Here is a 123,547-nt window from a genome sequence, read left to right as displayed (position 1 = left end):
CACTCTATCTGCCACTTCACCTTAAAGGAAGGTACAAGGGCCCCTTCAAATTCCACACAAAGACCTTCCAGAGTGCCCAGTGCGCAGACTGCCTGGTACAGTGTCCAGCCTCCCCAGACCCTCTGTCTTCACTTCCATCTTTTTCTTGCAACTTGACCTTCATCCGTTTTGAAATCCCTAATTGACCTGGTGGGTGTGGGCCTTGGGAGGATCTGATGAACATTCTTTGTTTTTTCTCCCCCACCCCACTATGAGCATTTTTTAATAGGCTTTAGCCCCTTTACCTCCTCTGTCTTCTTGTCTCAAGGGCCCCATTTTCCCTTCTCCTTTCTTTCTTTTTCTTTTTTTTTTTGAGATGGAGTTTTGCTGTTGTTGGCCAGGCTGGAGTGCAATGGTGAGATTTTGGCTCACTGCAACCTCTGCCTCCCGGGTTCAAGTGATCCTCCCACCTCAGCCTCCCAAATACTGGGACTACAGGCATGCACTACCATGCCTGGCTGATTTTTGTATTTTTAGTAGAGTCGGAGCTTCACCACGTTGGCAAGGCTAGTCTCGAACTCCTGACCGCAGCCTCCCAAAGTGCTGGGATTACAGACATAATTAAAGGCTTACCCCTTTTCCTTTCAGTCTGTTCCTTCGTGTCCCTGCTGGCCCTGTCCCTCACTGCCTGTCCCAATGGGAAACACCCGAGACTGGAGGGCAGAGCCTGAGGACAAGCTGCAGGGTCAGGGCATGTCAGAGATTCTTCTGCTCAGCTGTTTCTCTTTTCCCCTCTGCTGTTCTTACTACTTCAGAGGGAAAATCCCAAAGAGGGTGTTTCTGGGGCTTGGCAAAGGGAGGGGAGAGTTCATGGGTTCTCAGGAATGCTACAGTTAATGCTTCTAATCAACACCCCAGGCGCTTCTGCTCCGGCTGGACTGCTGCTTTGTAATCATCTCTCTGCGCTCTGCCTCAGACATGCGCTCTGGAACTGTGAGCCATTTGGGAGGTGCAAGAGGATTCCAGGAAACGGCAGGAAGGCCTCGGAGGAGTTTAAGTATGTTCTTGGCCAGGACGAAAGTCTGTCTTCATCTGGGCTCTAGGTGCTGACTTCTGTAACAGGGGAGCTATTAGCGTCTTCCTGGGAATCCACCTTCTACCCCACACCCAATAGCGGGGTACCATCCACCCAGGCCTCCACGTGCTCCAGGCCTTGCTTTCGACCTCTGCCTATTTTGAGGCAGCAACTGCTTTTAGCAGGAATTCATTGAGACTTACATCCCCTGTGCTCAGCACTGTGTGCCAATAGTATGGCCACACAAGTGGGTTTTTCCTGTCTTTTCTTATGCTGATGGTTCAGCTCTAAAGATAAGACTTATGCAAGTAAAATAAGCAGATCTATTAACTTTGTATTCAGTTCCTGAAGGAATATAATCCAGGCAATACAGGGTGTCAGTATAAGGTAAAGTTGTGTGTTTAATATGGTAGCCACTAGCCACAAGCACCTATTTAAATGTACATTGAAAAAAATTGGCCAGGCCTGGTGGCTCACACCTGTAATCCCAGTACTTTGGGAGGTCGAGGTGGGCGGAATACGATGTCAAGAGATCGAGACCATCCTGGCCAACACAGTGAAACCCCGTCTCTACTAAAAATACAAAAATTAGCTGGGCATGGTGGCGGGCACCTGTAATCCCAGCTACTCAGGAGGCTGAAGCAGGAAAATGGCTTGAAGCCAGGAGGCAGAGGTTGCAGTGAGCTGAGATCACGCCACTGCACTCCAGCCTGGGAGACAATGCAAGACTCTGTCTCCGCTCACTCCCACTCCCCGCAAAAAAGAAAGAACACTAAATGAAATAAAGAATGTCGTTTCTCAGTCATACTAGGCATAGTAGGTACTCAACAGACACATGTGCCTAGAGGCCACTCTGTGGAACAATGTAAAATTAACCTCGCTAGAGAAAGTCCTATTGGATAGTGTTGGCCTGCAACGATAGAGGCCAACTTCAGAGTACAGGTGTGGCTCCACCCGGGCCTGGAAGTATAGCAGATTTAGATAGACGAGGAGGGAAAGGGTCTTCCAGGTGGGACAAACTGGGTTCAGAGGATGGAATGAACCTGGCATACCGGGCCAACACTCAGCAGGAGAGGACTAGCTGAAGTAGAATATTCCTTCTGAGGAGCCAGGAAAGCCATCATCACTGATGACAATAGGCAAAGAAAATGCAATAGAAAAGCCCAGCCTCTTCCTCTCAATTCTCAATTGAAATTGAAATTGATGGGATTCCCATAATCCCACCCTTCACATTTACTCCATTCCATCAAGAGGAGAGGGTTATGGTTCAACCTTGAGCTTCTGATCTTGGGGGGTGGCAACTTGGAGTGGTAACTAATTATCTGCTCTATTTGAAAACACTGCTGGGAATGGATGGTGTTGGGAACCTGAACCTGCAACCTGTGACCTTCCTCCCCACTCAAGCTGGCCTTTGAACCTGCTTTGTCACTGAGATATGATGAAAAGTTCAGAAGTCAGACCCACTTGAATTCAATTGCTGGTACTTCCACTCACCAACCAAGTGCTCATAGGCAAGCCATTTAACTCCTCCAAACATCAGTTTACCCATCTACAAAATGGGGATAATAGCCCTGGCCTCACAGGATAGTTATGAGGGTTCAGTGGGATAACAGTTGCAAGGAGCCTGGCATAGTTCACAACACAATGAAATGAATAATCTATTCATTATGTTATTTCCTATCACACTGAAGCTGTTTATGGGTTCACTGCTGTTATTTTTTTTTCTTTTTTTTGAGACAGAGCGAGACTCTGTCGCCAGGCGCCAGGCTGGAGTGCAGTGGCACAATCTGGGCTCACTGCAACCTCCGCTTCCTGGATTCATGCAATTCTCCTGCCTCAGCCTCCCAAGGAGCTGGGACTACAGGCGCGCGCCACCAGGCCCAGCTAATTTTTGTATTTTTAGTAGAGACGGGGTTTCACTACGTTGGCCAGGATGGTCTCGATTTCTTGACCTCGTGATCCGCCCGCCTCGGCCTCCCAAAGTGCTGGGATTACAAGGGTGAGCCAGTGCGGCTGGCCTCACTGCTGTTATTGTATCTGTTTCCTTATGAATTAAAAATTTTTTAAATACAATTGAATCCATCAGTTTTTCTCTAATAATTTGTGTTCTTTGTCTTATATAAAAAAATTTTTCCCTACCTCAAGATCTTAAAGATTGTCACCTATATTTTCTTCTAAAAGTGTTTTTAAGTATATTTTTAAGTGTAGGCTAATATACTTACAGAAAGGTGCACGGATTACAAAAGCGTAGCTCCAGGAATTTTTGTAAAGTCAACACATCTATGTAAGCAGACCCAGATTAAGAGAGAGCATCATCAGAAGCCAGGGAGCCCCACTCTGCTCTCCTTTAGTCACAAGCCCCCTAGCCAGGGTGAGTATTAATCTGACTTATAATGCAACAATTTAGTTTTTCCTGTTTTTGAACTTTATAAAGGCTTACATATCCAGCAATTCTCTTAGGTGTCTGAGCCCTATTTGTGAGATTCAGTCACATTGTGCATACAGCCATAGCTTTTTCGTTCTTATGGTTTTACACTATTCAACTGTATCAGTAGACCACAATTTATCCATTTCACTGTTTTTAGACATTTGAGAAGTTTCCAGTTTTTGACTACAATGAACAGTGCTGCAATTGTATGTGCATTTTGGCGAATGTATGTATGTGTTTCTGTGGGGTGTGCAGACCCAGGAGAGGATCATTCCTCAGTTGCTATCCTAGTCTCCAAATGTTATAGCAAGAGGAAGGCTTGGGGCACATCTGCACTGCTCTCTTGCAGAGAAGGAGATTACAGCCCAGTGCGGACAGTGGTCTGCTGAGGTCCTGCAGCTCACATGTGGGAAAGCTGGGTCTCCTAAGAGCCAGAACCCTAATTTGTCCTGCTTTTCTTCGACTTCTATACCAATACACCCCTTCTCATCTCCTCCAACTCCTCAACGTAGGAGCTCCAAATCAGAAAACTGCAGCCCCTTAGGGCATATACAGTATTGCTTTCTTTTTTCTTTTCTTTTTTCAGAGACATGGCCTCTGCTGCCCAGGCTGGAGTGCAATGGCACAATCATAGCTCATGTCAGCCTCAAACTCCTGGGCTCAAGTGATCCTTCCACTTCAGCCTTCTTGAGGAGCTGGGACTATGTGCCACCTTGCCTGACTAATTTTTAAAGAAACAGATATGTGGTCTTGCTATGTTGCCGAGGCTGGTCTTGAACTCTTGGCCTCAAGCAATTCTGTCACAGGGGGCTTCCCAAAGCATTAGGAGTACAGGTGTGAGCTACCACACCCAGCTTAATACTGCTTTCTTGATTCAGCTTCAATTTTCCCTCTTTCTTGGTCAAACTTCCCCTGAAAGCTCAGAACACCTCCATGCCTTTTAGTTCCAACTCTGCTGTAACTATTAACCTCCGTGGTCTTCCCTGAACACCCTGCTACTGCCCTGTGACATGTCCTTTTCATTTTCAGCACACCTGGAAGCTTCCTTCTCTAGGGCTCTCTAGCACCGCTGGCAGGTAGTATGGACCTGTCTGATAATTCCATTACGCTTATAATAAAAGCCCCTGTCCTCACCTGGCTCCTTGACAGCTGGTGATAACCCATCTGTGACCCACCAACCATGGCTCCTTCCATTGGCTATCCTGGACCTCCTTGGATTTATAATGTACAACTGTATTGCTATAATCCTAGGATGTGGGAGGCAGCATTGAAAGAGAGATGCTGCAAATCTAGCTGTAGAAGGGGCCTGCTTAGGCTGGGCTGGGTCCCCTCGGTCAGGCTGCTCCAGTGTACTGGTGCATTCCACCCAGGGCAGTTCTTTCTTCTGTTCAGTGACTTTGTCAGCTTTGGTGCTGCTAAATCATCAAGACATTACTGTGAGGGCCCACTCCTTTACCTCCTTTAAATATTAGGCTTCCAAAGAGGCCTTTCCTGACACTCCTACATAGATTACACCCCACCCCACTTCCAACAACGCAACTTCCCTTCCCTTCCTTTTTATTTTTCTCTAGCACTTATAACTGCCTTCCATACTGTATTTTTATTTCATTGCTTGTCTCTTTCCATTAGAATGTAAGCTCCATGTAGGCCAGGATTTGGTTGATTTTGTTTTTTTCTCTATCGCTGCCACTTAGACTGGTGCCTGGCATATCTTAAGACTAAAAAGAAATTTACGAAATATGTGAATAAATTCAGAACTTATCTGGAATTGGTGTCTCAGTCCTGCTTTCCTCTGTTTTAGATCTTCAAACTCTAAAGCATTGATCTTACCTTCTTTCTAAGGCTACGTGACATTACCTAGACATTTGCCACAGAAAAGATCTGCTTGTAAGTGATCTTTATTTGATAAAGTGGAGGAAATTTCTCCTTTTTTACTGCAACACAAAGTTTGGCATGTGAGTTGGGTGGAGGGGGACACTTTAGCTGAATGGTAGGTTCACTTTGGCTGACGCTTAAACAAAATGGCCCCTAAGTTTGCATCCACTGAGTGTTCTGCTGTCATGAAGGGGCAGGGCTCAGTCATCTTTAACTCCCTTCAGCATAGTGCCAGGAATATAATAGGTGCTTAATAAATATTGTTTAATCCAGTCTTTCTCATGGACTTCATTTACTGCTCTTCTCAGTCAGTTGAGTTTTGCAAAGAGATGGTTCTTTCTCTAAGTTGGCAGGTACATCTAGATGGGGAATCTGAGCTCCTTGGAGAAGGAAAAAGTTCTGAGTATTGTGGACTGCATGTGCGATCTACACATTAATTGTTGTATTAAATGAAAGTGAGCATCTCCCATGTGCTGGGAATTGTCCTAAGCCCCAAGAATGTAGTGTGGGAACAAGACTGGGACAGCCACTGCCATCATGGAGTTTGCAGTTGAGGGAGGCTGGCACAGATGACACTTGTAAGGCCAGGAGGGCAGCGAGGGCTTGCTTACAGAAGACATTCTACCTGTTCCCTGAAGAGTGAGAGATATGCAGGTGAAGAATGGATTGGGGGAAAGGTGGTGTGTAGAGGGGCTCATTCTGAGGATGTGCAATATCCTCAGAATGTGGAGCAGGATGTGCAACAGTCCAGAGGCACAAAGGAAGGTGAGACGGGAGCCCAGAGAAGGCGCATGGAGGAAGCAGAGCGTTGGGCAGAGCCTTACCCAGTTCAGCAGCTTAAAGTTGTTTTTTTTTTTTTTTTTTTTTTTTTTTTTTTTGAGACGGAGTTTCGCTCTTGTTACCCAGGCTGGAGTGCAATGGCGCGATCTCGGCTCACCGCAACCTCCGCCTCCTGGGTTCAGGCAGCTTAAAGTTTTTAGCCTTTGAAAGTCTGTTTGCGGTTTTCTTTTCTTTTTCTTTTTCTTTTTTTTTTTTTTGAGACAGAGTCTTGCTCTGTTGCCAGGCGCCAGGCTGGAGTGCAGTTGTGCGATCTTGGCTCACTGCAATCTCCACCTCCCGGGTTCAAGCAATTCCCCTGCCTCAGCCTCCCGAGTAGCTGGGACTACAGGCGCATGCCACCGCGCCCAGCTAATTTTTGTATTTTTAGTAGAGATGGGGTTTCACCATGTTGGCCAGGTTGGTCTCTATATCTTGCCCTGTGATCCACTCGCCTCAGCCTCCCAAAGTGCTGGGATTACAGGCGTGAGCCACCTAGCCCGGCCTGCAGTTTTCTTTGCTAGTTCATTTAAGGTGTACAACATGATATTCTGATATACAGAGTGAAAATCTCACGTAGTTACCCTTTTTGTGTGTGGCAAGAGCACCTAAAGTATATTCTTTTAGGAAATTTCCAGTACACAATACAATATTATAATTATAGTCCTCATGTTGTACATTACTCTCTAAATGTATTTATCCTACATATGTGAAACTGTGTACCCTTTGCCCTAAATGTCCCAATTTCCTGCCCCTGCTGTAATCATCATTTAATTCTGTTTCTATGTATTTGACTTTTCCTTTTTTACTAGATTCTACAAATAAAATGAGATATAATGCGGTATTTTTCTTTCTGTATCTGGCTTATTTTACTTAGCATAATGTCCGCAGGTCCACCCATGTTGATACAAATAGCGCGATCTCCTTTTTTTTTAAGGCTGAATAATATTCCCTTATGCAATTTCTTTATCTATTCATCTGTCAATAGACAGGGGTTGTTTCTATATCTTGAGCCTATTTGCAGTTGAAAGGCCCTGGAAACTGGTGATTGTGGTGTATAACATGAGATTTATCATCTCTTACTTTTGTCTTCTTTACTTTACATCCACATGATTCCAATCCCCGCTAACTTCAAAGGAAGGAAGGGAGACCTGGGTTGGTGACGAGGTCACACAATCGCAGCTTTTTGTTTTGCTCTCTTTCCATTTGAGAGTAGCCCCTCCTTTGTTTGAAGCTGCTGGAAGGTCTCTTTGTGCCAAAGAGCTGGGGGAAGCCATGGGAACAGGTTGTTTTCACAGCTGTGCTGAACTCCAACTCAGAGCTGTCCGTCCCACTGCTCACACACTTGGGCATCTCTGGCAAAGAGGGAAAGGATATATGTTGTGCCCTTCCACATGTGTTCTGAGCTCATTTGTCTCTGAGCCTCACCCAGGGGCCTGTTAAGCTCTGACTATTGAGGAGTGAGCCAGGACTGCAGGAAAGCTGATTCTTTAGCATAACAGTAAGGCCTACCCCATGGGCAAATCTACTCTGGTGTCTGCAGGTGTGCCTTGCTTTACACAATAAGGACATTGACAAAACCCTAGACCGATGGGACCACATGCTGGCCAGGGCCACCACCTCCTCTTGTGGAGGAGGAAACTGCTTTCCTCATAAGTTTAGTGACCTAGATGGTCTCCAAAGACTCTTCCAGTTTTGACAGTCTATGGTTTTATGAAGATGTGTAGATATCAGATTTTTAAAATGCACCATGGGAGCCCTCCAGGAATAATAGAGCCAACATTTATCATATTCTTTCTGTGCTTCAGACAGTGCAAAGTACTTTTCTTGTGTTCTTTCTTTGAGTCTTCAAAAAAGCCTTCAGAATCAGGTATCCTTTTCCCACTTTACAGATGAGGCTTAGAGAGGAAAAAGTCAGTTGCTCAAGATCTTAACAGCTAGTAAAGTGCAGAACAGGCATTCAAGCCTTGATCTATCTGACACCAAGGCTCGTGGTGTTAAACACCTGTGGTAAGGTGAAACTCCTTTCAGTGTCTGTGACCCAGTTGCAGATTAAGCTTTGGTCACCTCCAAGGACTAAGAGCCTGCGAACAGCCAAAAAATGTGCAGTATGCTTTTCACAACGAACACATGAATGAGTCCAGGCATAATGGCTGACAGAGGACTTTAGCATGCAGAGTTTTGCGCCACAGGATCTGTTGGCCTAAGATCCATCGAGACCTGCAGGTTAGCATGGTGCACACTAGCAGTTAGCAATTGACTAGGAGAGCTGACACGCTGCACAGCAGCATGAATTCAATGGCAATTCATGGAAACAAGTAAGGCCCAGCTCCTCACACTCGGGAAAGTGAAGGGCTTCAGTTCACAAGTCTGCATGCTGTTCCCACACCTACCCTTTGAGGAGGCATGTGCTCTGATGCAACATGCTGTCTTTATTTTTTTGGAAATCTGCAGAGGCTTTGCTGTATCGGCTGCTTCTTTTGTGAACTTAGACCAAAGGGAGACCCACAGCCTCCTGCTCACTCTGCTGCTCCCCTGACAAGCCCCACAAACCTGCAAAGATCTCAGTTGCCCACCAATATCTGTCTGTCTGGTATCTGTCTCTTTTCCACTCTCTTTAACCGGGGCCATGTGGGATGGGGTTACTTCTACAGACAGCAAATATATACATGCCTCATATGTGTCTCAATTATCTGGAATAAGGGTACCAAATTAAAATACTTTCAGGAACTAGGCAGGTAACATGATAAGAGAGGCCAACTGGATGGGTACTGGGAGGTACTATTCAACTCTAGCCTGCTGGTTGCAAAATTTAAGGAGAAACAACAGGTCCAATGCTAACAGATTTTTTTGGGGTGTGTGTGTGTGTGTGTGTGTAATCTCTTCATTTTTATGAGCTGGCAACTATTTTCTAAAAAATCTTAAAATACCTTGTAGGGTAAGCTAAATACATCTGTGGGCTAGAATCAGCCCGTGGTACCCGGAATCACCTAATTCTCCACTTTGTTGTATGTATGAATGCAGCCCTTGCTCTTGGAATTATAATTGCCCCAGTGTTTGCTAAGCCCAGATGGCTGAGAGACTACAGGGTGAACTGATAAGGGGAATAGAGAGGAATCAGAAGACCTGGGTTTCAGTCTTGTTCTCTGTAAGCAGCTGTGTGGCCTTGCTCACATGAATCTCAATTTGGTTTGAGCATCTTTATCTATAAAATGAAAGCATTGGTGAAAGAATCTTTAGGGCTCCTTCTAGTTTCAAAATTCCATGTCTATGCCTTTAATTTAAATGCCCGATGTACTTTTTTTTTGTTTGTATCTAAAATACTAGGCTAGATACTTAGAGACTTTGGCTTAAGTAGCACTGTGGTAGCAAATCTGATTTACAAAAGTGAAGGGACCCTTGAAGTGATTTTTCCAGTGGATTCCTTAAAAGGAGAGGCTAAATAAGAGTTCACTCTAAAATTATATGCCACTCCACCTCCCCCAATGACAAAAGTAATTAGGAATTTCTTGAAATCTGGGGACAGTTGATGGAAAAAAGAAAACAAATATATTAATAAAGAATAGCAAGAATAGGAATTGCAGGTGGGAATGGTGCAATCACTTTAAAAAAAGCAGTTTGCCAGTTCTTCAAAATATTAAGTATAGAGTTACCATATGACTCAGAAATTCCATCCTGAGTATATATCCAAGGAAAATGAAATCTACCTACAAAAAAACTGATGCACAAATGTTCCTAGCAGCATTATTCATAACAGCCAAGAAGTAGAAACAACTTCAAAGTCCATTTGAATGGGTAAGTAAAATGTGGTACATTCATACAGTGGAATATTATTCTGCAATAAAAGGAATGAAGTACTGATGAATGTTGGATTACAGATGAATCTTGAGAACTCTATGATAAGTGAAAGAGGCCAGTCACAGAGGATGATGTTTGTAGGATTTCATTTATTTGAAATGCTCCGAAGAGGCAACTCTACAGAGATAGAAAGCAGATTAGTGATGGTCTGTGGCTGGGGAGGATGGGAGGAATGAAAAGTGATGCTAAAGGATACAAGATTTCTTTTTGGGGTGATAAAAATGACCTGAAACTGACCAGGCACAGTGGCTTATGCCAGTAATGCCAGCACTTTAGGAGGCCTAGGCAGGTGGATCACCTGAGATCAGGAGTTCGAGACCAGCCTGGCCAACATGGTGAAACCCCGTCTCTACTAAAAATGCAAAAATTAGCCAGGTGTGGTGGTGGACGCTTGTAATCCCAGCTACTTGGGAGGCTGAAGCAGGAGACTAGCTTGAACCCGAGAGACACAGGTTGCAGTGAGCTGAGATTGTGCCACTGCACACTAGCCTGGGCAATAGAGTGAGACTCTGTTACACACACACACACACACACACACACACGCACACAAACACACAGAGTCCTAAAATTGCCTGTGGGAATGGTTGCAAAACTCTATGAATATAATAAAAGATATGAATTGGACACTTTAAAGAGGCAAACTGTATGGTAATGTGAACTATATTTCAATAAAGGTATTTAAAAAGAAAAAGTGAGGGCAAAAAGGTTATTAAAATGAAGGAGTAGATGAACAAAAAGTTAAACAGAGGTTAATGAGAAACTAGGGAAAAGAATATATATGATTAGGTTACATTACTAACCCGTCTTTTTAGAACTACTCATTGTATTTTGAGAAGGGGCTGCTTTTAGCAGGCAAATTGTGATCAGGGGAAGGGATGATTAACAATAATAAATAGTGATTTTCATTCTTGGATATGGTCCTAGGCACTAATTGTTTTTCTGAGTATTTTTATGCACTGTTTTGAAGCTCAGGCAGCCTGTTACTCTGTTTTTCAGCTCCATTTGTTTGAGTTTGGCAGATTTGAGTTAGTAATGAGGATGCTTTATGGCAAGGGACACTCATGACATCAGTACACACAGGGCTGCCAAAAGTCTGGGGGCTCTGCCAAGCCCCAGTGAGTTGCCCCATGCCTTGCAAAATCCAAATTGCAAAATGAGAAGAGTGGAGGGCTTGCTAGTTGGTGTTAAGTTTGGGGGATTCTTGCTTAAGTGCCAAAGGTGAAACCATTCCGGTAAGAAGTAGTTACATTAACTTAGTTGCGAGGGCAATTCCAGTGAAGTTGAAATCCAGGCTGTGCTTTGTCAGATTCTCCAGGAGGAAGAGTCACAAATGTGGATATCAACGGTGGTCTGGCAGGTAAAGCGGAACAGCATACGTGGTGAGATGGAGGGCTCTCTGTCCCATTTCATGGGGCCAGTCTCTGCGCGGTTTATGCTGCTTGTTACTGTATAGAAGGAAAGACCAGTATTGCCAAACCAACCTACTGATTTTTCAAAAGAGATTGAAGACACAGATTTTTAAATAGTGAAATCTTCCTCTTTAAATGTTTCCATCTAATTAGAATTTTAAAAGAAATGTAATAGCCCATAGATTGGGAGAAAATATTTGCATATTATGTACTTGATAAGCAACTTGCATCTAGAATATATAAAGAATGCTTACAATTCAATAATCAAAAAGACCAAATAACCCAATTTAAAATGGGAAAGGGATCTGACTAGACATTTCTCCAACAAAGACACATAAATGGGGAATAAACACATGAAAAGAGGCTCAACATCATTAGAATCAGGGAAATGGAAACTGAAACCACAGTATGACTTGAATACTTCATATCCACTAGGATGGCTAGAATTGAAAAAAAGATAACAAGTATGGATGAGGATGTGAAGTTGGAACCCCCCCGCAGTGCTGCTGGGAATGTAAAACAGTATAGCCACTTTGGAAAACAGTGCAAAAGTTTTCCACCAAGAGTTAAACATAAAGTGACCACATGACTTGGTATTTTCTCTGATACACTCAAGATAAATGAAAACATATGTCTGCACAAAAACTTGCTCATGAATGGTCATAGGAACATTCTTCACAATAACCCAAAGTGGAAGCAACCCAAAAGTCCATCAACTGATGAATGGATAAACAAAGTAATAATCTGTACGATGAAATTTTAATTGGCATATTTGGTCTAAAAAGGAATCAAGTACTGAAACATCCTACAACATGGATACATCTTGAAAATGCTATGCTAAATGAAAGAGGTCAGTCACAAAAGACCAGATATTAAATGATACAATTTTTATGAAATGTCCAGAAGAAGCAAATCTATAGAGACAGAAAGTACATTAGTAGTTGCCTAGGGTGGAGAGGATGGGGGGAAATGGGGAGTGACTGCTACAGAGTATGAGTTTCTTTTTGGGGTGATGAAATGTTCTAAAATTTTGCTAATGCTTGCACAATTCTATGAATATATTAAAAGCCATTGAATTGCACACTTTAAATTGGCTCAATGTATGGCATGTGAATTATATTCCAATAAAGGTCTTATTAAAAAAAAATATAGTGCTGAGCACAGTGTAATCCCAGCACTCTGGCAGGCTGGGGTGGGTGGATCACCTGAAGCTGGGAGTTGGAAACCAGCCTGGCCGGCAACCCTGTCTCTACTAAAAAATGCAAAAATTAGCCGGGCGTGGTGGCACACACCTGTAGTCCCAGTTACTTGGGAGGCTGAGGCAGGAGGATGGCTTGAACCTTGGAGGTGGAGGTTGTAGTAAGCCGAGATCTCGCCACTGCAAGCTAGCCTGGACGATAGAGTGGGACACTGTCTCAAAAAAAAAAAAAAAAAAAAAAAGAAAAGAAAAGGAAAGAAAATAAAAAAATATACTCAGGGCCAAATAAAACATATTGGATTTGATTACTGCGTAGTAGACTGGAAGGCATTTGTCAACCCCAACACCATAAGAAACCAGAGAAAAGGATGCTTTGCCAGTTCTGAGGTCACACACTTATTTAGTGGCAGAAACAGAGTCTGAACTTGTCTCTTGACCTTGACCTCTAGGCCATGCTGCCTCTCTCCAAAGCCCAGTTTTGAAGGCATGGTCTGGAAGGGATTGTGAAAAGTCAGCATCATAAACAGCTGGATATACTCTCTTTCCTTTCCCACATTTTGCAAAGGTTCCCCAAAGGCTTCTTGAGGAGGGGATAAATTATAGTAAAAAGGAATACTCCTTAAAGGAAGAGACTGCCACAGAGCTACCCTGAGTCTTTCCCTCATAGCATGGGTCTGTGTGTTTCAAAGAACACTTACTCTGTATGTTTCTGATTCATTTGCACTTAGCTCATCAATATGTTGTTTGTGCAAGAACCATTTGATGTTCAAGAAACCCTCTGGGCCTCTTAAAGGGCTTTTTAAAAATTTGAGCCAGAGAATTGAACTTTGCCAAGAGTAAATGGAACTCAGATATCAAAAGGTCTGAGTTCAGTTTTCATTGAATACAAAGGGTGAGTAGATGCTGAACTGAGCCAAATGCATTCTCCCACCCTTAATTTACAGTACATTGTTTTGGCAGACTCTACAGTCTCGAAAGTTGGCTTGTCTTCTCCCATTCCTTTCTAGGGTGCAACCTCAAGCCTATCTTTTAGTTAACTCTACAAAAAATATGGCCATGTGACAACGATTTATGAGAGCCTCACTCATCACTGTTCCTGTAACTATCAATTTTATTAGAACAAATTGAAATGTTTGAAAAGGTTAAAACTCTTCTCTAAAGCTGTAATTTTGTTTGATCTCCTACAGAACTTTCTATTATTTTTTTTTACTCCTCTCATCTGGGAGTTTATCAAAAGAGATGTTGCTCCTCTTTCAGTAAGTGGTCAGGTCATCAACCAATTATCAAACTGAATACTTGAGGGCGGCTATTACTGGTAGTGCCCAGATTTGGAGAACAAAACAAGTTCCTTTGCTCTGCCTTCAGGAGTAAGGGTCAGAGAAATTATTAGTACTTTGAGTTTCTTTTTAATAAACAACAATCTCAAAAAATGGCAAAATTAAAATCAGCTCAAGTTCTGCCACCTCAAGATATGCATTGTTACGATTTTGTTGATCATTTTCCTTTAATTCTAAAAATGTATTTAGGCTGGGTGTCACGGCTTGTGCCTATAATCCCAACACTTTGGGAGGTTGAGGCAGGAGGATTGCTTGAGCCCAGGAGTTTGAGACCAAGGCTGAGCAACGTAGGGAGACCCTATTTCTACCAAAGGAAAAAAAATTAGCTGAGTGTGGTAGAGAGTGCCTATGAACCCAGCTATTCAGAAGGTTAAGGTGGGAGGATTGCTTGAGCCTGGGAGGTCAAGGCTGCAGTGAGCTGTGATCACACCACTGTACTCCAGCCTGGGTGACAGAGCAAGACCCTGTTTCTTTCCCGGCAAAAACACTCTATTATCTGTATATCTATATCAGTATACATAGTAATGGATATATTATTATAAAATGGGATATTATATTGTTCTACAATCTTTTTCCATTTGTTAGTTTGTGATTTTCTATACTAATAAAACTGTATCTACTCAGGCATAAAATTCAATTGTACAGACGGTTACTTAAGTAAAGTCCAGTGGGAAATCTGGTTTAAGGTGTGGCAGGATTGTGCTCAAACACTGTTCTGAGGTCTGCTTCTCTGCTTTCTATTTGTGTTCCTTTCTGCTGCCTTGGTGCCATTCACATGTTGCACATAGAGGCAGCAGTTCAAGTATATGCATCCAGGATCTCGGCTGGCAGAGGACAGCAAGACTCTGTTCCCGCACTAACCACAAAAACCTCATTGCGTTGTGTTGATCCCATAGCAATATCTGATCATATCGTTGTTGCTTATTCCTGAGTCACATGATACACTCTTGGAATCCAAGTGTTGCACTAGGATAACATAGACTGCGAATGGGGAAGGGAGGGAAGTAGGGAGATGTGGGCTTCAGAGGGAAATGGGAGGATAGTTATCAGAAGGAGAGTGAATGAATGTTGGGTGGCCCAAATCACAGGCCCACAATCCATACACTTGGACTTTTGGAACTTGTTTTGTATTAGTTTCCTAGGGCTTTCATGACAAAGTACCACAAACTGGGTGAGTGTTTTTTTTTTTTTTTTTTTTTTTTTGAGACGGAGTCTTGCTCAGTCACCAGGCTGGAGTACAGTGGCACTATCTCGGCTCACTGCAACCTCCACTTCCTGGGTTCAAGTGATTCTCCTGTCTCAGCCTCCCAAGTAGCTGGGACTACAGGCGTGTGCCACCATGCCCAGCTAATTTTTTTCGTATTTTTAGTAGAGACAGGGTTTCACCATGTTAGCCAGGATGCTCTCAATCTCTTGACCTCGTGATCTGCCTGCCTCAGCCTCCCAAAGTGCTGGGATTACAGGTGAGCCACTGTGCCAGGCCCAAACTGGTTGATTTGCAAACACATCTGTTGTCTCACTGTTTCGGAGGTTGGAAGTCCAAGATCAACATGTCCATAGGGTTAGTTCATTCTGAGGGCTGTAAGGGAGAATCTGCTCCATGGCTCTCTCTTAGCTTTTGGCAGTTTGTTGACAGTCTTTGGTGGTTGTTGGCTTGTAGATGTATCATCCTGATCTCTGCTTTCATGTTCACATGGTATTCTTCCTGTGTGAACAGTGTGTCCACATTTCTTTATTTTTTTTAAATAGAGACACGTCATATTGGATTAGGGATCCTTCCTACTCTAATATGACTGCATTTTAATTAATTACATCTGCACTGATCCTATTGCCAAATAAGATCTCATTCTAAGGTACTAGGGGTTAGGGCTTCAACATATGAATTTTGGGAGTCACGATTCAACCCAACACATTTCCACCTTTTTTTTTTTTTTTTTTTTTTTGAGACGGAGTTTCACTCTTGTTACCCAGGCTGGAGTGCAATGGCACGATCTTGGCTCACCGCAACCTCTGCCTCCTGGGTTCAGGCAATTCTCCTGCCTCAGCCTCCTGAGTAGCTGGGATTACAGGCACGCGCCACCATGTCCAGCTAATTTTTTGTATTTTTAGTAGAGACGGGGTTTCACCATGTTGACCAGGATGGTGTTGATTTCCTGACCTCGTGATCCACCCGCCTTGGCCTCCCAAAGTGCTGGGATTACAGGCGTGAACCACCGCGCCCAGCCTCCGCCATTTTTATATTTCTGGCTACTTCTAAGACCCATTCAGTCTGGGTATGAATGCCAAAACTAGCTACCTCCCTCTTTCTGCTGCATGGGCTAGGAGATTGGATGAGGCCACCTCTAGGGTCCCTTCCATTTAACTTCACGATTAAGTGTCAGGGCTAGGAATCCATCCTGCCATCTGAATGTATATTATAGTCCCACTGCTTACTAGCTCAGGGACTTTGGGCAAGGGGCTTAACCTCTGCAAACTTCAGTCTCCTCAACCAGTAAAATGAAGATAAGAGTCCTTCATCCATTGGTTTCTTGTAGGTTAGACACACAGCCTTCAGTAAATGTCAGGCAGTGTGACTGTTCCACCTCATTGATGATGTAAGGACTGCAGAGCCAGGAGAAGAATCTATATAACTCCCAGTCTTCTCATCCTCTCATGATAATTCAGCACCATAATTTCTTCAGAGGTTCTCTTGTTAGAACTTCAAGAGGGAGGCCGGGCACAGTGGCTCATGCCTGTAATCCCAGCACTTTGGGAGTCCAAGGTGGGTAGATTACCTGAGGTGAGGAGTTGAAGACCAGCCTGACCGACATGGTGAAACCAAGTGGTCTCTACTAAATATAATATGGTTTCTACTATATACAAAAACTAGCCGGGCGTGGTGGCACATGCCTGTGATCCCAGCTACTTGAGAGGCAGGAGAATCACTTGAATCCAGGAGGCCAGAGGTTGCAGGGAGTTGAGATCGTACCATTGTACTCTAGCCTGGGCAACAAGAGTGAAACTTAGTCTCAAAAAAAAAAAAAAAAAAAAAAAAAAAAAAAAAAAAAAAAAAAAAAAAAAATAGGAAAAAGAAAAAAGAACTTCAAGAGGGAAAAGGGTTCCTTTCTTATCTTGCAAACCAGAACTCAAATCCAGCTTAAGGAACGCAAAGTATTTCTCTTCCTCCCCTAAATCTAGATGCCGTAAATTCTGAGCCAACTTCTTTTCTTTTAGGCAGTGTGATTATTAAATACCTGTCCTCCTTAGGTTCTTCTTATCTCTTTCTCTCTTATCTGTTTTCTTTTATAACTTGATTTTTCCCACCAGCTTTCAGATGTGGGCTGGAACCAGTATTTTATTTACAATCTCTCTCTTTTTGGCTCCATAAATACGGGGAAATGGAAGAGACGTGTGCTGCTTTCCCAGGAAGCACTTCTTTAGTTCTTTTATGCTTTAACTACAGAGTCTAATTTGGCTTGCTTAAATGTTTATTCAATAATAACTTTGAGTTCTTGCGGGTAGCAGAATCTATCTGATACGGGTGTATTAGGCCTTCAGCAAGGTCAAAGGAGGAGGAGGTGCCAATCACCTTTAAAAAATATGGTCACTTTCATTTAGTGCCAGGTGGTGTTGTAAGCACCAGGAATATAACAATGAACAAGAGAGCCACTATCCCTGCTTTTGAGGAGTGCACATTCTGGAACACTCCTTCCCGCAGAAAATATATAATGAGAACATATTACCTGTTAGCTATTGTTCATCATTAAACAAAACAGAAACAATCTCTGCACTGATGGTTATGCCATGTGTGTGTGTGTGGGGGGGGTGGTGGCAGGAGAGGGGGAAGAGTACAGTACACATAAGTACATATTAAAAATCTTGGTAAAAGGTGTTAAGTGCTATCGAAGAAACTAAGTAGGGTAAGGAGGATTAAGAATATTGGAAGGATTTACAAGTTTAAATAGGACGATCAGGTAGGTGATACTTGAACAAAGAGTTGAAGGAAAATGAGGAAAGGAGCCTCAATATTCGGGGAACGAGCAGGTCAAAAGGCCAGGAGGGCACGAGTGTGCCCTGCTTTTTCAAGGATAGTCAGGAGGCCGGTTTAGCTGGAGAAGAGTGAGCAAGGTGAGAACAGGAGGACCTGTGGTTGGGGGCAGATCAAACAGAGCTTTCATCCCGAGTGAAACCGGGAATCAGTGGAAAGTGCTGAGTGGAGAAGTGACCCGGTCTCAGGCTTCAAAGGACTGGTCTGGCGGCTGCTGCACTGTGCAGGGGCGGGGTGTTGGGGGCGCGCTGGGGGCCGTTGTAACCAGAGGGTGGCAGGTGGAGGAGTGCGACAGGATCAGATTGGGGATCTATTTTGGAGGCAGGGCCAACAAGATTTTCTGGCTGATTAGATGTGGGGTGTGAAAGAGAAGGGGCAGGGAGGGTTCCTAAACTTTTGCCCCCTAAGAACGGAGTAGCCATCGACCGAGATGGCAAAGAAGACTGGTGGAGAATGTTTTTGTTTTGTTCGGTGCATTGGGAGTTCCAGGAGTTCCGTTTGGACATTAAGTTTGAAGGGCCTATTTACTATCCAAGTGGAGCGGGTAGCTGGATTTTGAAGCTGTCTGGGGACAGACTTTTGGAGACATTTCTAAAGCTTGAGACCCTGTTCCAAAGCCTTGAAGACCTTGTCGTGGTGCTTCCAGAGCCCGGCCACGTCCCTCTCCTCTCAGCCCTCCTAAACTAGGCTGGAAAATTCCTGGGACAGTAGCCCCTTTATTCGGTAAAGCTCTTTTTTCCTCTTGTGGAAGTGGCGAGAAAAGCGAACAAAAGTGAAGACGCTCGGCAGCACCGTGCCACTTCCCTGCTTGCTGCAGGGAGAGGCGAAGCCGACTGGCATCAACAAGGCCCCGCTCCGCGCCGCACGCGCTGCGGCCGCGAATCCCAGCTCCAGGCGGGTGGGCGGGGCCCGGGGTGGGCGGGGCCGCGGCGCCGGCGCACGCCACCCGAGGGGGCGTGGCCTACATTGCGCGCCCTCCCGCTCTCGCGCCTCCCTCGCGCCGGCCCTTCCGCGGGTGATCAGCTGGTCTGCGCTCCCCTGACGTGGGCTGGGGCACGTCACCGCCGAATGGCAGCCTCCAGAAAGCCACCGCGAGTAAGGTGAGGGCGCTCCGCCGGGAGCCGGCGTCCGGGCAGCGTGCGGCTCCCACTGCGCGGCCGCGCTGGTGGCACCCCGGCGGGCAGGGACCCGCGGGTGAGGAGCCGGGCCGGGCAGTAGGGCGAGGGCCCCGCTGGCCGGAGCCCCCGAGCGGGAGCAGGGGGAGGGGGCCGTGAAGCCGGGCGAGATCCGGTTCGTTTCTGGCGGGTCGGTGGGCCCAGGGACGGCCCGAGCCCGGTCCCTGGACGCGTGTGCCTGGAACTGCGCCGCTCGGCCCGAGGGGGCGGTGGCCGTCACCGCGCCGGCCCGCGGGCAGGCCCCGCCGTTAGAGGAAGTTGGCCCCTCCTGGCCCCTCCTCTTGCCCGGGGAGGTGGGCGAGCCCCTGTCCTCGCCTCTGTTTCCCGGGCATCCAAACCTCAAGTTACAATCTCGACAATAACGGCACCTGCAATTCTCTCTACTGATCTGTCACTTCCACAAAGATAGACGGTTGCGGGCCCCTCCCCACCCAAACGGTTTCAGAGCCTGTGTCAGGGAATGTTTTGGTGTAACCTCCAGGAAAATCCCCCCCAGTAGCGTGCCCTGGGCTCTACTTCGGCACCAGAAGGTGAGAAGGATAATTTCCTGGCCTCAGGTTAAACATGTTTTAGTTTATTCTTCTTTCACAACCAGGGTATACTTATCAGAGCCTCTGACAAAGTGGGAGATGGAGAGACGTGTTCAGAGTTCATGGAGGCCACAGGCCAGACTCCCTGGCCATCCCCAAGGGGTCACCCACCTGCTATCCACTTGAGACATAAATGCACACACTTTGCAGCATGGCCAGGCTTTCTTGCTGAACACAGACCATGGCTCATGCTTGTATTTGTAAGTAGGCGGGTCCCAAACCCACCTTGACCCGGACTTGCCTTTGCCACAGCTTGTTAGGGGTAAGCAGAAAAGCAGACCTACCCTGTGGAAGTATGTGGGGACGGGTGGGGAACTTCCATCTGGAAGGAGCTTCCTGTAAGTGAAGTGCTGGAAATGGATCAGGCAAGTGGATAATGATGAGTTAGGCTGTAGGCCCCAGGTGGCCTTCGAGGGTCAAGGTGATCTGTGCTAGATTTACAGAATCACAGCCTTTTAGGAGCACAAGAGTCTCTTCTATACCAGCTGGTAGAGTCTTTTTACCTCTAAGGAAAGTCCAGTGGACGGTTGAGAGAGGGGAGGTCACATTCCACAGGTACCTCCCTTACTGGTAGAATTTGAGTGCCATCCAGTGTAAAAGTGAGCACTTCTTTCAGTTTAGGTAATGGAAACAACTCAAATTGACTTAGGTAAAATGGGGTTGAGCTGGCTTCTAGTGTCTGAATCCAGGAGCACCACCAACATTGGCTTCACCCTTGGCTTCTCTTTTGCATCACTTGGCTCCGATTTATTCAGTATCGGCTTTGTTCTCAGGCTGACTTTCTCCTTATGGCAGGTTATGACAGTTCTAGGCTGACAGCCCCAGCAGAGAAGTTGAGTCCTCCTTCCTAATGGAGCAGAAGTCCCTGATCGGATTTTCACTGGGCTGACTTAATTCTCATGTTCATCTGTGAACCAATCATTATGACCAGAGGGAGGGATTGACCAACCCTGGGTTCCAGATCCTGATGGGTGTGTCGATAAGACTCCTTTGAACCCTTTGGGCTGAAATGGAGAGGGCACAGTTTCAGAAGGAAAACCAAGGTTCTCATCAAATGGAGGGATGGATTCTGGGTAGCCAAAGAATCCAAAGAATCTGGGTTGCTTACTTCCCAACCTTAGAACTTGTTCCAGTTTACTCTTGTCTCATCCCACTAGGTGTGATTGAGCATCTTGTTCCGTATTTTGCCCCATGCTGAACACTATACCATATGTGATTCCCGTGGACTGGGGTTGTGGGGGTTGTGGGGAGAAGGGGAAGGGGCTGTGAGGTATTCAGAATACTGCCAGGATTTCTTTGAAAAAGAGAGGGAGAAGGCCTTTTCTAGTGCTGCCATAACCATCTTATACAAAGATTGAAAGTGCTCTGCATACTTACTGCCCCTTACCCATCTGGTGGCTCACCATGAAATTGAGAAGGTGTAGGCTGAAGAAATCCTGGAAAGGGTAGGCGCATTGATCTGGAAGTTGGGAGGCGTGAATTGTGGTTCCAGCTCTGTCAGCAGTTAGCTGTGAGGCCTTGAGCTAGTTATTTGATCTTTGTTTCTAGGTTTCCTGGTCTAGAGGAGGGAATTGAGTTAGGTAGTCCCTGAGGTATATTCTAGCTCTAACATTTAACGAGAATTGTGCTTTGACCGAGAATTTGAGAATTTTATCTGTCCTTAAGAATAAGTGAAGGTTGGATAGACCTTGGACTCTACAGAAACCAGGATATGACAAGAGCAGAGCAGCTGTAGTATTTAAGCTGCTTCGTGGCTCCTGTGATCCTGACAGAAAGGTGGAGGTGTTGATGCTCACATAGAGAGTTTGAGCTCGCCTGTCAGACCTGGTTTCTCGTCTTGGCTTTGCATCTACTGAGTTATATGGCCTATGGTAAGTTATTCTTGTTTTTTCTTCTGTAAAATGAATGAATAGGCTTACTCCAGGATAACCGTGGCTGGGCATAGTAGCTCATACCGGTAACCCCAGCACTTTGGGAGGCTGAGGTAGGAGGATCACTTGAGGCTAGGAGTTTGAGACCAGCCTGGGCAATGTGGTAAGATCTTGTCTCTTCAGAAAATTAAAAAAAAAAAAAAATCAGGTGAGTGTGATGGCATATGATTGTAGTTCTAGGTCCTTGGGAGATTGCTTGAGCTTAGGAGTTTGAGGCTGCAGTAAGCTACGACGGTGCCACTGCGCTCCAGCCTGAGTGATACAGCAAGACCCTGTCTCTAAAAAAATGGTAACCTTCCGCCTCCGTAGTCATGTGTCTGAACCAGTCATTGGGATCAGTTACTTATCATTTCCGATACTTACATATGAAGTAATGGGAAATTGGGTGAGAATGTGACTTGTATCCTTATCCAAGAAAGAGTTGTTATAAGACTTATAACAGCTTTATTGAGATACAGTTCACTTACATACAATTCATCTATCTGTTAAAATGTACAATTCAAGTTATTAGTATAGTCACAGAGTTGTACAACTATCACCACAATCATTTTAGGACATTTTCTTCATCCCAAAGAAATCAGGTTACCCATAATCCATCACTCCTCATTTTTCCCAGTCTCACCTCAGCTCTTGGCAACCACTGACACTGCATGTCTACTTCCTGTCTTTATAGATTTGCCTGTTCTGGATATTTTGTGTGAATAGAGTCATATACTATGTGGTCTTTTGTATCAGGCATTTTTTCCTTAGCGTGTTTTCAAGGTTCATCTATGTCATAGGTGTTGATTTCTTTTTATTGCCAAATAACATTCCATTGTATGGATAGAGACTTTTATTAATCAATTCAACAGTTGGGCATTTGAGTTGTTCCTACATTTTGGCAGTTACAGATAATGCAGCTATGTATATTTGTGTACAACTTTTTATAAGGATGTATATATATTTTCAGTTTTCTTGATTATATACATAGGAATTGTTTTCCAAAGCCATTATACCATTATACATTCTTACCAGTAATGTTTGAGAGTTCTAATTTTTCCATACTCTCACCCATACTTGTTATTGTCAGTCTTTTTTATTATAATCTTCCTAGTGGGTGTGAAGTGGTATCTCACTGTGGTTTTAATTTGCATGTCTCTCTTTTTTTTTTTTTTGACACTGAGTCTCGCCCTGTCACCCAGGCTGGTGTGCAATGGCACACTCTTGGCTCACTGCAACCTCTGCCTCCTGGCTTCAAGCGATTCTCCTGCCTTAATCTCCCAAGTAGCTGGAATTACAGGTGCCGGCCACCACGCCTGGCTAATTTTTGTATTTTTAGTAGACACGGGGTTTAACGTGTTGGTCAGGCTGGTCTCGAACTTCTGACCTTGTGATTTGCCCACCTCGGCCTCCCAAAGTGCTGGGATTACAGATGTGAGCCACTGTGCCCAGCCATTGATATGTATTTCTCTAATGACTAATGATGTTGAGTATCTTTTCATGTACTTCTTGGTCATTTATGTACTTTTGCTGAAGAAACGTCTATTCAGATCCTTAGTCCATTTTAAAATTGGGTTATGTCTTTTTATTGAGTTGTAATAATTCTTTATTCTGGATACTAGACTCAACAGATTTGCAGATATTTTCTCCCATTCAGTGGGCCGTCATACATTTTCTTAATGTTATCCTTTGAAACACAAATGTTTAAAATTCTGATGAAGTCCAGTGTATCTCTTTTTTCTTTTGTTGCTATGCTTTTTGATTAGTGTCTTAAGTCATTGCCTAATCCAACGTCAGGCAGACTTTGTTTTTGCTTTAAGAGTTTTACAGTTTAGCTCCTAGATTCATGCCTGTGATCCATTGTATATCGTATGAGGTGGGTTAAACTTCATTTTTCTTTTTTTTGAGACAGGGTCTCTCTCTGTCACCAAGGCTAGACTGCAGTGGGGCAATCACAGCTCCCTGCTGCCTTGACCTCTCTGGCTTAAGTGATCCTCCCACCTCAGCCCACCTCAGCCTCCTAAGTAGCTGGGACCACAGGTTTGCACCACCAAACCTGGCTTGTTTTTGTATTTTTTGCAGAGATGAGTTTTGCCACAGTGCCCAGGCTAGTCTTGAACCCGTGGACTCAGGCAATCTGCCCGCCTCAGTCTCCCAAAGTGCTGGGATTATAGATGTGAGCCATTGTGCCTGCTCTCTCCCCCAAAGCCTTTTTTTTTTTTTTGAGACAGAGTCTTGCTCTGTAACCTAAGCTGGAGTGCAGTGGTGCTGTTATGGTTCACTGCAGCCTCGACCTCCAGGGCTCAAGTGATCCAGCCCATCTCAGCCTCCAGAGTAGCTGGGACTACCAGTGCGTGCCACCATGCCTGGCTAATTTTTGTATTTTTTGTAGAAATGGAGTTTTGCTATGTCAGAAACTTTATTCTTTTGCATGTGGATATTTAGTTGTCCTGCATCATTTGTTGAGGAGACTATTCCTTCCCCATTGAATGGTCTTGGCATCCTTTTCAAAAATCAGTAAATGTGAGGGTTTATTTCTGGACTCTTAATTCTGTTTTACTCACTTGTAAGTCCATTCTTACGCTAGTACCACACTGTCTTGGTTACTATAGTTTTGTATTTAGGTTTGAAATTGGGAAGGGAGAGTTCTTTTCAAGATTTTGTTCTTTTTCAAGATTGCTTTGGCTATTCTGGGTCCCTTGTGTTTCCATGTGAATTTTAGAATCTGCTTGTCAATTTCAGCCTATGAGCTAGCTGGAATTTTGGCAGGGAATACATTGAGTCCATAGATCAATTTGGGAAGTACTGCCATCTTACCAATAGTAAACCTTCCAATCCGTGACCATGGAATAGCTTTCGTTTATTTATGTCTTCTTCAGTTACTTTCAGCAGTCTTTTTTGTTTTTAATGGTGTTCATTTTGTATTTCTTTCGTTAAATTTATTTCTAAGTATTTTTGTTTTTGATGTTACTGTAAATGGACTTTTCTTAATTTTAGTTTTGGGTTGTTCATTACAAGGATATAGAAGTCAAACTGATTTCTTTAAATGTTGATTTTTGTATCCTGCATTCTTGATGAACTCAGTTATTAGTTCTCATTTTGTTTGTGGATTCTTTAGGATTTTCTATGTTCAAGATGATGTCATTTGCAAATAGAGATAGTTTTACTTCTTCTTTTCTAACATGGATGCCTTTTGTTTCATTTTCTTGCCTACTTGCCCTAGATGCAACTTCTGACACACTGTTGAATAGAAGTGCCAAGAGTAGACATCCCTGTTTTGTTCCTGATCATAGGGGAAAGCATTCCGTCTTTCAGTATTAAAAATAATGTTAACTGTAGGTTTTATAATACCCTTTGTCAGGTTGAGGAATTTTTCTTCTAGTTTGCTGAGTACTTTTATCTTGAAGGGGCATTGGATTTTGTCATGGTTTTTCTGCATTTGTTGAGAAGATCTTGTAGATTTTGTTCTTCATTCTGTTGATAGGGCCTATTACAGTAATTGCTTTTTCATATATTAAGCCAACCTTGTATTCCTGGGATAAATCCCACTTGGCAATGATGGTATATGGTCTTTTTTATATTGTTCTGGATTCAGTTAGCTAGTATTTTGTTGAGGATATTTGTATTTATATTTAGAAGACGTATTGGGGTGTCTTACTTCTTTCTGAAAGAATAGTATGTTTTCCCTAGGTAAGAACTTCTCATTCTGTCCAGTAAAACTAAAGTCACAGCCATATGAAACCAGACCTGCAGTCATTGGTAAAGCTGTCTAGTTACCTGGTTCTTGCCATGGTGGTAGACTGAGCCAATGTGACCCTCTCTGTCTTTACCAACATGTATAATTTAACATGTAAGTTAAATTATGACTTAATTAACTTCGAGTTCATAGCTGAGTAAAATTCAAAACCTTTTCTGTGACCCACAATAGGCCTCCTAGTGCCTCTATAAACCACTTACTTGTCTGTAAACCACTTACCTCCCCATCCCCTGATACAAACACACTGCACTGGCCTTCTTGCTTTTCCTCAGGTACACTAGTCATACGCTGCCTCAAGGCCTTTGCACTTGCTGTTCTTTTTTCGGAATGTTGTTCCCCTAGCCATTCATGTGACTTGCTTCCTCACTCTTTTTAAGTCTGTGCTAAATTGTTGTCTGTTACCAGAGAGGCTGTCCATGGCTACCCCATATGAAATCATCCTTCCCCTTACCTTCTTGATATTTTCTTCTCCTTGCTCTGCTTTACTTTTTTTTTTTTTTCACAAAATGCGTTCTTATTACCTGGCATACTGTGTACTTGTTTTGTGTCTGTTGCGTTCTCTTCCTTGTCCTCTCCCCAGTCTTCCTGCCTTGTCGATTTGTTGAAGTCACAGATCTTGTCAATTTTGTTCACTGTTGTGCCCAGAATAGGGCCTGGATTATGGGATATTTTTCAATAAATATTTGTTGACTGAATGAACTTGGAAGAAAGAGAAATCTTCAAGTGCCAGAAATTTAGAGGGAACTTAACACCTGAATGGTACACTATAACCAGAGCCTGCGAAAGTTATCAGATGCAGATATAGACCTCCATGCCTGGTGTCCAGGGCATTAGACTATCCCCATATGTGAAGAAGAAGTTTGTGTGCAAATCTTCCAGCTAAGAAATTAATGTGAAAGTCTTGCTGGGCGCGGTGGCTCAAGCCTGTAATCCCAGCACTTTGGGAGGCCGAGGCGGGTGGATCACAAGGTCGAGAGATCAAGACCAACCTGGTCAACATGGTGAAACCCCGTCTCTACTACAAATACAAAAAATTAGCTGGGCATGGTGGCGCGTGCCTGTAATCCCAGCTACTCAGGAGGCTGAGGCAGGAGAATTGCCTGAACCCAGGAGGCGGAGGTTGCGGTGAGCCGAGATCGCGCCATTGCGCTCCAGCCTGGGTAACAAGAGCGAAACTCCGTCTCAAAAAAAAAAAAAGAAAGTCTTAGAAGCAAACAATAACAGAACTGCTTGTACAAACCAGGACATATCACATTCTTATAAATAAATAGCCTCTGTTGAAGATAAGCTCTTAATGAAAGATCACAAAGCACAGAAGGAATGAACCACCAAGAAGGAGAGGCAGCAGACTCAGCAAACATTGAGGGTTACTCTCCCAAGATCTATTGGAAAGTATGGGAGAAATTATAAAATAAGGGACTAAAATGACAAAAGTGTGAAGAGTAGGCATTTTTTCACAGAGTGAAACAATAGGACACTGTAAAGAAAGAACGGGGAGTTATGAAAAAGAATCAACTAGAACTTGTATGAGGAAAAAAAATAATCATTGAAAATAAATCTTCTTAGTCTAGTTAAACCGGAGGTTAGACATAGCTGAAGAGGATATATGAACTGGAAGCTAGAGCTGAGCAAGTTTACCTGCAATGGTGATGTTTTACACCTGCAAGTTTTTTTTTTTTTTTTTTTTTTTTTTTTTTTTTTTTTGAGACGGAGTTTCGCTCTTGTTACCCAGGCTGGACTGCAATGGCGCGATCTCGGCTCACCGCAACCTCCGCCTCCTGGGTTCAGGCAATTCTCCTGCCTCAGCCTCCTGAGTAGCTGGGATTATAGGCACGCTCCACCATGCCCAGCTAATTTTTTGTATTTTTAGTAGAGACGGGGTTTCACCATGTTGACCAGGTTGGTCTCGATCTCTCGACCTCGTGATCCACCTGCCTCGGCCTCCCAAAGTGCTGGGATTACAGGCTTGAGCCACCGCGCCCGGCCACACCTGCAAGTTTTACATCAAACTTTTATTTATTCTGCCACTGATATGGGGGTGTGAGTTCTTCTGACTCATGTAAGAGAACTGCTGAGTTAAGTGATGTCCTCTCTGACTGAGCCTTGCCACGTTTATTGTGGTCAAAGTCTGCAACTTCCTGTTCTTTCTCTCCTTCAGGGCGAACCACCAGGATTTTCAGCTGAGAAATTTAAGAATAATTGAACCTAAGGAGGTGACACACTCAGGAGACACAGGTGTGGAAACAGGTAATAATTTTGTCTGGAAATTAGATGGAATATCTGAAAAGGATTTGAGATCTCCACCCCGACCCTAGGTTGCATGAGAAGAAGAGGGTAAGGAATTAGTAACAGATCATGACTCGGGGGTATCTGAAAGTTAAAAATCATTTTGTTTTTTTGGCTTTCTGGGTGGTTGGTATATTTACCATTTTTTTAATGTAGTAAGTTAAAGAATTACAGCTTTTTTTTTTTCATTTTCCATTTTTGTAGGGATAGTGGTGGTGGTGGAGGAGGAGACAGGTTATTATTGAAAATGTTCTCTATTTCATTAATACAGTCCATTATTGATTACCATATAAATTAGCTTTCAACTTTGATCATAAAATTGCAAAATGAGAAAAGTTTATAATATATTATTGTGCTTTATAAATTGAGTGTGCATTTAGGAACGTCTTTTGGGAAATGTTTCTGGGCTGTCTCTTCTCCCCAGAACTGGTTAATTGTCTGATGAGTTAACAGAAACCTGAATTCTGAAAAGTGGTATATTACTGTATTTTTTTTTTTTTTATGTAAGCTAGTATTGTTCTACCAACTACTTAGGAGAGCCACTTTTTTTTTTTTTTTTTTCAGCTGACTGAAAAATTGATTTCTTGTAAGAAACCATGCCTATCTAATCTCTGTTTGGCACATCAATGATACAATTGTATGCAGTTTTAGAACCTTTTCTTTAAAAAATGTAGATGTATCCGATACATTTTGGTCCATATTAGGAGGTAGCAGATGAAGGAGGAAAAAGGAAGTAAAGAAAGGAAAAAAGTGATGGAATCATCAAATTTAGAGCTGGAAGATAACTTCTTTTTCTTTTTGTAATATGTGAGGAAATAGAGGTTAGGGAGCTTCAGTTGCCTGAGGTTGTAGAGCCCAGCTGGAAACTGGAGCTCACTTGTTTTGCTTCTGTTGGTCTTAGAACACTTTAAGCCTCTATTATGTCTCCCAGATAACATGGTGTATAGAGCATGGACTTGGGAATTGCATAGACCTTGAGTCCTGGTTCCTGATGATCCAGCTGACTTGGGCAAGTACTTAACTCCTTTTAACTCCTATTCCTTTATGTGTAAAATGAGAATAGTGAAACCTCCCTTGGAGGATTATTGTGAGAATTAGTCACTAATGTATGTAAAGCCCTTAGCCTCCCTCAGCTGTGCAACAGAGAAACAAACCACTACCTCTAAAGCTATTGATGCTGGAAGAGCATCTGTGCATGTGTTAAGATGCTGAAATTGGAGTAAAGTGCCCTTTTCCATTCTTATAACAAGACATGTAGGAATTCCAGCTGGTGCTTCAGATCCAGATTCAAATATTTCTTGAGCTCCTGCAGTGTATTAGATGCTGTGCGTGGTGCTTTCACACATGTTATCATGTTTAATTTGCCTGGCCACCAGTGAGGTAAGTATGGTGTGCTTTTCATGTACAATCAGTGAAAAATCTTGTTGTGATTAAAGGCTGAAGATTTGGGAACTTATTTCTAAAAGCAGACCTATATGTGTAAGACTTTTAAGTGAGTCATTCTTTGTAAGGCAGAGTTTGAAAATATCTGCCAGTGTATGGGCTAATGTTTCATTGTGGAGTAGGCCTGTTGCTCTTGGCTTCCCACTTTTCTGCACACTTTGCTTGGCTCTTGGCTGTTTCTAACATTTCTGAAAAGTCACAGGATGTAGAATGAGAAGATGTCATAATATGGCACCTTGCAAGAGCCTACCTTTCTTTTTTCACTGAAGATTCATTACTGTTTATTGAATCTGAAAAGATCATAGACAGAATGTTGTGACTTTCATTTAGCCATCTTTCAGTGAGCATATGTATATGTTAGGTATAGATAGATGGATACAGAGGTGACATCATCCCTGCCTTCAGGAGAAGTGGCATACCCACCTGTTACACCATTTATCACATTGCATTTATGGTTACTTGTGTGTCTAACTCTGATAACATTAAACATTTATATTTATTATGTGCCAGGTACTGTTTCTAAGTGCTGTACGTATAGTAACTCATTTACTACTTATAAAAATTATGAGGGTCATCAGCTGCAACTTTCACTTCCTCCATCTTGGCTGCCTTTTCAACCACCGCCATCTCTATGGCTGGGGCTCATATAATGCACCAATTTTGCTCTCTCCTTAGCTCCAGCTGCTCACCCGTTCAGTCACTTTCATTACCTGTTTTCCTTGTGGCTACAGCTGCCTCAGCCACCAGGGCCCAGTGTATTCACTTCACTGGTGCTTGCCTCACTGCCTCAGCCATTGCCCATTGCTGCCTTCTTCACCTCCACTGTTGCTGCCACTGCCCCTTACCACATCCTAACTATTGGTTATGGTATTGGGACTTCTTTCATCATGTCTGATAGTGATGATAAAGAAGTAGCTGCATTTCACCCAGAGCATGAACCAAATGTGATGGGCCTGAAGGATGAGGAAGTAGGAAGAAGGAAGTGTTGAGTGTCGATGGGGACAGGTAGCATTGTGGAGGGGAGAGTCACAGCTGTGCTTTAATGAAGTGACACTGATGAGGCTGATGATGCTGTGAGGGTGACACGCCAGTCACGAGGGGACATGTGATGATGTGACGGTGGTGGTGATGCAGGAGTGAGGAGGCAGGTTGTGATGACCAGGAAGCAGGGGATGTTTCTGACCGGATTCACTTTGTCTTTGTTGGTTTTTAGTTTGCAGTTGAAGATTTTGTGCTCATCATTCGTTGTGTTGACTCTATTGTTGGAGTTAGTGACAGATGGTATTGATACTACAATTAGCATAAACAGCCAGCCAGTGCCACCAAAATCCTTAAGTCAGATTCTATAAGGAAATAAGTGATATCGTAAGAAAGTATATTGGACTCTTAACGTATATTTGTATTTTAAAATTCCTGAAGCCAAGGCTATACTCCAGACCAGTTAAGTCAGATGTTCCCCAGATAGTTCTAATGTGCAGCCAGTGTTGAGGTACTACTTTTAAATAAATAAACCTTCATTTTTGCTTGACTATTTTAAAGAATGGTAACTTGCTCCGAAATATGGTTTGAAAACATGATAAATCTATTCTGAAGCTCCTGAAAGATAATCAGAGTAAAATTTTTTGATACTGGCAAGCTTGTGAGATCACAATGGGCTTTATTTTGAACCCCCAATGGAGGTGTTGACGTATAAACTTGGATCAGACTACATACTTCTGATCCCTTTCTCTGATAGGTGAGACATTATAGGCCCAGTAGATTAGACAAAAGAAAGGATAGCTGGATGCAGCATTGTATACCTGTAGTCCCACCTACTTGGGAGGCTGAGGCAGGAGGATTGCTTGAGTCCAGGAGTCCAGCCTGGACAATGTAGCAAGACCCTGTCTCCCCTGGGGGGCGGGGAGGGGGAAAAGAGTGTCTGTCTGAGCAATAGTCAGAAGCAGCTGTAATGCAAGGAACATGGATATGCTTGAATTATGACCAGCACAGTTTCCGTTGACTCTTCCTTTGAGTACTTCTCTCTTCTTAGAGTCCTGAGATGAAGCCCTAAGACGTGCTGTTGAAGTTGGCCTTGCTGCAGATGATAAGTGGGACGCTTTTTCTATTTCAAGATCAGTATAGTATCCCATAGGGGATTCTATTGGAGATAACCATAACAACAGAGGCATAGAAGCCTAAGGTGCTGGTGATGATGAAGAGGTAGAAGCAAATGAGTATGTTAAAGAAAAAGATCCAAAAGAGGATCTATGCCCAGCAGGGTTTAAACTACAGCAAGTCAGGATGTCAGTCTTTGAAGATCACCTCATGTAATTGCCTTGATTTAACTCTCCATTACTTACAGAATTGTACGTTACAATGTTTTTGATTAAGCAAAATATTTTTATTTGTTAAAAAATGAGTTGGCAAACTCCAAAACACCAAAAACACCGAATGAGGTGAAATTGTACGTCTACTCAAAACCTGCACACAAACGTTTATAGCAGCTTTATTCGTAATTACCAGAACCTGGAAACAACCAAGATGTCCCTCAGGAGGTGACTGGATAAGTGGTGCATCCAGATAATGGAGTGTTATTCAGAGCTCAGGAAATGAGCTATCAAGCAATAAAAAGACATGGCGGAACCTTAAATACATATTGTTAAGTGAAAGAAGTCAATCTGGAAGGGCTCCATATTGTATGTTTCTAACTATATGACGTTTTAGAAAAGGCAAAACCATGGAGACAGTAGAAAAGGTCAGTATTGTCAGGGGTTAGAGGAGACGGGGAAGGAATAGGCTGCCCGTGCATAGATAATTTTTAGGGCACTGGAAGTACTCTGTGTGATGCTGTAATGCTGGATACATGCCATTATGTTTGTCAAAACCCATGGAATGTACAATACCACAAATGAACTCAGGAGTAAGCTATGGACTTAGGGTGATGATGATATATTAATGTTAAGTTCATGCATTCTAGCAAATGTACTACTTTGGTGGGGGATGCAGATAGTGGCAGGGAACTATGTGGGTGTTGGGGCTGAAGCTATGTGGGAACTCTGTATTTTCTGCTCAGTTTTGCTGTGAACCTGTAACTGCTCTAAAAAAATAAAGTCTATTAACCCTAGAAGAAAACCTAGGCAATACCATTCGGGATACAGGCATGGGCAAAGACTTCATAACTAAAACACCAAAAGCAATGGCAACAAAAGCCAAAATTGACAAATGGGCTCTAATTAAGCTACAGAGCTTTCTGCACAGCCAAAGAAACTATCATCAGAGTGAACAGCCAACCTACAGAATGGGAGAAAATTTTTGCAATTTGTCCCTCTGCCGAAAGGCTAATATCCAGAATCTACGAAGAACTTAAACAAATTTACAAGAAAAAAACAACCCCATCAAAAAGTGGGTGAAGGATATGAACAGACACTTCTCAAAAGAAGACATTTATGTAGCTAACAAACATATGAAAAAAAGTTCATCATTACTGGTCATTAGAGAAATGCAAATCAAAACCACAATGAGATGCCATCTCATAACCATTTACAATGGCCATCATTAAAAAGTTAGAAAACAACAGACGCTGAAGAGGATGTGGAGAAATAGGAACACTTTTATACTGTTGGTGAGAGTGTAAATTAGTGCAACCATTGTGGAAGGCAGTGTGGTGATTCCTCAAGGATCTAGAACCAGAAATACCATTTGACCCAGGAATCCCATTCCTGGGTATATACCCAAAGGATTATAAATCATTCTATTTTAAAGACATGTACACATTTATGTTTATTGTAGCAGTATTCACGATAGCAAAGACTTGAAACCACCTAAATGCCCCTCAGTGATAGACTGGATAAAGAAAATGTAACATATACACCGTGGAATAGTATGCGGCCATAAAAAAGGATGTGTTCATATCCTTTGCAGGGACATGGATGAAGCTGGAAACCATCATTCTTATCAAACTGACACAGGAACAGGAAATCCAAAACCACATGTTCTCACTCATAAGTGGAAGTTGAACAATGAGAGCACATGGACACAGGGAGGGGAACATCACACACCGGGGCCTGTCGGAGGGTTGGGGGGCTAGGGGAAGCATAGCATTAGGAGAAATACCTAATACAGATGACAGGTTGATGGGTGCAGAATACCACCATGGCACGTGTGTACCTATGTAACAAACCTGCACATTCTGCACATGTACCCCAGAACTTAAAGTATAATAATAATAACAAAATAAAGTCTATGAAAAATGAGTTGGAAAAACTCATTATTGTACTTCAAATTCTAATAGTATAATTTTGTGCCAGTGTATGGGATATGGTGAAATAGGTGTGATCACCATTCTATAATTGGCTCCTTCTGAAGTTGTTTTGTTATGTGGACTTAGGATGACCGCTATGATGTTTATCAGAACATTAACTAATATCAGTATTTGTTGGAAAAGGTGTTTTCTCAACATGGTTAAAATGGTTAAGAGAGCTTGCATCATCTGTGCTTCCTAGTGAGTGTAAGAGACTATCCCTGTCTATAGATATAGTTGGAATAAGTTTAAGAATTTCTAGTATGACCACAGTTAACATCTTTAACATTTCATTTTAATTAGTTTTATATTTATGTTCCTAATTTGTATTTTCTAAAGCTGGTGATTCCAGCTCTGGTTTTATTTGAATGATAGACTCCCCTGAGACCTTGGGACTTCTTGGGGCTTAGCTTGGAAACCTTGGGTCTCATCCACTTTCTATACTTTAAAGAGAAGAATACAGAGCATTGAGGCCCTGGTCCCTTTCTCCCTTGCACAGCTAGTTGATAGCAGGTATTCACTAGAAGATAAGACTTTTGACTCCTAGTGCACTGAACTTTCTTCTCTAAATCTGTAATTGGCTATTTAACAAAAGCTTTATAAAACATACTTCTTTTAAAGCAGTCAAATTTAAAAAGCAGAAAAATACAAGAAGAAAACAATTACTCCAAGTTTACTTATCCAAAGGTAACCACTGTTAACATTTGGGTGACTGTCCTTCTAGAAACTTCTCTCTGCATATATACATACGCAATTAAAAAATATAAGAACAATCTATATGTGTGGTTTTTTTTTTTGTTTTGTCATCTGTTTTTGATCACCCACAAGTGTTGTCTAGGCATTTTTTCCAAATTAACTATGTAATTCTTTTCTACGTCTGTGTAATTTTTAATGAGTATACAGTATACTGTTGTATGTATTATAGTTTATTTAACTGATCATATACCTCGCCTATCTTTTTCTACTATAAACAAAGACACTTAAATTTCTGTGTACTTGCTTATCTCCTATTCTTGAATAAAGTCCTAGGAGTAAAAGAGGAAACCAGTTATTTTGAAAATGGTTAATAGCTAAACTTTTCTGACCACAATGGCTATTTGGAGGTAGTATTTAAGAACTGTGACCATTACTGTTTCTTGCAGCTTTGGTCTTGGTCTGGTGGTGGGGTGGTCAGGTTGAAGACCTAACTGGGAGTGGGGCAGAACGTGGAAGGCACTTCTCTGTGGCCCACTTTGAACTGGACATTGAATTGCAGGGGGCAGGCTGGTTTTGAAATAAGCTCTTCTGTTGTTGCAGACAGCAGAATGCCTCCAAAGGTGACTTCAGAGCTGCTTCGGCAGCTGAGACAAGCCATGAGGAACTCTGAGTATGTGACTGAACCGATCCAAGCCTACATCATCCCGTCGGGAGATGCTCATCAGGTACTGCATGGAAATGGACTGGTGATGGAACTCTTCAGCCTCTCCTTTCTTTTCGGTCTTTTTTCCCCAGCCCTAATGTGTTTGTAGGATTCTAATTGTCAACCTACAACCAGGCATGTCATCTAGGGCTTGCTGTGGGGATCTGTGTCCAATAGGTCTCATTGAATTCTTGTGGATTGGCCCTGGCTTCCTTGATTCCCGTGACTTAGTCAGCTTTCAATAAAAACTGTGGAAGAATTAGTGGGCCAATTTAGGGACAGAGGTTCTGGACCTTTCTGTTGCTGGCATATTCCACACCTCCTCTGCCACACCTTGCCCCTAGCAGAATTGCTTGCCCTGCCTCTCTTTTGTCCAATTCAGGAGAGTTGGATTTGGAGAGGCAGAGACCTCATGTGATAGGGTTGACAGGCAGTAGGGTGAAGGGATTCTAGGATCCACTGTGAGGTCATTGAGCCAGCAAGTATTCGAGTGCTTACACTGTGGTTATGGTGTTGCAGGGTTCAAAGATGAATTTAATGTTGTATGTCTGCTGTCACTGGGGTTATGGTTTAGTGAGAGAGGAAATAATATAAAAGTACTATTCTTCCATGGAATTATCTGTAAGTATAGTTTCCCCAGCCTTGGCCTATGTATAAGGCCCTAACTATGTCAGTATTAGACATGATACAGAGATGAAAATTGTTCCTGGTTTTAAGAAGCATACAGCTTAACAGTAGAGTTTAGATGTATATGCACATACCTGTATTGTAAGGTAGAATTTGGTAAGTGCAGTCAAGAAAATCTGGACAGAGGCTGTAGAAGTTTGAGGGGCGAGAGGGGAGGATGATGAAGAGCTTCATGGCATAGGGGAGGCATTTGAATTGGACCTTGAAGGATGGGTGAAGTTTGGGTAAATAGAGGGATGGGGTGGGGAGGAGGAGAGAGGTTCTAGGTAGAAGTATTAATAGCAGCAAAGGCAAAGAAAGAGGGAAGCTTTGCGTACTTTTCAGAAACAATGAGGTAAGTTTCCCTGGCAAGAGCCCAGGGAAGTAAAAAGCAATAGTGGAAAATAAAGCTGTTGTTGTAGGATTCTTCAGTTGCAGGTAACAGAAACTGCCTTGAGATACCTTGAGCAATAAAAGTGCTTTATAAGGATTCAAAGGTAGAGCCACCACATTGGCACAACTCTAGATTATGAATGGTGCTTTTGGAATTATGCATGTCAGGGCCTCAGATAGGGTGTCTTGTGGAACCTGAGGGCAGGAATGCAGCAGGCCCTCAGGAAGAACTGGGACGGGAGGGTTGTCAGGTCTTGCTGCATATCAGTTTCTCTTTTTCAGCCAACTGGGAGGGTCATATAAACCTGGCAACACCTACATTTATATCTTTTCCTCTCTTACTTTCAAGATACCAGATTGAGCTAGAGCCTTAATCCCCCAAATTCAAAGTCCAGGGTCAGAAGTTGATTGGCATATATAGCAACTTGGTTCTGCTTGGTCTGGTTACTGTGTGTGTGTGTGTGTGTGTGTGTGTGTGTGTGTGTGTGTGTATGTGATGTCATGTGGTACAGACATGAGTAATGAGGGTAATGGGGGGCCACCAGTCCACCATGTTGGAGGGGGTGGTAGATGAGGGTATTTTTGTAAGTTGAATAAAGATCCCGAAAGATGTCCATTTTGGCTGGCTGACTTCCTGCTCCCCAAAGGTCCTAGTCTACATGATTGTGACAATGTCAGGCCTGTATTAACTGGGGAACAACCTCAAGATTGGATCTCTGCCTGGAGACTTGGATTTCCAGGACTTAGGAGCAAATGAAGGGCTGAAATGAATAAGCAAAGGGATCAGATATTTGAGGCAACAGCATGAAGTTTAGGATACTTCGACGTTTAGAATAGAGTTCCCCAAACTGTGTTCTTTAGTATTCCTGTTGTGTCTTATAAGATGGTCTACAAAAAAAATATTTGCTAATTGAGAAAATAGTGAAATGAGCTGAACAGTGGTTTTTTTTATTGTGGTAAAAAATGTATAATATGACATTTATCATCTGAATTATTTAAAAATGTACAATACTGTAATGTTAACTGTATATACATCTTCTTGTGTAACAGATCTCTAGAATTTTTTCTGTCTTGTGAAACTGAAACTGTATATCCATTAAACAGCCCCTCCCAGTCTCTCTCCTCCCCTCCTATCCCTGGCAACCACCATCCTACTTTCTCTTAAGAGTTTGCCTACTTTAGATAACTCATGTAATTAGAATCATGCAGTATTGTGACTAGCTTATATCATTTAGCATAGTGTCCAAGATTCATCCATGTTGTAACATATGACAGAATTTCTTTCTTTTATAAGGCTGAATAATATTCCATTTTATTTAGAGGCCATTTTTTTTTTTTAAAACCTGTTCATCTGCAGATGGTCATTTCAGTTTTTTCCACCTCTTGGCTATTGTGAGTAATGGTGCAATGAATGCAGTTTTGCAAATATCTTTTTGAGATCCTGTTTTCCATTCTTTTGGATATATGCCTACAAGTGACATTGTCAGATCACATGATCCTTCTATTTTTAATTTTTTGGGGACCTTCCATACTGTTTTCTGCAGCACCTGTACTATTTTGCATTCTCCCCACTAGTGCACAGGGTTCCAGTTCTTCCACTTCCTCACCAATACTTGTTACTTTTTGTTTTGTTTTGAGGTGATGGCTCACTGTGGATTTGATTTGCATTACCTGATGATTAGTGATGTTGAGTATCTTTTCATATGCTTTTCGGCCCCATTTCTATATTTTCTTTGGAAAAAATGTCTCTTCAAGTTCTTCGTCCTTATGAGTTTCGTAACTGCAGGACTTCTCAGGGCCTTTAATATGCTGATGTGCACTCTGTACCTCTAAGGATTTTTGGACTTAAATGTCCGTGGAATTTTCCCAGTTATTTCAGGGTGGGGTGGGAAAATCTAGTGTTCCATGGAATACCTTTATATGTTGTTTCTATGATAGCACTTTTCAAGCGATGTTGGGTCTTGCATGTGGAGATAGACGAAGGGAGGGGTGAGAGTGAGAGGTATATTCAGGCACCAGCTCATTGGCTGTTCAGCCTGGCAGAATATAGGAAAAGTAGAAAAAAGCTGGAAGCAGGGTGGTGGCATGTGAGGACGCCATGAGGGTAGGTACATAACTGTTAGATTTAGTAGGCAGTGGGAAGGTGAGGATAGACTGGTGAGATTTAGGGTTGGCTTTGGTAATGAAATCCTTCCATTCATCTGTGTTCATTAGAATAGGCAAATAAGATTGAACAACTTCAGACCGGGCACGGTGGTTTACGCCTGTAATTCCAGCACTGTCGGAGGCTGACACGGGTGGATCACCTGATGTCAGGGGTTTGAGACCAGTCTGGTCAACATGATAAAACCCCATCGCTATCAAAAAATGCAAAAATTAGTGGTGGCTCACGCCTGTGGTCCTGGCTACTCGGGAGGCCATGGTGATTGCTTAAACCTGGGAGGCAGAGGTTGCAGTGAGCTGAGATCGCACCACTGCACTCCAGTGTAGGCGACAGAGCAAGACCTTGTCTCAACAAACAAACAAATAAATGAAAAAAGACCGACCAACTTCATACGAAATAAACTGTCATCTTCCGAGGACTGGATGAGAAAGTAGGCTGGCCACTGTGATTTGGGCCTGACTTATGCTAGGAGTCATAGGTAGCAGAGAAGCTGGGCACTCCCCCATTTAAGAAGGGAGACCATTGCCTTGTCTTTAAGGAATTTTGTTTTTTCTTTTCTTTGGGCCCTTCTGATGAGCTCTTCCTTGTTTCCTGTTGATCCTAGGCCTCAGCCTTTGGACGTGGGCTTCGTGTCACATGGATTCTCTGCTGGATTCACCAGTGGCATTTTTAATTTCCTGGCCTTTAGGCATTGGACAGTTGCCCTAGGCCGATTTGACTGCAGTCACCCTATCAGTGTTGAGCAGATGGTGATTCCTGCAACTGGAGCACATTATGATTATGTAGCAGTTGGTTTGGGTAGTTCTATAAGTCCCCTGGCACAGTTGTCTGAAATTAGGGCTCTCCTCTGAAAGGGTTCTCACAGGCTGTTATGGAGCTGCAGCTGAAGACTCCTAATAGCTTTGCTGTTTGTGGGCTTCAGTGTACAGAAAGATTCGACCTGCTAATGTTACTTGAATTAAAAGTTGAACATTTCTGGTTAAGGGTGTGTGGGAAGCTTTGTAGTCCTTGTATTTCAGTTTCAGTTTTCTTTTGCCTGGAGTTAGGATATATTATCTATGTGTTTACTAGTAGGAGACATCGACATCTTGTAGCTTAGTCAAGTTTATCTTGATGTTCTTGGTCCTGTGTTCTGTTCCTTTGCCAGATTTTTTTTGGGGGGGGTCATGATAAAGCTAATATTTGGATACCGGACTGATACTTAAAAATGTTCTATCTTTGACAATAGGTATGGCCGAATACATCCAAAGCAATTCCTTTTGGGAGTGGTCGTGAGGCCATCCACGCCTCAGGAGATGTTCCAGGCTTTTCCTCTGCCATTTATCTCCTACTAATGATCCTCCAATATTGGAATTGGATGGCTCTTCCCTCCACGAAGAAACTGAGGCTCTAATCCCAGACAGATGTATTTTCTAGTAACATCCTGAAAACACGAAATGTGTCAAGCTTGCTCGGTGTTAGCTCTTACTGCAGAAGTCACTGTTTAGACTTCATAGACTTACATTTTTGTACTCTTGCTGTCCTTCCATATTCATCACACCTCTCCACTTTTTCTTTTATAATCTTCAATGTCATTTCTATTGCTGTAGCTTAGCTGTCTGTCCTACATATGTGGGGAAGTTGTGTTTTGTTTGTTTGTATGTTTTCTGAATGCTGCTCAGGGCTAAGTCCTGGGGAAAATGCAGAGGGCAGGTAGTTAGCATATAGGTAAGAGTATGAGCTCTAGAGCCTCTCTGGGTTCAGATGCTAGATATGCCACTTATACTAGTTGCTTGACTTCAGGCAAGTTACATAAAATTCTGAAGTGTCAGTTAAACTTTCTGGATCTCATTTTCTGCATTTGCAAAAAGGAGATTGTGACAATATGTACCTTGTGGCCTATTGTTAGAATGAAATGAGTTCATACTGTAGATTTGAATGCTTGAACCACCTGAATGCTTGAAGCTTGAATGCTTGATGTCATCTGAAAAGTCTCATCATATTAGCTGCCACTATGTTGCTACTATTACTGTTGTAGAGATGAATAGATTCCTTTTGAAGAGATTAAAGAATAGGTAAGCCAGCTGGGTGTGGTGGCTCATGCTTATAATCCCAGCACTTTGGGAGGCTGAGGAGGGCAGATCACGAGGTCAAGAGCTCGAGACCATCCTGGCCAACATAGTGAAACCCCATCTCTACTAAAAATAGAAAAATTAGGTGGGCATGGTGACACACACCTGTATTCCCAGCTACTCGGGAGGCTGAGGCAGGAGAATTGGTTGAACCTGGGAGGCAGAGGTGGCAGTGAGCTGAGATTGTGCCACTGCACTCCAGCCAGGTGTCAGAGCAAGACTTCGTCTCAGAAAAAGGGAACAAGTAAGCCACAGTCATAAATGCAAACACAAAAAGAACCTGGTAAATGTCATGGGAAAGGAACTTATTAGTACTATCTGGTAGAAATCTGTGAGGTATGTATGTAATAGTAAATGATCGCGTAGCCTCTTTAAAGTAAAAGAGCAGTGAAATTAATTTTAATAACATTTTATTAATCCAGCATATCCAGAATATTATTTTAGCACATCATCAGTATAAAAATTACTAAGAAGATACTTTTTATTCCTTTTTATGCTGAGATTTCAAATATGCTAAGTATTTTACATTTACAAAACTTTGCAATTTGAATGTGAAATTTTTATTGGAAATATTTGATCTGTGTTTAAATTTCATAAAGCTAACAGTTGAAAAGGTGGACTCACAGACCCAAGTTGTTCTAAACATTCTTAAAAGTTTTCCAGTAACTGAATCTTGAATATCAGTTTTTTTTTTTTTTCTTTTTGAGATGGAGTTTCATCTTTGTTGCCCATGCTGGAGTACAATGGCACCATCTCAGCTCACTGCAATCTCCGCCTCCGAGGTTCAAGCAATTCTCCTCGCTCAGCCTCCTGAGTAGCTAGGATTACAGACATGTGCCACCATGCCTGGCTAATTTTGTATTTTTAGTAGAGATGGGATTTTTCCATGTTGGTCAGGCTGGTCTCAAACTTCTGACCTCGGGTGATCTGCTCGCCTCAGCCTCCTTAAGCACTGGGAACAGGTGTGAGCCACAATGCCTGGCCAAGTATCAGTTTTTAAATGTATATTTCAATTTATCAAAGTGAAATAAAATTAAGTATTCTGTTTCTGAGTCACATTAGCCACATTTCAAGTGCTTAGTAGACACATATGGCTGGTGGCAACTATAATGGACAGTACAAGTTTACTTAAAGTGTGAACTGAATTCACAGGGGACAGAGTATTTTAAGCTAGCAAGATCAAGGAAGTCTTCATGGAGGAAGTAGGATTTAAATTGGAGTATGAGCAGGTAGAATCTGGATGGATGGAAATAGAGAAATACAAGAAATAACATGGAAATCTATGGAATTAGGGGAACACGCATGGCGATGATGAGCTTGAAGGAGAAAGGAAAATAGGGGCCTGGTTAAGACAATCCGTGAGTTATCCCTGACTGGTCATGATTGTCCTTGACTCCCAGAATCAGGATTTTAGAGTGACATGATCAGAGGGAGCAGTGTTTAGTGTGGATTGAAGAAAGGAGACTCTGGAAATTGAGAAACCTGTTATGCCACTGCAAGAGCTCAGAGAGTTGGGGTGAAGAGGGCCTAGGCTTGGGTACTGGCCTTAGAAGCGGAGAGGAGGGGTAGGATTTGCAGAGTAGTAGAGCCTGGATTAAATGTGGACCTCACAGGCAGGTGGCAGAGGGGATTGGGAAGGTTTGAAGCCTGAGAGTGTTGATGGTGCCATCAACAGAAATAAATGGGTTCCTTGTTTTAGTTTCTGTGGAGAAGAGAGATAAAGTTGGGGTGACTCTGTTAAGTGGGATTCTGGATCCTTGTTGTGATTGTGAGAATAAGAAGGAAGGGCTGGCTTCATGTGTGACCTGCCTCGGTAGCCTCCTTGGTAATAGAGAGGCTGCTGTTCCCTGTGGCTCTTGTTTCTAATTGTTTCATTTCAGGGTTGATTCTGGGTTGATGGAGTTTCTCCTACAGGTGGGAGTGGGGAGTGTTGGAGAAATGAAGGGGAATCTTGAAATCTGTCCTTTGTGTGCTTTCTGAAACACAAATATACACACCCACACACTGTTCCCTGCTAGAGAGGCAACGTACCTCAAATGCATAATTATGCAAGAACTTGGCACTCCAGTGGTCTGCTTCTCTCTGTCCTCTGCAACTCTAAGGGTGTCTTCTTTTTAAACTTGGAACATGGGCTGTGGTATTAGGGTTGCAGTGTTAATGAGCTTGGGCCCGGGAGATTTTTGCAGCAAGGAATTGTCTGTTCTCTCTGGTAATCTGGGTACTTTCATGTGATGTCTAAGTCAAACATTGGGATTTCTGGGCACCACTTGCCTCAAACTAGGAAAATTGTTGGTTGGAGTCAGAGCCCTCCTAGCACTGCCTTTTAGAATTCGTAATTCCTCATCTTCCTCATCTTAAGACCCCATATTATATTTTTAGGCTTGGCTTAGTCAAAGGGTGATGTTTTGTCAGGGACTGACTCTGTCGATGTGAATTTTTGACTTTGTTTATGGTTCCTTCTCCTGGAAGACATGAATCAGATCTTCCTAAACTCTTTGGACCCTACTCCATTCTCTTGGAGTCAGCTTCCTGTTTTATTTTCTTTTGTATTTCGTAAACAGGTTTTCTCTTGGAGTGGGGTTAGTGATTTTTATCCCACAGTGATTTTTAACTGTTGTGTTACAATAATGCTAGCTGTGGTAACACATCTCGAAGTTTCAGTGGCTTGGTATTGTAAAGCCTCATTTTTTATTTCACGTAGCAGTACAGACTGTGTGTTCCTGGTTGGTGGGGGACCTCCCTCTACCTTGAGGGAAAGTGATTCAGGGATCCAGGCTTTTTTCATCCCATAGTGCCACCATTTTAGCTGGTAAGGGGAAAGAATATGGACAGGGCATACTCATTTGTAAGATCCCTGACCCAGGCATCACCTCTCACCTACTTGTCATTGATGAGAATCAGTCATGTGACCTCACCTCAATGTAAGGAGGCCCGGGAATGAAGTCCTGGCCGGGCAGCTACTTTCCAGTGACTCTTATACACTAAGGAAGGAGCACGAATCTTTGGATGGCTATCAGTTTTTCCCACATACCCTGACTTGGTTTCATTTGGGAAAGAGAAAAAAATGTTGAAGACTTATATTTGGAAACGAGGAGCCGGCATCTCCATTCACAGTCTGACCTTTGGTACTTCCTGTGGACAGATGGCCATTTATTCATTCAGTTTCATTTTCTTGAGAACCTTGTGTGTTTGAGGCACCATGCCAGGCTTATGGCTGATGGGAGAAAAGGGTAAGGGAGGGGAAAGGATGTCACCCTAGTGTGGACTCTAGTAACTTTAGTCGTGCTTATCTTGGCATCAGCTGTCAGCTTTACTTGCCAAGTTCCATCTGCATGTGACCAGCCATGTAGATCCCTCGTCTTCAAACCCAGCTCTGGTCATGTTTCCACCTGCTCTTAACTTTGAGTGTCTCTCTAGAACTTGCAGGATAAAGTTCAGCCTCAGTGTGATGTTTAAGGTCTGACTATCTGTTTTTGAATGGCTTTTATAGAAATCTCTGCAGCTGCTCCCTTGAACTTCTTGTTCCTGCCTTTAGGCTAATAGGCTCTCTGCCTCATGACAGGCCTCTTGCTTCTTGCTTCTGGGTCTTGTCACACCTTTCCCTCTCTCTGGACTGTTTTCCTGCTCTCTTCGCCTGTCCTTGGTGGCCCAGTCAAACCTTTGATTCTGATGGATCTAAGACACATCTTAGCATCCTTTAAACTATAGCAAATACCACACTGCATACTCAGCATAGTTTATATGGCTGTTTATTAGTGTTAATGTTACATGAAATATCTGTCTATATTATTAGTATTGCTGACTGTCTGCTTTGAGAAGATAGTTTCTTATGTTTGCTGTAGAGCCAAGCTCAGTGCAGTGCATAGCAGTAAGTGCTGCAGTTCATCAGATGTTCAGCATGCACTAATTGCTTTATGTCTCACCTCAACCCTTCAAAGTGGGCATTATTTTCATCCCCATTTTACAGATGAGGAAGTTGAGTTCCAGGTTTACGCAGCTAGTAAACGGGGAACCAGGCTTGAACAGAGGTCTGACTCCTGGTTCTAGGAGATGTCTGTTATGTGGCTGATGAAGGTAGAGGTAAGTGCAGCATATACCTCGTATTCCTTGTTCCTTCAGAATTTACAGTCCAACTGTGAGACTAGATGTACAACTTCTGTACAAAATTAGAAGTTGCTTGGCAGCTTACAAGGGTATGGCTTTTAAAAGTCAGACGTGAGGCCGGTTGCAGTGGCTCATGCTTATAATCCCACACTTTGGGAGGCGAGGCAGGTGGATCACTTGAGGTCAAAAGTTCCAGACCAGCCTGGCTAATATGGCAAAACCCTATCTCTACTAAAAATACAAAAATTAGCTGGGTGTGCGGGTGTGGTGGTGGGCGCCTGTAGTCCTAGCTACTTAGGAGGCTGAGTCACGAGAATCACATGAACCTGGGAGGTGGAGGTTATAGTGAGCTGAGATTACACCACTGTACTCCAGCCCAGGCAACAAAGGGAGACTCCATCTAAAAAAAAAAAAAAAAAAAAAAAAGTTAGACCTAGTTCAGATCTTGATTCTGCCATTTACTGTGGTGTTACCTTGGGGATGTTAGTTATTTCTCTAAGCTTCATTTTTTTCATTTGTAGATTGGCGAGGGAGGATACCTTCCAGAGCTGCTGTGAGGATTAGAATGAGAGGAAATGAAGCAATTATTGGCAACTAGTAGATGTTGAGACAATAATAAACAATACAGACTAAATAATCTTAGCTAACATTATTTGTCAACGTTACCCAAGGCAGGGTATGGATAAGTGCCAATGTGGATGGACTGAAGTTCAGAGATGTGGGAGACTCTGAAAGCTGAAGTGGGTCAGGCAGCTTCATGGAAGAGGGGATTCCTGAACCAGATTTTTCAGAGATGACTGGCTTTTTTTTTTTTTTTTGTAGTTTACAGATGCTTTATTTGGCTACGTATTATTTATATTGTTGGAATTAGATGCCAACATTTAAAAGTTGGGTGATTTCTCATGAACGTATATTTCTAGCTTGTTTTGAAATATTGAAGGTTGGCAACACGTGGGCTGCATTTCAGTCATCAGAGCTGAGTAAGAGCTGCTGTCTTTAGAAAAGACATCCTTTGTCCTGTACCCTGAGGTATTTGAGTTTGAAACCCCATTTATAATACCTTTTGATCTTTTCCCCATTAGATAATGTATTAATTTCCTATCACTGCTCTAACAAAGTACCACAAACAGCGACTTAAAACAAATTTATTCTTTTATGGTTCTGGAGGTCTGAAATCTAAAATGGGTCAGCAGGGCTGTTACTTCTATGGGCTCCAGGGAGAGTCCATTTCCTTGCCTTTTCCAGCTTCTAGAGGCCACCTGCATTCCCTGGCCCCTGGTCCCTTCCTCTGTTTTCATAGAGATGGTTGAGCTTTTAACTGGGTGTAGGGAAAAGCTTCATGTCTCCTTCTGCTTGTTCATTTATAATACAAACGTTGGTTGAGGATCTACTGTGTGTCACCTGTGCTGAGTGCAGGGACAGTGATAAGACAGATATCCTGATCTCATGGAACTTACATGCTTGGGGTTGGGGCTGGGGGTGTTGAGGAACAATACAATAAAAATGTAAAAAGTTCAGTGAGAAGAGAAACATTTCGCAGCATGGTAGCTCATACTTGTAATCCTTGCATTTTGGGAGGATGAGGCTGGCTGATAACTTGAGCCCAGAAGTTCAAGACCAGCCTGGCAACGTGGTGACACCCTGTTTCTTAAAAAAAAAAAAAAAAAAAAAGATGTGTGCCTGTAGTCCCAGCTATTCAGAAGGCTGAAGTGGAAGGATTGCTTGAACCTGAGAGGTCAAGGATACAATGAGCCATAATTGTGTCACCACACTCCAGCCAGGGTAACACAAGGAGTTCCTGTCTCCAAAAAAAAAAAAAAAAAAAAAAAAAAAAGCAAATATCTAGAATATGTGTGTACTGTCTATACAGGGATTTAAAAGTGGCTGGGTGGCTATTATAGCTAGGTAGTCCAGGTAGACTTCTCTGTGGAGGTGACATTTGATCTCAGATGTAATGAAGAGAAGGAACTAACCATGCCATGGTCAGAAAGACTTATAGGCACAAGGAAGCGCATGTGCCAAGGCCCTGAAGCAGGAATGAGCTCAGGATATGCAAAGAGCAGAGAAGAGGTGGGTGTGGCTGGAGCACGGTGAGTGGGAGGAGACCTCCAAGAGGACTGGCGAAGTCAGATCAGCCGGTGCCTTGACCTGGCCAGGGTTTGGATCGTATCTTAAATATAATTGGATGCCATTGGAAGATTTTCAGGAGGATGCCAACATGATCTTAAATATTTGGAGAAGTTCACTGAGTGTATGTGCAGAGTGGATTGTAGGGGCAGTAGTCCAGGTAGAGCTGATGGAGGGTTGGACTGAGTGCTGCTATTAGAAATGGAGAGAAGTGGGTGGTTTTGAGAAAAAGCCCGCAGCTGTGCTTCTTTGTGTCTTTTTCCTAGCATGTTACAGCTTTGGCTTATGCTGTGCTCTGAGGAGACCGCCCCTGGGTGTTGCCAGCTTCATGCCTGGGTGAAGGAGAGTGACAGCCCTGGGCCAGTGCTTGTCTGGCTTCTGCATAGCCTGTCAGTGTGGAAGGGAGGCCGTGGCCAGCCTTGCTCAGCAATGTCTTTCTGGAGTGTTGACCACTTAGGTCATGTCTGGACATTCTTACCCTAGACCTTGTCTCCATCCCAAACTAAACGTGTCCATTGCTGTTAATTCCACCTCCCTTTGGAGGCACTCTTTCCCTGCCATTGCTGATGGAGAAGAAGTCTAGGTAAACCCTGCAGATTTTCCATCTCTCCCAAGCTTGCCGAGAAAGGGGCTAGAGTACTGTGTCCCTGAGTGGAAGAGTGTGGTCGGACTGAGATCTGTACTGCGTTCTCTGACAGCCTTTGCCAATGTCTTCACCCTGTGTCACAAGGGGGAGAGCCCCAAGCCCAAGGAATCATGTTGGTGGAGATTGTCCTCACTCTATGTTCCCCATTATGCACAGTGATTTTTAGCACAAGAATTATTTTTAACTTAGTTTTCCCAGCCCCTTAGATGTCTTCTCACTGCTTAGGAAGAAGAGATTAATAATCTCTCTTCCATTGCATACACGCAGCACTTTAAGGTTTTTGGTGTTTTCAAAGACATTAACTTACTGTTTGTCACAAGAGGCCTAGGAGATGTGTGTGGGCCACGCTTATCCCCATTGTTACTTTTTAATAAGAAGTCTTGGACACAGTGATTACTGGGTTAATAAACAGATGAGGATCTGCAGTTCATAAATGATTCTGCTGGCCATTTCCTTCTATTTCTTTAGAGATGTTGACTGAATGTTCCTTTATGCTTTAGGAATAAAACATGCTTGCTGTTGCCTTTAGCAATCTGAAATGCCCCGTCTTAGAGATGAGGAAATGAGGCCAAGAGAGCTGCCAGGACTTGTTGCACATCATGCAGCTGGGCCTGGGCTAGAGGGCAGGTGGCCCGGAGCTTCTCTATCCTGCTATTGTGATTCTTTATGGTGGCCCTTCTAGTATCTCCCAGGAGGCTGGTTTGAGGCTGTGATTGCCAGTGCCTTGGTGAAAGGGGCAGTCCTGTTTTTTTTTTTTGAGACAGGATCTCACTCTGTTGCCTAGGCTGGAATGAAGTGGTGTGATCATGCCTCACTATGTAGCCTCAAACATGCCTCACTATGTAGCCTCAACCTCCTGGGCTCAGATTATTCTCCCACCTCAGTTTCCTGAATACCTGGGATTATAGGCACGTGTCACCATGGCTAATTTTTGTATTTTTTGTAGAGATGACATTTCACCATGGTTCCAGGCTGGTCTCAAGTTCCTGGGTTCAAGCAGTCCTCCCGCCTCAGCCACTCAAAGTGCTAGGATTACAGGCATGAGCCACTGTTCCTGGCTGAAAGGGATAGTTCTTAACTACATGGCAGGAAGGGAACATGAGGGTCTTTTTTCCCCTACATCATGTTGACTGTCCTAAAAATGCCAGGGGTCTGGACAGCAGCCCCATTCCTCACCCTAAGCTTTCTTAACCTTGCCAGATCCTTTGACTTGGGAGAATCCTGGTAGCTGTAGAAGGAGCAGCAGCTCTGTACTCAGGCAGGCCTGGCTTTGGATCCTGGCCTACTATTAACTTGTCAGTGGGCAAGTTACTTGAAGATCCCTCTTTGAACCTCAGTTTTCTCATTTGCTATTGGTCTTATCCCAGAGCGTGATGAGGGCGAGAGATAATGTGTTATGTGTTGGTAGCCTGGCATAGGGCTTCAGAGTCTGGACTCTGGAGTTGACTGCCTAGGTTCAAATCCTGCCTCTGCTACTTAATGAGCTGTGTGACTTCGGGCAAGTTACTTAAACTCTCTGTGCCTCACTGGCTGTTACCAGAAGTTGCACATTTTGTCTTGTACCCTTTGCCCAGGCATAAGAATCTCTTATTTTCTTCACTCCCTAAGCCCATTCCATACAGAGGCAAGGGGATTTTTAGCTGAGAAGAACCTGGTTTTGGGCATGACATTTCACTTTGCTGAAAACTCCTGGATTGGATGAAGCATTTCCGCTCACTCCCTAACAGGAAGGGACAGGGTCTGCATGGGAGAGATTGGTGATGCCACCTCAAAGGAGGACCCAAACAGGAAGTTTGGAAACAAGTCAGTACCTACAGAAACTTAAGTGAGGGACTTACTGGTGCTTAACACAGAAATTCAGCCTTACTTTTCAGGAAAATAACAGATGCTTAAATGTCAGTGGCAAGCAGGGGAGAAGGCTATTGGTTTGATTTTTGAGTAAGAGCTCAGTGAAGAAAGAGCAGTTTTTATCTGTTTCTCTTGATGTGCTTCGGTTCTCCTAATGAGGAAATGGAGGCTAAAGGGCACAGCTCTCTCTGCCCTCAATTAGAGTCTTCTGCAGTGTGTGCTAATTTGTTGTTTTCAGCTAGACTGTTGGCTCCTTGAAGGTGATTGCCAAGGATTCCCCAGCCTTCTTAGTCCCTGCTGCGCCTAGCACAAGGCTAAGCAGGCAGAGCAGTCTGCTCATGACGGAACGAAGCCCACTTGTTGTCATCTTTGTTTTCCAGAGTGAGTATATTGCTCCGTGTGACTGTCGGCGGGCCTTTGTTTCTGGATTCGATGGCTCGGCGGGTGAGTCACTTACGTTTTCTCTGTTCTTGCTGCACCTTTGTTCTCCTAAAAATAACTGAACCAAGTTTCAGCCTGTGATATAGAAGCAAAAAGGAAATGCAAACCAGATGCTCCTCACTGAATCTCTGCAGAAAGGTGTGGGTTCCCAGCCTTTTCTGGCTCCCCAAGGTCACCTTTCAGTAACTCTTTATATTCCTCCCTGTACCTTTGCTTTCAGAGTTTTGACAATTTTTATTTTAAAAACGTTTTTGAACTTTTTATCGAATATAACATACATATAAAAGTTCTATTAATTAAACTAAATATACCTGTGTTACTTGTACCCCAAATAAGAAATGAGACTTTCATATCATTCCAGAACCTCCCCTCTTAGCTTTTTGGTCCCAAATAATTCTCCAAGTGCTTGGCTTTTGGTTTTTCTGTTTTCACTCTTGGCTTAAATAACAGAGGTAATGTTAAGCTATGTTTGTGTCCTTCCATAGTTTCCTCAAAGCTGTTATGCCTTTCAGTTTTGGGTGGGCTCCCCATTTCAGTTTGTCTCTAGAGCAAGCTGGACAAGGTGGGAGCTGCCGTCCCATTGCGGTTAGCACACTGCTTCCTTTGGCATAAGTGCTTGTGTTAGTTGGCACATTAGAATTGGCTTTGGCTGACATCTCTGCCAAAAGCCCCAAGTTCTGCCAGGTCTGTGGGAACTGAGGGCAGATACAGGTAGGAGGCACAAGCTTCCTGCTGGGAACATGCAGGTCTTTCTCTAGGAGACGTGAGAAAGACCAAGTGGGCCGTATGCATGTTCCTGGCTGGTAGCTTGTGCCTCAAGCTTCCGTATCACAGCCACTCCTCTGGGCTGTCTGGTGGAGCAGAGGAGTAGCTGCGATGGCAGAGCAGGAACCATCCCTCCCTCTGTCGCGTTGATTATATGAGACCACTGTGGCCATAGGTCTCCAGTTCTCCATCCTCTGGCCTTGCCACACACTGCGCAAGTGCAGTCCTTTTTGTGCAGGGTCCAGTGCCAGGCAGCTTGGGTCTCAGGACTGTTCTTTCAGACCTTGACACACAGCTTGTTCTCCCAGGTGTGTTCTTCTCTTGCCTAGAGGTTTCTTTGGAGTCAAGGACCCATCTGCCCCATGAGGAGCTGTTCTCGCCTGTCTGCTATTGTTTTGTGCAGCTTCCGGGCAGTTGTTAGAAACCTTTTTTTCCTCCCCTGCTCCAGGCACAGCCATCATCACGGAAGAGCATGCCGCCATGTGGACTGACGGGCGCTACTTTCTCCAGGCTGCCAAGCAAATGGACAGCAACTGGACACTCATGAAGATGGGTGGGTACAGGCGTGGCTAGCCCAAACTTACTTGGCCTGATCCGGGCAGGGATCCTAGAGATCCTCAGGACTCCTGGATCTTAATCCTTTTATGCATTCATGGACTCTTTTGAGAATCCAAGGAAAACTGAGGAAAAAAAAAAGTGGCATGCCTATCCACGCATACCAATGTACATTCAATTTTGGAGGGCCCTGGTTCTCATTTTACTGAGGGGAAATTGAGGGCTAGAGAGGACAGTTGATTTTCTGCAGATCATGTTGCTGTGAATTTCACTCCTGTACTGGGGGCCTTCTATTTGCTGCCTCATGATTCAGAGTGAAATAAAGGCAACGTGTCACTGGCAACAGAAGCCAGAAAGCTCTCCCCCGAGGCTCTCTCTGAGGATCTTGGACTTGCTTCTGGCAGCTTAGCTCCGGAGAAGAGCAGCATGCAGGGCAAGAGAAAGGGTCTGGAACTTTCTTGGGCCAGTTGCTTCACTTGCAGCACTTTAGTTTACTCATCTGTAAAATGGGTTAATCACAGTAAGTAAGTAACACATAAAGTGGTAAGAATTAAAGCAATACTATGTGGAAAGCATATAGATCAATGTTTATTGAATAATACATGTATGTACTCTGTGTTTTCTTTTAATTTTCTGCCATATGTATTTTCCTGTTATAAAAATTGTCTTTAGAAACACGGTTTTAGTGATTGTACAGTCTTTCCTTCCCGGATTTTGAACTTGGGAAACAGAAGATAAGGAAGGGCCAAGTGAGAAAGAGAATGTGAAACAAAATACCTGATGCTTCTCATTTGTTGTAGGAAATAATGAGGAAAGGAAATAGTCCCCAGACTCAGCAGGGAATAGAAGACTGGCCTGTAACCCTGAGATCCAGGCAGCCAGCCGACTGAGGGGTGTGTGCACTCATGTGTGTGCTACACACCCTATACACACACATACACACACACACACACACGTGTTCTTTATCTTAGGGAGGAGCAAGGAACATTTTTGTCCTGGCATTGGATTATTTTAAATTTTTATTTCTCAAAAATCTTTTCATAAATACAAAAACACCAAAGCTACAGATTGCTGCCTGTTGCTGCAGTTGATTTCTCCTTCCCTTTCTCTCTCTCTCTCTCTCTCTCCCTCTCTCTCTCTCACTCTCTCTCACACACACACACATACACACACACACACACAGAGGCAGGCATTTGAGGCTGGCTGTTATAAAGGGACAGGCTAATGGCCTTTACGTTTTTTTCTGTTTGCGTGCTTCTGTTAATGGGAGTCAGGCACCCGCAGCGTGTATGTATGTTTGTTTATTTGTTACTTACGTGTGCTCACATTCCTCTATATTCCAAATATCAGAAACTAACTTTGTAATTTTTTATAAAATACAGAAAGAAGCTCTGATACATTTTTCTTGCACCCAGCAGATCATTGCGTCCCCCTGGGGAGCAGGCGTCTCTCTTTGGGGCCCACAGATTTCAGCTGTTAGGTCTGATAGCATTTTGGGGGTCAGAATGTTAGAGGTACGAACACTGCCTGCCTGTTCGTTAACGTAGGTATGTGGCAGCAAGGGGGTGGCAGAGGGGGTGAGTCCTCCTGTCTTCCAGGCCCCTGCCTAGTTTCCTCGGTCGAGTCTTCTGTGTAGGGAGATTCTGGTGGGTTTGGTTGACCAGTGAGTGATTCATCCCTGGGGTTTTGCCAAAGATCTGTCTGCTAGGAAATGACATGACTTCATCCTGTGAAAATTACACTATGTAGTATACTAGGGGCATTAGGAGAAACTGTGTTAATAAGTGGCTTATTTAGTGGTTTGAAAAAAATAGGAAAGAATCAAATAGCAGAATAAAACTCAATGCCAGCTTCTAGGCAGTTCTTTAGTGTTGGAATTCATGAGCTTCTTTCTTTATAAGCTTTGCACTTCCCTGCTGTGGTTATGTGGTTATATCAGTAGTCAGTAGAGAAAATAGTAAAGATAGTTTCTACTGTTTTAGAATATGTGAACTTTTATTCTATTATACATATGGTTTACCATGATGTTAACTATTTAGCCGAAATCTGATTGGTTAAAAAAAAGTATATATCTCAAAGATAACTGGCTAGATATGGAAGATGTTGGCTTAGATGAAAGGAAAACTGGACTATAGAAGTAATTTTAGTTCCATTCTGAAGGCCGATATGGGTCCTATGACTAGCAACTTAGAAACAGAAAGGGTTTTTTCATCCTGGGAGTTGGGAAACCCAGAGGCCCATGTTAAAGACAACAGATGGCCAGCAGTTTGGGAAGCTGAGGGAGGCAGATGACATGAGGCCAGGAGTTCAAGACCAGCCAGGCTAACATGATGAAACCCCGTCTTTACTAAAAATACAAAATAAGCTGGGCGTGGTAGTGTGAGTCTATAATCCCAGCTACTTGGGAGGCTGAGGCAGAAGAATTGCTTGAACCCAGGAGGTGGAGGTTGCAGTGAGCTGAGATGGCACCACTGCACTCCAGCCTGGGCAACAGAGCAAGACTCTGTCTTCAAAAGTAAATAAGTAAAGACGACAGGACAAGTTCCTGCGTGCCTCTCTTACAATCTTTGGAAAGATCTCTTTGTTGCCAGGACTTGTGCACAGCCCTGGGGCAGGGGCCTTCTCTTGGCTTGTAGATGAGGGGCGGGCACTAGTAGCATGTTGTCTCCTTACCTGGTATATGATATGTGGGAGGCTCCCAGTTCCCAGACTTCATCAAATCACCGCCTAGGTTCTCATCAAGTGGTCAGCAGTGGGGAAGTGACTGAAGGCCGAGGAGATGATCTTTGTGGTGACACCCTGTGCCTACCTGGCAATGATCCCCAGGATATTTTTACGAGGAGTCAAGTGAAAAATCCTGCTTTTTTTCCCTTCTGTCTCACCCATGTCTTATGCTATTCATACACACCAACTTATTCTTCTCCCTCTCTTTCTGTAGCCTTCCAGGATTAAGGGAGGTTCAGATTTTCTAAGTCCTGTCAATCCACTTTAAAGAAGCTGCTTAATAAAGACCCTGCTATTATGATGTTAGAGAATTGCATCCTTCTGGTGGGATAATGAGCATGGGTCCACTGGGAATTGTTTCTTACCAGCTCTTCCCTCCGTAGGTCTGAAGGACACACCAACTCAGGAAGACTGGCTGGTGAGTGTGCTTCCTGAAGGATCCAGGGTTGGTGTGGACCCCTTGATCATTCCTACAGGTGAGTGAGCTTGGTCCCATTCTGCTTGGGTAAGGAAATGGCTTCTAGACTCCCCTCCATCCTCCTTGTTTGCTTGTGTGGTGTGGAGCATTTGGGGACAAAGTATGACTGATTTTATAGTGGAGGTCAAGGTGAGAAGAGTTCCCCTGGTGGTGAAGATGTGCTTTTGCAGTTCCTCATCTGCACACCCAGCTCTGGGCCACGGCACCACCACCTTTCCGAAGGTTCCGGGTTTCAAGGCCCTGCTGCCTGCCTCTCTGCAATGGGCGGTCGGCTCATGGCTGGGCCACAATGTGTCTCCTCAGATTATTGGAAGAAAATGGCCAAGGTTCTGCGAAGTGCCGGCCACCACCTCATTCCGGTCAAGGAGAACCTCGTTGACAAAATCTGGACAGACCGTCCTGAGCGCCCTTGCAAGCCTCTCCTCACACTGGGCCTGGATTACACAGGTCAGAATCATGGTTCCACCCAGCAGGGCCCCCACCATTGTCCCTCTACCTCTTGCTGTTGCCTCCAACCTCGTTTTCTGAAGCCAAGTCGAGTTTGAGCTGACAGGAGGATTTTGCCCTACCTTGCCTCAGTGGGATATTTGAAGAAGCAGGAGCTTTATTTGTTTCCACTGTTGCCACCTACTTGCCACTTAGTGTGGCTTTGGTTATTTTTGCAAAGCTCGTTTGGGTGGCTTTTTGGGTGCTGCTGAAAGCACTGAGTTGTTTTTTTTTTAACCGCTCAGCTGCTAACTGCCACTCTAACGTATTTGATATTGGAAATAGAGCATAGAGGCGTCTAGGTTCCGTTTCCCTTCTTATGTCAGCATTTGTAGGTTTACCTTCCTAGGCCGCTGTCCTCCATCTTGTACCTTCTGCTTTAGAGGCTTTGGGGTGTGGGTGTGTTTCCCTAGCCTGTGTGATAGTGGTGGGTATGCAGCATATTCTCTGAACCATTGTGTGGATTTATGAAGCAGTGAAGGGGCAGAGGGAGAGGCCTGGAGGTGGGGGGCTGCAGGGGAGGGCGCCTTGCTGTAAAAACAGAGGTAGATGGGGGATGGCTGTGGAATGTAGGCAGATTGCCCAGAGGGGTCCTGGGAAGAAAGCGTGACAGCCTAGATCCTGGGCCAAGTTTTAAACAGCATTCCCGAACTGATCTTCAAAGCAGCCCTGGGTGTGAGGGCAGCCCCCACCCTGCTTTCTTATATGACATTCTCACCAGAGGGGTATTGCCCAATGGGGAGGATGGGTCCAGTGAGTGGCCCAGGGTCAGCTAAATATTTTCCATCAACGTGGCTTGAAGTTTTTTTTCACTAGAGCAGAAACTCTGACTTTTTGCTTGTAGGAGAGAAGAGAACAAATGTTGCTGATAAAGCTTTTGTTTAGTTCACATTGGGTGCCCACTATCTGCAGGATGCTGTGCGATAGAGCATAGAGGCATCTAGGTTCCGTTTCCCTTACGTCAGCAGATGCCCAGCCTGCTCAGGTGGCTGTTCCCCAAGTTATGAATGCTGCCCTGTTAGGGTGATCGTGGTGGCAATGGGGCGAGTTCCTCTAGCACCACGATTTCATCTTGCAGAGCAGCAAGGAGACCTTGGCAGTGTCTGAAAGGGCAAGTGTGATTTGGAAGTGGTAGTCACAGTGAGTCAGACTACAGGGAATTCCTAGGTCTTAGCACCAAAAGGCAAGTCTTGCAGCCCCAGGAGCCTCAAGTGTTGGGTGCTGTTCCCCTGACCTCTGATACTGGGTGAGTCCTCTTTGCTGGGCAGTGTGTTGATGTAGCTCCCGTGTGTCCCCTGTTGCATTAGTATTTACAATAGTGTATCAATTGCTGGTTTAATTGTCTGTCTTCCCTTCTGGATTGTAAGCCCCATGAAGGTAGGGACTGGGCCTGGCTCACAGCTGTAACCACAGTGACCAGCAGAGTGCCTGGCATGTATCTATGCCTGGCAAGTCTAGATGCTAATAGGCATTTGTGGGATGCATACATGAATGGATTTTACTGGTGAGGCAATCAAGGCTCATGACAGTCAAGTGGCTTGGACACCTCTTGTATAGGGCTCGACTCCAGGCCTCCTGCCTGTGTGGGTAGCGTGCTCCCTGTAAGAAGTGGTGCTGATTAAAGATGTTTGGGGTAGGTTTTTTCATTGGGTTCCTACTGCTTTCTGGGTGCATTTGTTTCTTGCAGGCATCTCCTGGAAGGACAAGGTTGCAGACCTGCGGTTGAAAATGGCTGAGAGGAACGTCGTGTGGTTTGTGGTCACTGCCTTGGATGAGATTGCGTGTGAGTGCTCTGGTTTCACTGCTTGGGCATGTTACCCAGTCTCTCCTTTGGGGCTCTGGGAAATCTGTGTGTTCATGCCATTCAACTTTCTGAGTGTCCAGGGAAGAAGCAGAAGATTGCCACCAGATGGGTATAGGAGATGCCAGCTAGGATGAAGGAGAAAGAATTACAGGGAATTGGGGAGGGGAGTGAGGCTTGCCCAGAACAGTACTACAGCTGGGTGATGCCCACCTCTGACCAGTCTCTCAGGATCATGGCACCTCTGAGGAAGGGTACTTCCTAAAAACATTTTGTGTCTGTCAGCCTCTCTGTATGTGTAGAAGTGGGATGATAGGAGAGACCTGTTTTCCTTACATTTGTCCTGTAGTTTCCTAAGGTCTTTATAGTGAGAATGTTCTGGGAACATTTCTGCCTCAGAAAACTAGGAACTAAAAGTTCCTCCCCAAGCCCATTGATACAATAGCAGTTTCTCAATCTTTAGACCTTAATGCACCTTCATGCAATTGTTCAGCACCTTCTTTCATCTGAAACCTGATGGAATCTGGTTGAAACTTCCTGTCCTATCTTCTGGTATCTGAGTGGATTTGACCCAGGGCAACTGAAAAGAGGCACTGCTTTATCTTTTTACCGTCTTACCAGAGAACGAGACCCTACTGCAGTGTTCTATCTCTTCAATCCCTGTGTCTTCCATCCCCAAAGCATTGTCAAGTGTATCAGTGACTTACATCCCTAATTAACTTAATGACCTCAATTCAACATCAGAGAAAAAACACATATACAACTTTTTTTCTGTCCCTGATTGTATCAAAAACACAATCCCATGGTAGAAAACTTGGAAAATGGAGAGGAAGAAAAAGAAAAAAAAAATCACCTATAAATTCTCTTACTTAGAGATAACCAATGTCAATACGCTATACATGTATCATTTTATAGCCTGATTTTTTCAATGTATCAGTATACTATAAGCACATATAAGCATAATTTTAAAGTGAATATTAAAGATTCCAACATGTGGTTATATCGTAATTTATTTAACCGTTTCCCTAAGGATGACCTTTGGGTTATTTGCAGTTATCCCATAATTTATTATAATGCTACCACCAAAATCTTGGTTCCTGAATCCATGGCTTAGTGTTTGATCATTTTCTTCCTACTTTTGGTTGGCTTTTAGGGCTTTTGACTCATCTGGCCCTTTGCCTGCCAGAAAGTTTGCACCATGGTATTTGAATTTGTCCGTCTTGCCACACCCTAACCCTAGGTACTGTCAGTTTTTAAGAAGTACTAGTATGATAGGCAAAAAATGTTACCTCATCACTTTGCTTTGAAAAGCCATTATTTTCAAATAGAGGTAGTACTTTTAATGCCCAGACCTTTTTTTTTGCTCTGATCCTCATGAATACAGTGATGGGCAGCTGGAAGTCCTGGGACCAGAACTGTGCTTTCTCCTGGTCTCTAGTTCTCAGACATTCAGTGACATCACTGACCCTGGCTGTCCACAGGTCCCCCACCCAGCTGTGGTGCCAGAGCAGACTCATGGCTAGCCTGCAGGCTCTGCTTTCATTTGTGAGCTGCAGCTTCGCTGACTCACTGCTTTTCTTTCCACCTCTGACAGGAAGCTCTGTCTCCGTGGGGCTCACTGACCCTTACAGAGAAGGCCTGCCTAGCTTCCCTTGTGGGAGGGTCTCAGTTTTTCTACCCTAGGTCATCTGCCTCAGAAGGGAGAAACTGCTTGTCTCCTTCCTTTTTATTTGGGAGTGCCAGAGGTTTATTGGCTTCAAGGCCAGGCCTGGCAGGTCACCACTAGGCGGATCATTTCAACTCTTTGTGGGGGCAGTTCTCATGATTTTGACTAATAGCTTTTATTCCCTTTTCCGGGCAGTGATGTGGGAGCATGAGAAACAGCTCTGGTGCCATCACGTGGTGGACATGAGCAATTGCAGCTCAGAGGTGGAGTCTAGCTTCCGGCCTTTCTGTGCAATTCCACTGAGTCCTTCCATAGCAGCTGGACTCCAAGCTGAAACTTTTCCCTCCCTCTACAAGTGACCCCTTACAATCTTAAGTCAGGAAGGTGACAGGGACTTTGATTTCTTTTCTAGGGCTATTTAATCTCCGAGGATCGGATGTGGAGCACAATCCAGTATTTTTCTCCTATGCAGTCATAGGACTAGAGACAATCATGTGAGTGTTTGCCCCACATCTGAAACTTCCTTCCACAGCTCCTCACAGCCCTGGTGTGCCCTTTCTGGTGCTGGCCCACCCATCACTGCCTGCTGTTTCACTAATGCCCTTCTTTTTTTCTTGCCCCTTTAACATTCTCCCCTCTTTTCTTCCTTAGCAGGTGTTTATTTATTAAATCCTGCCTCTCTTTGAGCCCCCAAAATGATTTGAAATGCATGAAAGTATCTATAGTACTATGAGACTAAAAAACAAGTAGGTGAGAACATTAGGACCAAGCTGGAGTAAGGTTAGTCCTTATGAGTGAGGTTAGTTCACAAAATTTTTGCTGCAAGGTCTTGTTGAGGCCACATATTCGATGCCAAGTTTTCTAGCACCCAGTGTAACGGGGTATATATGCTCAGTTATACAATTCTGGGCCCACAGTGCAAATAAACCCAGTCATTTCGAATGTCAAAAATAATCTGAGAAAACCCCTGAAACTACGCTTTGTTGAATTGTCGTTTATTTTTTCAAAGCATTTCTTGTGGCCTTCTTGTCATTACTATTCTATTTAAATAGCTTTTTGCATTAAGGCAACACATTTATTAAATGCCTGTGATTTGCCAAGGGTCTCTGTTAGGTGCTAGGGTGACTGAGACAGGACGGGGTCCTGGCTTGGAGTTGGGAAGATGAGCATCTCCTCTTTCTAAAGGATTTGGGCATATAAGTGGGCACCAGCATGCCTGTGGGATGGATACAAGTGTTATGAGAAGGGCCCGACCTAGACTTGGAGATCAGAGGAGACTCTTGGGGAATGTAATATTGAAGCCGAGAGTAAGGATAAATGTGAGTGAGTTAGGTGAATGGCAGGGCGAGGAGGAGCAGGGAACTGTCATCCAAGCAGAGGGAGCAGCACATTCGGAGGCTCTGGGCAGGAGCGATCACAGTGCACGGGGAGGACCTGACGTGGTTCGGTGAGGTCGGAACATAGTGAAGCCAAAATGTGAGCAGGGGCCGTGGAAAAGAAAGGCCTTGTGGGCCACATCCAGGAGCTTGGGTTCTTGTTCTGAACAAGAATAGTGGGAAGCTACTGAACACATTTTTCAGAGGGAACCACATGTTAGACATACACGTTGTAAATATTATGACTGAAAAATCGATAAAGACTTAGAGGCGCTGGCGCTAACCCAAGTGAGAGATGGTGGGACCTGAACCCGCATGGTGACTGGGCGAGGCTGTAGATAAGCTGGGCAGATTCGATGGAGATTTAGGCTCTGGGTCCCAAGGTCTTAATGAAGGAGGAGAAGAGGGTCATCAGTGAAGGAGGACACTGCCCAGATTTCTGGCTTGGCGAATTGGGTGGATGATGGCAACATCCACGGGGACGGGGACTGTAGCTTGGAGAGCAGGATTTGGGAAAGGAGTGGGGAGGACAGAAAAGCGGCTTGGCCTCGGTGCCAGGAAGCAGCCTGACGTGCATGTGTGTCCGTGCTGCCACCCTCTCACTCATGTTCCCTCCCCCTCACTCATGTTCCCTCCTTTTTCTGCCACCAACGTCTCCTTCATCTGCAGGCTCTTCATTGATGGTGACCGCATAGATGCCCCCAGTGTGAAGGAGCACCTGCTTCTTGACTTGGGCTTGGAGGCTGAATACAGGATCCAGGTCCATCCCTACAAGTCCATCCTGAGCGAGCTCAAGGCCCTGTGTGCTGACCTCTCCCCGAGGGAGAAGGTGTGGGTCAGTGACAAGGCCAGCTATGCTGTGAGCGAGGCCATCCCCAAGGTTGGTGACCCCGCTTTGGCCCATCTCGACCCTGCCACCCCCTTCCCAGTTCTGGTATTGTCTTTGGAGCAGAGGCAGATCTCTGAGGCTGCCTGTTGGATCAGAAAGGTGGTCTCCCTGGATAAGGCCCTAGAGCTGGAGCCAAATTGAGAGCCGGAGGGCCCTTATTGCTCGTTGAGTCCTCTGTTTTCCAGAGCGTGGTATGCAAGATGATTTTAGGTGTTACATATTGTTATTTAGGTTAATCTAAATGTGTCTGTTTTAACAGCATTTAGCGTGTAATAGAAAAAACATAATTAGCGTGAGTTAATGATATAATAATTATTTTAGATAAAGTTGAATTTAATAAATTAAGTTGATTTAAAGAAGGTCTAAAGAAAACTACTAAAGTAAATAAGGGTACAGCAGATAAGAAGCCAGGGTAAAAGCTGTGCAGGTGGTATGAGAATGCTTGAAGCTTGAGAAATGCTTCTCTACCCCCTCCTTCTGTCTAGAGAGGACTAGGGAGCTGGGGGTTTGTCACGTCTCAGTGATACTGATAGCCTTGCCCTTGACTGAGCCCTTGCTGGGCAGTGCTAAGCAGCTGACACTTGTTGCCTCATTTTTATTAGGGTCTGGAACGGGACTGGAATCCAGGCCTCCTTAGAGGTAGGCTTTTCTGCTGTCCTGCCCTGGGCCTCTGGCTGCCAAGTGGCCTTTGGTAAGCCCAGTGATGTCCTCCCTTCTCCACTGAGCAGTGGCCATCCTGGGAAGAGTCCAGGCCTGGCTGTCTAGATCTGGCTTGCCATTGCACCCCTGTAACCTTTACATACAGTGTGACTCCTCCTCTCTCTCTTTTCTCCCTCTCCTTCTGGAGAGAGGGAGAAAAGGAGTTAAGATCAAGAAAGCAATTTGAGAAGCTTTGTGCAATGCTAGGTGTGCTGAGGCTCCCCTGGCTGGATTCTAACTTGTTCTCAAATTGGAAAGGGTCTTCCCCATCCCTTTAAGATCAGATCATTATCACTAGCTAAGATAGGACCACTGAGCAAGAAGGGAGGGAGCTGGAGACCTCTCTCATCAGGTCATGTGCATCGCCAGGCAGAGAGAAAAAGCCTCCTTTGTACAGCAAGAGAAGGGTGATTTCGGTCAAGCTTTCAGTGGTTAGTGAACTCTAACCACAACCACAGTGGCTTGGAAAGCAATGTCTCGCTGATGGCAGGCAGCCAGGAGCCTCAAAGAGCTAAGGGAGTGAGGGATGGAAGAGAGACACCTTGTTTGATGTACTTGCTCTTTTTGGTTGAGCTTAAGCTCAGGGTCATCAATCAAAAGGCACAGATTATTGGGACCCCATGGGACAGCTGTGTGGGTCCCGAGTGGAGCTCTTCAAATGATTTGTCTAAAGTAAGTTTTGCTGAACAAAGAGGTTGTTGCCTTGGTCTTGGGTGGGTGGAGCAGGTTTGATTTCTCACCCTGCTGCCCTTTGCCTCTAGGACCATCGCTGCTGTATGCCTTACACCCCTATCTGCATCGCTAAAGCTGTGAAGAATTCAGCCGAGTCAGAAGGCATGAGGCGGGCTCACGTGAGTAGAGGAGCTGGTGCAGAAGATGGGATGTGAGGTGGTCAGAAGTCCCAGATCCTTCACCTCCTCTGTGGCATTGAGCCTGGCACAAGGTCAGAATCTCTCTGAGCCTTAGCCCTCTGGCCTTCCAGAGTTAATGAGAGAATGAAATAAAATACTTGATGGATTAGGTCTTTACAAATACTTAACACAAAAGGTGATATTGATCATAACAGTGTAGATGATGATGATGGCGTGATGCTGTTGAAGCCTTTTGAAAGAGCCAGATTTTGTTTCAAAGCAAAGGATGGGTCTAGAAAGATTTTGGGCCCAGAGGTGGCTTTTGATAGTGGACTGTTTTTCCTGGCCCCCGTAGGGTTCTTAACCTTTAAGTTAACCTTTGGGAGGAGCTCCCTGTGCTCTGAGGTGGGGCCCTTCCTCACTGTGGCTGAACTACTGAATAGCACACGCTGGCTTCCCAGAAATGTCCACATGTAAAGCTCTGGTTGCTGATGGTGTGTGACCCTGCAGGTGCAGCCTTCTCATACTGCGTTAGGGCTGGGCTCTGAATCTGGTCATGTGATTTTCAGTAATAACTTAAAAAAATGCCTCCGTTGTTTGCACAGATCAAAGATGCTGTTGCCCTCTGTGAACTCTTTAACTGGCTGGAAAAAGAGGTTGGTTCTCAGTCTTTGTTTAATATGTGAATATACATTATTTACACCTACCTATGTGTGGTTCTAACTCTGGCATCCTCCATGCTCTGCTGACTCTGAAGTCTGAGATCTTGATCAAATTTTTGGGCTCTATTTTAATAATTCTCTCTAGAAATTTGGTGTGCATAGATTTCAAATTTCTTTCATTATGAAAATAGTAACAAGGATGAAGAAAGAAGTTCTTTCACAGAGTGGATGCTTTTTGAGTTAGGGAATCATAACTAAGTGGAATTTCATTATAAGGAAAAATGACCCGTATGATATTATTAGAGGCAAGCTGATTGTATTAGTAGAAAAGATCTTTGTGTTCATTTTGAACTTCAGTTTAAGCCATAAACCTTTTTATATTAAATTGACTCTTAGCCATTAATTTTTGCTCTAGTTGATGAGGGTGGTTTCTCTGTACTGTTATTAAACAATATCATGTTCCCTTTAAGTATTGTATAAACAACTCTTTAATTGGAAAAAGGAAATATTGTCTTTATTCCCACCAGTGTAACTTTTTTTTCTCAAGTTTCCTTCTGGCTATTGTTCATCTATATAAATCATTTTTTAAAATATAAATTATTTTTACATGTCTCTTAGTGTGCGGATAAAGTTGTTTTTCTATTTTGAGATGGGATCTCATCTGTCATACAGGCTGGAGAGTAGTGGTGTGGTCACAGCTTACTGTAGCCTCAGCCTCCCCAATCCTCCCACCTCAGCCTCCCAGATAGTTGGGACTACAGGAGTGCACCATCATGCCCAGCTAATTTTTTCTGTATTTTTTGTAGAGATAGGGTTTTGCCAGGTTGCCCAGGCTGGTCTTTAACTCCTGGGCTCAAGCTATCCTCCTATTTTGGCCTCCCAAAGTGCTAGGATTTTCGGTGTGAGCCATCACACCTGGCTCAGATATGATTTTGAGTTTTGTTTATTTTATTGTCTTGGAATCATAGCGTGAACATTTCCCAGGCATGTTGAGGCCTTATAAAAGGATTCAAATGGAAACTGCATCTAGTGGCTATTCTGATTTACTAACTCAGTCCTCCTATTTTTAAATGTGTGGCTTGTTTTTAATTTTTTGCTGTCATCAGTAATCCTGCAATAATGTCTTTGCATTTATCTTTTTATTTTTCTAGAATGATTTTCTTAGGATGATTTCTTAGGAGGGGATGCTTTTGAATTTTAAACTTAGATATATTGTTTTGGGAGATTTTAGGATAAAATACTGAGGCACAGTTGTAGAGTGAAAAATTAAATGAATAGAAGCTGTTAGATTTTGGATAGCTTTGGTGAGAGCCTTTGGGAGTTCTCCCTTGCTGAAGATGTGTCCTGTAGATTGGGCAGCTGGGATGAAGAAATTGAGGAAGAAGTAAGCTTTTAATGTACCCCCTCTAATTGGTAAGAGGCACACATGGATTTATCTCACAAGATGATTTATAAGCAGTTTTCTCATAGGTTCCCAAAGGTGGCGTGACGGAGATCTCAGCCGCTGAGAAAGCTGAGGAGTTTCGCAGGTGAGGATTCATTTGCGGGGACCCCGGAACCTTGTGTTGATTTCCTTGCAAGTTGAATGAGGCTGGAAGAGCCCTGATTCTTAGCACAGTAAAAACCTTTACGCCACTCTGCTTTCTTTCTTTTGTAGGCAACAGGCTGACTTTGTGGACCTGAGCTTTCCAACGATTTCCAGTACGGGACCCAACGGCGCCATCATTCACTACGCGTAAGGCATGCAGAGGAGCATGCTGCCTGGCATTGCTGCTTCTGCACAGGAGCCTGAGCAGGGGAGAGACATTATTTTACCAGAGGCCTCTGTGCCCACCTTCACCTGCCTGTTACAGAGACTGTAAAATGAAGGGAAATAAGACCTCGAAGGTTTTATTTTCTCCTAATCCCCAAGCCTCTGCTTTTTGGGAGCCTCCTCTTAAGCTCTGTATGGCACTGGCGTCATCTGTAGTGTAGTCAGATGGGTGTCCATCTTTCCTTTTTGAAGCTGCAGGAACTGTATACATAGCCCTTGCATCTTGAGGACTGAATATTTTTTGGAGGCAAGGTCTTGCTCTGCTGCCCAGTCTGGAGTGCAGTGATGCCTTCGTGACTCACTGCAGCCTTGAACTCCTAGACTCAAGCAGTCCTCCTGCCTCAGCCTCTTGAGTAGCTCGTACTACAGGCGTGTGCTACCATGCCTGGCTAATTTTAAAACTTTTTTGTAGAGCTGGGGATCTTGCTGTGTTGCCCAGGCTTGTCTTGAATTCCTGGACTCAAGCCATCCTCCTGCCTCAGCCTCCTAAAGTACTGGGATTACAGGCGTGAGCCACCATGCCTGGCCTATGACTGTAATTTTTGCATGGTTTTCTTTCCTGGTAACAGCAGCTGTTTTGTACTACATCTTGTGAGCTCCATCAGCTCCATACCAAAAAAAACATAGCGCTAAGTTGTGGGGAAACCTGTTTTGGGTGGAGAGAGAATCAGTACCCTCTCTTCCTGTGCCCTTAAGCCTGAAGCCTGCACTATGTGGTATTTAGACCACATGGGTTCAAAAGAACCCATGGACCCACAGGGCCGAACCTCTCTGCCCTGTGAGACAGAGGGGCACTGATATGTTTAGGACTGACAGATTTTCCTGTGGAGGTGGTGGGAATTATTATTAGGTGTGGCCATTGGGCTTCAGCTTCAGCGCTGCCTGGTTCAGACCGCTTTGCTTTGTGTTGGGTATTTTGAGTTCTGTGCTTCCCCATCTGTTAACATGCACAGCCAGTGAAAGAACACTGTCTTTCTGTGCCGTACCTGGGCACACATTTTTTCCCCATTTTAATAATTGCTTTTAGAGTTTTTAGTCTTGGGGCAGATTTTGAAGCTGTGTGTGGGAGACAGTCACAGATGTGACAGTACAGTTCTCTCACTTAATGCTTCTGTTCCAGCATAAAAATATCAGAGGGACTTCAGTTTTTGTTTAACTCAGGATGAATTTCCTGGCTGGATACTTTCCTAAAATTTTGTATATAATTAAAACATTAAACAATTTCATGGCAGTGGGGAAGAAATTTGCCTCTGCTTTGGCATTTCTTCATTGTGGGTGGTTGGAAGCCTGTTTAGAGGCAGGTTCTAAAGGCACTAGTTGTCTTTTGTAGTTGTTGGGCTTGTATGTGGACTGGTGCCCTTACTACCAAAGATGGGGTGGTACCTGGAAATGACGGACAGGCTCGTTTCAGCTGCAGGGCAGAGGCTTGCTGCTCTCATCCCTTTGGGCATTTCCCTGTGCAGTGATACTGTTTAGAAAACGGCATGGGGAAAGTGCTCACTTTTTGAAAATACCTCAGGTTTGTTTGAAAAACGTGCTCCAGCAGAAGAATATCATGATCCATTCCTTTCCCCAGCAAAGTTCCTTTAGTTTTTCTCCCAAATTTAGATATTCACCCCTGCCTGTGTAGTGGTCTGGGGAGTGTGTGGGGAGGTACCTACTGGAGTTGGGACTGAAGGAGACGCCTGGAGGCTGAGGCAGGGGCCTGGGGCTCCCAGAGACAAGTGAGGCTGCAGTGACTACAGGCTGCTCCTGTCTCTGTTCCCAGGACTTTGGCTAGATCTGTAGCTTCTAATGATTCTTATTTTTTTAAGCTTTGACAATTATCTCTTGAACACCTGTTTTATTCTAGACGCAATCAGAGGCAGACATAAAGAAATGTGTTATTTTTCCTCTCTTAAGCTCTTTATCTCAGTTGGGAAATAGGTTGACTGGATCTTTGAAAAGTAGAAGTTTAATATTAGTTGAAATAATTCATTTATTGGGTAACTTTTTATTTTGATATAATTTTAGGCTTATGTAAGTTGCAAGAACAGTACAAAGAGCTCTTGTGTGTCTTCCCAGATTCACTAAGTGTTTACATCTGTGGAATAATTAAGTTTTAATTAACTTTGTTAGGCCAGTCCCTGAGACGAATAGGACCTTGTCCCTGGATGAGGTGTACCTCATTGACTCCGGTGCTCAATACAAGTAAGTAAACTAGGACTGCAATGGAACTTGACTGTGATTCAAGGCAGTTAACAGGGTGAACAGCTGAGCTCCGGCTGAGAGCACTCAGCTGGTCATCTCACTCCATGCTGGCCACTCATGGAATCATTCCTGTGTCTTGTCCTTTTTTTCACCCCTATTTGAAATAGCCCAGTCGTGACTCCGTTCTCACAAAAGACTGTTTGATAGAAATGTTACAGTCCTTGGCTGGACGCTTTAAAAATACTAAGTAAATAACTGTGAAATACAGCAAGCTTTTAGAACCATTGAAAGTTTTCCGCCCCAGCCCATGAATTGCCTGCCGGTTCCCTGTACTGGCAGCTGCTCCAGTGCCTTATGAAGTAAGGGATTAATTTTGAATGAATGAATGAGAAACAAGGGCTGCCCCCAGATTTCTGAATTTCCTTCTCCATGTTTCACTGCTTTCACAGCTATCTTCTCTGGAAGAGTTTCTCAGAGAAGAACCTAAGATTTGGATGGGTCTTGATAAGGAACCCATGAGGAGGAGTAAGAATAGATACTGTGTGCATTAAGAGAGCAGGGGCAAGGCCTTTTAATGCTGCCCCATTCCCCACTGAAGTTGGGAACATGGCTAAGGGAGGACGTAATTATTGAATTAGCTCAGCCAATTATGTGATAACCCTGCCTAGCTTTGGGACAGACGTGTTAATAATATGAGCCTAAAGCTAAGGATTGCTGGGTAATGGTGTAAACTCTTGTTCACTTCTAAATTTGAGCAAGATTCTAGAAGTGATCCTTTCTATGTCAGGGATATAGTCTAGTGTGTGTTAAGATATGTACTTGGGGCCAGGCGCGGCGGCTCACGCCTGTAATCCCAGCACTTTGGGAGGCCGAGGCGGGTGGATCACGAGGTCAAGAGATCGAGACCATCCTGGTCGACATCGTGAAACCCTGTCTCTACTAAAAATACAAAAAATTAGCTGGGCACAGTGGCGCTTGCCTGTAGTCCCAGCTGCTCAGGAGGCTGAGGCAGGAGAATTGCCTGAACCCAGGAGGCGGAGGTTGCGGTGAGCCGAGATCACGCCATTGTACTCCAGCCTGGGTAAAAAGAGCGAAACTCCGCCTCAAAAAAAAAAAAAAAAAGATATGTACTTGGATATTTTTAGTGTCTCTGTCCAGGAAACCCCCTGCTGTTCTAATAGGAGGAGTTGAGTTTTGGCTCTCTTTCACTAGAGATGTGCTCCTGTTTTCTTTGCCCTCTTCTGTCTTGTTCATGACCCCAGTGATAGTGTCTCTTGTGAAACAGCCCTTACGCTACAGACCAAGAATGTGTGTGTCAGGGTGTGATGTCACTCCCACTTTATCTAGCAATCCCTGCATTCACACTTTCATTTTTTAGAATAACTTCATTGGGGTAAAATTTATGTACCATATAATTCACCCACTTAAAATATATAATTAATGTTTTTTTTTTTTTTTGGTATATTCAGAGTTGTGCAGCCATCAGCACAATCAATTTTAGAACATTTTCATTACCCCAAAAAGAAACCTCGTACCCAATAGCAGTCACTCCCCGCTTTTCCACTACCCTGGAGAACCACTATTCGCCATTCTGTCGCTATGGATTTGCCTATTCTGGACGCTTCCTAGACATGGAATTGTATTATGCATGGCTTTCTGTGTCTGGCTTCTATCATTTAGCACAGTGTCTTCTAGGTTCATCCATGTTGCAGCATGTATCCATTCCTTTTTATGACTGAATAGTAACACTGTGTGGATAATCCCCCATTTCGTTTGTCCATTCATCAGTTGATGGGCATTTTGGCTGTTTCTACCTTTTAGCTGTTATGAATAATGTGGCTATGAACCTCCATGTCCAAGTTTTTTGTGTGGATGTGTGTTTTCCATTCTCTTGAGTATATAACTAGGAGTGGAATTACTGGGTCATATGGGGACTATATTTAACCTTTTAAGGAACTGCAACTATTTTCAAAGATGGCTTTGCTATTTTACATGCCCACCAGCGTTGTATAGGGGTTCTCATTCGTCCACATGCTTGCCTGTGTCATATTTGACTTAAAGCTTATTTTGACCAGAAACCAATTTGTCCTTTCTTTTGGAAAGGGATGGCACCACAGATGTGACGCGGACGATGCATTTTGGGACCCCTACAGCCTACGAGAAGGTAAGGTGGAGGCAAAAACCTTAAGAGGTCCTCTCTGCTTTCTTAAGAGCATTGCTTTTATGAAAAGGGATTGTATAAAGAAGTAAAAATTATATGTGGGGTAGTAAAATTGTTCATTGCTGTGGAGTCAGGTTTCTCTGCTTTAGGAGCTTCATTTAATTATTGGAGTAGGACATTTGGAGAAATTTTTAAAGCATTCTGCTAAGGTTAGGGCAGCTCAGGTGTAAGTTTATATATGATAGCTTTGGGCTTCTCTTGAGTCAAGAAATGTCTTTGAGGCTGGGTGTGAGATAGTGAAATATATGCCTTATAAGCAGTGTCTAGATTTGATTTTGAATGACACTCCCTTCTTTTCAAGATTCTTATTTACGGGCTTAACTCTGTAGAAACTTTGTGAACTTTCTGAAGTTTCTGATATGATTGGCATGGAAAGGGGAAACAGCTGCGAGGCAGACAGATGTGTACCAGGGTCTGGAGACCTGGCTTCAGAGCTTCTCTGCCATTTACTAGCTCTGTGACCTTGAACAAAGTCACCATCCATAAAAGTGAGGATAAAAGTACCCACCTTCTGGGCTGCTTGTGAATTCCCATGAGCCCAGCAAGTTCCTGGATCATAGTCACTGCTCAGCAAATACTGATGGAGTCCCTTAGTGAATCTGTTTGTCCAAGGGAGTTCCTTCAGGAAGATTATCCAAGGAAAAGCATTTCATGCAATGTAGTGGGGCAGATTTCATTGTCTTGGTCCCTTGTCTTGTTGGTTTGTAAGCACCAGTGCTTTAGATGAGTTTGTACCTGTATCCAGGATTCTTTTGGCATGACTCTTTTTGTGCTGTGCAAAAGGCTCAACCAGGATGAGCAGCACGGAGTTTTAGTCCTGACTCTGCACTTACTGGCAAGCCACTAAGCTTCTGAGTGCACTTTTCTTGTCCAGACAGCAGGGCTAACCCCTGAAGATAGTACGGTGGTAGGGAGCTAAGCAAGACTGCCTGGCCCCAAAGCCAGATGCTGCCACTTAGGCACTGTGTGATCTGGGCATGCTACTGAATCTCTGTGAAGCGAGGATAATGGTGGTGCCTCCATCGTGAAGTGTGGGATCAAACATACAGTGCTTAGAATAGTGCGTGGCACAGAGACCTCAGTAAATGTGAGCTACGGTCATCAGTGCTTTTTATTACTTTTCCGTTCTAAGGCTCACATGACGGAGTATGTCAGAGTGTTCATTATAAAGTCCTGTGGGATCATCTCTCTGACGGTGCTGTTTTAATAAATTGAATTTCAAGATTTTCTGGCAAATTAGTTCCATGGCCAGGCTTTTTTTCCACAAGATTTTTTTCTTTTTACTGGCATTTTCTCTGTGATAGTGCTAAGAACTTTAGCAGGCAGAATTTTCTGAATTACCAGAAAACCACAGGATTAGACATCTGTCCGCATTCTGCAATGTGCCTCTGGGTTTTCTTTGGCAGGAATGCTTCACGTATGTCCTCAAGGGCCACATAGCTGTGAGTGCAGCCATTTTCCCGACTGGAACCAAAGGTAAGTGGTGTGTTCTGTTACATGGGAGGCTCTCTTTCTTGTCTGAGAATCAAATATGTCTATGAGTGAAAGATGTCTTTCCCTCACCGTGAGGTCCCCAACCCCCGTCAGGCCCAGGAGGTGCTGCATGGGGTGAGTCTCCAGAACCACTGACTGAGCCCAGAGGCCTCAGGGAGCCGGGGTTAGGACTGGGCCCAATACCCACTGTGCGCCTTTCTTCTGACCACTTAAGGTATTGGATGACACGTGGGTGGCTCCCAGGAGAGGACAAACCAGACATGAAGGTCTCAGGGCCAGAGTGGGAGTTGGTGCAGCCTCCTGCCTACACTTTAGTGCTGGGCCAGTGCTTCCTTTCAGGATTCTTATGATTTATTTTACTGAGACTCTGACTTTAGACTTGGCTTGAGGCCTGGTGGAGCACTGGACTGGGCATTGGCAAAACTCGACCTCCTTGATTCTGGGTAGATCGGATGTGCACTTATCTCCCTGGGCCTGTTACCTCATCAGTCATGCCTGCCTGGCTGCTTGCAGTCTGGTTAGAGTCTCATCTTTGTAATTCTGAAACCTTAGGGTCGCAGAGCTGGGAAGGGAATGTCCATGTCATCTATGTGCTGTAGGTGTCTACCCCCCTGACCCCCACCAGCATCCTGGATGGATGATAACCTAACTTTAGAATGAACTCTGATGGTTCTTCAGGAGTTCTGATTGTTAGAAAGTCCTTCCTTGTATTGTGCTGAAATCTGAACCCTCCAGTAACTTACCTGTTGTTTTCTGTTTCACATTCTGGAGCCAAATGTAATAAATCTAACCTCTAAAGCGCTGTGCGGATATCATTAAGTGGCTCTTTATATCTTTCAGGTCACCTTCTTGACTCCTTTGCCCGTTCAGCTTTATGGGATTCAGGCCTAGATTACTTGCATGGGACTGGACATGGTGTTGGGTCTTTTTTGAATGTCCATGAGGGTCCTTGTGGCATCAGTTACAAAACATTCTCTGACGAGCCCTTGGAGGCAGGCATGATTGTCACTGATGGTAAGTATCCCTCACATAGAGGGCATGCATGGATCCTTGAGCCTTTTTGAAAGCTGTTTATTGTTTTTTATTTTTTAATTAAATTGGCAATAATTTTCCCCTCCTAACAACAACAAACTTTTCTGATTATAGAACATGTTCATTTTAGAAAAAATGAGATGGGAACCATGTAAAAAGAAAATGAAAATCATTTGCAATCTAACCACTTGGGGAACATGACTTAATGTTTTGCTGTATTAGCTTTTGGTCTTTCAGATGTGTAGATATCATTTTTTTAAAAAAAATATTGGTCATACGGGGCATCTTGTCTATGTTTTGCTTTCTTACTTGATATATTGCCTTTTCCCAGGTCATTGCCAAGTCTTTGTAAATATATTTTAATGCGTTCTTTATTGTGTCTTATGGATGTGAGCCATGATTTATTTAGTGAGCCCACTGTTACTGTACTCCTTACCCTGTAGCCAGTCTGCAGGGACTTCTGAGTCTAGCTTTCTGTACCTTAAGTGCCTATAAAAAGTGGCCATATGAGAGAAGGTGGCATCGGTGGACTCTTACACCAGATAGAGGGGGCCCTTCACCTGTTTCTTCTCCGTTGGAGTTAGGGCAGTCCTCCCAGGAATAAAAGCTTCTCTCTGTGGACACCTTCATCGTGGGCTGCGTCTCATTTTTAGGATTTGGTTTGTTTTAGAGCCTGGGTATTATGAAGATGGATCTTTTGGAATTCGCATTGAGAATGTTGTCCTTGTGGTTCCTGTGAAGACCAAGGTGAGTATTTATTTAAAAAAATTTCCTGTTTCTTAATGTGAGAAGATGAAGACTTCATGTCTTTGGAGCCAAGAGTATGCCATTCTGGGGTCAAAACGGAGCCTTCTCCAGATATCAGGGACTTGCCTGGAAACCACCCTCCTTCCCTGCAAAGCCAGAAAGAAAATCCTTAATGAACTGGGATCTAGAACTGGAATTCATGGAGCCTCAGGCTAATACCTGCTTCACATGATTTGGAGCTCTGAGTTCGCTATAGGCAGCCTATTGTCGTGAAGTCTCTCCTCTGCTGGGGGTGCCTATTCAAGGCGCCAATTTCCAGGCCTCTCCCAGACCTTAGAATCTTCAGGGCGAGGGGCCTGGAAGCTGTAATTTTATCACACTCCCCAGGTGAGTTTTATTAGGTAAAGTTGAGGAACCCTGAGTTATACCATGGGTCAGCCTAAAAGGCAATACAAGACAGGTGTTTCACCCTCTCCCCCATCAGTGTTACCAAGGTTGCAGGGTTTTAGGCTTTAGGCCAGGCGTCCCGAAACTACGGCCTGCGGGCCACATGCGGTCCCCTGAGGCCATTTATCTGCCCCCCCCCACCACTGTACTTCAGGAAGGGGCACCTCTTTCATTGGTGGTCAGTGAGAGGAGCACAGTGTGTGGTGGCCCTCCAGCGGTCTGAGGGACAGTGAACTGGCCCCCTGTGTAAAAAGTTTGGGGACATCTGCTCTAGGCCTTACCTAAAAGAGCTGTTTGTGCCTCCTCCATTGGTGGAAATGAACAGTTGAAGGGAAGTAGCTTCTTATGTCTGCAAGGAGATTGACCGTGGGGATCTGCTCTCTGCTTCGGCATGGAAGTCACTACTAAGTGACCTCCCATCTCATTCCCAAAAGCTGCTATGAACAGAAACCCGACACGTTCATGTGTGCTTCAGTGGATTGATGTGTTATCGCCTGGCTAGGTCAAGGCAGGCCACACAGTTGACTGTTAAAAAAATGATTTTGAGGATTTATACCCCTGCAACCTGGAGAAACAAAACCAGAGATGCACCTGAGCCCAGACACTCCCATGCCCTGCCCCTGCTTCCTATCACAGTAGACATTAGCCTTGTGGACCTGCTGCTGGGAGCCCCTCAGCACCTTTGTTTGGCGTTTCCTGATGGCACAGGCTGTTGTTTGCCCGGTGGAGGAGCTCTTGGAAAGTGGCATCATGCTCCCAGTGTGTCTGTGAAAAGTGGTGACCAGCCAACCACTTCCTGGCTCCTAGTTACCCCTGCCCCTGAAGGGTGGCATGCTGGTGGAATGACCTCATGGTGCTTCGGAATGGTAAAGAGGAGTAAGCGTCTGTTTTCTTCTTTCTCCCACAGTATAATTTTAATAACCGGGGAAGCCTGACCTTTGAACCTCTCACTTTGGTTCCAATTCAGACCAAAATGATAGATGTCGATTCTCTTACAGACAAAGAGGTAATGGGGACGTCTTGCGGGGCAGGCATGTTACTAGGGGAGGTGAAGACTACCCTAAATAGTTCTAATCCATTCTCTAATCCTAAATTCGAATCCTGAATTCTCTAATCCAGTCTCACTTTGTAATTTTTAAACTTAGAAGTCTAGACCAGTTGAGTCTGAAAGCCCTAGGTTTTCTGAGGACTCTTGAGATTTTCCTGTATTTGTTGGGCCTCCAGGTGGGGATCGTCCTGCTCCTCGCAGCCATGCTGGGGCTGCTGCGTTTTGTGGGTGGAACTCGTATGCCATTGTTTGGCTGCACTATTCCTCCATAGTGCACTGAGGCGTGTTTAGCAAATACGAGCCTGTGTGTGTTCCCTACAGAAAGCCAGATGGATGCTGGGGCCTCTTGGCCACTGCATATACCAGATTGTTTTCTGGTGTTAGATGAAACATTAAGGAAATGAAAAGCAAAATCTATTATCGTATGTCCCATTTTTACACAGACGAGGAGAAAGATAGTACCAGCCCTTCTCGGTTACTTCTGTGGTCACTCTGGGGCTGTGAAACCCTTTACAAAGCTTGGGGCACAACAGTGCTTACTTGGCCAGCTCAGAGGGTTATGGGCCTTAAGTCCTTCAGATCCTGGACTGGTAAGGCCAGGTGAGATGGTGGTCCTGGGGACATTAAGTAAGGCCTGAAGAATCACACAGATGATTAAGGTCAGAGCAGAAACAAGGGTCAGAAATGGGGTAGGAACTATTAGCACTAGACTGACATAAACAGTTCCCAAACTAGGAAGCTGGAAGCCAGGAGGACACAAATTCCAGAGCAAGGGAGGGGTCAGAAGTTCCAACAAAAAGCAAATGACTGATGGGAGCCGAAGGCAGGGTAAGCATGGAGGGTTATTCTAGGAATAAGATTTTGTTATCTGAGGCAGCCCCTGGCCTTTGAGTCCCTCTCAAGGCAGGAAAGTTTCCTCACTGGCGCCCACTTGGGCCTCATTCTTGGCACTATAAAGGAAAGGGTCTCTGGGGGTCAAGGACCTTCCCTTCCACGGGAGCTGTGGAACAGGATTCTCCGACCTAGCTAGAAGCCTCTCCTGCCTGTTCCAGCTCACAGCTGGGTGACAAAAAAGGCTCTCCACTTCCTGCTTAGCTTTCCCCTGTGCTAGAGTGCTTCTGCTTAACCATTAGTGCCCTTGGTTCAGCTAAACATTCCCACTCACAGGACCCAAATGGGTCCTGCTGATACTGGGTGGGTTATGCAGCTTGCAGATGGATATGGAAAAGGAAACAGCCTATAAGCACAGTGTCAGGTGTGTCTCTTCAGCAGGAAGAGTCCTTCCAGTGTCCAGAGGCTCTTCTCCAGCCCCTGTAAGTGTTGCCTTAGGTGAGAGGAAATGAGAACATTCTGTTTAGAATCCATTTGCCCTATAGGAACCAGTGTCTCTTGTAATGGCCCTTGGGCATAGCTTCCAGGGACTTAGCAAGGGGCTTTCCAGTAATAAGTCATTTTGCGCTCTTGGAAGTCCAAGCCTATAGCTTCCTGCCAACTAATTTTAGGTCATGCAGTCCTTCCGGTCCACATAAAGTCTATGCGTCAGGAGGCATTTCTCCCATATGACATTCCACTTTATCCAGGGAAGTAGTGTGTAAGGAGGGTTAAGCGAGGCCATTTTGCCTTGAAGGAGAAAGAATTTTGTTAACTTGTGGTTCAGCCTACCCCCATGGCATTGGACATAGACCAGGGATCTGTGTTACCCGGTGGTTCATTGCTGCACCTTCCATGCCCCAATCACTGAACCATTCTTTTGACCAGTTACTCATTGTAGGGCGGATAACATCATCTTACCCTAGGGATCATAAGCAAGTTTCCACAAATAACCGTAGATGGCAGTATTTAACATACCAAGCACAGAACAGTATCATTTCTTCTCTAGTTACATTATTTAAAAGCATTATTACCTTTTTAGAAAAAGATCCCTTTCCTGTATATCCCACTTAAGTCTGGGACTTCATTTTGTCTGACGACACAGTAATACCCCACAACAAGGTTCTGTCCATTGGGCCTTTAAAATGTCTGGTCATTTGCCCTTTACTATTTAGCCTGTCTTTGGAGTCACTTTAGGGAGTTTTTGGTTTTGGTCTGCATTCTTGTCACTTATCACCAGATGGCAGCAAAGGACCTTGTTCGGATATGAATATGGCCAGCTGCAGACTATCAGGCCTCGTGATGCTGCTCAGGCCCCGCCAAGGCAGTCCAGGCTCCCACTTTTCTCTCCTGGCTCCCAACCAGAAGGGCCCTGGGAGTTCGGCTGTGGTCCCAGGCTTACATCAGGATGCTGCCGTCGCCTTACTGTCGAGCTGCTTTGGACTGTAGGCTGTTTCGTAGCCCTGCTGGGCTTGCTGTGGACACATAGCAGTTTGCCTGCTTTTGACATCCTCCTCTGCCCCCATCACCTCCCTAGCTCACAGTAGGGGCTAGTAGGCTCTTCTAAGTAGGGATTGGAACCTTGGCTGGGTCATAGCCAGCTGGTAACACCACCCTGTCTGCCCTCAGTCCCTTGTAATTAATGGGCTTGTGTGCCCACCCTGACCCTCAGCTGGGCTTTGGTACCTGGCTGGATTGTAGTCCCTGAAACCAGTACTTTTATAACATCACCGCCCTCCCAAATGGCCTTCCGCTCGTTTATGACAACCACACCCATGGTACTATCAGTCTCATCAGCTTCCAGACAGTGATGAGAGTGGCTTGTCCTCTTGGTAAAACCTGCTTCACTGAAGACTTCATCTTTTTCCCTACACTACCAAGGGGGAGAGTTCACCCTTTTTCCTGCCTCAGAGCTTTTGCCATCATGTTTAGTGGGTCAGCCCCTGCCCAGGCACCCAGTCCTGCCAGCAGGTCCTTCTTTCACTCTTTTTTGTCTCCTGCTGTCGTGGCACGTTGAGTTGAGAGTCTGAAAACTAAGCCCACTCCCAGCCCCACTCTGCTGCACCACAGTCTTTAACCACCACAGATTTTGGGTTCATCTAGGCAGCAACACTGAGAAGACACTCATGGGCTTGGCTGATCCTAGTTTTTTATTCAGCTTTTTCAGTGGATGTAGGATGTGTAGTTCAGTGTGTTGGCAGGACAGCTTCGGGTGTCTCTTTTAGTAGGAGTTCTCACAGAGTCCAGGGGCTATCCCCCGACTTACCACCTCCCCAGGATGGCTCAGGTGTAAGGCAGTGAAGCCATACAGGTGGAAGCAGGAGCTACTGGCTTAGATACTGCTGTCTATAACAGTAAACTGTTCTGGGAGGCTTTTCACCAGAAGCCATGAAGTCTGGTCCTGTGTATTTCCAGGGAAACAGAACACAAGGAAAACACTTGTCTGTGAGGCAGAAGAAAGGATGTTGTGCACCTTTACTCTCAGCTTGTGGTCTTAGCACACGGGGGCCCTTGCTGTTGACCTGTGTAGCTAGTTGTTAAAGATGTGGTGGTGAATACTGTGTCTGTCCTTCTCTCCCCTGCAGTGTGACTGGCTCAACAATTACCACCTGACCTGCAGGGACGTGATTGGGAAGGAACTGCAGAAACAGGGCCGCCAGGAAGCTCTTGAGTGGCTCATCAGAGAGACGCAACCCATCTCCAAACAGCATTAATACCTCTCTGGTTTTGTTTTTGCAAAATGCTCTGGGGAAAGGAAGAAACGTGGTGGATCCCTGACATCTTTCCCCTTTCCTCTCCTCCTTCCCTACCTCCCCTTTTTACTTTAGACTTTAAGAAGAACAGAGAATCTTCTTATCCTCTTTGATATTTTCTTGCAAACACTCAGTCTTTTATGATTTTTTAATTGTTGAGAACGAGCCAAGAATAAAATTGCTGCACCAGAAGGAAGGTCCCTCCAAAGTTGAACAGTTGATGAAAGGGAGATGCCCTGCCTTCTCTGGCCAGTGATGGGGAAACAGTGAGTGCTCCATGACGGTCATGATCCAGGTGCTAGTACATCATTCATGATCACCTTAATGCTCATGAGACTATATTTATGATCAGTGAATAAAAATGTCAAAACTGTGGTTCATCTTAGCTGTCTCTTTCTTCCTGGTGCTGTCCCTAGTCATGTCAGCTGAGCTGATCTCCAGGGCTGCTGGCTCTGTGGCAGACATTTCCTAGGTGGAACACGCTCCTTGAGAAGAAACCCCTGGCTTCCCTGCGCATTTGGGGGCTTAGTTGTAAGCTTTTTCTTTTCTCTACAAAAACCTAATATTTTGGTATTTTTATCTCAGTTTTTTTCTGATTTTAAAATGTGTCATTGCTATGCAAAAAACAATACAAATTAGGTCAAAAGTCAGTTGTCCATAACCTACCCTATAGTAGATGCTTCATGGGTCTGACCTACATGGCCACAGCTCTCATTGTTCTCTTACTTGTAGATAGCATTCTGTGACAAGTGCCCGTGACTCCCATTCTGCAGAATTTCTTTTGACTTGTATATGTGGGCCAGGCAGGCTCCAAGGGTTGGAGAGTTAATGTCCCTGAGATCTCAAACCATCGTGTTTGGGCATGGGCAGGTAGACTTCCTCATCCCTTGGCTAGGATATTTGAGGTGTGTCCTATATTGTCACTCAGGGTTTCCCAATGGAATTGAGCCCCACTTGCCCACCATGGTAACTTGCTCGATAACCAACCCTTTATTTTCTTTCTTCTCTTCCATGTCATACTTTCTTCCTGTCCCATCAGTGTTTCCTGGTGCCATCCTGAATGAACCATTGACATACGAGTCCTTGTTTTAGGGTCTGCTTTTTTAGGAATCCAACCTGCCATACTCCATAGGTATAACCACTGTTCACTGCTTTATATTTTTGCTGACTCCTTTTTTTGTATTCAAAATTCACTAAATTACTTATTATTTATATATGTATTAAAGAACATACCACATTTGCAAACAGTAGATAACTCTGTATACAGTTTTATCATTTAACTTGGCAGTATATCTGAGTTATTTTTTCCATATTGGTATGTATAGACCTAATTATTTTTAAAGACTTAATTCCATTGTATGGTTATATTGTTTTAAAACTAGTCTCATTAACTTTTTAAAAACAATAATACTAGTGTTTAGACAATTAAAAATGTATCAGTCTTAAATCATATAGAAAACATAACTGGAATCACAAGCTATCGGTACAATAATGCTAGTTTTTATAATTGCCCAATGTATTTTTCTTGAGATCTTTATTTCTTCATATCACTTTGGGTTACTGTCTAGTGTCCTTTCATTTACTTTGCAGAACTCCTGTAAGCATTTCTTGCAGGGTGGGTATAGCGGTCATGAACTCCCTCAGCTTATATTTATCTGGGAACTTCTTAATTCCTCCTTCACTTTTGAAGGACAGTTTTATTGGATATAGGATTCTTTGGTTGCCATTTTTTTTTTTTTTTTAACATTTTGAATATATTGTCCCACTGCCTTCTGGCCTCCAGCATTTCTGATGAGAAATCTGCAGGTAATCTTACTGCAGATCCCTTTTATGTGGTAAATAACTTCTCTCTCACTGCTTCAAGATTCTGTTTTTGACTTTTGGAAGTTCAACTATAATACATTTTGGTGCATGTCTCTTGGAGTTAATCTTGGGTTTCTTGGATATTTACATTGATATCTTTTATCAGGTTTGGGAATTATATAGCCAGTATTTCTTTTCTTTCTTTCTTTTTTTTTTTTTTTTTTTTTTTTTTGAGACAGAGTCTTGCTCTGTTGCTCAGGTTGGAGTGCAGTGGAGCAATCTCAGCTCACTGCAACTTCTGCCTCCTGGGTTCAAGCAATTCTCTTGCCTCAGCCTCCCAAGTAGCTGGGATGACAGGTGCCTGCCACCACACCCAGCTAATTTTTGTATTTTTAGTAGAGACAGGGTTTCACCACGTTTATCAGGCTGCTCTCGAACTCCCGACCTTGTGATTCACCTGCCTTGGCCTCCCAAAGTGCTGGGATTATAGGCATGAGCCACCGTGCCTGGCCTACAGCCAGTATTTCTTCAGATACTCTCTCTACTGCTTTCTCTTTCCTTCTGGGACTCTAACAATGCGTATTTTGGTCAGCTTAATGATATCCCACAGGTCTCCTAGGCCCTGTTTTCTTTAATCTTTTTTCTGTTTTTCAGACTCAAAAATTTCTATTATCTTCAAGTTCACTGATTTTCTCTTTTGCCTGCTCATATCGTCTTTGAATCCCTCTGGTGAGTTTTTCATTTCAGCTCCAGAATTTCATTTTGGTTTCTTTTTATGTACTTTTCAGCTCCAGAATTTCATTTTGGTTTCTTTTTATGTTTTCTCTCTCTTTATTGATACTTCCTTTTTTCTGTGGATTTATTTTTTTTCTGAATGGGTCATACTTATTTTTTTTTGTATGCCTTATGAGTTTTGGTTGAACATTGGATATTTCAATCTAATAATGTAATACTGGAAATCAGAATCTCCTCCTTCCCTAGGGTTTGCTCTTTTTTGTAATGTATGTTGTTATTCATTGTTACAGGTAGTCTCTGGGTCAAGTATCAGTGTAAGGCATCAACGTAAGGTCTTCTCAGGTTTTTTTCTGAGCTTGAGCTTTTCCCTGGGTATGTGCAGTCAGTCTCTAATTTTCCCTATATGTACAGTTGTTTTTGAATGTCCTGGTACTCAGTGTCTGGCTCCCTACAAAGGAAAAAGAGAAAAATGAAGGGCAGAAAAAGGTCACTGGCCCTTTAAATCCTCTGGAAGTCACTTCAGCCAGAGGGGGAGAGGGACTTCTAATAGTCGGGGGATGTACAGCAACAGTGGCTGCCGTGTCTGCATCTCTGTGTTCATAGGCAGTCATCAGAACACAGGTCTCCAGCATTTGGAGGGCAAGTTTCCTTTTGCTCATTTTGCCTCCTGCAAGCTGTATGCCGGTTGCTCTGGGAACGTGTGCATAACTGCCTGCCAAGGAGTTAGGAGTAGACGTTGGTAGCTACTACTGTGCTAAGAGCTGAAATGGATTGAAATTAACCTCGATTTATTATCCACGTCGTCCCCTGGAAGTTGCAAGCCTTCAGTCGTCTCCAGGGTTCTAAAGGATTACATCAGGCAGATTCTGCCAGTGCAATTGTTGTCTAGGTGGACAGACACTTTCCGAGTGCTTCCTACCATCTTCCCAGAATCCTCTCATTAAATCTTAAACCATATCTTTAATTTGAATGGCTTTGACAAATGAATAAATATAAGCATACTTTGACCATTTACCAAAGCATGGTTGTAAGTGTCCATTACTTTCTCCACCTGGGGAGCAGAAAACGAAACAATCTGTATTTGCCGTTCGGAGCCAGGGTCGTCCTAAATTGACAGAGTGCCTAAAAACAAATGAACTAACATTTATTTGCTTTTCATCTCCCACCCTTCCCTTTTTTTTTTTCTCTTTCAAAGATCATTGATTTCAATGTGCTATGTGGGAGGAAGCAAGATTCGCTGCCACCTTTCAGGGTATATTTCTAATGAGGTCAGGAAAGCATAGAAGCAGTGCCTCCCAATCGTAGGATATAGTTTGATCCATCAAAGATCAATTCTAGAATGCCTTTTGTCCATGCTTGCTCATATTTCTAATATGTACTGTAACACTGGACTTAAAAGAAATTTCTCTCCAAATAGAACGTATTAATCATGTTTCTCATCTGTCACTCCTTTGGAAGTTGAAGATTTCCCCTAGGACTCAGGCTGTTGTCTTCTCTGATATCCCAAAGGCTTCTCTTGCTGAGGAAATGGGAACCATGAATTGCAGTTGATTTGGAGTAGAAATAGCCATAACTCAAGTGTGACGGCAACTCCCCTGTTTGTTCATCAGGCTGTTAAGCCTGTTACTTCCTAAGGCAGCCTCAGAGCAAAGTGCGATTTAATTGGCTCTAGCCCGAGAAGCACAGGTAACAGGTGCTGGGTGTTTGGAGCTTCCTGCCTGGACCCGCTTTGTCTTGGCATTAAGTCCGGCAGACACTAACTAGGCAAGATGGCCCCGTAAGGATTGAGGACCAGAATAAAACTCGGATATGCCAGAGCTCAGAGGGAAGATGAGGAGATAAAAATGTAGGTAAAAAAAAATCACTCTTCTTTCCTTTTAAATAAATGATAAATGTTGGGTAGGAAAATGGGCATTGTGTTGAATTTATAGAAGGAAGCTGATCTCCTTTGTTTTGCCAACTGTATTCCCTGCTGAAGTTTTATGTATAAGGTAGGAGGATCCAAGGAAGGGGACAGATGTGGGGCCCCTGCCGTGAATACCCAAGGGGCTGACTTGTGGGAAGCTTGTTCGCCCTCTGGAAAGAGTCATCTGTGCCTCCTGCCAGTGAGGGGGCTGCCCCCAACACCGCAGCTCTCGGCCCTTCTGTAGCCTGAGGGCTGTGCCTGGGATCGGCAGCCTGGCGGTAACCATCAGTTGTTTCTCATCAGGCTCATTGCTGGTTAGGAGTGGGCAATTGTGAAAGGAACCAAGGTATAACAAGCCATGGGGGAGGTGTTGCCCTGGTGTTTCCCAACAGCTGGGGGTTTATACCGGGAATAACACGAAGACTACGTGGAGTGCTTTGTGACATCTTTCAAGCACCGTTGGCCTCTAGCAGGAGACAAGATGGGGGACTGGGAGGGCTGCGAGAGGGGAGGAGGGATACTGTGCTTGGTAGTTCCTGCACGTAGTTGGTACAGTGATTAAGAAATTCACAGAATCGTGGATTCAGAGCAACGATGCAGATCCTGGGAAGGCGGCAGCACTTGTGCCATAGTGTTCGAATCTCTCCACATAACTCCATAAAAACACGGAGAAACTGGAGTAGCAAAACTAAAATTCAGTGAGGAGCTTTGCACCAAATATGCAGGTGACAAGCATCTCCACAAACCCTTAATAAGAGCACGTGGAGATTAACCAGCTTGTTACCAGCATTTGTGCAGGAGGAAGCCAAAGGAAGTGATGGGGTGTCTGATGGACCTGAGAACAGAACCCCACAATAGCCATCAGGAGCTCAAAATCTCAGTAAGCCAATCTGCGAACAGCCACGAACTTTGGGAGCAGTTTGAAGCTCTAGTGGGTGAGTACGAGAGTTTGTAGTAAGGCCTGCAGGGGCTGGAGCAGTCAGCGTCCTAGGAACTCCCAGGGCATAAGCCCCACCTGAGGGATAGGAGCCAAACAGGAGCAGGACAGGTACAGTGAAGGCAAAGGAGAGAGAAGGTTCTTTTGCAGAGGAAGAGAGCCGGGAGATCTCCGAAAGTAAGTGCTGTATTTTTGAATACTTCACATAATCAAAAGGGAACTCTAGAGCCCTAAATAAGAAAAGAACTATCCTAGTTAAAGTCTCCTAGAAGTTCAGAAAAATTTCACATAAAAATAAGAAACAGAAAAAAGACTGAGGTAAAATGCTATGCAAACTTAGGAAAGTATGGTGCGGAATGACATGCCCACAGTGAAACACATCACAGACATGCCCATAAACAGATGAAAATTGTAATGTTCATAGCACATTTACAGGTTTAAAATAGTGTATGCAAAAACTATACAACAGAGAATTAGAAGCTGAGGAATTAAGTGAGATAACTCAGGAAGGAATGAGGAAAAAATCAGTTTAAGACGAAAGGAGGAACACAAAAATGAATAAACATGACAGATGATGTCTTAAGCAGGAGAAGAATAAAAGGAGAATTGAAACCAAAATGAATAAAGAATATTTAAGCCAAAGCAAAAAATACAGAAGATAGGCAACAACATTCAATATTTACATAATAGGCTTCGACAAAGAAGAAATCTAAAGCAAGGCAACAGAACAAATATAAACAACTGTAATTTAAGAAAATACTTCTGAGATAAAACAAAGTTTGAAGCTGCACTTTGAAGAGGCACAACCTACAACTGAATAAATAAACCTACGATGGCCAACAGGGCATACTTACGGCAAAATTATTCTACTTAAAAAAATTCCCTGGTTAATCAGGCAAAAGACCAAGTAACTTTTGGTGAAGAAGAAGAAAAAAAAAAAAACTAGATTGCCATCAGAAATTTTTGAAGCAACAGTTTAGGTCAGAAGAAAATGAAAGGACATGAGTTGTAGCGACAAGGGTGTTCATTATATAATTCAATAAGCCCCATGTTTACATGGTGTTCTGCATCTTGTTTAGTTTAATAATAACAAAGTTTGACCCAGCAATCCCATTACTGGGTATATACCCAAAGGATTATAAATCATTCTATAAAGACACAGGCACACATACGTTTATTGCAGCACTATTTACAATAGCAAAGAATTGGAACCACCCCGAAGATTCATCAATGATAGACTGGATTAAAAAATGTGGCACATATACACCATGGAATACTATGTAGCGATAAAAAAGAATGAGTTCATGTTCTCTGCAGGGACGTGGATGAAGCTGGAAACCATCATCCTCAGCAAACTAACACAGGAACAGAAAACCAAATACCTCATATTTTCACTCATAAGTAGGAGTTGAAGAGTGAGAATACATGGACACAGGGAGGGAAACGTCACACACGGGGGCCTGTTGGGGCTTGGGGGGCAAGGGGAGGGAGAGCAATAGGACAACTACCTAAGGCATGTGGGACTTAAAACCTAGAGGATGGGTTGATGGGTGCAGCATACTGCCATGTCAAGCGTATACTTATGTAGCAAACCTGCACATTCTGTACATGTATACCAGAACTTAAAGGATAATAATAATAAAAAAAACAAAGTTAAAAAGAAACAGTACCAACAGTGGCCAAGCGGGCAAGGTAATGAGTTAGAGCCGGGACCAGCCTGGCCAGTGTGGCAAAACTCTGTCTCTACTAAAAATATAAAAATTAGGTGGACATGGTGGTAGGAACCTGTAATCTCAGCTATTTGGGAGGCTGAGGCTGGAGAATCACTTCAACCCAGGAGGCGGAGGTTGCAGTAAACTGAGATCACGTCACTGCACTCCATCCTGGGTGACAAGAGTGAAACTCCATCTCAAAAATAAATAAATAAATACATATATAAACCGAGATCTGGGCACTAGATGGGTTCTCTGTTACTGGCCTGTCCTTGCTTCTAGGCCCTCTCAGCTGATGTATGTGTATGTATATGTATGTGTGTGTGTGTATATATACACACACACAACTATCTTTCAGTGTTTCTATATGCAATCATCTGTTTCTCTATTAAGCTAAACATGAGTTCATACTGATGTCTCCAACTCTAATTCGTGATCGTCTCCCCTTGCTTCTCTGTGACCTCCTACTCCATCAGTGAGAACCTGGCTCCCATCATCCGGCCTCATTTCACTTAATCGTTCAGTTCTAGTGTACATGTATAGCAGTGTTCAGATTGCTAACCTGTACTGCTGTGGGGAGCAGCTTAATCAACTTGAGTATAGTGTTTATATGCAATTACTTTTGCTTTGGTTTTACAGACTGCGCTCATTTATTTCCAAAGTTGCTTAGGTCAGCACCTTCCTCCCCACTCCCTCCCCTTCTTTCAGTGAGGTATTATAGTTTCACGCATTTTAATATAGTTAGATCATTTTGTCACATACTACATTCCATCCTGGGATTCCTTTGACCTCCCAAATGATTTTTTTTCCATTTGCATACATTATGGTTCACTCTTTGTGCTATAAAGTTCAGTGGGTTTTGATAAATGCATAGTGTCATGTATCCACAAGTACAGAATCATACAGAATAGTTTCACCGCCTGAAAAAAAATCCTGTGTTTCACTGATTTCAACTTTCCTGTTTCCCCGCAAGGTCCTGGAAACCAGTGATTTTTTTTTCTGTTTCTATAGTTTTGCTTTTTCCAGATATCATATAATTGGAATCAAAGAGCATGTAGATTTTTTCAGGCTGGCTTCTCTCATTGGCAATATGTATTTCAGGTTCATCCATGTCTTTTCATGGCTTGATAGCTTATTTTTATTACAGAATAATATTCTTGTTATAGATACACAAGTTTGTTTATACATTCATCTATTGAAGGACATTTTGGATACTTCCTATTATATATTTTTTTAAATCAAAAGAGTGTTTTTTTTCTTACAATGAATATTTTATTTTTCCCTTTATAGAAGTAACATGTGAAAGTAGAGTATTGTAGTGGTTTGGAGCATGGGTTTTAAAGCAGATGGCACCGTGTACTAGCTGTGAGTCCTCAGGCAAGAGCACAACCCCTCTGAGCCCCCATCTCCCCCTCTGTAATGTAAGGTTAGTGGCGATGTTTCCTCGCTTGGTTGTGAGGATCGAATGAGAAAGCCCCTGTAGAGAGTACCCTTGAATGTTAGCTTGGTGTATACCTCCGTGTCCCCCAACCCAACCTGAGACAGCTTTAAACAAAACTAAGAGTTGCTTTATTGAGATGTAATTCACGCATCATGCACTTCACCTGTTTAAAGTGAGACACATTCGTGCTGGTGCTTCTCGATCTCTCCAGAAGGTATCCCAAGTTTTCCACAGAGACATCATGACTCTAAGATGCATCCTCATTTCTGAATTGTTGAAATGTGAAACAAACACATTACAGATCTCACTATAGAAAATTTAACCAAGACTGCTCGGGCGTCGTGATCTGTATGAAGTGCCTTGGAAAAGGGCTGAGCTGCGGAGTGGAAGGTGTCTGTCTTCTCTCCATCACTCCATACTCTCTTTTCTCCACCCCAGGGTTAAAGGAGCCTGGAGTATGCCCAGGTGGGATGTGGAGGTGGAGAACGATACGTTTCTGCACTAGAGAAAAATGTGTGAAGAAAGGGAGGACGAGTCCAGGCAGATGCTTGGGAAATCACAAGGATCAGAGCCAGGGGTTTCCATGGCTGACACTGTCACGTGCTAAGGGTTAGGAGGGCATTACTCTGGGTGTCAGGCATTGGGAGTTGCCACACTCCCTGCAGGGTGGGGACAGTGGCATTGAGACACTCCTGTGCGTTCTGCCAGCAGATGACAGTGTGGATCTGTGGAGAGAGTGGAGAGGGCCACCAGCTGAGGAAGTGGGTAAATGAGAGAAGGACGACACTGGGAGAACCCTCCCCAGCTCTCCTACGACTTGGAGGTGCTCATGTGGCTGCCACTCAGTGTCCTCTCAGAGGCTATTATACCCAGCCCATGACCGTAGGCAGGAAGATAGGGAGAATTCATTTAATAGAGATGGGCTGCATGCCAGTTCTGAAGGGACCTTCAGCTGGATGTGATGGGAACAGAAAGATACATCCTATGGCGTCCCTCACGGAGCCTGTGCTTTGACGGAGACGTGACATGTCCAAATGTGACTACAGTACAGAGGAGGTTATGGTTACGATGCAATGGAACAGGTGGAAGGCGACTGTACAACCTCTCTAGGGTGTCCCCTGGCTGGGTCTCAGTGCTGTGTCCCATTGGAACAGCCTGTATCTGGCTCAGACTTTCCCAGCTATGTGCGAGTCCATTTCATTACAACAGCCTATCTCTTAGCATGTGCGTAAGGCGGCTCACCATGCTAGCAAGTCGCCCCAGCCTTTTTATCTTCAGTGTCAACAATCTCACCTCCCTTTCCTTTCCCTCTTGGACTCCTCTGATGCAGCCCTCTGTGACTTTGTCCAAAATGTGAAACCTGATGTGGATTCTATTCTCTGCAATAGGAAGGGGAGGGCTGAGGGCTCCCTTCTACCATGCCGTTTCCTATTTAAACAAAGGCTTTGTGCTGTGATAACACTAGGCGTTTATGCTCACTCTGACCCCAGAATCCTTTCTTCTCTCTCTGTGTGTTGTGCTTTGTAGTCTGTAGCCTCAGGTAGTCTGGTTAGTTCAGTGGTTTGCAGCTCATCACCGATAAGATCAAAATCCTTTGCTGAAACTATTAAAGGAAAAATTTTTCAATGATACTTGTTAGAGCACTGGAAGGCAAAGTTCATTCCGGTCCATTGTGATAGATAGAGGGACCCCTGCAATGGTGTCTTGCAGCTGGGGAGAGAGATTGGGCTTGACTTTGAATACATCATAGCATGAGCAAGCAGCGATTTACAGCCAAGGAGCAGGGTGGGGTCAGTGGATGGAAAATTACTCAGAAGAAACATCAGGGGCTAGGAGGTTCTGACTAAACTGATCTAACAGGATTCTTCCTGAGGAAAGGCCAGCGGGTCCGGGAGTGGTGGCTCATGCCTGTAATCCCAGCACTTTGGGAGGCCCAGGTAGGCGGATCATGAGGTCAAGAGATTGAGACCTGGCCAACATAGTGAAACCATGTTTTTTTTTTTTTTTCTCTACTAAAAAAAAAAAAAAAAAAAAAAAATACAAAAATTAGCTGGGCGTGGTGGCAAGTGCCTGTAGTCCCAGCTAGTCAGGAGGCTGAGGCAGGAGAATTGCTTGAACCCAGGAGGCAGAGGTTGCCGTGAGCTGAGATCATGCCACTGCCCTCCAGCCTGGTGCCTGGCGGCAGAACAAGACTCTGTCTCAAAAAAAAAAAAGGGCCGGGCGCGGTGGCTCAAGCCTGTAATCCCAGCACTTTGGGAGGCCGAGGCGGGTGGATCACGAGGTCGAGAGATCGAGACCATCCTGGTCAACATAGTGAAACCCTGTCTCTACTAAAAATACAAAAAACTAGCTGGGCGTGGTGGCGCGTGCCTGTAATCCCAGCTACTTAGGAGGCTGAGGCAGGAGAATTGCCTGAGTCCAGGAGGCGGAGGTTGCGGTGAGCCGAGATCGCGCCATTGCACTCCAGCCTGGGTAACAAGAGCGAAACTTCGTCTCAAAAAAAAAAAAAAAAAAAAAAGGGTGCCAGGAAGATCAGATATCACTTGGGGGATGGTGGTGGAGGGGTTAGAAACCTGATCATATTTTGAGGGTGGTCTGATATCAAGGGTGAGAGTTGGTGTTCTTGCTAAACTGACTTAGCAGGATTCTTTACAAGGGAGTACATAGATGGGCCTAGGAGAAGTTTCCAAAAGTGAACTAATGATTGGCCATGCAGAGAATCTTTGTCAAGACCTCAGGCGATCCAGCAGATTTCATTTGTTCTATGATCACAGCCAAAACCTTTCACCTTGGTCCTGCTGTCACGATGTCCTGGCTTTATCTCCTGCATCCCCAACTCTCCAGCCCCAAAATGATCTCCTTTCATCCCTGCCTTCAAAACCAAGCCTACCCATGCTCTGGGGCTGGAGCCGCCTCTGTGAAGTTGAACGCTGAGCAGATTCCGAGGCTTCTTTTTGCAGGCCTGTTTCCCTCTTGTGCTCACTCTTTTTTTTGCTTAGCTTTTTTTTTTTTTTTTTTTGAGATGTAGTCTTGCTCTGTTGCTCAGGCTGGAGTGCAGTGGCATGATCTTGGCTCACCACAGCCTCCACCTGTCGGGTTCAAGCGATTCTCCTGTCTCATTTTCCTGAGTAGCTGGGATTACAGGCATGTGCTATTACGCCCAACTAATTTTTGTGGTTTTGGTAGAGATGGACGGGGTTTCACCCTGTTGGCCGGGGTAGTCTTGAACTCCTAACCTCAAGTGATCCGCCTGCTTCAGACTCCCAAAGTGCTGGGATTACAGGCGTAAGCCACTGCACCTGGCCCTTTTGGGTGCACTTCTAAGAAAGACCCTGGGCTTCTGAATTACCTTCCTTGCCTGAAATTCAGCTTTGGTTTTCTGCTTAGCCCTCTGGTGGCTTCTGGACTCTGAGAAGGTAGAGGTACCAGCTTGGTGGGGTGGAGCTTACCTAGCACTTTCCCACCACGTGCCTTGACTTTGTTTCCTGGCTTCTCAGAAACACGCTTTCTTTCTTTGTTAAAAGGGATGGGAGTGGCTCATAATGTCACCTTCTTCAAATCCAAACAAAATGGACATCAGTTAATGTTAATTCCAACTCTCCCACTTCCCCCATCTCTGCATTCCTAGGGTCTAGAGCAGGCGTCCCCAAACTTTTTACACAGGGGGCCAGTTCACTGTCCCTCAGACCGTTGGAGGGCCGCCACATACTGTGCTCCTCTCACTAACCACCAATGAAAGAGGTGCCCCTTCCTGAAGTGCGGCGAGGGGCTGGATAAATGGCATCAGGGGGCCGCATGTGGCCCGCGGGGCCGGTAGTTTGGGGACGCATGGTCTAGAGGCTTAAGCTTGATTGATGCTAATTATTTCTTGAAAGTCTATGCTCTAATCACCCAAAACTACAGAGTCCCATGTTCCTTTATACCTGGTGGAACATACCCCTTTTATGCTGGACCCCTCAGAGGAGGTGCGCCAGCTTAGACCACTCCCTGCCTCTCGCCCCCTCTCTAACACCACCTCCCTGTCACTGTGTGTTGTGTTGCTGCCTGCCCCAGGGATTAGATCTCTGATCTTGCCCATCTACTCCCTACCCTTCTCTTCCCAGGGAAGTCATAGGACACATTGCCTGCATCTCTGTAGCACTGGATTTGGTGGCAGCCAGCTGAGGGAGAAAGTGAATAAATTAGAGCAGCCCCTCACCATCCCGGGCACCTGGTTCATGGAGCATTTGGAAAGGAAAATGGGTGGCCTACAAAAAACCAAACCAAACCAAGCAAAGCCAAAAAGTCCCCCAAATATTAGGAACCTTTGGGCCTATGGGATTGTTGTGAAGATGGACAGAAAGGTCTCCACAAAGTGTATATGTTGAAGGCAGAGCAATAGGAAACCCTTATTAAGCATTTCCTAAGTGCTGGGTTATTTTCTAAGTGCACCACATGCTATTTCATTTAGTCCTCCCAATACCCCTGTAAGGTGGGTAAGATTTTTTTTTTTTTTTTTTTGAGATGGAGTTTTGCTCTTGTTGCCCAGGCTAGAGTGCACTGGTGCAATTTCAGCTCACTGCAAACTCTGCCCCCCATGTTGAAGTGATTCTCCTGCCTCAGCCTCCCGAGTAGCTGGGATTACAGGGATGTGCCACCATGCCCAGCTAATTTTGTATTTTTAGTAGAGACGGGGTTTCTCCATGTTGGTCAGGCTGGTCTCAAACTCCTGATCTCAGGTGATCTTCCTCCCTTGGCCTCCCAAAGTGCTGGGATTAAAGGTGTGAGCCACTGTGCCTGGCCAGGTGGGTACTATTAATAGTCCAATTTTCCACGTGAAGAAGCTAAACCTGGGAGGAATGAAAGGATTGGTTAAGGTTGTGTAGCTAGTGAATGCTGGAACCAGGAGTCTCACCCGGCGGGCTGACGCTGGAGCCTGCGCTGGACTCTCAGAGGCAGTGCCCCCAGCCCTGTGCTGATCTCATGGAGGCAGCTACCATTTGGAGATTTGGACACACTCCTCGCCTAAGCTGGTTGTGGGGGAAAGACTTGGGACCTGGGGTTACGGGGGCAATCCTGGTGGTTTTATTATAAGGGAAATTAGATTTGTCATGAGTTTAGGTCAAGGCATGGCATCTATAGCTGCAGCTGTAGATATTCCAGATGTCCTTTGGCAGAGATGTGACAAAAAGTGAGCCACCAGTGGGTGGAAAAACCCATATACCTAAAGTGAAAAAGAGGTCATTAATTTCCCCTGGGCCATCCCGGAATGCAAGTGAGGAATTAGAGGACATATGTATAAAAGATAGACCTGACACTAATTGGCAGAAATGCTCCTCACTGCCTTGTGAAGCAAGGTCCATTAATTAAAACATAATATTCAGTGTGACTTTAAAATTAAATACCTAAGACATAATGTCGGCTCCTAAGGCAGACAAGAAGTGTAGTTATTTATATTCTTGTACTTAGTATATAAACTTACTGTATTATTTACAACCCAGTCTACTCTAGAGGACTTTAAGATGCTTCTATTTGGCCTATTCTCAGTGAACTTCATGCTGAGTTTCAATATCTTGACTTTGGAGTTCATATTAGTGTCCCCCAGCTCTTTCATTGGTCTGTTTCATTGGTGGATGGGAAGGGATAACAGCAAACGTGGTCTCTGCTATTGAAGAACCTACGTGTTAGGTGTAGCATCTGTTGGGCTGGAAACAGTGTTTCTCAGTTCCCCAGCTGTGTTTTCATTTACAGGAATCAGAAACCAACTCTGCTTATATTTAGGGAGAAAATAGAAGAGGGAGGGATTTATGAAAAGTTATTGGTGGGATTGGTGTTGGGATATCAAGAACAGTTGGTGTCAAAGGCTTCAGTCACTGTGCTGAATCTTTCCCTTCAAATATTCCCTCTGACTTGACGTTACTTGACCAAAGCTCTAAGTCCCATGAATGAACATCTGACCGGTCAAACGTGGGTGGTATGGTGGAGAAATCACGTGGCCTCTTGGACTTCCACTAGTAGATCAGGTGGTGCAAGGTGGCAGGGGCTGGGACTTAGCTTCTGCCAAGACCTTAAGACTGGGGGATTCTCCCAAACAGGAGACGGAGGTGCTAACAGAAATGGGGGGTTGGGGTGGTGGTGGTGTCGAATGCTGAACAGCCGAAAAACAATAACAACAACAACAAAAACCAGAACTTCCCCCTATGGAAACGATGACAAAACAACCAACTACGGAGAGATGCTGGGATACATTTTACTTTATGTAATATATGACTTCTAAAAAGGTATATTCACAAGGAATACTAATGTTGGATGAAGCAGGACACTATCTATTAAAAGGAACTCTTGGCTGGGCATGGTGGTTCACGCCTATAATCCCAACACTTTGGGAGGCCGAGGTGGGTGGATCACGAGGTCAAAAGATCGAGACCATCCTGGTCAACATGGTGAAACCCTGTCTCTACTAAAAATACAAAAAATTAGCTGGGCATGGTGGCACATGCCTGTAGTCCCAGCTACTTGGGAGGCTGAGGCAGGAGAATTGCTGGAACTCAGGAGGCGGAGGTTGCAGTGAGCCGAGATCACACCATTGCACTCCAGCCTGGGTAACAAGAGCGAAACTCCATCTCAAAAAAATTAATTAATTAATTAATTAATTAAAGGAACTCTTGGTACACGCTTTTGCAGCCTAGTGATGCAAACACTGCATGTGATTAATATTGTCTTATGTGGAATTGTCCTGTCACGGATTGCTCCAAAGAAGACTCAGCTGCATATACAATTGTGCACTCCTGAGAAATAGAGATCTTTTCCTTGAAGGCACATCTCCTTGAATAGATTTTGATGGAAGATTCCATCACAGATTCTATATAATCACACCAGACAATTGTTCCTTAAGAACTGGGCATGCCGGGGTTCCGTTTTTAAAAATGTCATATTTATTCTGTTTCCTGTATGGCTCCTTGAGAACAGGGAACAAGCCTGAGTCATTTTTTTTTTTAAGGTTTCTCCATGGGGTGCTCACATTCAATGGGTGCTGTTGCAGATAGACTGAAGCCCCATCAAAACTGGTATTGTTTGCAGCAGCACAGGTGATTTTTGCTTCTTTCTCAGACTTTCTTTACCTCTTACCCCTCTGCCGGAGAAGTCAGTGCAACAAGCTTAGCTTAGCTGTGCTTCGTCCGCCCGTCCTCCTCCACCCCTTTCTTTTTTTTTTTTTTAACTGAGGCCCTTCATTCTCCTCAAGGTCCTGCTTCTGGTTCTGAGGCCTCCTGAGGACACAGCCCACACCCCATCCTCCTCTCCCCAGCATTCCATGGGGACCCTGAGTTGGGGAGACTCTGACTTGAGTTCGTGCTGCCTAGCTCCAACCTCTGGTCCCGTCCCACAAGCGAGTTACACGCTTCCCTCCGCCCACCTCCTCCCTCCCCTGACTCCCAGCCTAGACTTCTTTGCTGCCTGGTAAAACCTCATCTGGTCTGTTTTAATGGGGAGATAAAACTACTGTTTCTGTCACTGGGTGGATGGTGTGTGGAGGCTTCAAGCCTCCCCTCCTGTCTCTTCTCCTTTCTCCTCTTCAGAAAAGTCAAGAGTCTTACGTCTGTGGTTCTGCAGGCACTACTGAGTCTGTGGATGTCTTTTCTATTCTCATTCTGCCATCAGAAGGGGCTCTAACCAGGAAGCTCAGAGTCTCAAAGCTTGGCTCAGTAAGTTACAGTTCCAGAACCCTAGAGCCCAGTTACACCAGCAGAGCTCACATTTGGGGTGGCCTAGCCCAGCCAAATTTCTGGACAATGTAAACTAGAGGTCAAATTTTCTAAACAGGAACAAAAACACGTATCTCAACAGCAAAAGAAAACAAAACACCAGCCAAAGTTCCAGTACTATGAGGGAAGTTTTAAAAAGGATTCCTTATGCAAAATAGATGAAAGAACATTCTCTCAGAATAAAGGACAGTCATTTAACTTAAACACATTCAGCATAAGGAAATTTACAGTATTGTCTTTATTTATTTATTTATTTATTTATTTGAGATGGAGTGTCGCTCTTGTTACCCAGGCTGGAGTGCAATGGCGCAATCTCGGCTTACCGCAACCTCCGCCTCCTGGGTTCAGGCAATTCTCCTGCCTCAGCCTCCTGAGTAGCTGGGATTACAGGCATGTGCCACCATGTCCAGCTGATTTGTCTTTATTTTTCACATGAGGGATGTATTGTAGCAGACTCCATGAATGATCCTGAGTGGAGGAAATTAGACATACAATAGTGAACACTCGAGGAGTGTACTTGGAGATGGGACAAACACAGGTGACACTAATCCATGCAGTTAGTGATGAGGATACGGTTACCCTGAATGGGGGGTTAGTGAGCATGACGGGGCTTCTGAGCTACTAGCTGTGTTCTGTTTCTCATCTGAGTGTTTATTTCACAGCATGCTCAGTTTGTGAAAATGCAGTTTTCTGTCCTTATCACATTTGAATTGTTAAAAAGACACAATTCATCATTGTCTTACCTGGGTCTCTAGTTCGCTGGGACCCACTGATACCTAAAGTTCAACCTCCACATTTGATAGTGGAGAAGACTGAGCCCCTGAGAGGGGAAGTGCCTTATTCTAGGTTACAAAGCAAGCCAGTGGCCAAATTAGAAATTGGTCCTTGCCCCCTGGACTCTCTGCTTCTGGCTTCCTAGTCCTGGGATCGCCACGCAGCTGCAGGGTACTCTAGCAAAAAGGGTCGTGGCTGCCTCAGGAAGCCTGTTCACGGGAAGACACCCAGTACATATGTGTTGGGTGAAATGTGGAGTGGACGCTGTGATATCCTGCCCTCACCCCGAAGCTCTTCAGTTTTGTCTCCTGAGTAGCTGTCTACTTCCTCCCTGCACGTCCTTTGCTTATGATATCTGCCTTTTCAGTCTTTTCCAGAAGAAAGTTCCTCTGCTCCTTTTTAAGAAAAACTCTTCTCCCGCTTACCTCCTCGAGGGTGCCCAACTCTCTTTATTTTATTAATCTCTTTTTCATTTGCATCTTTAATCCTTCCCTGCCAAAGGGTCATCTCCTGATTGCAAATATACTCAGTATTTTTCTTTCCTGAAAAAGAATTCTTTCCCTGTGCTGGGCACTGTGCAGGTGCTGTCCCTGCTCATGGTTGAGTAGGTTTACCTGCCCCCTCGACCCCAAGTTCCTTTTAATGTCTTCAGGCTTTTGGAGGTCGCTGAGGCCATCTTCATTTCTTCCAGCTCCTCAGGTCCCATTTCCTTTGCTTGCTGTTACTTGGCATCCACGCTCACTGTCATTGTATTTATTTTGTTTTGTTTTGTTTTGCTTTAATATCCAGTGTCCTTTTAGCAGGATGAACACACGTCCTAGGTTGCTTGGGAAAGTCGCAACTGACATCAGTTTTCCCGGCATCATTATTGATAGCATCCATTTTGCTCTCTAAAGTGTTCGGGTTTGGATTTGAAGCTATACCGTAACTTCCCACCAGCCCTCGCTTACTAGCCACATACAGTGGCCTCTTCTTTTTCTCATTTGTGTTGATTCTTCAGTCTGTTTTAACAAAGTATTTGTTAAAAGCTCAGACTTTGAGGACAAGCAGAGACCTGAGTTCGATCCCAGCACCTCATCTGTGCACAAGCTCCGAGCTTCGGTTTCTTCACCTGTAAATGGAGGAATGTAAGGAAAGTGCTTGCTTTATAGGGTGGCTGCTGGTTCCTGAGGGAAGCACGTGCAATGCATGTGGGCTCTGGCGGAGGGAGTGCCCAGGAAGCAGGACCCTCCCACCTTTCCTCCCTTCTGGAAGCTCCCTTCTCCCTTGACCCCTGGACTTTCCCCGGTCTCCTCCTTGCTCTCTGATGCTTTCTAGACTCCTTTTCTGTCTTTTCAGCCTTTGCCTACCTTAACCTGCTGGAATTCTCAGATTCCAGTTTTCTGCAACTCAACCAAGCTTTGCAATGAAGAGGGTGGGCTGTGGAGACGGGATCAAACCCCAGCGCTGATACTTACCGGTTGAGAGCACCTGGGCAAGTTATTTCACCTCTTTTTTTTATTGCATTTTAGGTTTTGGGGTACATGTGATGAACATGCAAGATTGTTGCATAGGTACACACATGGCAGTGTGGTCTCAGTGATCGTACTTGTTAGATGGGAATACTTACTTCATAGGTGCTTCTGAGGAATCCGTGGGCTGGGACCTGTATCAAGTCCTCTACATAATGCCTGGCACTCAGTAGGCATCCATTTTCTGCTGTTCCTGTGCCAGCTTCCCAGGTGCCCTGCATTGGCTCCTTCCTCTCCCAACTCCCTTTATGGAATCTTGTCCATTCTCTCCCTTTCTCTTTCCCTTTGTGGAATCTTGTCCATTCTTTCCCTTCTTCTTCTCCTTTGTGGAATCTTGTCCGTTCTGCCTCTATGGCCACTCACAACCCTCTCCTCTCCTTTGTGTCTGCTGCTGCCCTAGTTTTTTCAGATCTTTGTCTTTCTTTGTAATCTCCCGAAATAATCTCACACAAGTATCCTTGCTACAAACCTTTTCTCTTTTGAATCAAATTTCCATGTTAATAGCAGGTATGTTTTCCTGAAGCACGTTTTAAATTATGCTATTCCTGTGCTCTAAAACCTCAAATGGCCTTATTGTCCACAGACTAGAGATCAAATCCTCAGTCCTGCCATTCAAGCTCCCCGCATCCGGACCCCAGCTGCATAACCCACTTAATTCCCCTGCTGTACCCTTTTGCATCCAATGTTCCAGCTAGATAGACATGTTCTTTGCCCCTCATGTTCTTCCCGTGACTACCCACCTTGGGGCTTTTGTCCTTGCTGCTTATTTCGAACCCTCATTCCCTCTCACGTACTCAACTTCTTCCATCCTTCAGAACCCAGAGGAAATGTCATCTTCTCTTTGGAGCCTGCTCTGATTTTCCATATACCCGACATTGGAAAGATTCTCTGGAACTCTGTGGGAACCTTTCTGCTTTCTACCCTACATTTTATCTGAAGATCATTTCTTCATGAACAGGTCACCTGTCGCTGGTCTCATATTAGCCTGTCTCCTGCCCGCTGTCATTAGTCATGGCAGTCTTTCTCAGCATTTCCAGGACAGGAGCTATTTCTTGCAACTGTGTGCAAGAACCACACAGCCATAGGAGAACCTTCTTTTTCTTTGGCATAAAGCTGAGTTGAGGAAAGGGTGGTGTGTGTGTGTGTGTGTGTGTGTTTGTGTGTGTGTGCGTGCGCATGTGGATTTAGGGCATTCTTAGAGCAGAACAGCTGATAAATGAGTGCAGATTAAAGACAGGACCTCAGGGAATTGGCAAATGCTGAGAGGCCGCAGGGCAGGGAGGACTCAACCTCGTGTATTAGGGCATGGCTCAGTGGAATAGGGAGTTCTGTGCAGTGACCTGCAGGCAGGAGGCACAAGCATTGCTGGCTGTAGACGGGAATCCTCGGGTGGGGCAGTCATGTCTGTTTCCTGGTATATTCATTGGCCTGAGGGACAATTTCTTTCCCAGTCATGGGACCACTGTAAGTCTCTGTTTCCTCATCTTCCTTCAGTGGTCTAGTGACTAACATCACAGGCTTTGGTATCAGAGTGATTTGGGGTTAAATCCTTGATCTCCTAATTGCTGATGGAGTGACTTTTGGAAAGTCATCTGAGCTTCAGTTTTCTTATCCTCACAAGACTAGAGGAGGTAGAATGACATAGGAGGTCGAAGTGCCTGGCAGATCATAAGCTCACCAAGCTTAGGATGCAATTAGAGTCTCAAGCTCTTCGCCTATAAAACAGAGAAAACTAACAACCTTCTTGGAGGGCTACTGTAAGCTAGGCTCTCTAAGGGCTGGACACACAGCACTCAATGAAATTGCAAGTTACATCCCAAAGCAAGATATATCTGTGTTATTTAAAAAAGTACCACTCCATGTATTATGATTAACTGTCTTTCTATCCTTCTAAAATGTGCTAAAAGATATTTTAAAAAATTAAAATCACAACTTTTTTACACATATGAAATGAATGTGTGTCAAAGGTTTCACTTAAGTCATTATGAATGAGGGTGGGCCCCTCCTCCTGCCCCCTGTCTCCACTTCGGTCCTATGGATCATTCTAATTTTTTCACGTTTCTTAATTCCTACTGAACAGTAGAAAAAATGTGTATGTGTGTGTGTACGTGTGTGTGTGTGTGTGTGTAGGTTGGGTGTGTGTATGTGTAAACAATCTTGGTTTTAGGAAAGTACGTTCCATTTTGTAGTTATAGTATATTTTATTGTTGCTTTGCTTAATTAATGGCAAGCTCTAATTAGATTGGAGGAGGGAGGAGTTCCCTGACAGCAAATGCTCTGGAGAAAAGAGACAAAACACAAGGGAACAAAGGAGAAGAGATCTTGCTATGGAAATCTAGCTGAGCCAGGCTGGAGCTTAAACAGGGGCCAATGGCTTTATTCATCAACACATAACTGAGCATTTACTGCACGCCATGACGCGATGTGCAGTCCCAGGCAGGGTGAGGATTACAGAAATGGTCATGACCCTGACCCCTGCTCTCCTGGGCTACAACGCTTGCTTGTCACCTGGTTGGAGGGATAAAATCACCTGAAGTCAACCTGTTGAGAACCTTGATTTAGTAGTCAGAGAAGGCAGATCAGCATGGAGAAGCAGCCTGGAAACTTGTCATAGGAGAGAAGTTTTAGCAGGGTCAGGTAAACATGTATGTATACATCATATAATGATTGCACATCAGGATCAGAAAGGGTGGTATGTGGAAGGAGGTCAGACTTATTCTGTGTGGCTCTGAGAGGCAGAGCTAAGACTCATTTGTTTATTCATTCAACTTACACATGTTGAGTGCTACTCTGTCAGGTTGTAGTCTAGACTTTGGGGTTACAAGCAGTAAAAAAATTTTAAAAAGAACAAAAAACACTGCTGTCAGGGTGCTGACTTTTTCCCCCTCAACAGGAGTTGCAGGGAAGAAAGACTCAATCTCAGGATGAACTCTGTATAGCAAGACCTGTGCAAAAATGGACTTTGAATTTCTTGAGGGGAAAAAGAGGGTATTCAGGTTTGCTGGTTTGACAATCTCGGTGATGATGTGGTTATTCACAAATGACAGAACCACATGGGTTTTTATTTATCCTCTTTTTTTTTTTTGCCCTGTTTTAGATCTTTTAGAAGAGCTGGACAGGCCTTCTTCCTGCCTGGGTGAGAATATTTTGGCATAGGGTAGCCTGGCATTTGATGGAGTCCATTTCTGGTGCTGGGCTTGGCAGTGGAGACAGAGTGCTGCCCTGCTCTCCACCATCAGCTGTTGAGATTGTGCCTATAATAATATACAAAATCTTTTTTTTTTTTTTGGGAGGACAGAGTCTCACTATGTCGCCCAGGCTGGAATGCAGTGGCATGATCTCAGCTTACTGCAACCTCTGCCTTGTGGATTCAAGTGATTCTCCTGCCTCAGCCTCTTGAGTAGCTGGGATTAGTTACAGGTGTGCACCACCACGCCGGGCTGATTTTTATATTTTTAGTAAAGATGGGGTTTCACCATGTTGGCCAGGCTAGTCTCGAACTCCTGACTTCATAACCCACTCACCTTGGCCTCCCAAAGTGCTGGAATTACAGGCATGAGCCACTGCACCTGTCCTACAAAATTTATTTTTTAATTTTTTCTGTGTGCGCATTTCTGTGCCAGGTGGCTGCGGAATACTGGCAAGACCCAGCCCCTGCCCTTGGAGAACTCAAAATGAGCTGGGAGAACCGAATACCTTCTGAGAGGGGGAGGGGTCAAATCTGTGGTTTGAAGAAGCCCAAGCAGTCAACTTTATTAAAGATCTAGATTAGGCTTCATTATCTGCTGTTATCCTTTTAAACAAGGATATCTGGAAAGTGGTAGCACGTCATAGTAACGTAGTTTACTCTCATCATGATGGCAAAGCATACCAGAAATCAGTTTCCACAGATGTTTATGGGGCTTCTGCTACCAACCAGGCATAGTTCTACTACCAACCAGAGTACTGTGGATACAAAGATAAAAGCAGCCTCAATTCCTTAATAGTGTAAGTTTCTGTAAGGAAAGCAAGGTATTGCTTACATAAATAATTTATGAATGCACTTGTAAACCCTGTATACATAGTAACTAACATGCATTCATTGCTTTCTCAAGCAATTTTTACCCATTTATACACTTAGGATTGCAATTCTCTCAGCTACAAAGCTTCTCTCATTTGTTAAGTTTGGGTTCATGTTTATTACTATCTTGGCAGCAAGAAGGCCCAGCCCAGCTGATGGGAAGAGCAGCTTGAACATGAGAAACATATTTCCCTATATTGTTGAGACAGCAACGGGAGGGCTGATAATTAAGTTGGGGTTCTCAGGGACCTTCTGGAGGATACAGTCAGCGTGTCGAGCATCCCTGGAAGATGGCAGCACATACTACTAGGTGCTTGTTATGAAGCCCCTGCCTTCAAACAACTTACAGCCTAGGGAGGGTGTGTGTGTGTGGCATTGGCATAAAGGGAAAAATTGTGATATAAAAGCTTTGGAAGATTTAGAGAAGAAAGATATCATAGCTATTATGGCCTCTTAAGGGGCAGTAATCAGGAAAAGCTCAACAATATGGACTATGAAGATTAGTGTAATTTCGGCTTTTTTTCTGAGATGGAGTTTCACTCTTGTTGCCCAGGCTAGAGTGCAATGGCGTGTTCTCGGCTTACTGCAACCTTCGCTTCCTGGGTTCAAGTGATTCTCCTGCCTCAGCCTCCCAAGTAGCTGGGATTATAGGCCTGCACCATCACGCCTGGTTAATTTTGTATTTTTTAGTAGAGATGGGGTTTCTCCATGTTGGTCAGGCTGGCCTTGAACTCCCAATCTCAGGTGATCCACCCACCTCGGCCTCCCAAAGTGCTGGGATTACAGGAGTGAGCCACTGCACCTGGCCAAATTGGTGTAATTTCAATTGAGGGAGATCAAAAAGTGGCCCTATGGAATTGTGTTTGGATTCACAAACACATTAAATTTCACAATCAGAAAGCCCCTCCCCAGGAGACGAACTATTCAGTTTAATTAAGAAGAGAGAATTAAAAATAGTCTCATATTTTTAGTTAGAATGTCATTGTACTTAAGGAGTTTATGAAGACCCCCTCATAAACAATATTCCCAAAATGCAACCTGTAATCCCTAAAAAGATGATTAAGTACCCAGTGGCTAACATTCCCACTTAAAATGCTTCCTCAGTTATGGAACTGTCCTGTAGCATGTACTAGAAGCTCAGGGTTACAGTGAAAAATCTGGGAATCAGTTGTCATTTAAACACCGTAGAGGAAAAGTAAATAGGACACTGATTCATATGCAAAATTAATGTGATGAACCTATGACCCTAAGTCACAGCTGGGATATCTTGTAGGAGTGGGGTGGCGTGTGGCAGAGGCCATTCTTCAGTAATGGTCATCCTGGTTCAGGAGAGCGGTCTGCAGTCTGGAGTTGGGCTACACAGCGACACTGTGCTTCCTGGTGGCCACAGTGGCCTGTGAGTTTGTCTCCAGTGGAAGCTGAGTGAGCTAATGACCACAGGAGGGGCAGCATACTTCCAAGGTCAGGCCACAGACTGATGATCTTTCCCTCACTGTTTTCATCACAACGGTAGTAGCTCTGCAGGCCAAAAGGCTTCTATTACAGGAGACTGGGTTTCCAAGGATCTACCTGGAGATGATTTCAAACAGATGATTTCTCTGGAAACAGATGTGTTGATGCGGCAACAGGAGTGGAGAACAATCAGAGCTCAATAATGAAAGCATATTATTATTATTAACCTTGCAGTTAATATTTCTGCAGGGCTGTTCTACTTCTGCTGTCTCCTTTTGTATTAATGATTTTACTCTGCTTTTGAAACCCAAATCCAGATCTGCCAGCCTTCTGCTTAAAATCCTCCAATGCTTCTGTGGCTCTTAGAATAGAGACCCTGGAACACGGACCTAGGAATCGGCGAGACCAGATGCCGCTCATTCTCTCTGGATTTCCCTCTGATCACACACTCCCTCTCTTTGCTTTAGCCCTGAAGCCTTCTTTCAGCTCTTGGTAACTTCCAGATTCCTTTCCACAGAACTTTGCACTTGCCACTTGCTCTGCCTGGGACAATCTCATCTCTCTCTACTTGTTACCTTCCACTCACAACTGAGATCTCATTTAAAGCTTTGGTTTCTCAGGAAAGTACTCCTTGACCCTGCTGACCGGCTCAGAGCCCCTGTCCTAACCCCTCTTAGAACCATGCATGCTGCTCTGTCTTAGAACTTAACACATGTGTAAGTTAGCATTTATTTTGTGATAATTGGACTGATGGTCTGTCTTCCCTACTAGACTTTTAACTTGGCAGTGTGAGAGGTCACATGTATTTTTCCACAGTTTTATCTCTGGTACCTGGCATAATACTTGGCATGTGGTAATCAAGTATCATAAATAATTTTGTATTCATTCAACAAATCTTGTTAAGTATTCACTAACTGACTCTAGTGACTACTGCACAGTGAGCAAGGCAAACAAGAAAATAGATGAATCGCTGTAGAAAAGGAAGTTGCAGTGTAATTCAGTTTAAAGAGACAAATGAATAAAATATAGAAGTTAGTAAAACAGTTCCCAGTCTCTGATCAAGGAAGGCTCTTGGCATGTCCCACTTTAATGCACTACCACTACTAAGTACTTGTGGTTTCCCAGGATTACAAACTCTGTGATGTGCCAGCATTTCCTATGAGACATCAAAACAGTAGTGGGGAGTTGCTCAGAGCTCTGGGAAATTCAACTGAGAATTTTTATTTCATTTAGCAAATATGTACTTAGACATAGCCTTTTATGGGGTAGTTCTAAAATGTTAGGAGCAGCAGGAACAGCCTCACCTGTTCAGAAGTGATTCAGCCACAAGGCAGAATGCACTTTGAAGGCTGTACAGAAGAGTTACAGCCTAGATTTATTTATGTCATCTAAGGCATATCTACAGACAGCATCTTTCAGAATGGAAATCAAATTCTAGAGATGAAGAACTGTATTTTAAGGAAATTGTGTTTGTACTAACATGATAACTTGAGAGCATCAGTTTGAGTCTTTGTATCTAGAATTTACTGAACTGTAGAATAAATATACTATACATTGTGTCTCTTATGCATTGCATTGTGAATATTTCATGGTTTTAAATATGTGCTGTGATTATGTATGTGCTTTAGTTATCAACTGAATAAGGGTTTAGAGCAATGATATCAAAGTATATCCTTTCAATTCAGCATGTTTCTTTCTGGGAAGTTTACAAATGTATCACAAAGAAAATCCTACCGCCAAGGCTATAAAGCTCTTCCGGTGGTATTGTAGTTGAGCAATGGGATCCCAAGTCTTGGTCTTCAGTGCTCCATTTTTTAAAGAAAATCCCTTAAAAGTACTCATAGAATTCGTGGAAGACAGTGTGGTGATTCCTCAAGAATCTGGAAATAGAAATTCCATTTGACCCAGCAATCCCATTACTGGGTATATGCCCAAAGGATTATAAGTCGTTCTATTATAAAGACACATGCACACATATGTTCATTGTGCCACTGTTTACAATAGCAGACTTGAAACCAACCCAAAGTGCCCATCAATGATAGACTGGATAAAGAAAATGTGGCACATATACACCATGGAATAAAAACTATGCAGCCATAAAAAAGGATGAATTCATGTCCTTTGCAGAGATGTGGATGAAGCTGGAAACTATCATTCTCAGTAAACTGACACAAGAACAGAAAACCAAACACCGCATGTTCTCACTCACAAGTGGGTGTTAAACAGTGGGAACACACGGACACAGGGAGGGGAGCATCACACACCGGGGCCTGTTGTGGGGTGGGGGGATTGGGAGGGATAGCATTGGGAGAAATGCCTGATGTAGATGACGAGGGGATGGATGTGGCAGACCACCGTGGCATGTGTATACTTATGTAACAGTCCTGCACAATCTGCACCTGTACCCCAGAACTTGAAATGAAATGAACCAATAAACAAATAACATTCAACACATATTAGTGTATACTTATATACTTGTATTGAGCTGTTTAATATCTGATTTGAGATGCCCACTAGGGGCTCCTGGCACCATAGAGATCAAGATAAGATTGGTTCAAATTCCTAAAGCCATATCCTGTGAAAGTCCTATTTTTAGCCTTAACGGAATGTACCATTTAAGAGGGGAAATAAGGCAAGTTCAGGAATGATGATAATATGAGAGCTAAGTAAATACACAGAGGAAAAAGAAGAAGATATTTAGAAGAGAAAGGGAGAGGAGCACTTCCAGCTGGAATATTTCCTAGAATTTTGGAGATGTGTGGAGACAGGGAAGAGAATACAATCACGGACTGAAGAAATAGCGTGTTGGCAGGAAACTGGGTCAGGCACGGGAAAGAGCTGTTCTTTGTTCTGACTGGAGAGTGTGGCATGTGAAAGGGAGTGGTGAGGGTTACATGGGAAGGGCAGGAGGAGGAGGACAGACTACTGGGGTCTTTGGAAGTGAAGTTAGGGATTTTGCCCTTTATTCTGTAGTCCATGGAGAAAGGATCCAGATGTCAAGCAATATAAAGGCTGTTCTTATCCCCTGCCACTGATGGCAGTCACGCACCATGGTTTGAGTACCTGTTTTCAATTATCTTGGGTATGTATTTTGGAGTGGGCAAATGTCATTCTGAATCCTGACTTTATGGAAAAAAACCCATGAAGCTTTTACAGTTTGCTTCCAGATCCAAATCCTCCCTGTGGAACTCAAAAGCACCATTTCCCCGTTTTGCTTCAATATTCTCTTTAAATAAGACTTATATTCTCTTTGTTGAAAGGCATGTGGGACAGGATAAAACACATGATTAGAAACCAGAAGGTTCGTAGAGCAGGACTAGCTCTATTATTTGGTCAGCTCATCGTATGTCCTTTAGTTTAGTGAAACCCCAGTTTACTCATCTGTACCCTTTCTTCCTCTTAAGGTTATGATTAGCATTAAGACAATTGATCTTTTGGAAGGCATTTTCCAAATCTTTCTGATTACTTCATAATAGGCTTGTACTCGGTCTTTAAAATTTCAAGCCAGAAACGACTTTTACAGATTAACTGCTGCAAAATGCTGTCATTTCACGGAACTAGCGGAGGTCCAGAAGGGTTGGCCAATTATGGGCTGAATTAGGGGTAAACACCAAGTCTTCTGACTTTGAAGTTTGGGCCCTTTCAACCTCACCACAGCCAACCCTTGTCCTGAGGCTCAATCAGATTTTTTTGTCTTTTCTTCCTCTGGTTGGAAGCAAAAATGTACCTCTGAATCATTCACTGAGTTAGTGGAGCTCAGATTTATCTCCAGGTCTGGCCTCTCTTTGACCTTTCCTGTGTTCTGTTCTCTAGGCGTGGGAGGAAAGTCAGTCTTTCCTCAGCCCCACTGGTTAATATCTTTGGGCATTCTCTTATTTGAATTCCTGTTAGTGTCACATTGAATGCAGCAAAGCTTGCATTTAAAGCAATAACCAGCCTGAAGTTTATGAAATAAAAGATGGATATCAACTTCATGAACTCAGGCAAAAGCAGTATCTTTTCTCTATCTTGTTGTGCCCTTAACTCCAGGAAACTTCAGACTTGGCAGCCATTGAAAAGTGAAATAAACAACAACAATAATAATGATAATAACAGAAAAGGAGACACCTTCCAAGAACCACAGTTTTATGTAATGTTGAGTAATTTCTTTATTGATTTAATGACAAGGGAAGATTATACTTATTACTTCCCTCACTTTCCAAGTATATTTTTCACTTTTAAAATAAAGATTCATAGTATGTAGCTTAAAGGTTAATGTTTTTTTCACCTGGCTAATTTATGCATTAGGGACCTGGGAAGCTGAAATGTATGGCCATGGCCACTCTGTTTATGAAGAAGGTAAAAATCAGGAGATGAGAGAAAGATTTGCTTTCCTTATGAAATAAAACTTTCTGAAAAGTAAGCTTTATACCTGTTCTTCTAGTAGGTCATGCCATTGAATAGGCTGGACTGATTTGCACACAGCGGGTACACATACCGTAGTAAATATAAGACTTGACATCCATGACCCAACATAGTTTGGCTTCATTCAAACTTTCTAGTCTATCTCTCATTACTTAACTTTCCAAACCTGAGTAGTTGGTCAAACTGGACACTTGCTATTTTCCATGTGATTATTTTCAATTTTATTTTTTTCTATCTAGAGGACCTCCCCGCTTTAATTGGCATGTTTAGTCCATTTACATTTAGTTGGGGTTGAGTCTATCATCTTGCTATTTCTTTTCTACTTGGGACATATGTTGTTTGTTACTTTTTTCCTTCTTTCTTGCATTTTTTAGGATTAACCGCTATTTTTTCTTAGCATTATATTTTATCTCCTCTGATGGCTGTGTTAAAATTCTTTCTGCTAATTCCATCATCTTTTTCTTTCCTGTAACTGTTTCTACCGGCCAATTTCTCTGTTGGTTAGGAATCACGTTCTCATGCATTTATATATAACTAGTAAATTTTAATTGTATGTTGGACGCTGTAGTGCTGACTCTCTGGATTTCATTATCTTTCTTAACAAAAGTGTTAAGTTTTATTCTGGCAAGTTTTACTTGCGGATCGGGCTGATTCTTTTTTAAGACTAGTTTTAGCTACATGGTGAAAGAGGGAGGTGATTCAAGGCTAGAAAAATATTTGGGAGCCAAATCACCTAGAACTTTGTAGACCCCCATAAAGAGTTTAGATTTTATTATAAGCAAACAAGAAGCCATGAGATGAGTTTCAGCTAAAGAATGATATACAGTCTGATTTATCTTTTTAAAAAGACTATTTTCTTGGTTCAGTTACATAAATATTGTTGAAGATCCGTTAGAGCAAGAGGCCTGTGATGGGCACTGGAAATATGAGCATGAATGAATATAGAGGATATTCCTGCCCTTGAAGAGCTCGTAGCTTAATTGGGGTTATTGTGTGTAAGTGTGTTGATTGAAGCAAACACAGGAAAGTATTGTGAGACTGATCAGGGGCCTCAGGGATAGTTTCCTAGAGGGGGCTGGTATCAGCTGACTCTTAAAAAAAAGGACAGTGCTTGTCCAGGTGAAAGAAGGAAGGTATCACAGGCAGGCAGAATGCCTTGTTTAAAGGTACAGAGGTGTGGAAGATGATGGGGTGTGTGGAGCAATATAGTAGAGTTTTGTTAAAAGTGCAAAGCTGTGTTCACCAACTTTCTCCAGCCGTGACTGTGCCTTCTGCCCTGACCTGAGTTTCGCCTGGAAAGGTGCATCCACGCAGTCTTCAAGGTTCAATTCAAACACCACTTCCTCGATGAAGCATTTTCTGGTGCTCACAGAGAAGTGATTAGCGTCTATATGGATGGTATTTCTATGATGCTCATATCTAATTGGCCATGCCCAATATACTGTGTTTCAACCTCAGAGTCCAACAGGGATTGGCCCACAGTCAGTGCTTAATAAATATTTATTGGTAAATAAATTCAGCAAATCTCCTACACGGGTGATCCCTAAATTTATTACTAATTCTGCCTTATTTCTCCAGACTCATACATCTTTTCACCACCTTGGGCTCAGCCTTTCAAAGTTTCCCCAAATCATGAGGTAGCCATACCTTCTTTTTAGAACACACCCTGTCCACACAACCTGTTTTGTCCAAACAATGAGGTATTTATATTTTCTTAATTTTGTTGTATCAAGTATGTGGTACTTTGAATCTTAATGCCCGAAGAGCTCTTAAAAATCATCTGGTTCATGGGGTTTCAAATTTGGCTGCTCATTAAAATTAGCTGGGGGAATTAAAAAAAAATCTCTGCCTGGTTATATGGTTTGGCTGTGTCCCCACCCAAATCTCATCTTGAATTGCAATTCCCATAATCCCCATGGATTGTGGGAGGGACCTGGTGGGAAGCAATTGAATCATGGGGGCCGTTATTCTCATGCTGTTCTCATGATAGTGAGTTCTCACAAAATCTGATGGTTTTATAAGGGGCTTTACCCCTTTTGCTCATTCTTCTCCTTGATGCCACCATGTGAAGAAGGACATGTTTGCTTCCCCTTTCACTGTGATTGTAAGTTTCCTGAAGCCGCCTCAGCCATGCTGAACTGAGAGTCAATTAAATCCTTTTCCATTATAAATTACCCAGTTTTGGGTTTGTCTTTGTTAGCAGGGTGAGAACAGACTAATACACCTGGAATCTGTACTCTAGAGATTCTGATTTAATTGGGTTGAGCTGGAGCTTCAACATCTTATTTAAAAATGCGTCTTCCCAGGTGATTCTGGTGTGTAACTAGGACTCAGAACCACCGATCTATGTTCCTCATATGACACGGGATGAAACTGCTGCCCCTGGCAGTGCTTGCACATGTAAACTTGCTCCTACAGTAGGAAACTCTGTTTCATCTAGCTTCCCATACCTCCTGGCTTCTGGCACAGATCCCAGCACAGTATGTCCACTTCCAAGATTCACTCACATGCCCTGATTCCGGGTGAATCTTATGCCTCTGCTTTGTTCAGCTCCAGTGAACTGTGATTAAGGTCGAGGATCACACAAGAGAAGGAGGGCCCCGGCTGGAGAGGCTAAAGTGAGTCATGGTGTGAAATCTTCCTTTTCTATGAAGGATATGTCCAGGTTCATCAGGCAAGCATAAGGTAACATTGCTTCCTTTTGAGCAAAAATTAGCAATCTCTGGGCATCCAGCTTGCTACCTTTGGGCAAGTTTGGCCTGTATCCTCTGTACCTGTGGGTAAAGTCTTTCACATGCTACACTGATGACAAAAATGGCTTCTGAAAATATCAAAACCAGATTAATCAGCATGGCCAATTCAAGCCTGGCCTGTTTTTGTTTTGACAAGCCACATAAGAATGTTGGGAGGTACAGCTGTGTCCTCCAATGAGAGGAGACAGATAAATACCATTAAAAGGCAATTAATACATTTGGTCAGTCAACTAATAACCATTTATTGAGCACCTACTATATCCCAAAGATTCTAGTAGATCATGGGGTATTTGAATAAAACATATCACCTCATCAAATACAGTAAGCAAAGGATTTCTTTACATGCAGGATTATCTTTTTTTTTTTTTTTTGGTTAAATAATGATTCCCAGAACTGCACATCTACTGTTTGTTAGGGATAAACAAACTGATTAAAAATAAAAGGGGAGCGCCAACTGGAATTTCTTCCCAGATTTTGAGCCAAAGCTTGTTTTTCAAGAGCTTCTTCACCTTACAAGTTGGCCCAAATCTCCTAATTCTCAGTTCTTTACTCCAGGCTAGAAACATACACAAAACCTCAATGTTCTGAGAAAGAAATGCATAGGGAGAAAGAAAATTCAACTCTTGAGCAGGTTAGACTTGCAAAAGTATCCCTGACTCAGTGAGTCACAGTGTAGGTTGGCAGTGGAAGAAACAGCTTGGATATGGGTTCCAGCTCCACAAAACTCTAGATGTGTTGAATAATGGGGCACTGCGGAGTAAACCAGAACTGAACCAAATCTTTATAATGTCCCTGACTCTAACTCTTCAGAGAATAGCCCCTTTGACCAGTCTCTTCCCCCAATACACTCACAGATACACTGTTTATTTCCATTGCTTCTCACATCTTCAATTCTAGTGGACAAGTTACCAGTGTGATATTTATACTGCAAGTTATTGAAGTCCAGCAATCTTAAAAGCAATTCTTTCTTTTGGAACTTTCTGCCTTCTCTTTCTAGTTCTCTATTTGAATAGGTCACAAATAGAGAGAGAGAGAAAGGGAGAGAGAGAGAGAGAGAGAGAGAGAGAGAGAGAGAGAATGAATAACCTTTCTTTGAGCAGACTGTTGGCCAATATAGATTAATACATACAGAGAGAAGGTCAATGAGAGAGGTGGAGATGGAGCAGGGTGTGCACATTTGCAAAGAATACAGCACAATTGCTTTCATTCAGTGTGATGATGTTGGCCTTTACCTGTGCCCTGTGCTCCTGGAAAGCAAAAGTGATGGTTGAGAGATCTCCCCATCCTTTTGGGGATCATCCAGTAAAGAACAGCCTTTATATGATTTGGATAAAATTCAGTGTCATTCTTTCTCATGACTCTCATAAGACTCGTGGGTGGCTCCCTTGTTTCCTGTGACAAGGCCAAACACAGACTTCTCCTCTTTGGTCTGAACCTGCTGACAAGGCTGGACACAGCCCCTCCAACTCCTGTTCTTTTATTTCATGATTGATGAGCTGGATTGAAACGGCTTGTACCCCTGAAATTAGCTAACCATAGAGAAAACTATTTCCTGGCCTGATAACTGACATAGACTTGCCCTGCTTGTAAAACAACTCCAACTGTAAATTACTTCCTTTGCAACCTGTACCCTCCATCCTCTTCCCTAAAAGTTTAAGACAAAACCTTGTTGAGACATTCTGATCTTTAGATCTTTTCACCTTATTGCAATCACCTGAATAAAATCTATCTCCTTACCCATCTGATTTTTGTCTTTGACAAGCTCCCCTAGGTTTATCGAACCTCTAACATTTATGTGGAAAGCAGAGATAATATGGCACTCTCTCCTCTAAGAGCTCACCTTGTAATGGAGAAAATATACAAAACTCAAGAATTCCTAGTACCTAGCTGTCTCTAAAAAATGCTCAGATATATGTGAAGAGTGCCAAGGTAGCTGTGGAGATGGAGAGAGAAATTCTACCTGGAAATATGGGATTTAAAATGGGCAGGGAATGACAGAGCAGTCTTCCCAAGTGAATGATCTCCCACTAGTAGTGAGGCAGGATAGGTAGTCAAGGAAATGACCATGTCTTCAGGATGCAGCAGCCGTGGTGACTGTACAATCAACATAATAAGCCCCAGCATCGCAGTGTAATTGAGCTAATTCAAGTAAAGATATCTTCAGTAGGGAATTTCCTGTGTAGAGAGCATGTGTACTTTGAGTTTACCTGTTCTCAAACTGATCCTTTTCTCATTATAATCGTGAAAAACACAATCTGGGTAGAGATTTAAGATGCTAATGAGACAGGTGATGTATGAACAAACATGGACAGCTATTGCACATGTGCACCGACAGGAACACCCAAGACGTGCTTACTAATAACTGCTCTTCCTGCCCCCTTAGGAGGACACATAAGACTCCCATAAAGGGAGTCTCCCTAGTGCCAGTCTTTGCTGTCTTTTCCTTATGAGCCACCCTTTCTGAATTCTCTTTCTCTGAGTGTGCTGTTCTGCACCTAACTTTCAAAATATTCTTTTTCTTTTGCAATACATTATTCTGCAGAACAAATTCTAGATTATTCTAGAATATTCTATTCTATTCTATAATAGATATCCTTTGCTGTGTGTCTCTTGTTTAAATTCTTTTAAACTAAGAGGACAAGAAGCAAGGTATCATATCACATAGCTGTCAGCAGTAGTACTGAGGGGTGATCTGGCAGGGTTCTCATTACACCATGCCATCAGCTCTCTCCATTTCGTCTCAAATCAACACATAAATTAATAAACCCAATGTCCTTGCCATGCAAATATAATAGCTTCAGAAAAGTCTCTGGCCCTGACTTGCAACCAGATTGCTCCCTCTGTAGAGAAAATTTGTGGCACTGTGTTCTTTTTTTTTTTTTTTTTTGAGACAGAGTTTCGCTCTTGTTACCCAGGCTGGAGTGCAATGGCGCGATCTCGGCTCACCGCAACCTCCGCCTCCTGGGTTCAGGCAATTCTCCTGCCTCAGCCTCCCAAGTAGCTGGGATTACAGGCACGTGCCACCATGCCCAGCTAATTTTTTGTATTTTTTTTTAGTAGAGATGGGGTTTCACTATGTTGACCGGGATGGTCTCGATCTCTCGACCTCGTGATCCACCCGCCTCGGCCTCCCAAAGTGCTGGGATTACAGGCTTGAGCCACCGTGCCCGGCCCTGTGTTCTTTTGAGTCGGAAAGTTACCAGAGCAGCCTGCGTGAGACCAGCTGACAAAGGGCAGGGGAATGTGGTATGTGGGCAGCCTCAGGAGTGTCAAGGATTGGGTTGGTGAACTGATTTCTGTGGGAAGCTTATTTAGAAAAGCCCAATCTGGTCCTGCCAGTGAAAAGAAGACTGAAGGGAATTATCAAGTAGTAGTTCATCACGACCTCAGTCCTGGCTTAGTTTCCATAGTTTCAAATTACAGCAGGTGGTTTGGTTTCCCTCTCTTTCAAAATTGAGGATGGATGAAGGGGAGATAAATGTGCCAAACAAAACCAGATTGTAGAGGGCAGTCTATCACAGCTTCCAGGAAGTCATAAAGCGCACCATCTTTATAATAAATCATAACTGTACATAAATGTAAATGCACATTACAGTAGCTGGAGCCTAGCCTAAACTGGCACATTTTGTTTCAATAACATTTGATTATTCGTATTACTATGATCATAACAATTGCAATTTGCTAGGGTATAAAGATGGCTTGTCCAAAGAGATGCAGCTTGAAATCAAGAATCACAGATGATTTGCTGTGAGCACCCATTTGGAGGGCAAATGGTCAGGCAGCATTCCACTCAGCAAGCTCAGTGTGTTAGGGAGAGTCTGGCCACTTACAGTTGGGGAGAATGCTATGGAAACCATCCTTGACCACAAGACTTGCAGTTAAACAGCTTCAGGACCTTGGACAACTACTTCATCCAGTCCCTCTACCGTGAAGTTTCCTAAACATACTATACTGCAAACGAATCCTCCAGATCTTTGCATAACCTCTTCTCACTTTGGAGAATGTCCTCTTCCTCTTCCTCAAAGGTCCACTTAGTAAATTGTCTTTCTTCAGTTTCTGTTACAGCATCACCTCATTAGATCTTTTCCTGGTCTCATCATGGAGGGCAGATAGTAAAATTTCCTCATTAAGAATAAGGACAAACATTAACATTTATGAATACTATGCATATAAGATGAAATGGTGGTAGTGGGCTTCATTTGTCACGTGATCTTATAATTCTCCATCTACTTACCACTTGCCCTTTCAGACTGTAAGTGTCTTAAAAACAGGACGTCTGCCTGGCTCAGCTTTCTGCCCACAGCTCAGTGATGGCACTTGGCAGACATTCAGTCAATGTTGGTTGAATAAGTTTCTTCCCGAGCATAAGAAGGAAAATGCTCACAGAATCGTGGCTCAAGTGAAATGGTAGGTATTAAAGTACCTGGTAATGAACTGTCTGTACACATATCACATGTTTTCATAATCTCCCAAGCAGACAAAGAGAATCTGGGTGAGAAATCACGCAGCTGCTCAGAAACACAGCAGCTGTCTGCTGATCCAGGTCTCAGAGAATGCAAGGCTTCTGTCTCAGCTGCTGACCTAAAAAAGAAAATCCCATCTTAGTGTGAGTTAGAAAGGGGTAAGTTGCTGCCATGCTTTAAAAGGGTAAGGAGAGGTATGATGAATGGCAAGAGAGAGGGATGCTTTGAAATGAAATCTACTTCTCAAAAGCTGTATTTATACACAATGATTCTGCCGTAGTCTACTTCACATAGCACATTGGGCTCTGAAATCCAGTATGTTCCCTTCTTAGGAGGGCCAGGGAAGAGCAGGGTTGCTGTGTGGAGGTGCCTTCCCCTTCAACAGGGTACAGGGAAACATGGGACGCAGGAGACAAGAGAAAGGCGTTTGGCTCATGGAGGAGCCAGAAGGGGAAGCCACTTGGCTACGCCATCCCTGGGCCACCTCTGTGACCTCTGGGCAGGATGGTCACTCAGGTGTGGATGGTCTTCATCTCTATCTTGCCCCCCACAGCCGTGAATACGAATGGGAGGCAGAGGACGGAAGACAGTACTAAGAAACAAGGGGAAAAAGTCCGCGGAGGCCTATAAGTTTTGGTCTTAGCACCAAGATCTGTTGTCCTGAAGTTCACCCAAGGCTTCACCATCAACAGGCAAATATTTACCAAAATAACTCAGTTTTAGAATTTCGGTTCCATTATTTGCTGTGGATACATTTTACAGGGTTACTTTCTTTGGCCAGGGAACCAGGGCAGAGCAACCCCAGCTGCTGGCTGTGGGAAACAAAATGACTGCTTTGTCATCAAGACTCCTGCTGGGAGCCAGCTGCAGTGGCCCACACCTGTACCCCCAGCTACTTGGGAGGCTGAGACGGGAAGAGCCAAGGAGTTTGAGGCCAGTCTTGGCAATATGGTGGGGCTCGACAAAACAACAACAACAACAGCAAAAACAGACTCTTGCCAGGTGAAGGTGAAGACAGGAAGGAGGGTGTGTGCCCTGTGTGAGGGGAATGTATATTCATTCGGGCTCCCTTCCTGCTAGAATAGACTGTAAGCTCCCTGGGGGAAGAGGTGATGGCTGGCTTACTTAGCTCTGTATTTCCATCAACATGCACAGAATAAAAGTGGACAAATGATGAATGAATGAGAGAATTGATGATCTCTCTTAAAAAACCATACCTGCAGAGAGAAGGGAAGCTAGCTCTATTTGAGCTGGAGAGTGCTGCAGGAGGGTGGAGAGAAGGAAGCATGGGACGAGATAAGGCTTGACTCCTGAACGAGGACCCAGCACCATTAGCCCAGGGGCCGATTCCTCCCCAGAAAGAGCAACCAGCCAATAGGTTTCTACCCCACGGGGCCTGGCTGGAGCATGGGAGGTTGAGCAGGTTCAGCCATCCAGGTTCTGTATAGTAATTCTTAGTGCAGCCTCTTGCCCCATGGAGGGTCAGAGGAAGGGCCCTGGAGGAGGAGAAATTGGAACATCGTTCCAGCTCTGCCTATAGACGTAGGATGACCTGGACAAGACCTTGTTCTTTCCTGGACCCCCTTTCATCATCACAGCACTGGCGAAGAGGCAGGTCACTCTGTGCTGCTCTGACGTTTCCACTGAGGTGTGCCTGGTGGCAGAGAGACGGCCTGCTGGTTTGAAGCACAGCTGAAAGCAACTACCCCAATCCACCAAGTTCTTTGACAGTGCCAATTTTTCATGTTCAGGCATATTTCTCAGTTTGCTTAATTGTATACCTGTGCTTGTGTATAGTAATGCTATGTATGGATAGAATTCTCTTGGAAGCTGAGCCTCATTTGCCTTTGATTTCTCCCCCCAACTGGCATTAGCACCTCATTCCTTCAGTGTTGGGAAGCTCAGAGCTAGATGACTCCAGGGTCCCTTCCACTTCCCCAGCATCATGGTTTTTCTTTTTGAATTGTACTTTAAGTTCTGGGGTACATGTGCAGATCTTGCAGGATTGTTCCATAGGTACGCACATGCCATGGTGGTTTGCTGTCTCCATCCCCCCGTCACTTACATCAGCCATTTCTCCCAGTGTTATCCCTCCCTAACCTCCCCGCCCCCTGCTGTCCCTCCCCTAGCCACCTGCCCCCCAACATACCCCTGTGTGTGATGTTCCCCTCCCTGTGTCCATGTGATCTCATTGTTCATCACCTGCCTATGAGTAAGAACATGTGGTGTTTGGTTTTCTGTTCTTGTGTCAGTTTGCTGAGAATGATGGTTTCCAGATTCATCCATGTCCCTACAAAGGACATGAACTCATCAATTTTTATGGCTGCATAGTATTCCATGGTGTATATGTGCCACATTTTCTTTGTCCAGTCTATCATTGATGGGCGATTCCTCAAGGACCTAGAAATAGAGATTCTATTTGACCCAGCAATCCCATTACTGTACCCAAAGGACTATAAGTTGTTCTACTTTAAGGACACATGCACATGTGTGTTCATTGCAGCACTGTTTACAATACCAAAGACCTGGAACCAAGCCTCATTTTTTTTTTTTTTTTTTTTTTTGAGACGGAGTTTCACTCTTGATACCCAGGCATCAAGATATCGTGCAATGGCGCGATCTCAGCTCACTGCAACTTCCGCCTCCTGGATTCAGGCAATTCTCCTGCCTCAGCCTCCCGAGTAGCTGGGATTACAGGCAAGCACCACCATGCCTAGCTAATTTTTTATATTTTTAGTAGAGACGGGTTTTCACCATGTTGACCAGGATGGTCTTGATCTCTTGACCTCGTGATCCACCCACCTCGGCCTCCTAAAGTGCTGGGATTACAGGCGTGAGCCACCACACCCAGCCCAAGCCTCATTTTTTAAACAAAGGTGAAGCAGATGACTCCTCTTACTTTCCCTTCAAACAAATCCACATTCATTTTCTTGGTTCCACAATATCTGTATCTGAATGTTGTTCTTTGATGAGAAAGTTAGGGGCACAGCAAATCTCAGTGAAATTATTTAATAAATCCTTGAATTCAGGAAAGTATCCTTTGTTTCACTTATTCCTGACTGATCGCCCTGCTTGTCAATATCCCCCATAAATTTAGGTGTAAAACATTCAGGAAAAATTCCTTTCCAGGTATGTCTCTTCTCTAAAAGCATGTGACAATTCTTGTGGTGAATGCCAACTAAACCATTTGCTTTTTGATAATAAGTTGGTGGGAAAAAATGCAGGGAATATGCTTATTCATTTTTTTCCTCTTTGGTCTTAGTGATTGATTTTATAATTGCTAGATTTGTTGGCACCGGTAAAAATCTGTTTCCCATTTTAGAAGCATGCCTGAATTCTAGATGGTGATGAATGCTAGGATTCTGTGCCAATGATAATACATGAGACCGCTGGTGTAGCTATGAGCAATTTGCCACCTTTCCCTGTACAGTCCTAACAAACTCAATGAAGACCTGCCTCACTGTGAGTGACCAAAGAGTAAGTCTCCCTGGTTGCCTCCGTTAGCAGAAAACACTGGTTCTGCTGACAAGGAAATGACTTGGTCCTTTAAATCATAATGTCATCTTCATAAGGCCAGAGCTGCGTCCTCCTAACCTTCATAGACACAAGGACTTATGACCCATTTGAAGGAACATCTCAAGGGTAACTCTCAGGCTTTGCTTCTGACAGTTGCATGTCACTAACAGGAAACTGCCAACTCAGAACATGGGCTTATCAGTGCACTCGGCACTTTGTCTTCTGGGAGGACAAATACCACATGTTAAATGGGAATCAATCTGAAGGGGAAAAGTACTGTTGCCCTTGCAGCTGACTCTTCATTTATGTTTTGTTAAAAAAAATCACTTTACTGAGATTTAATTTACAATACAATACAATTTTTTAATGTACTTTTTTTTTTTTTTTTTTTTTGAGACAAAGTCTCACTGCTCTGTCACCCAGGCTGGAGTGCAGTTGCATGATCTCAGCTCACTGCAACCTCCATCTCTTGAGTTCAAGCAATTCTTGTGCCTTAGCCTCCCGAATAGCTGAGATTACATGTGTGCTACCATGCCCAGCTAATTTTTTATATTTTTAGTAGAGATGGGCTTCACATCTCTTTTTATGGCTACGTAGTATTCCATGGTGTATATGTGTCACATTTTCATTATCCAGTCAACCACTGATGGGCATCTAGGTTAATTCCATGTCTTTGGTTTTGTGACGAATGCTGTGATAAACATATGAATGCATAGATACTTTGGTTGAATAATTTATATTCCTTTGGTTACATACCCAGTAATGAGGTTGCTTGGTTAAATACTCTGTTTTAAGTTCTTTGAGAAATCCCCAAACTGTTTTGTACAGTAGCTGAGCTCATTTCCATTCCCACCAGCAGTGTATAAGTGTTCTCCTTTCTCTACCACCTTGTCAACATCTGTTATTTTCCAACCTTTTAATAACAGCCATTCTGAGTAGTGTGAGATGGTATCTCATTGTGGTTTTGATTTGCATTTCTCTGATGATTAGTGATGTTGAACATTTTTTCATATGCTTTTTGGTTGCATGTATATCTTCTTTTGAGAAGTGTCCATTCATATCTTTTGCCCGTTTTTTAATCAAGTAGGTTGGTTTTTGCTTGTTAAGTTCCTTATAGATTCTGGATATTATACTTTTGTAAGATGCATAGTTTGCAAATAGTTTCTCCCATTCTGTAGTTTGTCTTTTATTTTGTTGATAGCCGTTTTTTTTCCCCTCTGCACAGAAGCTCCTTAGTTTAATTAAGTCTCACTTACCTATTTTTGTTTTTGTGGCAATTGCTTTTGGAAACTTTGTCATGAAGTTTTTTGCCAAAACTTATGTCCAGAATGGTATTTCCTAGGTTTTCTTCTAGGGCTTTACGGTGTTAGGTCTTACACTTGAGTCTTTAATCCATCTTGAGTTGATTTTTGTATATAGTGAAAGAAGGAGTCTAGTTTGAATCTTCTGCATATGGCTAGCCAGTTATTCCAGTGTCATTTATTGAATAGGGAATCCTTTCTCCATTGCTTGTTACTGTCAACTTTGTTGAAGATCAGATGGTTGTATGTGTACAGCTTTATTTCTGTGTTCTCTAACCTGTTTGATTGGCCTGTGTGTCTGTTTGCACCAGTGCCATGCTGGTTTGGTTACTGTAGCCTTGTGGTATAGCTTGAAGTTGGGTAGTATGATGCCTCTAGCTTTGTACTTATTGCTTAGGATAGCTTTGGCTATTTGGGCTCTTTTTTGGTTCAATATAAATTTTAAAAAAGTTTTTTCTAATTCCATGAAAAATTGCATTGGTAGTTTGATATGAATAGCGTTGAATCTGTAAATTGCTTGGGGCAATATGGCCATTTTAGCAATATTGATTCTTCCTATCCATGAGCTTGAAATGCTTTTCTACTTGTTTGTATTGTCTTTGATTTCTTTTAACAGTGTTTTGTAATTCTTGTTTTAGAGATTGTCTACCTCCCTGGTTAGCTGTATTCCTAGGTATTTTATTCTTTTTGTGGCAATTGTGAATAGAATTGCACTCTTGATTTGACTCTTAGTTTGGATATTATTGGTGTAGAGAAATGCTTGTAATTTTTGTACATACGTTTTGTATTCTGAAACATCGAAGTTGTTTATCAGTTCTAGGAGACTTTTGGCAGGAGACTAGGGGGGTTTCTAGGTATAGATTAATATCTCTATGAAAAGAGTTAGTTTGTTTTCTGTCTTCCTATTTGGTTGCCTTTTATTATTTTTTTCTTGCCTGATTGCTCTGTCTAGGACTTCTGGTACCATGTTGAATAGGAGTGGTGAGAGTGAGCATTCTTGTCTTGTTCTGTTTCTCAAGGGAATGCTTTCAGCTTTTGCCCATTCAATATGAGTTGGCTATAGGTTTGTCATATATGGCTCATTATTTTGAGGTATGTTCCTTCAGTGCCTGGTTTGTTGAGGGTTAACATGGGAGTCTCTGAATTTTATTGAAAGGCTTTTCTTCTATTGAAATGATAATGTAGTTTTTGCTTTTAGTTCTCTTTATGTTATGAATCACATTTATTGATTTGCATATGTTGAACCAACTTTGCATTCCAGGAATAAAGCCTACTTGGTATTGGTGAGTTAACTTTTTGATGTGCTGCTGGATTTGATTTGCTAGTATTTTGTTGACAATTTTTGTGTCTATGTTCATCAGGGATATTGGCCTAAGATTTTCTTTTGTGTGTGTGTGTGTATCTGCCAGGTTTTGGGGTCAAAATAATGCTGACCTCATGGAATGAGTTAGAAAGGAGTCCCTCCTCCTTGATATTTTGAAATAATTTCAGTAGGATTGGTACTAGCTCTTTATACATGTGATAGAATTTGGCTGTGAATCCATCTGGTCCAGAGTTTTTTCAGATTTATGTGTTTTTTGTTTCCAGTTAAATTTTAGAACTCATTTTTATTCTGTTCAGGATTTCCATTTCTTCCTAGTTCAATCTTGGGAGGTTGTATGTTTTCTGGAATGTATCAATTTTTTGTAGGATTTCTAGTTTGTGTGCATAGAGGTGTTCATAATAGTCTCTGAGCATTTTTTTTGTGTGTGTTTCTATGGGGTTAGTGGTAATGTCACCTTTGTCATTCTAATTGCATTTATTTGCATCTTCTCTCTTCTTTTTCTGTATCTTCTAGCTAGTGGTCTATCAACTTTATTTATTCTTTCAAAAAATCAACTTTTGGTTTCAATGATCTTTTTAATGGATTTTCACATCTCAATTTTGGTCACTTCACCTCTGATTTTGGTTACTTCTTTTCTTCTGCTATCTTTGGAATTGGTTTGGTCTTGTTTTTCTGGTTTCTCTAGGTGCAATGTTAGATTGTTAATTTGAGATCTTTCTAACTTTTTGACTTTTTATTGTGGACATTTAGTGCTATAAATTTTCTCTTAACACTGCTTTAGCTGCATCTCAGATATTCTGGTATGTTGTAACTTTGTTTTCATTAGTTTCAAAGAATTATTTTGTTGCTGCCTTAATTTTATTCTTTATCCAAAGGTCATTCAGGAGTAGGTTGTTTAATTTCCATGCGATTATATGATTTAGAGATCTTCTTGGTATTGATTTCTATTTTTATTATGCTGTGGTTCAAGAGTGTGGTTGGTATAATTTTGGCTTTTCTGAATTTGTTTAGAATTGCTTTTTGGCTGAGCATGTGGTCAGTTTTAGAGTATGTTTTGTGTGCAGATGAGAGGGAATTTTTTTTTTTTTTGTGGTGTTGCATTCTGTAGATGTCTTTTAGGTCCATTTGGGCAAGTGTCAAGTTTAGTTCCTGAATATCTTCATTAGTTTTCTGCCTTGATTCTCTAACACTGTCAGATGGGATGTTGAAGTCTTTCACTATCATTGTGTGGTTATCTAAGTTTATTTGTAGGTCTTGTTTTATGGATCGGGGTGCTCCAGTGTTGGGTGCATGTATATTTTGGATAGTTGTCTTCTTGTTGAGTTAACCCTTTATTATTATGTAATGTCCTTCTTTGTGCTTTGTAAATTATTGTTGATTTAAAGTCTTTTGTCTAAAATAAGAATAGCAAACCCTGTTTTTTTTTCATTTGCTTGATTGATATTTCTGTACCCCTTTACTTTGAGCCTATGTGTGTCATTGTACATGAGATAGGTCTCTTGAAGGTACATTTAGTTGGGTCTTGTTACTTTATCTAACTTGCCAATCTGTGTCTTTTAAGTGGGACATTTAGTTCATTTACATTCAAGGTTAATATTGATATGAGAGGATATGACTTTGTCTTTGTGTTGTTAGCTGGATGTTACATAGAGTTGATTGTATAGTTGCTGTATAGTGTCAGTGGACTGTGTACTTAAGTGTATTTTTTCATGGCAGTTAACAGTCTTGGGTTTCCTTGTTTAGCACTCCCTTAAGGATCTCTTGTAAGGAAGGTCTGACGTGCCCTTTAGCATTTACTCATCTGAAAAGTATTTAATTTCTTTTTTGCTTATGAAGGTTAGTTTGGCTGGATGTAAAATGCTTTTATATCTATTCCATTGTATCTATATGCCTCTTATTTTTTTTCTTAATTTTACCTTGGGGTTAATTTGCTTTTTTTTTGGTCAGCTTTCCTTACATGGAAATTTAGATAATTGACTTTTATACGTTTATTCTTTTTTAATGTAAGAATTTAAGGTTCTAACATTTTCTATAAACACTTCTTCAAATGCATCATACATATTTTGATATGCTGTGTTTTAAATTTCATTAAAGACAAACCTGACACTAATCCCTATTTAAAGAACATTATGAATCCAGTACTTTCAGCTGGTTCTTTGCGAAAAAGAATTGCTTCTTGGTATTTACATTTTTAATTTTAATTTTTTTTTGGTCCACTGAAAGCAAGTAAAAGAAGCAGTCTAAATTGCTTACCTTTGGCTCTAATTATGTAGAACTGTATGTTTAAAAATGACCAGAGAAAAACCTACAACTTCTAGATAAAGTTACCTTTGTAGATAGATAATTTAATTTTATGAATGATTATAATTTGGAAAGGATTTATTATGTGATAAAGAAATTTGAAAATTATGGACAAAATAAGTAGTTCCTTACCTTAATTTATAGTCCATAATTTTACTCAAAATGATTGTTAAAATATATTATATTTTAGATATCTGTCAATTAAATATGACCTGTGAAAATATTCTGCATTAAATGACAAAGGTGGTAATGGTGGCTGAGAAAAAGGAAAGAAGAAGAGAAGTAAGAGAACATGAAAAACAATTCAATGTCTTGAAGGGGGAGCAGAAAGAGATGACTATGGTCAGCAATTAGTGGGTGTCCCATATAAATAGCTTATGTAAATTTTAAAAATTAAACTTTTAATTAAAATTTGATATATAAGTATATACAGAAAAGTACACATTACTGTCAGATCAATAAATCTTCATACACTGATACCTCTGTGTAACTACAACTCAATGCTTTTCTCATTTCTTTTGTGATTTCTTCTTTGACACATAGGTAATTTAGAAGTATATTATTTACTTTTATAATATTTGGAGAGTTAAAGATTTTTAAAAATTATTTTCTAATTCTATTATGATCAGAGAACATACTTTATTTGACTTCAGTTTTTAAAAATTTATTGATACTTGTTTTGTAGCTTAGCATCTAGTCCAGGTGTCCCCAAACTATGGCCCGCGGGCCGCATGCAGCCCCCTGAGGCCATTTATCCGGCCCCCCACTGCACTTCATGAAGGGAAACCTCTTTCATTGGTGGTCAGTGAGAGGAGCACTGTATGTGGCGGCCCTCCAACGGTCTGAGGGACAGTGAACTGGCCCCCTGTGTAAAAACTTTGGGGATGCCTGATCTAGTCTATTGTGGTGAATGTTACATGTGAAATTGAAATAGAGTATCGTCACATCCCAGGAATCCTCTTGTGAACCCTTCTGGGTGTCACTGCTCAGAGAGAAACCACTATCCTGACTTCTAACAGCATACATTATTTTTGTATTTTTTATTAAGAGAAGCATATAGTGTGTACTCTTTTGTGTTTGGCTCTCTTAATGTTATGTTTCAGTGGAATTTATCCATAGTTTGTTATTTCATTCTCATTGTGTATAATAAAACTGTATTATATGAATATAATCTGTATGTAATATTTATAGGTATGTAATATAACATACTATAATAATATGAATATAATATAATTGTAGTGATATGGTTAGGCTGTGGCCCCACATAAATCTCAACTTGAATTTTATCTCCCAGAATTCCCATGTGTGTGAGAAGAACCCAGGAGGGGTAATTGAATCATGGGGGCTGGTCTTTCCTGTACTATTCTTGTGATAGTTAATAAGTCTTAAGAGATCTTATGGGTTCATCAGGGGTTTCCGCTTTTGTTTCCTACTCATTTTCTCTTGCTGCCACCATGTGACAAGAGCCTTTCACCTCCCACCATGATTCTGAGGCCTCCCCAGCCATGTGGAACTGTAAGTCCATTAAACCTCTTTTTCTTCCCATTTTTGGGTATGCTGTTATCAACAGCATAAAAGCAAACTAATACAGTAAATTGGTACTAGTAGAGTGGGGTGTTGCTGAAAAGATACCCAAGAATATGGATGTGACTTTGGAACTCGTTAACAGGCAGAGGCTGGAACAGTTTGGAGGGCTTAGAAGAAGACAGGAAGACAGGATATGTGGGAAAGTTTGGAACTTCCTGGAGATTTGTTGAACGGCTTTGACAAAAATGCTAATAATGATATGAACAATGAGGTCCAGGCTAAGGTGGTCTCAGATAGAGATGAGGAACTTGTTGGGAACTGGAGCAAAGGTGAATCTCATTATGTTTAGCAAAGAAACTGGCATCATTTTGCCCTTGCCATAGAGATGTGTGGAACTTTGAACTTGAGAAAGATGATTTAGGGTATCTGGCAGAAGAAATTTCTAAGCAGCAAAGCATTCAAGAGGTGCCTTGGGTACCGTTAAAGGCATTCAGTTTTAAAAGGGAAGCAGAGCACAAAAGTTTGGAAAATTTGCAGCCTGACTATGTGATAGAAAAGAAAAACCCATTTTCTGGGGAGAAATTCAAGCCAGCAGGAGACATCTGTATAAGTAGCAAGGAGTCTAATGTTAATCCCCAAGACCATGGGGAAAATGTCCCCAGGGCACGTCAGAGGTCTTCACAGCAGCCCCTCCCATCACAGGCCCGGAGGCCCAGGAAGAAAACTTGGTTCTGTGGGCAGACCCAGGATCCCTGTGCTGTGTGCAGCCTAGGGACTTAATGCCCTGTGTCCTAGCCACTCGAGCCGTGGCTGAGAGGTGCCAACATACAGCTTGAACTATGGCTTCAGAGGGTAGAAGCCCCAAGCCTTGACAACTTTCATGTTGTGTTGAGCTGTGTAGGTGCACAGAAGTCAAGAACTGAGGTTTGGGAACCTCTGCCTAGATTTCAGAAGATGTATGGAAATGCTTGGATGTC

At 43.5% G+C, this 123,547-nt stretch overlaps 1 protein-coding gene across 1 annotated transcript; it reads left to right on the top strand.

The window, feature by feature from the left end:
- The first annotated feature begins 18,992 nt into the window (after nucleotides 1-18,992).
- On the top strand, nucleotides 18,993-77,283 carry XPNPEP1 (X-prolyl aminopeptidase 1). The gene is made up of 21 exons (XM_039465092.2): nucleotides 18,993-19,102; nucleotides 27,593-27,681; nucleotides 34,739-34,863; nucleotides 49,281-49,344; nucleotides 50,555-50,659; nucleotides 53,769-53,861; nucleotides 54,167-54,310; nucleotides 56,037-56,132; nucleotides 58,229-58,310; nucleotides 59,862-60,072; nucleotides 61,542-61,631; nucleotides 62,237-62,287; nucleotides 63,764-63,822; nucleotides 63,951-64,028; nucleotides 66,225-66,296; nucleotides 68,400-68,460; nucleotides 69,924-69,993; nucleotides 70,852-71,025; nucleotides 71,714-71,790; nucleotides 73,145-73,243; nucleotides 76,741-77,283. The coding sequence occupies exons 1-21, from the start codon at nucleotides 19,071-19,073 to the stop codon at nucleotides 76,867-76,869; spliced, it is 2,001 nt and encodes a 666-aa protein (XP_039321026.1). The 5' UTR covers nucleotides 18,993-19,070; the 3' UTR covers nucleotides 76,870-77,283.
- Nucleotides 77,284-123,547: the final 46,264 nt, after the last annotated feature.

The sequence above is a fragment of the Saimiri boliviensis genome, chromosome 12 (assembly GCF_048565385.1).
Source record: "Saimiri boliviensis isolate mSaiBol1 chromosome 12, mSaiBol1.pri, whole genome shotgun sequence".
In the NCBI taxonomy this organism is placed as follows: domain Eukaryota; kingdom Metazoa; phylum Chordata; class Mammalia; order Primates; family Cebidae; genus Saimiri; species Saimiri boliviensis.
The sequence above is the reverse complement of the archived record's forward strand: the minus strand, read 5'-3'. Positions and strand labels throughout refer to the sequence as shown.

What these genes read in the sequence shown, in the direction of transcription:
- XPNPEP1 (XM_039465092.2), top strand. Translation starts at nt 19,071, where the DNA reads ATGGCAGCCTCCAGAAAGCCACCGCGAGTAAG. An exon ending in AAAGCTGAGGAGTTTCGCAG is followed by an intron (nt 63,823 to 63,950) that starts GTGAGGATTCAT and finishes TTTCTTTTGTAG; the next exon opens with GCAACAGGCTGACTTTGTGG. An exon ending in ATTCTCTTACAGACAAAGAG is followed by an intron (nt 73,244 to 76,740) that starts GTAATGGGGACG and finishes TCTCCCCTGCAG; the next exon opens with TGTGACTGGCTCAACAATTA.